We start from the raw sequence: 121,896 nt of genomic DNA, 5'->3' as shown, positions 1-121,896 counted from the left end.
TGTCAAGTAGAGTTTTCCACTCATTCTCAGTACTCTCAGTACAAAATGACACGATATATTGCCTCTTAAATACTGCATTAATCTACGGTATGCATACACTCTCAGTAACATATATACAAACTTTTTCATATGTAAACACAATCCCTATACTCTTGTGCTTTGGTCTATTCCTGAATCATAAATGGCAATAAATCCTGGGGCTAACTTGCTTTAATAGCCTGGCTTAGATGTTGCATATTTTCAGTGTTGCACCTAAATCAACAGAAAACCCAAGATAGAGAGGTTCGGTGAAGGTGGTCTCGATTTGGTGCAGCCATGTCAAACTGTCAGAGTCAGAAACACTGAAGAAGTCCAGTGTTCCTGCTTCGTAATCGAGTTGTATCCCCACTCTGCGTGAGTCAACCGGACGAATCTGGCCTTTGTGAAGTTTATTGTGCCAAAACGTGCAGCCGGACGAAGAGCAGGTTAATTTCCAGGAGAGCTCATTGTGGCCAAAAGAGCAACCATTCCCTGAACCCTTTCTTTCTATGCCTTTGTACGACGCGGCCAAATCGACAATGCCACCGTCCCACTCCACCTCCCAGTAGTGGCTGCACTGTAGGATGTTTTTGCACAAAGCCTGGTGATAGAAGGTGAATCTGTCGGGGTGATCAGGATGAGCCTGATCCCTGTCATCCCATGATATCTCTCTGTTTCTGGCAGACAAGCAAAGATATGCAGCTACTGTGTTGGGGTCCACCTCCACTGTGGAGTCTGCAGGGAAAGATGAAACACTTGTTAACCCGGGGAAGCTTTCGTGTACTGTATGTTTGGGATTTATGCTAAGTGAATTATAATCATGCTTACTCTTATATTTTCTCAGAAGATATCGCCTTGATGTTGTTTCCTCAGGCAGCCATGGCATTTTAATCACAATGATGAAAAGAAAAAACGCTGATCATGCAGTCTATGCAATAGCAGGAAATATAATGAGCAGACCAGACTTCATTAGTTTAGAGATCCAAACAGTTCACACGTACACAGACTTCTTTCAGAATGACTGAATAATTCTTTCTTTTCTTCATGGCATATGTTTTTCAGTTTATCTCTCTGTGCAGTGACAAACTCTGGCAGCATGTCAGGGCTTTCATGTGAGTCTGTGAACACAGGGAGCTCACCCAGGGAGTAACCCTGCACAGGGCAAAAAGATGCAACATGTGATTAAAGAAAAGCAAACATTTAAAATTTTGCGACAAATTTTCATCGTCATCACCTGCAGAAACTGAATGGGGTCCTCTGTTAGTGAAACCTGGTCGAGTTCACCCTCTCTCCTCCTCAGCTCTGGCACTTCCCGCTGCAGTGGCCCGAGGCGACTGTTGGTCCAGTCCACTCCAGCCTTTTCTACTTCTCCAACTTTTTCTCTCATCTCTGAGCGCTTGTTCTACACTGAGCGGACAAATAAACGGGTGATTTCCACGCACAGCTGCTCAACGTCATCACACGCCACCCATGCAGCATCCTTATAGGAAGGAGATCAAAAGCTAGGAGATCAAAAGCCAAAACGGTTAGGAATCACGGATCACTCCAATCATTTACGTTTCCTGCTGGTGTCTAAGTCTGCGTGTCAGTCCGGTTTTCTTCAATTGATTTCCAGAATTGATTTCAGTGTCTGAGGCTCAATATTCTCAGAATTGTGTTACACTCTGCCATCAAACACTGTAGGTCCACAGAGAGAAGTAAAATTCCCCTACAAGACATAAGTGTTGTTGCCGGACATAGTTTACACCCACATCCTTTTCCTCTTTTCTAAAAGATCTAAGCACCTTGATCATCTGGTATCAACATTTTGAAAATAAAGAAATGTATTAATAAATAATAGAAAATGTTCTCATGTTTGCACTCACTCTGCAGCCCCCATCAGCGCCGCGACCTTCCCCTCTGAATTCAGCACTCCGTCTGCAATTTCCTGTTTAGTCTACTCTAGATATCTCTATTGAAACACAAATCCAGGAGCTTCTCAGAATTTCAGTGACATTAAAAGGACGGGCAACAAATTACTTCAATATGGGGCTGAACTGAATTACCTGCATTTCACGCTTTTCTGCTGCCAATGGCACAATGTCATGGCCTTTGTGCTCGTCCATCATACAGAGCAGGCATATGAAGTGCTGATCAGTGGGGCAGAAAATCTCAGAAGTTTGTCATGACAGCCACAGAGGCTTTCTTTGATCCTTGCAGAGGCTTTAATCAGATTGTGTTTTTTTAACGGTGGGACCTCAAAGTGAGGCTTCAGATGAGTGTCACAGTAAGAGGTCAAACACACAAGACAGAACATGCAAGCTTTTCTTTTTCTCCCTGTACAAGCGTCACATTGCACATCACCAGGCATAGCAAAGGTGTGAGCGGCAGCACCACTACCACCACCACCACCATTTTGACTGTTTTTCTTCTTATATTCCTCCAACAGGGCAGCCAGAAGTGTGTTCCTCCTCAGAACAGGCCTCCGGTGGAAAGTCTGCCTGCACTGAGGGCAGCTGTAACTCATTCCTTTGTTATCATATACATCCCAGACAGTGTTGATGCATTTCATACAGTAAATGTGTCCACAGGCCGTCGTCACAGGATGATCCAGTAACTGTATACAGATGGAGCAGTCGAACAACTCCTGACTGTAAGCCATTTTCTCCCGCTCTGCATGCAAGAGTTACTTTCATTTTAAAAGGACTCATTCCAAAGGAGTGGCTTGTTGGCAGCCATACACCCATATGCTGAACAGTCTCTGAGTGTCAGTGTAGAACAAAGCACATGACCCCAGTACTATCCACCACTATCGGATCAAACATTAACTACAAGCGGAGGTTCAAACTCTCCTTGAGTCAAAGTACTCAACTGAATTTGATACTTTTTCACAATCACAATCACACATGAGAGTACTTGCTTTAAAAAAATGCTGAGAAAAGAGTGGTTCTAATCAATATTTCCACATTTATATCATTTATAATGATTAATATATAGTCATTTAACACATTCAATGACTATAAATACAGCAATGGGCTTTTACATTAACAGAAAATGATCTGACTGCAGTGGTGGAAGAGGTACTCAGAGCTTTTATTTAAGTAAAAGTATTAATACCACACTGTAGAAATACAGGTAAAACCCTGCATTCATAATGTTACTTAGTAAAGGCCCAAAAGTATTAGCATCAAAATTGTACTTTAAGTACAAAAAGTAAAAGTAATCATTTTGCAAAATGGCCCATTTCAGAATATTAGATTATACTTATTGATAGATGAATGTAAATATCACTTTAATGTTGCCGCTGATGAAGGTAGGGCCTATTTATTTACTTTATATAATGTGTAGCTTAATCTATAACAATACATGTTATTTAATTTGTCAATCATTCAATTCAATTCAATTCAATAAACTTTATTTGTCCCCGGGGGGCAATTCAGGGCACACAGAGCAGCAAATAACGACAGTGCAATTATACAAAAACATTTTAACCTAACAACAAGAATAAAGTGTAAGAGAAGAGTAAGTGTCAGGATGTTAGTGTGTTAGTACAGGTTAGATACAGAGAACATCGTCGGCGTGAGATGTAGAAAGACATGTGTGTATCAGGTGTAAGCAGACATGTGAACGGGTGTATAAGATGTAAACAATGTAAACATGCAGTAGACTGTTGAAACAGGTATGAACACAACTGTAGTGCATAAAAGATATAAGTGGACAGTGATCGGATTCAGATGGGGTCAGACATGATACATGTGTGTAATGAGCAGACGAAAACAGAACTATAGTGCAGTAATAGAGTATAAATATAATATATAACTATAAGCTAGATAATAAAGTGATAGTGGTGCATGGCAGGAAAACAGCAGTCTAAGTATATGCTAGCTCTGTGTAACAGATGAATACTGAATCATCTATATACTATCTAAATACTGATCATATTTTGTATTGATAATCAGAATCGGTAAAGTAACTAGTAACTAAAGTTACCAAATAAATGTAGTAAAAAGTACAATATTTACTTTGAAATGCAGTGGAGTAGAAGTATAAAGTAGCATGAAATGGAAGTACCATAATATTGTACTTTCCACCACTGTCTGACTGCAGTCCTCTTCAGCTCCACAGAGCTTTTTAGTGCCTTTCAGCTGATTATTTTATAATGGCCCAAAACTTGACTCTTTTGGTCCACATGGTTCAGATATTTCTCTCAGGAATGGGTGGAGACCTAGTCTGGCTTTCCAGATATACAGTGCGGTGATAAAGCCTTCCATTCTGTGGTGAAACATGAGCTAATTCACGCTAACGTTGGCAGGCTACTTGTCTGCTAGGTGTGTAATAAGGCAACTGTTAGCTAACTTAAAATTGAAGGCCTGTGTCCACATCACATTTTTCTTCATCACTTCATCACAGAGCTTTGAGTCACAGTCTGTGGGTTTCGTTTCCATGACAATAACATTAAAGTTAGCTAGGTAGCGAGCTTAAAGCTACGTTAACAGAGGGTTAACTACAGAAGACGCTTTGTTTCCTTTTTCTACAAACAAAATCATCATGGCCAATACAAATGTTGCCATAAACTTTTATTCGAATTGACAAAACAGATACATGTTATCAAAAATTACAAAGCTGGCAAACCAGTAGTAATGACATGCTCGGTCTGACTTCTCATTAATGAAACTTGTTTGTATTTAATGAATTCTTCTTACTAACTCTTTAACATTCATGAGCAAAGTCTCAAATCTGTGTCGTTATCATCTTCAGCTTTTTCCTGGCAAAAATGTTTTAAAGAACACAAACAAATAATGTGCATTGACAAAAAAAAACAACAACATTATTTTTTAAATGAACACTTCTTAGCAGAGTGCACAAAGAATAAACATACTGCGATACTGATGCTTCACTAAAGCAACCTTGACAGTGGATGCCCTTTACTTTGGTGACATTATCCTAGCTGAGGCCCCTCTGGAGACCATGAGCCCAGGGTACAGAGGGTGGGAGAACGGGGTGTGAACTCTGTGAAGGAGCATCATTTGATCAATATCAGACACGCTGTAGAAGGACAGCGTCCCTGCCTTATGGTTGAGATACACTCCTACAGTAGAGGAGCAGGCGGTGGATATTTTGGTTTTGATTCCACCGTGCCAAAAGGTGCAACCAGAATTTGAAACTGAAATGCACCAGGACTGATCTGTGTGTCCAAAGCCATATTCATCCAGCTCTGTCCCTTTATAGCACACAGCAACCTCAACCCTGGGCCCTCGCCACTCAACCTCCCAGTAGCAGGCTCCAGATAAACCTTCAGCGCACAACACTTGATCATACTTGGTGAACCTCTCAGGGTGATGTGGATACTTCTGGGCCTTTTTAATCCAGGTTACTTTGCTGTTTCCCTCAGAGAGCAAAAGGTTTTCAAATACTGTGTTGGGATCCAAACTGAGGTGGCAGGAATCTGAAATATAGAAGTTAATTTAATTCAGTGAGGCGTGACGTACATTGGAAGGAAAGCTCAGTGGCCAATTCAAAAATATGAATGACTCACAAAGGGAGAACTCCTGTCTTGTCTCAGGATCAGGATCAGATTCAACTAAAAACAGAAAAAACATGAACATTTTCATCAACGTACTATTTTTACAATATCACATAATTGCAGCAGATTATTTCAATGACTCTTCCTTACTTGTTGCAGATATTTCTGCAATAGCTTTGGCCATGTTCTCCACTTTGTCTCTCACATTAGAAATAGCCTTTGTCACAAAGTCAAAAGATGTGTGTAGATGGATGTTGAAATCAGAGGACGCGTCCGGTTCTGGACAGTCAAAAACGGATTGGCAGCTCTGGAAACGTGTGGAAAGAGAAACACAATATGAAGTATAGCCCTAATCACTGAGTAATCAATCCATTTGCTTTTCTGTGTACCTGAAGGAAATGAATGTGATCTTCAGTGAGTGACAGCTGCTTCAGTTCGTCCTCTCCCTTTCTCAGCTCCGAGATGTCCATCTCCAGCCGATCCACAAGCGCCTCAGCTCGGCTCATCGCAGCCTTCTCTTGAACTCTGATCATTTCTTTCAAAGCACAACGACTTTTATCTGCCATTTTGACAATTTCAGCATAGGCCTTCTCATTTTGATCATCTGCTGCATCTCCAGAACACTGACGGATGAATAATGGCAGTTATTTTAAAGGGGTTACAGGACACATTAAATGCATTTAAAGCCCCTTTCACATGTATCACCCGGCGGAGCTGTTTGTAATAACATTTACTCTGCCAGCTCCCTATTACACTCCAATTGAACCCAAAGTGTGAGAATTCACAGCGTGTGAGAGGGCGTGTTGAATATATTTCTATAATGCGCCTTTTGCTAAACCGGGAGAAAACCAACAGCCAAGGATGATTTACACAAAGATGACAACAAAAATGTCTAACTGACAATGATATTCAGTAACTTCTAACCAAATGAAGATATGGCTATGTGACCACGCTGTGATCCATGCCATGTCCTGCCTCCCACCCCTCGCCTAAGCCAAAGGGAGTATTTCCAGTAAGTGAGAATTGCTGTATTACATGTCTAAAAGGGACCTTAGTTGTCAGACATTGTCCTGGGTTTATATGAGAAAACAGCTATCCTTTTCATATGATAAGTTTGTTCGGTTTAGGCGAGGGGTGGCACCTGGGTTGAGCATGCAGGAGGCAGGAAATGTCGTGGATTACACCTCAGTCTTGTAGCCGGTTCTTAATTTTTTTTAATCGTTCCTTGAATTTGTTAGACGATTTTGTCGCTGGCCCTTATCAACAAAAGTTCCTGAATCTTGCTGTCTCACCAGTATCTACTGTAGACCTTTTTGTTGCTGTCTCTGTGTAAATCCCACTTCTTCTTCACTCTTGGATGTTTGTTTTCCAGTTTCCTGCCAGCTGCATGAAAGACGTGTCACCGACAGGCCCTCACTCACTGTGAACTCTTACACTTTGGGCTCAATTGCACATTACTCTGTTCATCCAACTGATTCAGCATTTGCATTCTCATACAGCTCCAGCGGGCAATGTACTGTAACGGCAACTCACCTTCAGTGCCTTCCTTTTCAAGTCACCTTCAGTGCTTTCCTTTTCAAGTCACCTTCAGTGCTTTCCTTTTAAACTCACCTTCAGTGCTGTCATTTTAAACTCACCTTCAGTGCTGTCATTTTAAACTCACCTTCAGTGCTGTCATTTTAAACTCACCTTCAGTGCTGTCATTTTCTGTCTCAGCTGCCGCAGCTGCTTCTCTTTCTCCTGTATTCCGTGCTGGTATCTTTGTTTTTTCTTTCCAAATTGTTTCTGAAAATAAAACCAGATTTGGTGCAAATCTATATTGTTACACCTAACAGACATAAGCCACATACATTTACTGTACAGATATTCATATTTTCACAGCTATTATAGGAAGATTGCAACAGCCCCAACTGTGGCCCAAAAATACTAATTCTTACTTGTTTCTCTTTCCTCTCTGCTGCAGCCGAGACAGTGTCATGACCTTTGTGCTCATCCATAACACAGAGCAGGCAAATGCACTGGCCATCGCTTCGACAATAGACTTCGAGCAGCTTGTCATGCTTAGAGCAGATCTTCTCTAGTATGGAGGCAGAGACTTCCATGAGTTTGTGCTTTTTGAAGGCTGCAGACACATAATGTGGCTCCAGGTGAGTGGCGCAGTAAGAAGCCAGACACACCAGGCAATACTTGACAGCTTTCAGCTTCTTCACGGTGCAGAAATCACACTCCACGTCCTGCAGGCTGACTTCATCCTTCACAGGAGGGCTGGGTTGTTGTTGTTGTGCCCCTGACATTTTCCCAGCCAAATCTGCCAGTACCGTGTTCTTGTTCAACACAGGTCTGGGGATGTACCTGTGTCTGCACTGGGGACAGCTGTAAACACCACGGTGGTCCTCCTGGTCCCAGTATCCATTCACACAGTCCATACAGTAGCTGTGGCCACACTGAAGAGTCACTGGGTGTTTCAGTATATCCAAGCATACCGAGCAGGATAAAGGATCGGGCTCTTTGCTCTCTGCCATCTTTAACACAACACTCTCTTTAACTTTCGTTTTCTGTGAAACCAGAAGTGGCTCTAGGCAGTGAGTGGGGTTAATCTCGCGCTTTCTCTAGTGTGGAAAGTACCGCGAGTGTCCCAAAAATGTACTTTTACTCCACAAATTAATCTGACAGAACTGCTTACAAAAAAACTTTTTTAATGTCTTATTAGTCTATGTACACAATATTATTCAGCGTGGCTCCCCTTTATGATCATACTTTATGTGTTTGTGTCATATTTACTAAACCTTTAAAGCCCATGAACGAACCGAACCATGGATGAAACCAGATATGATTTGTTTTATTTATATCAGAGATAGAGTGCCGTGGGTCAAACGAGATGACACTTTCCCTGCGAGACTTCACTGAACGCGAGATTTCTCTGGTATCCAAGGAAACGACTGCAGCGTACGGTGTCTTCTCGCAGTGAGGAACAGGCGGTGTGCTCTGCGTTTCTCTTCTGGTGATGTTTGTGTTCACAGAGAGCATTTTTCACCATGGACCTGCCGGAGACTATCAGAAAACGTTTAGATGACTTTTCTCGGAATGTGTTGTTTGACCAGAGTCGGACCCAACCCTCCACAAAAGAGAACGACACGTTTTTGCCACACGGTAAATTCATGCAGCCGCACAGCTAACTTCAGCTACCGTTACAAAACATTGGTGTTAGCGTAGATGGCTAACTAGCTGAACTACTGTAGCGGGCTCATTTTACAGCAGCTGTTGCTTACAGGGGGTTGGGTTGTGTTGTTTTCTTTTCAGACAAGCGGGTTCTGTCTAGTCTCCACCTCCAGATGTCTCTGTACTTTAACATGTGGTTCTTCCCCTTGTGGTGGATCAGTGAAACTGTAATGCTGCACCTCAAGGTGAGTGGTGCGGTCTTATGTGATTTTTTTTTTTAACAATGCAGTCTTGACCAGGGCACCCTTGTAAAAGAGATAATATTCCTGATAAAAGTAAAAACATACAGAGAGAAAGTGGGATAGGAGGAGAGTAAACAGAGCATCTCCAATAGAGTGTGGTGATAAAGCTGGTCTAATGTTAAGTACTGGTATAATTATACTTAATAAGTAATGGAATTCACAAATTAAGATCGATCTGGCTCTCAACACAACTTTCTCATTACCAGACTACATGACCATTGTTGCTGATCCCATGGTGAAAGTCAAATAAAAGTTCACGGTGCTGGGATGGACGGGAATTTCCACTTCTGTCTGAACTAAGACATTTTCATTTTGAAATATGTATGACTTTGAGAGTGACCTTTAAATGCAAAACTTTGTACTTGCCCGGAGAAAATAACCAATTTAAAAAAAATAGTTAATAAAAGCTGATATTTACAATCACAAGCATTAAGTTATTAAGTAAGTTGGTGTTAAATAAAGTAAGCAGCAAAGAGAACAAATGATCCTGAAAGGCCGTTACATGTGATAAATTATTGTTGATGACAGTTGGTCAGGTATTTTTTTTTAAAGCCATTTGTTTAGATTCTCAGGATTAAACCTGGAAACAAGTCAGATTATTTCATGGTTTCATCAAAGCCCATTTAAATGAATCCCATTTAATTTCAGTTCATTTAACTGCATTGTTGTCATTTCTCCCAGTATCCTGCCTTGCCAGACTATTACAAGTTCATACTTGTCACTGTCCTCATCCTGATGACTCTGATCGAGGCCATTAGACTCTTTCTCGGTTATGCTGGGAACCTGCAAGAAAAGGTGGCGCATTACTCACACAAACATAAAGATCCAGTTGAAGTAGAATGTGTCACACACATCAAAAAAGTGTAAGGCAGAGGTGGTGATTTACGTGATGTTTATGTTTGTGGAAGGTCCCAGAGTTGGCTGGTTTTTGGCTGCTGAGCATCCTGCTGCAGTTTCCACTCATCCTGTTTCAGCTCTTTAATGAAGCCATTCTTATACAACCCCTGGAGAGGGCTGTTCACATAGTTCTTGCCATATTCATACTCACGCAGGTTTGATAACATTCCCTTTAAAATATGACCTTTGCAATCTGGATATACATAAATATGCAATGTTTTACATGTTTTGTAACTGTCACTGATTTAAATCTGTTTTCTTTCCTGAATGATCCAGGCCCTCTCTGGTTTTGTGGCACTGCGGGACATGGTCACACACACAGGGGGCCAATTTCATCTCCAACAGTTTGACTAAATTCTGACAATGCTGCCCAACCTTGACACACCAGTGGACATCCTTCCTTCACACCTTCCAGACTGACAACAAAAATAAATGTTTAAATTTTGTAATACATATAGTACATAGTGTACTTTCCTCCCCAGGACTAGGTATTAAAGAGAAAAATGTGTGAACATATTTATTTTTATATTTTATTCCCATTGTATTCCATGGAATTGTATTCTTGTTTTTGTAACATTGGAATAAAAAAAACAAACAAACAATTATATAACACAAGCCTGTGTATCATTTATTAGCAGCTAATGTTACATATTATAGACACTGTGTCGGTGTACCCTGAGAATCCAAGCATAAGAGTTTGTCATCAGTAAAACTTGTCCCTATCAACACTGCAAAAAACAGATCGGCAGATTATTAACATGATGCAAAACAAATGTTTTTACAGAGTTAATTTCACTTACCAAAATTTAAAAGGGACAAGTAATTAAACATCGTACAAATATTGCTATTTGAATGTTATTTATAAGACTCTTACTAGAGGGTTTCCTTTCTATCCGTACAACACAAGTTCTGCATCATATTTGTGAATGAGGTCATAATGAGGTAACATCATATCCGTTGTTTAACACATCTGTTGACATTTTAGCAAAAATATTGTCCCCTACAGTGAGGCAGACTGTGATGATCTTGTGACCACTGCTGTTCTTCTTTGGCTTTCTCTTCCAGAGTGATTGTGCCTGATGTCTTTAGCCTGAAGCCTGCTGAGGGTGTCACTCTGTGGATGTGGAAGTTCCATCTTCACGAGGCCTGAAGGCTTTAACACTGGGGATAAAACGCCCAGGTGGCCTTTGTCCTCCAGTGTCTCTTTGCATAGTCTAAGAAAATTGGAAAAGGATAGGGAGCACAGAAAACATTTGAAAGACCATTAACATGCAGCAAAATGCATGACGCTTGTCTTATAATTGCTGCACAAATCAGGACTCATTTCCCAATCTTTGAACTGCAATAGCAACCTGGGCATTTAACAAAGAGTGGTGGCAGATAAAGAAAGTGCTCAAGGGGATTAATAGTGAACTAACCGTTTTTCTCTCAGGTCTGCGCTCCTCAGAACAGGCACAAATAAATTGCTTTGTGATTCGGTTTCTCTTTGAGGGCTGTCAGGGGTGAGATCCCTCTGGTCCTGCTCTCCAAGGGGTCTACATCTCAACGGTGACAAACCCACTGATTACGTGACAAGGTGAGAGAATAAAGAGGTGAGGTTAGCTAACAGCGATAAAAGGAAAAAACTTTTTTCTCTTGCAACTTTATCCACAAAAGATCATTTATATTCCATATATCAGTATAATATGTGTAGATATGAAACCTGATGAATTTTCTTTCTGTTCCCTTTTCTGCTGTTTGGTCTCGGTTATGTCTGTGTGTGAGACGGAGGAATCTTCAGGCACAAAGTAACGTTCTGAGTCCTGTAAAGTGAACTTGGTGGTGATACTTGACAGCAAGCGCTTGGTTGGAACAATGTCTGGGACCATATTGAAGTACATGGGCGAGGGAGACCTGACAAAGAAGAGACGTAAGACTTACTGAATCTGAACGTACCTCAACATGTAGTCATCTACTGTATTAAGATAAGGCTTACCTGTGGGGCGCTGTAAGGGCAGGTGGCAGCCCTAAGAAAGGCAAATTTTACTATAAGTTTCAATTTGATTTTAAAAATGAAATAAATTCTGCATTAAACTACTGCGCATGCACACAAACCTCTGTAGACTTTTTGGGAGACAAAGTACCGTTGGGGGCCACGATGCTGTTGCTGGGTGGAATGTATAAAATTGGGAGAAGGTGGACGAATTGCACTCAGGTGCAGCAGCTGAGAGGAGTATCTCCACTGTCTTGTGTCCATCTCCAAGTCGCCTGTGAAATTAAGTCAAGCATACTGTTCACTTCTACACAAGACCTTTCCTAATGCATTGCTGGTTCAAAACACTTCAGGACACTTTCAATGTATTAGACAATGAAATAGTTAAACAGTGCTTCATGAGTCACTAATAAAATCTCCTTCATTTTTGCAAGTCAACAGGTAACACGAATAACCGTAACCAGCGTATTACGGTTCTTAACTGATGGAAGAGGTGATTGAGACACTAAGGATGTGAGAAATAAACATTACCTGTGTGAGGTGACACAGCTGTGTATGTGCTTAGATGTGGACATGCTTTGACCCTTAGATGTGGGTATGCAGCTTTCATGTTTCCGTTGTCCTAAAACATAGGAAACAGACCAGAATCCAAGTCAAAATGACAGATGGTGTTATATCTATAAAACTTGAAGTGGGTAGTGAGTGAGTGAGTGAGTGAGTGAATAAATGTATGTTATGACTGAACAATAATGATCTATCTTGTAAGAGAATTCAATCTTGATCATCTTTACCTTGATTGGCTCGCAGCCCTGCCACAGAGTCACCTGACTGACCTCCCCAGGGGGAGCGGTGGGAGGAGCGATCACAGTTTTCCTTATCAGATCTTTTACCTTTACAAGGAAAGAAATATTATAAAGTACAGCTCAGGAAATCTTCTCACTTCCCTGTCCGGCTGGCTCTGTCTCCTAAATGTATTCTCTCTGTACATCATACCTGCCATTTCTTCCTGTGTCTTCCAACAGGCCTCTCTTGGATGCTCTCTTTAACCGTGTCCTCATGGGGCAGGTTGGACTCCTGCAAAGACAGTTCACTAATCAGTCTTGTTTAAAGTCTGTAACAGTAAACCAGGCAATGGTGTGCACTAATTAGTGGGTCAATTAGTCTCTTACAATATTTTGTATATGTATGCTGCTCTGCAGGACCTTTGGCTGTGTGTTATTCTTTACTCGAAGCCTGTTCCTTTCTTTACAACTCCTCAAGCGTTTCTTTTTCTTCTTCACTGGAGTTTGCTGTTGAGGAGAGCAGGAGCGGAAGAGAAAGTATGATTTAAAACAGATTTTCACAAAGCGATCATAATGTGATATTAACCTGATATGTAAAAACGGAGTAGATTTATGTCAGTGTACTTCTGGATGGACAGTTTGTGGCTGGTTCAGTAAATGAACTGGGAGTCCGTCGGAATCTGAACTGTTTGACCCACTGGTGCTGTGAAAGCAAACAAGAAATATTCACATTCAAGGTGAATGACGCACATTTTATAAATATTTCCCAGGTCTGGTTTGCATGTGTATTTAAGATGATAATAATAAACTACTTTATATCACCTGGTTTCCAGGTCAGACACAGAGAAGTTACTGTCAGTGCCCAAATCTCTGCCCAGCCTCTCTCTGACCTCCTTTCTCAACAACGCTGCCAGCTCTGTCAGACAGTAAGTGGTCTGAAATAAAAAGCACAGAGAAAAAATAAAAATCAGTACCTAGGTATATTTTGGTGCATAATATAAGTGTAATAAATGAATATATAATATAAGCTGTGTGGTCTCTCACCTTGGTTGGATCTGGGTCACAATAATCAAGCAGAGTGTCGCAAAAGTAGAAGCCAAGGGACTTCAGGTCTCGAGTAGTAAAATGTGTTCCTCTCCTGTCACCTAACATTTAAATACATGATATATCTCCATACGAGATAAGATAAGAGACATGCGGCATATAAACACACAAACACACGTTTGGAAAGTCTAAACTCACCCAGAGTGGAGCCTCCAAAGGTGGCCTCCATAGTGTAGCTGTTTTTTACCCCTAGTCTCCACATGGCAATACGTCCTGTTCCCTCTTTGCTCTTCTGCACCCGAAACTTACAACTTTTAAAGGAGAACTAATAAAGAGATTGATTTAGATGTTGCAGATGAAAAGTTGAGTATTCACAAATGAATACAAAGAAAGAGACGCTGCCTCTGAAACATGGTGAATATGTGTGTAACAGATGACTGTTGAATATACATGGTATCATGATGTAAATAGAAGCCTTATGTTACTCAGACTAAATATAGGTTTGAAAAAGGTGACTTTACCTTGTCACTGGCATTCTTGCTCAGCATTAGTGGAAAGACTCTCTCATGAAGCTTTAGCGAAGCATCGCCGCGGTTGTTGCAACCGTACATGAAGACATTGTTTTTACGGTTGTGGCCATGAAAGTCGCAGTAAAGAGCCACATCCGTCTCAGCCATCAGTCTGGGGGAAATATATCATAACAGGACAAGAATAGATTTTGGTTTGTCAAAATCCCAAATAAAAAGTTAGAGAAATAGATGCAAATACAGCATGAGACCTGGTTTTGTTTTTTCAAGACACAATCAAAGTTCCACAAAGCTTACATCAGCAGAGGTTTATATGCAATAACTGTATCAAAGACCTCGGTTCAATCAGAATGCAGGAAAAAAATACTGTATGTAGAAAATGAGTGAACTGACTTTGTACCAAGTGATGGTATCATAATAATCTTATTGGCATCTATCTATCCAGCCATTTTCTAACCTGTTTATACTTCTATACCCCTGGATCTAGTATTAAGGAAATGTACCTTTATGTACAGATACAGTCCAGGAAAAGTGCATGCAGTGAAGTAATTCCACAGCTGGACTGCTTTCTGCCATAAAGTCTAACTATAAAGACTTATAGTGAGTTTTATTTTTGTTTGTTAATTTTGTTCTCAAATTTTCACTCCGCTCCCCAACAACACAAACTGGTCACTCACTCACAAAAAGTGGAAGAATTGATGAATTTGTGTTCTATGTGTGTTTAAACTTAATAAATAAAATAACCATTGCAACATCTGACCTTCACAGTTTTAACAATTTACTAATTTCTACAATATGTACATGTAGTTTACATGTTTTTTCATGCATGTGTGCTGTCATACCTCTCCACCATGTTTTGGGTGTGCCACACAGAGGGGAAGGAATCCCTGAGCAATGTCTTGTAGTTTCTGTTGAGGTCCCTGCCTGCCAGAGAGCAGCGGTAATTGCCCACTACCACACCATCTGGGTTCAGCATTGGCACCACCTGCAGCACAAATCCAAATGAGAAAAAAACTGTGTTCAATAGCAGTTAACAGCATTACAACATATCATAAATCACAACACAACCTCATCATTCTACTTATTCACCATTAACTTTATAAATTACTATTCACACATATCCAAAATGACTATAACTAAAATAATGATCATGATGATAAGATGGATGTGAGACTATGAGCTTGATGTCCCTCACCTTAAACACAAAAGTGTCTCTGAGTAGCTGAGCATCTTCTGAGTCCCCGAGTAGAAAGTCGAGCAACCCCTCCATCATCCAGGATCCGTTGGTTTCTCCAGGGTGCACTCTGGCCGTCAGCACCACAGCCTTCTTGGTCCTACCCTCCGCCCCGCTGCCCCCCCGTGACGTTATTGTCATTACATACACGGCGTTCCCGGCAAGGCTTTGGCACAGCACCCGCAGTGTACAGTATGAAGCAACTGCTGGGTTGGAAGAAATGCGCCTAAGGTAGCGCTGCAGGTGGGAATATGTGTAGGGGTAGCAGTGGGCCAGGTAGCAGGTGTCTGAGTCATGAGGGAACTGGAGAGTCCAGGTGAGCGAGTACAGGGTGATTGTGTTGCTGTTGTTGTCCTTTGTATTCTAAAAAGAGACAGAGATTCTGTTTCTTTAATTATTACTCATTTAACGTTGGACCACATTAGTTTCTACATGTTTTAATTCACTTACTATAGATCTCATACTTCCTTTATTGCCAAAAAATCCCAAAGCACACCATACGTTTTGATTTATTCAGGTTCATTGCACTTGACTTGAGTACAAAAATGAACAATGTTTACTTCTGAAAGCCGCCTTAACGCAATTTGTGGAATGTCAGGATGAAAGGAAGCTGCCAAAGTAAAAGTTGTATTCCAGTTTATATGACACAGGGACGGTTGCTCCTTTGCTGTTCCTCCCTTCCAATTCAATTTTAAGTTTGAGTCTAAATATTTCATGGTCTGTTCATTTACAACACAGCACAGAGGATAAAGTCCACACAAGAAAAGCAAAGCATATATTATTTTACTATTATATTGATTAAGGATACTTTTGGACTGCAACACTTTTTACTACTAGTGAGGGCCATTTGATTCATTTTTACCCCTTATTCCCTTGCTTAGGGCTAGAAGGACTCACCCACCGGACTTCCTCTACCTGCACTACCTTGCACATATTTTTCCTTAGACAAAGATGATTTAATAAGAAGACTACCTTTTTAAAACAAGCTTAAAATCTATTTTATTCTATACTCACATAAACTGAAAATGACAGCTGCTGGAAAAGTAGAAAATGGGCTAGTAAACAACAGTTTACAGACATAAACCTCTCACAATAATAATGGTAACTGGTTGGTAATTTAAACTCATGTCAGAAAGTTCACCTACCTGACTGCAGTTACGGTAGTATCTGATATTGAAGCCTGTGCGTTGCCATCCAACACCTTTCTCATCGGCGGCCCTCTCAGAGTAGAGGAGTGGTCTCATACCGTAAGAATAAAGGCTGCTAATCTTCATCAAGTTGATGATAGTGAAGCGGTACGTCACGCCAGCCTTCATGTTCCTGACCCTGAAGTAAAACCACTGCGTGTGCTTTCTGGTATACATGTCTGTGCGCAGGGTGAGCTCATAGTCATATACACCCCTGAACAGAGAGTGAGAGAGAGACAGAGAGAGAAAGAGAGAGAGAGAGAAACTTAACCTAGAACCACAGAACCAACAGGGATGAAAATACAGAGTAATGGTCGCAAAAATCAGTAGATTAGGCTGCAGAGACTCACACTTGCACGGCCTTCTGAAGGTTCCCACTCTCAAAGCGGGACTCAAACTCAAGGGAGAAGTCTGCCTGATTGTCATAAGAAGTGGCGCTCTTGATGGGCCCTCTGCTTCCTCCAACACGGGAGCAGGTGAAATAGGGACGCTTAATGGCTTAAAAGAGTGAGAACAGCATAATATGAATATTAAAAGCTAAATATGTTAATGCTTTCAATAAACATGGACTTGCATTGACTTTTAGAGAGAGGTGGCAGAGTGCATTGTGTTTATCTAGAAAATGATTAATTGTTAGGATAACACAGCTGACGGAATACACTTAAGCTACCTAATGGGACAATTCCCATGATATTGTATATTAAACATAAAGTAAGACTTTTATATTGTTATACAACACTTAAATTGTGATAATAATATGAAATCCACATCTTGAAGCATTAAGGAGTTAAGTTAGGTTTGTCCTCACTAGTATACTTTTCTGTTTGCAGTAAGATGCCCTTAAATTCAAACAGATCATCTACTTTCCAAGGGATAGTATTCGGGGTCCTATCATTATCTTATGTCTTATGCTAAGAAGAATTTGTCAACAACACTTTATTGCGCCATGTAACCATGTGGTACAAAATGCCTTTTTGTGTCATAAGTTACCATTGTCAATGCAGTATACCACTTTCCCCCTCTCCTCTCCTGCTGGCATGGGCATCCTCTCATGTCCTGTGGGCTGGTAGAAAGGCTCCGGCTCCGGGGGGTCCCACTCTGTCACATGTCAACAGTAACAGCAAACGGGCATGCAAAGTGTTACACTGCACTTTAATTTATTTATAGGTTGTTGCTTCTTTACTTAAGACCAGATATGTTTTCCCAGAAGAACAACTTCGACTCCCTGCTCTCCTGAGCTGATTGGCACCTTTGATAAAACTTTGTGTGTATCAGTAACATGCCTAGTAACAAAATGGTTTCAATACAATTTTAAATTACCTATGTGATGGAAGATGTCACTGATGATCTCACACTCTATGGGCCATCGGGGGCGGGACATAGAGGGGAAGTTTACCAGGTCCAGCGGTGCCCTGAGACTCAAAATAGGTCGGCCACCATCAAAGTCTATGAGCAGCTGCCTGGTCCGCAGAGTCTGACTTAGGTTTATGGATACTGAGCAGAGACATGAATCACACCTTCAATAACTGGTCTTTCATGGTGCTGTTTTTCCAGTGGTACACTATTGATGTATACATTTTTCAACAGTTCTGCTCCCTTAACTCACCTAGACCAAACAAGCTTGTTCATTAAGAAGGGATTATGCTGCACTTGATTGCTTTAATTATCTCAATCACAAAAGAGCTTGTTTAATATATAATGATCTAGCGTTAGGATGGAGAAGCCATTCAAGAGTTGACCACATCTCCAAGCCCAAGCCTGCACACGATAGTCAGTAGTTGGAGTCACACTCCACATCAAAAGAGACCGTAGCGTCAAATGAGGTTGTTGAACAGTACACTGCACGCTATACATGCAGGATATGTGTAAACAGCTTACACTGCTTCCTCTCTGCTAATTCCTCCTCGTCTCCCTCTGTGTTGGAGTCATTGGTGTCGGATTTGTCCAACTGGTGGGTATTCCACCAATTCCTGATAGCAGAGACAGCCATGGTTGATGTTTTCTGTGCCTGATTGGAAAGAAATGTAAGCCATCAATGCTGTATCCTAATCACCAAACTGAGTCAGGGGTAATGGCTTGATTCCTGCATGGCTTGTCATCAGGCTATTGCAAATATGAATTTATAGTATTATGAACCAATATAGATTTTTAAAATGAATTTCATTGTCATTTTTCTCACAGAATATGAGCTATAACACATTTGTGTCATTTCACAAACCCAGGTAATAGAACAGAAAGCTTGACAGACATGCCTATCTTATGGTTTAAAATACAGTACATACAGTAGGTGGATACATTTAAAAAGTAAAATAGACCTATCACTAACTATTGATGGACTGATACCTTTTTAAGATTGGTCAATACTGTAATGACATGCATCGGTGGCTCAAGTTCTATCATTAAACATGTCTGATAGCATGGGGGGAAAAGTCGGTGTATAACTTGTACACACCAGCGCGTACCAGGACGTATGAAATAACGTGGGTATACTGGCAGAAAAACGCACATGTCAAGTGCTGAGTTCCTCACTAGCATCATGCCAGTCTTCCTATGCCGTTCAGTACACCTTATAACGTGAACTAATGCGAGTGTAACTGTTTACAGTTTACTGACTTACTTGACTCACTCGAACACAGCAGGTCCGTCCTGGTATTTCTGGATGCATTTAGCAGGATAACATTCAATCCAGATGCATCACCTTTAGCGCACGGTCATCCTTACCGACATCAGTGGCGTTGTCCTGTTGCTAACATTGTCTTGATTTCCTAAATGGAAGAACGACTACCGCGCTACTCTCAATTTACCTTAAAACCATTTTGTCTTTAAAAAGTCTACCAACGCCTGACAGCCACCTACCTCGCTAAAACGTCTATTTATTGTATTAAAGATTAGCGCAAAAGGCAAACTTGGTGGCTACTATTACTAAGACCAGACAGACAGACGTGCGGAAGAATCTTTCACCAACACTTAGTACGCGGTTACCAAGCAACCAGTCGACCCAACAACAACGCGGTTGCCATGACGATATATTTTGCAGCAGCTACAACGTGAAGTAAATTTACGTTTTCTGTCGTGAAAATGTGGCGCAGACTATTAATTACTATGATAAAACTGTGGTCCAAGAGTGTTAAACTAATTACCTAAACAGCATGTCATGAAGCTAGAAAAATTAAAAAGGTACAGAAAATAAATATATACCAAGGCCTTGGAAAAAAAAACAGTTTAATAACTTTTTACAAAATGTACAGGTTCAGTGACATCCCCCTCCCCTTCCAAAACATGGCTTATCCCGATTATACATTATATGTACAGTTGTAAAAATGCTCAATAAAATAGATAATCCCTCCAAACAAACGGTGGTGGTCATCTAAGTGGGGTCTGTACAAAATGGAGTTGAAGTATTTCGGTTGAACTCAGTAATGAATTCAAGACTTTTGGCACATGTACAATAGTGGATACAAAAACAAGAAAAGGACATTCAAACCGCTCTGGTGAATGGTCTCTTAATGTGTCCATCATGATTGAGTTAAATAGCAAATAAAGTCCATATATCATTAAACGAAACTTCAGCCTGGGTATGATGACCTTATATTAATGGTTGGAGTTGATTTAGAAAAAAAAAAAAAAGAAAAAAGAAAAAAAGACAACCCAGGTTGGATGTTATGTGCTATTCGCCATCTTCCGTTTCTTCAGTCGATCCCGCCAGTTATCGGGAAGTGCCTCAAAGTTGGCATTCTTTGAAGCTTTTCCTCTGTAGGAACAATGAAAAAATATCAGAAGAAGCAGAGAGAACTCAATGGAACAGTGCATCTACATCCTGGCATCATCATCAGTTAACTGTTAAAAATGTTGGCCAAACGTACGTCAAAAGCTGCTGATGCCTCCAGTCCTCGATATTCTTTTTGTTAAGCTGATCTCTGTCCTCATCACTGGAACTGCTCTTCTCTTCTTCGTCCAACTCCTTCTGGATTGTCTGCCACTTCTTCACCAGAGAAGGCATTTTGATCTTACTCTTCTTTGACTATAAAAATGGAGAACTGTTACAATGCAGGTTCTTATGTATGTCCTATTTAACCATTTAATTACAAGGATGACTTGACTGTGTAGACGTTGACACTTAATGTGAAATGTTAACTCCAATACTAACCTTATCCTTTTTCACTTTCTTGGCCTTGTCTGTTGGCAGAGTTTTGGCTGCGGGAGGTTCGAGGGGTGGCTGGGATGGTGGCAGTGGTGGTTGAGGAGGTGGGGCTGGGACAGGTGGGGCAGGAGGTTCACAAGGGACCAGAGGAGCAGGGACAGCTGGCACGCCCCAGTAGGCAGTTGCTGACATTATAGGAGCTGCAGACAAAGAAAACCTTAGTTGAGTAAACACTTTAAAGTATTGCAATTACTTGTTTAAAGGTGGTACAAAATTGCAGAGGTGTTACATTGGTGTGCCTTTACTCAGTATAAACATAAATCCTGTCTTGTCCCTTCTTTATATGACTAGGAGCATGTGCACCTTCCACATTAAGAGTGAGTGTTGCATTATTTCAGAGTATGTGTAATAATGCTGTTTACACAGATGGGTATTTTCTCCCTAAAATCATATATATATCTAATAGGGTTGGGCGATCGGATGAATATATCGGCTATCTGAGATAGTTGAGTAAATCACTGCTTGTAGTTTTTTTGGCCATTGTTCAAATTTTATGTAGCTAATTTAATGAATAACAAGCCGCCCATTGACTGCTGATCATCAGACAGAAGAGAAAAACTGCGTTTAGAGCTGGCATATTTTTACGTTACTCTTTGAATAAAGGATTTATTTCCACCAATCCAGGGTCGTTGATTGTTTGAATAGTAGAAAGACTAGTTAAGGCGGTTTTTGGGGAGTTTTATTTTGGTTCTGTCCAGTTTGAATGTTTTTTACGATAATCCGCGAGGCATGTTAAAACAATCTTGGCACCCGAACATATCTCCCAGCTAACGGAGGCAGTAACCGTCTCCGCACAAACACTCGGGCTATCATTGGTAATCGCCGGTTTTCTGGGCTGAAGGCGACCAGTTGAAAAGTTTCGCCCAACCCTAATATATAATGCAAGTGCGGATGTTGTGTAGTGATGTCTGTTTACCTGCACTAAGAGCAGTCTGCGTGTAGAGAATGGGACTGCTGCCTATAGTAATGGCTTTACTCAGCTGACTGGCTTTACGTTTCTGACCCTTCCCAAAGGGGCCCGACAACTCCACAATCTGTTGAGTGACCAGAAAAAAATAATAGTAGTTAAAGCGAATGTCCTCTTTTATTTTGAATATACACATGTAGCATTTTGAGGAACACTAACCAAAACTTGATTACTCCCATACCTTCATGCTAGCAGTGCCTGGAGGTAAAGGGGGCCTCCCACTGCCGTCTTCCTCTGTTCCAGGAGCTGGAGGCTCCCCGTCATTATCATCATCCATTTCCATCTCCACCTCCATGATCTCTCCATCGCTGTCAGGAGGGGGAGGGGGTGGAGGTGGTGAGTCTGGGGGAAGAGGTGGAGGTGGGGGGTTGTTTGAAGGTGGAGGTGGGCTGTCAGGAAGAGGAGGTTGAGATGGGGACCAGTGGGATAATGGAGGCGCTGGCGGAGCGGCGGAGGTAAAGGTAGATATTCCTGTTTTTTGTAAAAAAAAAAAAAAAAAAGGTCATGACATGGGATTTTAGTGAGGATAGCATTTTTGCCACATAGTACTACCTATACATAGTACACTTGAAAAGCAATGTCCACTGAACACCATGCATATATTTAAAAGGAAACAACTTACAGGAATCTATCACTATTTGTTTGACTGAAGTCACTAAAGAAAACCCTGAACAGGGAGGTCTAAGGAGCAGCAACTGTCGTAATAGACTGACCTGTGACTCCACCGGCAGATGCAGATGATATTTTGATGTCCCCTTGAATAGAAACCTGCGTCACTTGGCTGCCTTTCAGGTCCTCCTCCCTGTCCTCCTCTTTTGGGAAATCCCACTGGGAGGCACTGGTCCGGTCGTTCACATAGAAATACCGCCTGTGCTCTCTAAAGAGTGGGACAACAGAGATAAAAGGCAAGAGTCAACGACTGGCCTAGCAACTGGCTGAGTGGCATGATACCCTGGGACAGTGGTGCAAGGGAGTGGACATAATGGCCACAGTAGGGGGCAGGAGTGTTGGTATGGACAGAGACTTAAGCCATCCAAAAGAAGGGCCCGATTAGAATTGTCATGGATGTGGATAGGGAACCCACCTTGCTCTCAAAAACAAAGAAAGCAAAACAAATCATCTTTAGGTCCTGAAAGTAGCATTCAGCAGCTTACACCATGGTTGTCACATTTGTTCCGTTTTAGACAACCATTCACTCCCAGACACAGGAAGACGCCAGGGAGGAGGCACCATCATAATCATAAACATTCATAGGTCGGAAAATATCAAGCACACAGTCAACTTGTTTTACATCAGAAAGAAGAAAAATAAAAAAACAGGAAGACATATGAAATAGAGTAGGTCTGACCTGCTGGATTCCCGTCATTGCTCCATCTTCACCTTTTATTTGATGCGTGACACTCCTCGACTCCACGGCATCACTCTGTCTGCATTGCATTCTGGGGGGTTGTAGTCCTGTAAAGTGCAAAGCTCTCCCACGCAACCAACCTTCCTACCATACGCCCCTCCCTCTCCCAAATTTTCCAAATACTGGACCCATAATCAGTCTACAAATGCCCTCACAACAAAGGGCTTAAGAGTCTGTGTTAAGGGGACAGGGAGTTTTCTCTGTGGCAGGTATATTTAACAGGAAGCAGGCTGGCCCAGAGTGGATGCTCCCTTATCAGTAGAGTGCCAGGATTGCATCACAGAAACCTGAAGAGTCTGTTTCTGGCAAGTACTTAGATCCTCTCAGACTGGTTAAGCTTCTCCTCAAGTCATGAAACAAAGTCTGCAACCTCGGGACTGAGAAGGCTGTAGTCACACCGTAAGATTTTTGGGGGACGAGGGAGTTTAGAGATGTGAAAGGTAAGGAGCGCGTACCTGTCCCAGTGGCAGGACCAGCCTTTAGGGGCGGCGTTAAGTTCGTAAAATTTTATGTGTTCGGCAGCTTCCTGAAGTCTGCGGCGAAGATAGACCCCATTCAGTGCGCCCTCCCTCCAGTCCGCAATCCGAGTCTGGGGGGGGAGATAAAGATACAGATTACAAAGACAGAAGAGCCACAAGATAAATGAGTAACATGGAAGAGTAATTACAGGAAGTTTCCAGAATGACACCCAGTGATGAATTATTATGAGCGTTTTAAATATTAAGTACTACCACATGGCGGAGTGCAAAATGATATGAAACAAAATTGAGCATTAAATATTTTAGAAGTCGCACTGGAATACCTACAACTGGAGACTAGGTTATTACTTCGAAACCTGAACCGTTATCCTCTCACCTCAGTTTGTAGCAGGAGAAACTGAAAGTTTGAGATTGCCTTTTTGCTTATCCCCAGGAACTCCATCTTGCTGGTTAAGGTGTTTGCCAGTTCTCCAATCTGAAACTACAATGAATCAACATTAAAAGCATGGCTGAAAAGAGAGCGTCAGAATTAATATGCCTGTGAATGTTCTCATTTGTCCAGGTTATTGTCTCCAAAGCTATTTCAGTCAAAAGTCCAGTTGCTTTTGACTGAAACTGCTTTGGAGATAATTAATATGGTAAGTAATTGTAACATTGCCGTTACCTTGAGCTCAGGCGTTTCTACTTTGGGCTCAGGCGTTTCCACCTCTTCTTTAGCCAGAGGTTTTGTAACCATTTTCTCCTCAGAATTTTCCGATTCCTTGTCTTCTCCTTCTGCAACACTCTCAAGGACTTTAACAAGTGCTACGAGACACAAAAGATCCATTTAAATATGCAGAGATTCTATTTGAATCATTTAACAAGCAGGATATTTATGCATTTCACCCATGGATGCCATCCTCCAATAGCACATGTAATTATTTGGACTCACCAGTCTCTGTGTTGTCCGGTAGGTCTGAGCCTCTGCTGTTAGAGTCGGGGCTGGGAGCAGAGGGGAAGGCAGTCTTCCAACGATTTTTCTTAAGTGGAAGGCCACGAGAACCAGAGGCTTCCTGGCTTGTCTCAGAGCAAGGGCTGGAGCCTCCTGCACTCACATCACCCTCCTCCAGTGCCCGGAGCTCAGCCTAAGAGCCAGACAACAGGTTAGAGCTAGGTAACACTGAAAATATTATATATTTTGAATTACTACTGCCCACTAAAATCCCTTAAAAGGTCATTCCCACCAGTAACCAAAGCTGCACACTGAAAAAGAGCTCCGTAATAACAACCCACTTTTTTCCTCTCCAGGGCTATTTCCAGCTCCATTGTGTCTTCCTCTGTCTCCTCCTCATTATCAGAGTTGTCTCCCGACAGCTTCTTGGCACCAAGATCTTTCAGGACAGCAGGGACTGGGTCAGGGTCCGGCAGAGGAATAGAGGGGGATCCTGCAGGTCGAACACCTTCCCCATCAGAATCCAAACTGTTCTCAGTCTCATCCAAGCCTTTAAGCAGTCTTTTTCTCCATTTTTCTTCCGCTTCTTTTACTTCAGAAGGGATCAGAGGACCAAGCAGGGACGCAGCCACCCCACAGTGCTCCTCCTCTTCGCTTGCGAGGCCGACAACACTCTCAATTACCTCCTTTTTGACAAAACATGAGGGTGATGTATTAAAACTCTGAATAACAGTCCTTCAGCACCACAGAATCAAGTTAATTCACATTTGTGACTTATATGAAACTTGCCTTCACTTTGGTCTCTTTCACTGATGGCGGGGCTGCAGCAGGTGCTGCATTTTCCTTGTTGTGAAAAGCTGTGTGCACTGTGCCATTGCCGTTGACACTAGAGCTACAAAGAAAGACACAAAATACTCATACAAAGCTGAATTTCTGTACTGGAGGCAAATCCAAGAACAGTGAAAAGAACTGTACTTAAAATAATGTAGGTGCAGTGATTTTATCTGGCTTCAAAGATGAAAATATTTTTCACAAGGTTGAATAACTATCTCTCTGTCAGTTTCTCCTACCTGTTGGCATTCTGCCCCAGGCTTTGCACCTGATCAGCTAGATAGTGTGGCAACTCCCAGGACACCTCATTGCTCAGGGTGTTCCAGTAGTAGTAACAGCCAGAGTTCTCATCCCAAACCTCCTGCCAGTCTCCCATCTCTACTCCCACTGCAAAAAAGCATACACAAGATGTCTCAAAACATGGTGCACACAAGTTCTCTGTTCGCACTAACAAACAAGCTTCTCAATTTTGGCTAAATCCTGAATGATTCAGCAACCAAATTAAATATAAATTTTGTTTTGTTAGATTATGAAGACAGCTGTTATTAATATGAAATTGCTTTGCTCAAGTATTAACAAAAATATAAATATAAACACAGCACAGACAGTTACCTCCAGCAAGTGAACACTCAGTATTGTACTCAAACGCTGTGCTTTCTTGGTTCTGTTCTGCACTGCCGGCGGCCTGCTGAGCATTAACCTCAGGTCTGGGTGGGGTTGTATTTGGAGCAGAAGGATGAGATGCTGCATCATCTGGACTTGGTGATTTAGTGGTGATTGCATCAATTTCCTGTGGAGGCAAAATGGCAATATGAATTTATAATATATTGACAAAACTATGCTTTCAGCACTTAACCCACCTCTTGACCACAGACGTAGCGTCAGCATCACACGCTCGTGGGCCAATAGTGTTTATATCGGCTGCAACTTTTCCGCAAATTTCAAAACCTCATGCAGCAGGATATACAGCAGGACGCAGGACATACAGTGACTGTCAGTGAAGTTGTGAGTACATGTACAGTGTAGGTTGAACTGCGCCCACGATTAAACACTGCAGCTCAGTGTTCCCGTGTATTGCCTCCCAGCTGATGGGCAAAAGTGAAGGGACAGTTAGTAGGATTAAACTGGAGCAGACTGTGCTGCACACACTGCTCCACCCAGGTTGAAAAATGTAAATAAATATATTTCAAGCAGCATATTTCTTTGGCATTTACACGTGAATTATTGAAAAAAAAAAAAAAAAAGGTTGCATTTACACCTGTGAGACACAGCTGAAATGGAAGCCTGACGGAGCTGAGGCAGACCGCTCAATAAATTTCAAATTAAAATGTATCTGTTGCATGAGATGTGCGAATGAGCAAGCTTCAGAGACGCCTGTGGATTTGACACTGGGTTAGAATAAACAACTTTTCCATACACTAGTCTACATATATGATGCAATTTATTAATGAAAAACCAGATTAGGAACCTGCGCAAAGTTGTTTCTAAATCCAAAAAAGCAAAATCTTCAGTTAACTTTGTATTTGCAACTCACAATCTTTCAATTCACAATTACATACTGTGCAACTTGACTATCTTGTATTCTTATGTTCCCTTAACAAGGCACTTTGTAGAATTTTATTGTTTGTTATGCTGCATTTTGGACTGATCTGGGTATAGCTGTTATGTACTATTTAATTTCAATCACACAGAACTGAACCAGAGACATGCATCTCTGAACAGGTCTGAGCCAGGTAAATACCAGTTGGTTCATTGTGCACCTCGATTACATACAAGACATCTGGGTTAGCACATTGTTTCTTGTTGTGTTGAACTGTACATATGAAAATGTTACACAGCCTCAGATGTACCATCAACAAGTATACGTTGTATCAACTTACTCATCTAATAAGAAAACATAAGCCCCTTTCACACATGCAGTCCTTCCCTGAAATGTGCAGGGATCTTTCCTGCATGGAGTCATGTGTGAATTGGAGCAGGGCAAGATATGCAAGGAAATCTGTGCCGTCAATTTCCCACCTCCAGACCTTGTAACATTAAAGGGATAATGCTGATGCAGCTGTGTTGTGAATGAAAGCAGGAACATTGCAGTCTTAAACACTGGTTGTCTGTCTCTTCGTCCATCTATTCGGACACTGCTATAGCAAGCGTGAAAACGCACTGGGCAGAAATGTTCCTGAATATGGTTGCATGAAGGAATAGTGAAAATCACTAAGCCTAAAATGGATATCCCAGTAATTAAACAGGTAGAGGCTTTACGCTCAACATAAACACTGGTTCAGTAACAAAAACAGAGCATTAAGATAGGCAGACAATTATACTCACAGCCATGAAGTTGGCCAATGTACTGTCGATGTCAGCTGATTTTGCAATCGGATGCTGAAAGTCTCCAGCATCCTCATCATCGCTATCTTCATAGGCGCCAAGCAAGGACAAACCCTCTACAGTTGGAGACAAAACAACTGCGTTTAATCAAATGGTTTTCCATTGCCAGAGAAACAAGCTACACAAATACACACACAGTTACTCTACCTGTGGCTTTTACTGCAGCAGTCTTCTTGTTCGCAAGTCTTTCTCTCAGGAATCTTAGTCCATCGCCCTCCTGTTCATCTGCAAAAAAAAATGTCAGCCAAGAGATTTGCCTTTAGCTTCAACAGTTGAAAGAAAGATGAAAGAAAATCCTTTATTAGTCCCAGAAAGGTAAATTAAATGTTTCACACACACAGGCCCGAAATACATACATGCACAAACAGGTGCGAGAGGGCGGCCCCACGAGGAAACGCTAATTACCCCAGCAGTTTAAGGTTCAGGTGCCTTGCTCAAGGGCACAACGGCAGTGCCCAAAGGGGACTTAAACCGGCGACCGTTCGGGTCTGGTATGAACTGACCTTCTGCCGCCCCACATACAGCAAGCTGGAAGCCTAATTGGGCATGCTCACAAAAACTACTAGCGTTAGCTTGTTGTTTAGCTAGCTAGCCGATAGCTTCTGGTCGATACACTAAAAACGAAGATAACGGTTCGTTTCATGAGTCCGCAAAAAGCCATCGTTTGGCTATTTCTTGGTGATGATGTATCTCTACACCAGATATTCGGCAGATACATTTCGTTAAATTAATCGATGTATTTAACAGACAGGCCCATTCTTCACACCTCGACCATTTAGCATTCAGCTAGCCTGTCGCCAACAAGCCACTGAGACAACATTAAACAAAATACCATCGGATCCCGACGGTGCTTCGTCCCTCTCTCCGGCATTCCCAACGCGGAGCCCGGGAGGTGAAAGCTGAAGGATCGTTCTCCGACCGACCGCTCCTCCTGTGAGGCGACTTTTCTTACCCATCGTTGTGTGTCAGTCTGGAGGCCTGCAGCTCCCTTCTTCCCTGGCGTCGTTGCTGCGGCTGTGCGCTGCTGCTGAGAGCTCAGGGCTAAAGAAAGAAGGCTGGGACAAAAACTGGAGCTGCGCTGTTGTTAAGGTTACAGCATATGACGCCAGGAATAAAGCGATGTTTCTGCTCAGGTGCTCTTTGGGTGCGCTTTTAGTGCGCTTGGGCCATTTCTTTCTTTCTTTCTTTTTAATTGTTTACACCGTTATTAGTAACAAAAATAAAGAAAAGTAAAGTGAAAAAAATAGTGATATACAAATAAAGTATGAACTCGGTCACAACTCTTAAACAGAATATCTGTTGTAATTGCTCTTTGATACTCTGAGCTTCTCTCCTCTCTATCTGTATCATTCATGTCTCATCAGTGCATGTTACTAATTCAACTTCTTCCCCGGAGTTGTTTGTGCTTTGTTGTCTCCAGGTCTCTGCTGATCGTGGTGGTGCCTGCTGCCGTGGTCCTGCATGACGCTCCCTGCTGCTATTATAATCTAACACCTGTTTATACTATTCTGCTGTTTTAACTGCCATAACATAAGTCATATTCACATTACTATGGATATTATTATAGTTACTGGAAGTATGTCTAGCTCTGTCTTTGTGTCTGTCTTTGTCTCTCTCTGTCCATCTGTCCGTCTTTTCTCTCTTTCTCTCTCCTTTTCTTCCTCCCCAACCGGTGCAGACAGATGTCCGTCCTCCACAGAGCTGGGTCTGTCTGACGTTCCAGCCTGTTATAGGGAAGGTTTTCGTTGCCACCGTACTCTACGGGGGAATTGTTGGTCTATGTAAATCATAAATAAGTTATAGATTGTGGTCTTTACCTAGTCTGTAAAGTTTCCTGATAACTTTTGTTATGATTTGGCACTATAAATAAAATTGAATTGAATTGAATTGAATTGAATAGATAACGTACCAGCGGTTGAGTCTCTCGACAAGAGCAGACCAGATGTTAATCCGTCATAACCCAAAACTCAGATTTTTTGGGGTGTCCCAGCCTCCTTCCATTAAACCTTGTTCGAGCTGGCACAAAAGAAGCAAGAAGGTATATACTGAAATCATCCCCAACTTAATTAAAAATTAAATTAGTATATTAAAGGAAAGCACAAAAATGTATGATATATTTGGAAAAACTTACCCACTGTTTCAATCAACTGAAATCGAATTGCATTTCCCCTTGTATCTAAAATGATCTTTTTTTCCTCCTTCCTACTTATATTTTTATTCTGCTCAGAATGTAGTACTAAAAGCAATTCCTTTGTCATCTATTCTTAATCCTGTCCAAACTGTCTATCAATGCTGTTATGCCATTTATGCAATGTATGAATATAAATAGTGCCATATCTATTTTGTTCATTTTCCATAAAGTTTTTTTTTTCAGAAAAAGAATACACTTCCGGTTCACATGATTATGTTTTGTGTGTAGCAGCAGCTGCGTGAATGCTATCTTACGTCAAGTTGCTAACGAGCTTAAGAAACCCTCCAAGCAAGCTCCTTCAGTGATATTTTGATATTGTCGAGTAACGTTAACGTACCTAACGTTACCTTGTGGACCAAACTAATAGCAACCACCATAACGAGCCTAAACTTGGACCAGAGCTAAGTGAGTTTAGGACAGACTAGTAATGGGAGGGTGAAAATAGGCAGTTACACAGTTTCGGAGGGGAGCCGCCCCCGATGCATGAATATAAGGACCCACCACAGAGGCAGCAGTCAAAGGGGCTCGACGGAGGAGCAACTGCTCAAACTAGACCCAGCAGGTCCGGAATAGACACGATGGGGGCAACCATGGGGCCGGTTCTACACTGGCTCCAGGATGTGGCAGCTGTGACTCTCCTCAAAGCCCAGCGGACTTTATTCCAGGCTGCCATCCTATTCTGTGTCCTGGTTCTGCTGCTTTGGGTGTCCATCTTTCTCTATGGCAGCTTCTATTACTCCTACATGCCCACTGTGAGCTTCTCCACCCCTGTGCACTTCTACTACGCCTCTGATTGCGATGCCTCAGAGTCAGCACTGTGTTCATTCCCCAAGGCCAACATCTCCTTCATGAAGAACGAGAAGGACCAAGTGATGGCCAACGGGCAGCCTTATCGGGTGTCTTTGGAGTTAGAGATGCCGGAGTCTCCGGTGAATGAACGCCTGGGTATGTTCATGGTCAAGATGACTTGTTACACCAAGGGTGGGAAGACTGTCTCGTCAGTGGGCCGGTCCACGATGCTGCATTTCCGCTCCAGCCTTCTGCAGACCCTGACTACTTTGCTGTTCTCTCCTTTCCTTCTGACGGGGATGGCTGAGCAGAAGCAGCTCATAGAAGTTGAACTCTTCTCCGACTACAAGACAAATGCCTATCAACCCTCAGTCGGTGCTGTCATCGAGATCCAGTCCAAACGAGTGCAGATCTACTCCTCCCAACTCCGCATCCATGCTTACTTCACTGGTATACGATACGTTCTGTACAACTTCCCCCTGACATCTGCGGTGATCGGCGTGGCCACCAACTTCGCCTTCCTCAGCGCCATTGTGCTGTTCAGCTACCTGCAGTTCATATGGGGAGGGATCTGGCCTCCAGACCAAGTGAGAGTCAGGGTGATGATGGGAGACAACACTCGAATCCAGCAGAGGAGAGAGGAGGCTCGGAAGCGCATGGAGAGGGAAAACTCGCAGAAGGATCTCGGTGCTCCTCAAGGGATTGGATCTGTTACGGAGGCCTCTGATTTCCAGGCAAGCGACACGGTGGAGGAGCCACCGTCAAAGAAGCCCTCAGAAATCCCAGACGCCTCTGGGGCGGTTGTGCCAGATAACAAGGAGGAAGAGTCTCATGACTCCAAGGGGCCAGAGGAGAAAGAAGACTCAGACATGTTGGATGAATGCAAGCTGCCTCACCAGAGCGAGACATCACTCCGCCAGAGACCTGGGCCATGGATGAGCCTGTGACGCTCTGCGCTGCTCACAGTAAAAGCACCTACCATCTGCTCAATGTCCCATTACTCTTAAGCAGATTGACCATGATGTGGCAGATATTAATTAAATGTAGCAAACTAACCGTTGGCCGAAATACAGATGCATGAGAAAATGATACCTGTCTTGGTTTAGCTAACAAACTACTGCTTATTGTCTTGTGTTGAGAACAATTTACCTCATAACTTTGACCTGTTCTCAGTTTCTTTCTGCGTATTGTCTACAGTCATATGTTTGGCCATCTTTGTTGTGATGATGCCCATAACAGGAGATGCCACATTCCAGCTCAGGCTTGTCCAACAGTGTCCTCTTGAGGAATTTACCATTACGGTCAGGTGTTAGACAACATTTTAACACACCCTTTTAAAAGTCAGTTGAACCTGCCCATGTTTTACTGCTTCGACACCTGTAAGGTGGCATCTTCTCACATCGCGGCAAGCCTACAATCGCTGTATGCGCACCTCCTGACCTTTTTCACAGCGGACATTTTGACTTGTCATAGTAGGAAAAGTGCAGGTGTTACTTATAACAACAATGGCTCTGTTATAGTCAAGTGTCCCAGTGAGAGTAACAGGCAGCCACCGTACACAATGCCATGGATCTAAAATCAAATTCAGCCATTATTGATTTCATTATTTACATGTGCTCTTGCTTCAGTGACAAGTCAATATGTCTGCTGTGAAAAAGGTTGGTTTTTGCAATTCTTGGAATGTTTCACAGTCTTTTTTTTCTCCTTAAGGATACACACAAACAAGCCTCATGTTACTTGTCCACAGAGGCTCTCTCATGCAATTAGATTTGGAAAATGTGCCCAAAAGAGTGTCTTGGCTTTTACTAACTTTCTAAGAAAACATGTGCAATGGGCCCAGCTTGAGGGACATAAGAAATATGTTGCATGTATTATTAATTTTGTTAACGTTCTGTCCCAGTTAAACGGGTGATTTTACAGCTGGGGGATATTAAGTTGAAGCTTCAATGCGTTTACGAAGTTGGCGTTGGCATTCCATCACCATCATTCCTTTGTACTGAGTATCTGTTACAGTGCAGTTTAAACACCGCACCACAATTTAATTTTGGGAAATGGTATTTATTGTGTTTTCATTAGAACGAAGCACCAATATATTTTAGATGGATCTTTTAAGTAATATACATCTGTTAACTATACTTGTTTGTATTTAACATTAACAAGCAGTATAAGAAGTTAAGTTACTGTTTTAAAACAATGATTGTAGGAGCTTATGGGTGATGCACCAATTGTTGGAATATGGCTCCACCTCCCTGTATTTAACCTGCTTCTCAGGGGAGCTTAGGGTTTAAGAAAGTGTATGGAAGCGTTTGTGCAAGTTGTCTTTATGTAGGATTCTGTACCAAAGATTCTGTTAAACATGATGCTCTTATGATCTGACTTTATTGAAAATATCTGTGCAAATGCTCCTGAAGTTATGAGTTTGTGCTATTTATGTGTTATACAAATTAAATAAACATACTGTACGGCGATGCACTTCTCTTTCTTTACTGTTCCTCGTATGGGTTTAGATGACATCTCTGTCAAATAATACGACAAATCTAACTATCCAAATAATGAATCCACAGAAAAATGTCCTCATTTTTGTTCTTCAAAGTAGGGCTAGCAGAAGATGACCACGACTGAGTTAGGACTTTTTTCTATACTTTGAGATCTGGAACCCAAATCTGAGAACTTTTATTTAAAAATGTTTGGCTTAAACATTAAAAGGATAAATGTATTTCTGTCAATATGCACACATTTCATATTTGTCATGTTGGAAAAACATTTTTCTACTCTCATATTTCATAATGATAAAATATAGGTTATGTGTAAAATCTGACAGGATTTTAAAAACAAATGGTTATCCAGTATAAAGGAATGTACATTATTACACCCTATTGTTGTATTCAATTATACCTTACAGTTGAAATTTAAGAACATATTAGAAATATTTATTTAACACCATACGTAAGCTACACTTTTAGCTACACCAAGTCATTGCTGTTTTAAACATACTTTTTTGTAAGTTTTTATATTGTTCTGATAAAATCCTAAATAAAACTCATTGGTTAAAACCAAGATTTTTTTTTTTTGACAAATCTTGTCAGAAATGATAAAAGACTCGTAAGAATCAATCAGGGCTGATATGTAATGTACATAGATAAGAGCAGAGCCAGTGCACATTTAGCAATCATAGCGTCCTTTGCTGCAGACAGCTGACTGTTACACCAATAATGGCATTAGGATTGACATGTACAGTAGTGTAAAATGCTCAGCAAGTGAAGTTTCTGGAATTTCAGTGTACTAGGGGCAGAATCAAGGCATTTATCATTGATGCACTGTACAGCATATGAATGATGGAACAGAATGATGTCTTTATATGTTCATACGTAGAAGCACTCGGGTTACACAGTTCAGTTCAGTGTCTTCATGCTGTGTGAAATAATCACATTTCCAGTAAAAGTGCTTCATACTGCCCATTTTAATCGCTTTTCTTACGGTTTGTTAAAAAGGATTCATAATGCTTAAAGTGATACATTGTGAAATGACATTTAATCTTGTTTACGGAACATTTTCCTGGTACAACGAGGAATTGGAAAGCTGCATTTACGATCTGGTTCAAATCCGACCCTTACGGCGATGATATTAAGGCCCATTAGCAGCCTTTATTCAAAGCCACAGTCCCATCTATCAGATGAATTATGCATTGATCTAGATAAGGAGTGCACTAATTGACTTAAACTATCCATCACTTGTATTAAAAACCTCACTGTATTTAGCCTCAGCAGGTACAGATATTATCTCACACTCTGCTGGAGAAGAAAATGTGTGTAATGACTCCTTTTCTTTATCTCGATCCATGATACTGACCAATTGCATACTTAATTTAACCGAAAAGTGTCCTGCAAACACACCTATGATATTTATCAAGTATCAAATACATGCTTGTCATTACTACTTTGATTCCACAGATATCCTAAAATTCTGTAAAATTCTTGTATGATAAGATATGATAAAGTTCAAAATGTTCTGACTAACAGAAATATGATGGTGGTTGAAATTATTAGCAGTTCACAATGTCCCTGCAGCTAATCATTATATAATGGTACAGATTATACAGTATCATAACCATAGTACAGAGTTTTACTAATATAAGACATTTCATACAGTGTAAATAACCAAATATATCAAATATTTTATTTCAGGATCCTAATGTCACACAGTTTGTGGACAACTTGTACAATAACTTGGTGATACTATATATGGACCAGATATCCTCATCAGCCTGATGCACAATCCTACACTTGGCGTTAAGTATACCACTTGAAAATCATCGTGTACGCCAGGCCTCGCCACAGCTGAAGGTCACTTTGTTCCTTGACCCTAAATGTTGTGCTCCTCCTCGGGGTGTACTTCCGTAACCTCTGCTGTAGTCTCACTCGCTGCTTTTGACCCGTCATCTTCAAGCTCATCATCTGAGCTGTCCGCCCAGCGCCCGACTCTTCTGACTCCCTCGCCCACTACCGGAGCATTAACGCAGGGGTTGTGGTCATAGATGACAAGTTTCAACCCCTGCATGTGAGACAGGCCTGGGAAGTAGCGTATTTTGTTACGATCCACATCAATGACAGCTAGGAAGTGCATTTCCAACAACACTGGTGGGAACGCTGCCAACTGATTCCCAGCGAGCCAGATACTTCTTAGCTCTTCCAGCCCTTGAAGCTCTTTTGGTAAACTCTGTATCTGGTTATAACCAAGGTGCAGGGTCTTGAGATTAGAGAGCTCACAAACGACCTTAGGGAACACAGTGAAGCAATTAGTCTCCAGCCACAGAGTACTGAGTTCCTTGAGCTCTCTCAGTTCTCTAGGGAGGCTGTAAAGCCTGTTGTTACCCAGGTAAAGGATGCTCAGCTGGGGCAATCTGCAAACAGCTGCTGGGAGCTCCTCAAAGCAGTTAAAGTCAAGAGCCAGGAGCTGCAGCTTCTTCAGGCCCTGCAGTTCAGCCGGTAAGCTGCTGAGGTTGTTGTCGCTCAGGTAGAGCTTCACCAGCTCATCGAAGACGCAGGCAGCAACAGGCAGCCGACGCAGCTGCCGGCTGCTCAGGTCCAGGGTCCGATCTAGTGGCATCTCCTTCAGGTCCCCCACTAGGAAGCGTTGACAGCGCTCTGAGGGAATGAAGGCAACAATGCCCCGCATGGCGTTACCCATTTCACACGGTCTCTGATACCCCACTTCAATTTAGTGCCAGAGAAGGGTTGCACTAGGGTAAGGTTATTGGCATCTTCAAAAACATTTCATGAAATCCCATTAATGCTTCTCCAAAGCCCCTCTGGAGTTATTGATCTGAAAAAAAAAAGAAAAGTTTGCAACAATGCATCTTTACAGTATAATATGTAATACTGCATCAGCACATAGTAGAAATGATATGCTTATAATGCTGAATTACATGAAAACAACAATGAAAATACGCATCACCCATTGTCCACAAGAACACAGAAAACATAATAAGCGAAAGGATAATCATAATTAGAATTGAAAAACACCTACTTTCCACTTTTTTCCTGCTGATGTCTATGACTCTCTGCATCTTCTACACAAAGCCATTTGTTTATTCAACTGAATGGGCTGAAAACCTATTGTAGGCTATTCCCTGGGCTGATACTTCCCTGTGCAGTTCTCTCACTATCTCTCAGTGGCTCTGAGCTTTGCCCTGACTTTCATGGCGATAGCAACCACTAGCTACAGTACTCTCTCCTCCCCATTTGTGCCTAATGACTTTCCTCCTTCTTCTCTGAGATGACATGAGAGAGAGAGAGAGAGAGAGAGAGAGAGAGAGAGAGAGAGAGAGAGAGAGAGAGAGAGAGAGAGAGAGAGAGAGAGAGAGAGAGAGAGAGAGAGAGAGAGACAGGGTGCAAAGAAGTGTCTCTGCGATGAAAGAGCAACATAGGTCATTTACATGTGATTTTAATCGGTCCTGTGTTCGCTTCTGGGTCTATACCACCGGGCTAATGGAGTGGGCCTGTGCTGTGGAATAATCTCACAAATTTGTCAGTGTGCGAGACCAAAGAGGGAGTTTGCATGTGTTTTGCTGTTACTTACCTAAGTGTGGTAAATCATTAGGTGTCCTTCCTTTGCATGGAAGGGTGCTACACGTGCACAGGAAAATGTAGAGGTGTACTGAAGGGTGGCCGAGGGTGCATGGCTTTGGAGAAAAGACTTCAGTGCCATACCCACTCTAAAACCCCTCCAAATGCAGGTGCTCATGAGTTTTCCATGATGTTAGCTAGTAGTTTTTAAAGCGGAATATCGTTTCCTTTTTATTTTTATCTAGGGGAAGTCTTACTCCTCAACTGCCTGAGGTATGATTGGCCCATGCTATCTTATATACTTTAATGAGGACTATTTTCCAACTTGATAAAACTGCGAAGGAATTTCATTTTTCTTATCAGACGGGACAATGGTTGCCCCTTGTCTGCTTTCACTCACTGACAGACTGTTTTTAGCACTTGTCCTTCACCTTATCCACTGCCTGAGGGCCTTAAACAGGCAACAGTGCAACCCAGACTGAGCACACACACCATGTGGCTGCAATGAGAGACCCTTTTCATGTCAGACATTTTGATATGTCATAAAAAAGCAGGTGCAATTGATTGTCCTCTCAGTTGATTATTGGAGCTAGCTGGAGCTAAGTGCTCAATTAATCACCTATTTCTGCAATAAGATGTAAAAATGACATTGTAAACGTGACCTTTGACATGCTTTTTCTGTCATGAAGGGGTCAACAAAGGTCTATAAAGCCTATAAATAAATAATAAAGTTCAATCATGACGTAGCCTACTATCAGAATCAGAATGTCTTTTATTGTCATTATACACAGTACAATGAGACTAAAAGCAGCCCCGACTCAGTGCAAGCATGTATGTAGATATAAAAAATAACATATAAAATGTAATAAATAGTGCAAAAGATAAAACAAAGGTGCAAAGTTCTGTGGCTCTATATATATATATATATATATATATATATATATATATATATATATATATATATATATATATATATATATATATATAAAAATTGTGTGTTGTTTTCTTTGCTGGGAGACTCTCTGGCCTCGGTTTTGCTGTATGGTAGTTTTATCAAATACAAACATCATAGGAATATGCAACATGTTAGATGAAGGTCATACAACCACACTTTGATACGGGACCCCTCTTCAGGACAGGGCCTCAAGATCAGAATGAAGCAGACCCCTAAGGCCCCTTTAATGTCAGCAGGCATGGTGTTTTAGCTTTGCCTACAACCAAACTAATTTTTAAAATCAATTTATCACAAACCAGTCTATACAGTGAACCAGGAGCTTTAGGGCCCCCCTGGAGTGGTGGTGTGGATCAGTTGCCTGATTCTCCTGGTTGGTAAATCCTGACTAAAACTGCAAAATAATCATTCTGATGCCAACGTCACAGTCTTGAGGGAGCGAGTTAAACAAATCTGTATTATCTGAATACTTTGACATTATTATTGATGGAGGCATCCTCTCTGGAATGACTGCAGCTACAGACAGCACAGTATCTTCATAATACAAGACACCTTCTGATCATAGGAGGGAAAATGTACATATACATATATATTTTGTTTTAATGAAGTTGCTGTGTTGTTGGTGACTGTTCAGCCCCCTGCAGTGGGACTGATAGGGGCCACTGTTCAGTTGTGTGTACGGAAGTGGTCAGCAGGTTGTGAGGTCAGAGGGTAAAGGCTCTCTCGACTGAGAATACACACAGCCATCTTGGATCTAACGTAGAGAAGAGAAATTGATGCGGTGAGGATATTTTATTTATTTTTCATCGTCATATTAAATCGGTTAGGTTCACATTTTTAGCCCTCGACATGAGCGACATAAGCTGTTGTTTTCCTCCGTGTGGATACGAAGCGACCCTTTAGCCCGTGGCTCCTGCAGATATCCGCTGCTGCTGCTGCAGCACACGGAGCTAAACTGAGCTAAACTGAGCCAGCTGACTGTGGGTATATGAAGGCAGAGAGGGCCCGCAGTACTGTTGTGTAGTAACTGCTGTTTGGTAGCCAAGTCAAGGTGTTTTGGAGTTGAATAGTTTCGGTATGTTGTGGTACTAAGCTTCTTGGTAAGGCTGTCCGCTCGCGACTGACGTGAGGCTAGCTAAGCTAACACAGATTGGTTATGAGTACTTAGCGTTAGCATGCTAACTGTAGCTAACTGCACTAGTGTTGGCTAACTAACATGTTAGCATAGCTGCTGTTCATTTTCTCAACAGTTTCAAATCAGGTAACAATTCAGCACTTAGTACGTACTAATACCAATAGTAGTTCAGCAGGGAGACGATAAACAGTTAGTTCTGCTGTCACTTTATTTATAAATACACATTAAGGATCATTTCCTTCTTGTTAGAAGATAGAAGTTTAACATGTCAACATGTCACACATGCGTATTTAATCAAATTACAAACTACACACAGTTCAAAACTTCAACCCAAGATGCCAAATATGTCACTGTGATTAACAAATAAATGAGAATACATCCAGGTGCACTCTTAGAAAATCGTCTCCTGTGTGTAAAAAAGTTTAGATAAAGGTTACATACTAGGTTCGTGTTTGAGTTGGTGAAGGGTTGGAACAACCAGATGCAGAATAAAACAATATACTATGATGTCAGTTATTTTTAAAAATGGTTGCACATCATTGAAACAGGTGGAAGGTGAAACTTGGGTAGATTGACAGAGAAATTTCCAACATTAGGTTTTTTGTAAAGGAATCATTGTATGTGGATTAGAAATGTGAATGTTTCTTTTATTTATTTTTATTATTTAGTTTTTTATTTTTCCATTATTATTTATTACAATATATAACATTAATATGTGATATTAATATATCTTTTTTGTATTTATTTATTATTATTTATTTTAAAAAATGTTCTCTCTCATTCTCCTTTTGAATGTAGGGGTTGGGTAGGGACTAACAAAAATATACAGATTTAAAAAAGAAATGTGAACTTCTCTGAAATTGCATTTTGTTTGTCCAGTTCTTCACGACTTGTCCTTGCACGTCTTTAACACTAACTCTGCTCTCTCTCCTCAGGTGACAAAAGGCATGTTTGGTGCTAGAAAGAAATTTGTAGAGTTCGTCGAGGTAGTCGACAATGACTTTACTGATGAAAGCATGTACTACAGCCAACCGTCGATGTTCCCACATCGGTCGGACAAAGATGTGAGTTTTGTCCACAAATCAGCACATTTCTGTCATGTCTTGCGTGAACACCAGAGGACACATTTTCTAGTTATCTTACTCTTTCTAGTCTTCAAATGTTTTCCTTCAGATGCTGTCCTCACCCTCGCCGTCGTCGTCAGGTCAGTTGTCGCAGCTGGGGGCAAGTCTGTATGGTCCACAAAGTAAGCATTTTTCCCTCTACAGTCACTCACATATCAGTTTTCTCATAGGTAGCACTTTTACCTCCAAAATAAATCATGTGTTTAAATAGTGTGAGCATGAGTGCAGGTTAGCTTAGGTGGTTGGGGAACTTGTGCTCACACAACCTGTAACCTGCTTAAAGTTTGAAGTCTTCTCTGGGTTGTCTGACAGCATTTGTTACTCCCTCTCTTTTTTTATTTTTCTTCTATGTCTTTCTGAAGGTGCACTGGGTTTCTCGGTAAGGGGCATGGGGAACAGTACGCCGCAGTTAAATAGAAATTTAACACAAGGCACGCAGCTACCAAGTCATATCACCCCCACAACGGGGGTCCCCACCATGTCCCTCCATACCCCTCCTTCACCAAGCAGGTGTGTATGAAGGTGTTCGCTTTTATGTGAGTTTGCAGACTCAGGGCGCACTCACATTGTCCATCCGTACCGTGCCAAAGCACGCTTCATGGCTAAAGTCTAGTTCGTTTGACCAGTGTGATTACAACTGTACCGTGCCCAGGCACGCTGCGCTTTCCAGCCACGGCCTGGGTGAGAGAGGAAGGCTCTTGTAAAGCATGGATGCACATGTACGGGCACGAGCGTGCTCACGTGTACGAGTGCGAGCATGGCGGTAGTCTTGATGTCTGTTTATATGCGTCTGTTCCTTGCAATGGACATTTAAAAAGATGCAGCCGCACGTTCACGGTGGTTTGATGCGGAGGAGGAGTGTTTACTGCAGATTTGGTCAGATGAAATGTTCAAAAACAGGACAGTGTGAGTGCACCCTCAGTTGATGCAAAGTGGACGCATACTTGTGTGATTTATAACAATAAATAATACCTGGAATTCAAAATGAAGTTGACATGACATGAGCAAAAATTTAAATTCACAAAATCAGACCTGATGATGTTTTAACAGGGGGACATTGCCGATGAACACAAGGAACATGCTGAACCACTCTCAGGTCGGTCAAGGCATTGGAATGAGCGGCAGGACCAATAGTATGGGCAGCTCGGGGCTGGGCAGCCCCAACCGGAGCTCGCCCAGTATCATCTGCATGCCCAAACAGCAGCCAGCACGCCAGCCCTTCACCATAAACAGGTAGATGGATCCTGCACACTCATCCTTGTAGAGGTCTGCTCTTATTTGTGTCATTTTAAGTAAATCCAATGTTTTGAAGCTGTACCTATCTTTTGTTTTTGTTTTATCTATGCAGCATGTCGGGATTTGGTATGAACCGCAATCAGGCGTTTGGGATGAACAACTCATTATCAAGCAACATCTTCAATGGCACAGGTTAGTGTGTTTTAATCCAGGTGGGTATACCAATGGATCATTAGTTTGGGGTTTTATTTAAACAAACAGTCCTGGGATGCATCTGTGTTTGTATTAAATATTTAAAAAATCTACCGACACAGTTAGAATTACTCTTCATAAATACAGAATAGTTAAGACTGAGCTGTTGACATGACAAGATGACCTTGTTCACTGTCAAATGTAGTCAAAAGTGTCTTCTTGAAGCAGGAAGCACAACTACTTTTAGATTAAAGAGTGAAAATCAGTTGTTAACTGATCGAAAAATATTGGTATTTAAAAAAAAAAAGTCAAATCAATTTCTGGGAAAACTGAAAGGCAGCACCATCGATTATGTTAGACTACTAGAACAGACAAGTTGTTTTCACAGAGAGATTCTGTAACCGTGCCGGAATAAAAGAACACCTGAACTCCGTCTTTTTGGTCATTCACACAAACCAAGCAAAGGCTGCATCAAGCTGCCCCAGTTGTGAATTCACTTTGTACAGTATAGTAGCACAACTGTCAGTAGAGAGCAGGACAGAGATGGACTGCAGCGCTGTGCCTTCATGTGTTTGAGAGAGAGGAAGAGATGGATGACTTATTGCATGCAATGTTTCTGTAAGTTATTAATAACTTAGGAAACTCTGGACATTGTTTTGTCACTTTTTGACCCTCCTTTGGGTCGACACACATTCACTGCTGTGTGTCTTTCTGTCCTGCCGGCTGTCCCATTCGCTGTCCAATTCACACAGACGTCGGCTCGGCACTGTTGCGGCTCTGTGATTACCCCCGTTGCCGGTTAGAGGCGTAACAGATCTGTCCCCCCAAATCTGCCCCCCTATTCCGTCTTTGTGCCTATCACACAGACGGCGGGACGTAATAAAAATGCAATAAACCTGAAACGAAAAGTGTGCAAGGGCCGCCAGTGAGTAACTGCTACACAAATGAGCTGTTGTGTTTGGTCAGCAGTTGTTATAAAGGGAAGGGCTATTCATTCATAAATTTACAGTGCAATAAAATGACACTAAGTTAATAATTGCCACATTATTATAAATATAAATTGAGGATTGAAGGTGACTTTACATATTACAAGTTCCTAACCTTCCTATTACTGCAGATGGGAGTGAAAATGTAACGGGACTGGATCTGTCAGACTTCCCTGCATTAGCAGACAGAAGTCGGAGAGAAGGGACTGGAAACCCAACACCGGTGCTCAACCCACTGGCTGGACGGGCTCCTTATGGTAGGCCATTAGGCCGCAGAAAGTGTCTTATTTTTATACACACTAAGCCATAGGAAGTAGGTTCCCCTAGGAGAGGAAGTGGATATTAGCATCTTGATTGGGTTCATAACACTTGTCAAAGCTTTCTTTTCATCTAAATCCATAAAAACCAGAATAGCTGTGTTATACCCTTTTGTTGTGATTTATTGCTCATTACACTTCGGGGAATTATAATCTCTGCTTCACTGTGTTCACCATCAAGTTGGCATGGTGACGAAGCCATCAACTGAACAGACACAGGATTTCTCCATCCATAACGAGGACTTCCCTGCACTGCCCGGCCCAAACTATAAGGACCCCACGTTGAACAACGATGACAGCAAAACTGTAAGTGTTAGCCACTAATGACTCTGCACCACAATCAGGCAGGATGTCTGTTTTTCCTTTTGTGTCAAGGTTACACATCAAAGATGATGATGATTTTTTTTATGAATTTTCACGTTTTATTTTTCTGTTCTTTATTTTTAGAACTTGAACTCCACAAGCAAGAGCACATCCAATGCAGATGGGCCCAAGTTCCCTGGAGACAAGACGACCTCAGCACAGAACAACAACCAGAAGAAAGGGATCCAGGTGTTGCCCGATGGTGAGATCCTCAGCCAATCGTATCGCTCCAATTCCACTGAGACATCCCTTCTTAATCGCACAACTTGGGTGAGGCAGTTGGGCTCTCTACCCTGCATTTGGGGTTAGATAATTATTGGATAGGCTGCAGTGAGGAAACCAAAACAATATGTTCAGTATGATACAGACCATCATCATCTTTCCATTAGTTTGTCTGTGACCATCACTTGCTAAAAAAAAAAAATTGGCTTGGTTTGCTCTCCAATGCGTGCACAAAGTGTGGGTTAGAAATATGGAGGTAATGTATTGACAGTAAGTATTAACTGTAGTAAACCTAGCCCAGTTTCAGCGGCCTGTTGAACTGTTTATTTAATTATCCTGCCACTGCAGGTCGGGTGACGAACATTCCCTCAGGAATGGTGACAGACCAATTCGGCATGATTGGCCTGTTGACGTTTATCCGGGCAGCAGAGACTGATCCGGGGATGGTCCATCTGGCACTAGGAAGTGACCTCACGACACTGGGACTCAACTTAAACTCACCAGAGTAAGACAGTCATTCTACCCTAAGTACAGTAGCTTTAGGTAAGGTTGCATTAGCCAGTAGGTATATGTCCAGCAAATGAAAATGGCATTAATAAATCAATAGTCCAATAATGGAACTCAGTTGCTCATTTAAATGTTACATGACCTATAATACAATAACACACAAAGGCATTTTCCCAGCGATTAGATGAGTTTGTGTAAGTATCAGCTTACAATCAGAAAGACACTCCACTAGTGAAGTTTCTCTCCCGTTGATTTGTTTTTGATATCATTGCATTGGTTTGAATAGTTTTGTTATTCTGTACTTTGTTAGGTTTTGTTTGATCTAAATGGTGTCTTGCAGATGTTGTGATTTGATGTTCATAGTGGCAAGAACTTACTCCGACTTTCTCTCCTCAGAAACTTGTACCCTAAGTTCGCCTCTCCGTGGGCCTCGTCACCTTGTCGACCTCAAGACATTGGTAAGACATTAACGCGAAGAATGTGGTAGAGGATGACTTTTCATTCATTTATTATTACCCTAATTTAGTGAAGAATCAGCCTCAAGACATTTTGTGAGGTTGTAAGGATTAAGTGACGCCTCCTCATCTAGTTTCACACTTCCCTGGCTGGGTGGTCAAAATGATCCAAAAATGATCAGATACAAATCTAAAATGATCTAATATCTATCGATCTATCTAAATCTAATTAACATTAATATCTTCATTAACCATTTCTAAATAACTTCCCATAACAAAGTGAAAACATGTAAACCACAATAATAAATCATCGTAAGTTGAAAATCAATGAGAAAAGAAAAATGACATTTGATATAATTGGCTGTATGTTCTACTGAAATATACAGTTTTTTAAAAAAAGGTTTTGAAGTATTAGCTCTCATGTTGTAATTTGCTGCTGCTTTATTTGAGTGTTGACTTTATATAAAGATGAACAGCTTTCCAAAAGTGAAGCTAAAACATCCCAATCTCCCCCTGGCGGCTGTCTGAACTATAGGTCAGAAGTCCGGCCCCCTCCATGTTAGCAGATGGCACATGGGTTATCACGCTGATGTTTGTTCAACATTTGATGTGGGGTGTAACAGCATGACAGACCGCTGTGATTGACTCACGGTTGGTTGGTTTGTTGGTTTGTTGGTAGGTAGGTAGGTAGACTGATGTTTTAGTCACACTTCTCCTTGCCTTTTCAGACTTCCACGTTCCGTCTGAATACTTAACAAATATCCACATAAGGGACAAGGTAATTATGAGCTTCACAGTGCCACAATAAGTGGTTGCGGTCTTCAGGTAGCACATGTGGGTACAAAACTAATTTCTCTGCTGTCCTTCCTCCAGTTGGCTGCAATTAAACTGGCACGATATGGTGAAGACCTGTTGTTCTACCTGTACTACATGAACGGTGGAGACCTGCTACAGCTTCTGGCAGCAGTAGAGCTGTGAGTACCTTACTGCAGAAATGTTCATCATTCACAGTTACAATGCACACTGTAAATCGTTTCCACTTAAGTTGGATGATGTTCTCTATCTGGGCATTGTTGACAAAAAATACTTTAATAATTTTTTTGAGGTTGTTGGGGTTAAAATTCAGGTCAGTCACTGGGTTTCTTCTCTCTTTTTCTTACTCCTTGTGCATAACATCACTCTCCAGCTTTAACCGGGACTGGAGGTACCACAAAGAGGAGCGGGTTTGGATCACAAGGGCACCTGGCATGGAGCCTACACTGAAGACCAACACCTATGAGAGAGGAACGTACTACTTTTTTGATTGTCTTAACTGGAGGAAAGTAGCAAAGGTAAGAATGTGCTTTTTTTGCTGGCATTATTGTTGGTTAGACCTTTTCCTTTCATGTTAAAATTGTGTTTGCATCTCTCAGGAATTTCATCTGGAGTATGACAAGCTGGAAGAGAGACCTCACGTGCCAACAACATTCAACTACAACCCAGCCCAGCAGGCCTTCTAAGGCTCGACCAGTCCAAAGGGCCGCAGCGGTTCCTGTACACGACACTGTTGTCCAGGAGCGGCGCTGTGGTTCGCACAGCTTGGTTTTTATTCCTCGAGGATCTGACTGCAGGGGGTCGTCGCCACCATCAAAACTGCCCCGCATTTCCAAAATTACACGCTGCCCAAAACACCAACACTTGTTCTGTTTTTATTCTTCATGTTCCTCCTGTTTTTTTGTCTTGTTTTGAGCAGGGTCTGTGTTATGTTTACGTCTCTGAACCTGAAGCCTGTTTTCTTTTGGAAAGGAGGACCGACCTTGTGTCACAGGGCCGTGACAGAACAAGGTTTACACCTCGCCAAGTGTTAATAACGTTTAAAAAAAAAAAGGCGAGGAAAGTTAACATCCTCAGACGCAAGTGAAAGGATGAAAGAAATGCAATGTTTATTGTTGCACTATATTTAGTAATAAAAGAACACAACATTTGTTTGTGATTTTTTTTTTTATGTCAACACTCCCTGATCATTTTTTCCTTTTCCATTTTTTTGTTTTGGGGGGTGGGGGTCATGCAACTTTTCCACATGCATCCCTTTTCATCTCGCCATTTGTTTTTCATCCTCCCATTTACAGTGATTCCAACCTGTGTATTTGCACCACAGAACTGTTTTAGGTCTCATACTCTTGTTTCTCCCTCCTGTGAGTTCTGTGCCAGTTGAACATGGACACAAATCTGGGAGACGACTTTGGTGTCCACAAATGTGGACAAACCCTTGCAGAGGCTAAACAGCTACGCGACGTTGCTCCAGAGAAAACAAAACACTTTCCAGTCTTTGTTACAATTTTGTAAGAAATGTGTACATTTTTTGTTTCTTTGCATCACATAAATTAGTATATGTATGTACGAATGTGTATATATGATTGCTATATATATATATATATGTATGTATATATATATATGACATCTATTTTGGAAGAAATTTTGCCCTGCCTTGTACCTCGTTTTTATGAGGTGAGCATGGATGCAATATGTGGACGCAACAGGACATTTCTGGATCTGCTGGACAGGGTGTCACATGGCACTGCGGGCACTTACATCAGAAAAATACAAATCTAAAATGTCATTTAAGGAAAGGCCTGATTCTCAGCCAAAAAAAAAAAAAAAGATCATCCCCCAAGTTTGGAGTCCAAAGCAAAAGAAGGGATGTATTTCAATTCCAGCTGTTTGAACAGCAGTGAACAGCAGCATTTCATAGGAAACGGAAAAATGACAAATTGAGGAGAGAAAAAAAAAAATTCAGACCAATCTTGTATTTTCTGAAGTTAAAAGCTTCTTTTCTTTGTATTAAAGCAGAAAAGGCTTTCCTGAACAACTGTGTGTGTGTTGTTTCTGGCTCCCTTATAAAGTCATGGATTGCTTATCTTAAAACTCCTTCTTTGGAGTCAGTTTCACTCATAACGCACACATTTGCAAGCAAAAGTACATTTTAAGTTTTTTATTGTACAGATCCATTCAGAGCATTACTTGAGCACATGATCTGTGCTTGTTTGAATGTTTTCATTACAAACTCATAATTGAAAAACAAATTCTGCTGAAAGTGCAACTTTATTAGTCTTTATTCTCATGGAATGTCATTTTGACCAAATTATGGCCTCATCTTCACCTGTAGCACATGTCGATCAGTACAAAATTGGGAAATATGTAATGTAATGATAAATCTTCTGTGCTGCAGGGAAATAATGGATCTTATATACTATGCTACACTTACAGATCAATAATCTTGTGTTTATATGTATTTCTAAATTAATTAGGTTATGGAAACAGGTATCTACAGTTTAAAAAGGCACATACACACCATAATTCATACAATGTATAAAATGAACCAAATAAAACCTAGCAGTCGACAAATATGGCACACAAACATGAGAAGATTATACACTGAAAACATTCTCAAGAGTCCTCATTACTGTGGTACAATCTATAGAGGCATTGGGAACAGAGCTGCCACTTAAGGCCATGAACACTCACTTAAAGTACATTGGACACAAACAGATTTAGCGAGATATTAAAATCAAAACAGATGCAACTCACTCACTGACTGAATTTGTCTCTGATCAGTAGAGGACACACATACAGCTGAGGCTTTTACTGTAGAAAAATAATCCTGTCCGTCCAGACTGGATGTATACGTATCAAAAGGCAGTGTGGAAAAAGAAAAACATTCACTTTTACCTTACACTTGTCACACCTGACCTTTGAAATTGCAGTCGCTTAGGGAAATGCTACAAATTCAAATGTATCGAATATATGAGATGTTGCAAACACGTCAAAGCTGTGGAAATGTTACATTGATGTTTCTGTAGAATGGAAACAAAAAAGACACTTCCTGCAGTAGCACTTAATGCGCACATTCTTTTTCTAATGAGGATTGCTTTGTTCTGGGACGTGAAGAGAAACGATGTCCTTCAATCGTCTGTGGTTTCATCCAGTTTCTGGTCGTTTCTCCCTGAACTACACACGCACTTCACTGCAGTCTGCTGCTTGACATCCTCTCTTCACACACTTCTGGCCAAGCACATGCTCCCCTCATTTTACAGTTCCCAAGTTATAAACACTGATCTGCTGATCTCAGAGTGAGGGTCCCTTTGAGGCAGGTTCAGTGGGGGTCGAGCCATCTGAAGTAACTCCTCCTTTTGAAGCTTCTTCTGGTGGAAAGAATGGCAAATAAGTTATTTCCTGAGATTTTGAGGAGGATGACACAATGACCTCACCCTTCATTAATAAGGGTACTATCCTTCTATGGAGAACAATCTACAAAAAGCCTGTATAACAGGCTGGGAGTGCCAGGGGTTTTGCATAATTAAAAGACTCCATTAATCATCACAGCACATCCTTACCTTTATCTTTCTTCTCCTGAGTCTCCTCTGCTGCAGTCTTGTCTGCTCTGAAGAAGATCCGGGCGCTGCTTAATGAGAAGTGGAGCAGCTCAAACTCCTGAAGTGAAAGGAAGACAAAGAGGTCAGAGTGGACATATATCCTACATCAGGGGTTTCCGGGCACAAAGGGAGAGAAGTGAGGCGGACACACTGCCCGAGGCGAAAGGCACGGCTCCACCGCGGTTTTCTTAAAAACAACAGGAAGCTAGTCATTTTAGTATGGCCCGCATATCAACTTCATTCAAGCAGAGGGTCCCTTAACCAAACATTTCAAGTCTCTTGATGCCTTAATCATCATATCTTAATTGGTAGTCAAAATGCAATTGCAAAGAATAAAGTTTTCAGAATTCCTGTATGACAGCCTGTTTGACTTGCACTTACCGAGGATAACGTTATCTCTCATGTCCATCGCAAATAAACATTCATAAATCTGCATCAAAACAATAGAAAAGATGCTCCCTGAAATGTCAGAACCTGCCGGAGAATCATCATCTTTTGTCAAGTTTTCTTCAGTACCAAAGTCATCTAGTGATAGAAGTCTGTACATCAACGGATATGTTGCAAACAGGAGCCGCCGACAGCTAATTCGGCATTATTTAATGCTGTCGAAATTTAGGCTAAAAAACTCACGGACTCCAGGCAAAATTATACTCCCTGTTGACATTCCCCAGTTAGAGGGGGTCCTGTGTATCTTCTTTGACAATCCAACAGGCACTGTACCTGAAGGTAGACATCCAGCCTCTTCTGAGTGAGGTTCATAGTTTGCAACAACTTTTCATCCTGGCTGGCAGACTGGACACTCTGCTCCTTCACCACAGCATTCATCTCCTTCTTGTACTTATCCCTGACAGCCTGGAACCAGTGCAGAGAGTCAAACTCCAGATACTGATCCAGCAGCTTCAGAATGTACGCCACACCTGCAAGAGTGACAGATACAGCAGTTATAGAGACAAAGAAGAGAGTCAGCAGCCAAAAAGGCACACGTGTACAGCCTTGAGCTGACGTTGCACACTATATACTTATCGCTTAAGCCCACGCACCCATAGCAAAGCCGTCATCTGTAAAAGCAGCTCCAGTTTTGTTCTTCTTGTTAAGTTTCTCTTTGCAGCTGATGGAGTGCTCCACAAAATTCACCGTCTATGAGAAGATATTTTTGTGTATCAATTACTCAAAGTGCTGCATAGATGTTGAACAGTCAAGAAAAATGAATACAGCTGCAGAAAGATTAGGTCTAAAGAGTGTGACGGGCAGTAGCACAGACACAAATGAAAGGTCTGGACACTGACCAGTGGGGGTACAATCATGTAGAAGTTCCTCAGGTGCATATTCTTGGCACTGCGAAACTCAGGTGCAAACACCGCCACCAGCATTTTGAAGTACTCGGTCCCTTCTGCAGAGTTGCTGGTCAGATCTCCCAACACTGAATCTAGGACGCTGGAGATGACACGCAACATTTAAAGAGAACTGTGCAAACAACAAGTAATTTAGATCTTTGTAGCTGTGGTGCCCTCTGCAGGTGTAAAATGGGGATGCACAGACATTATGTGACCCCACAGATGTTTGTGTACATGACAGAAATATTAAACCAAACACCTACTGGAGCTGACAATAAATTTAAAATAACTTCAATCCAAAAACAAATCCTATAGTAATAATCTAGAGAAAACAAAAAGACTGACATGTAACCTTTACCTCAAAGACATTAAGTGCAGCGTTTTCAAATGCCCTACCTAGCAGCTCTCTGGGTCTCCTCAGACAGTCCCTCCTCCTTCACCAGCTCCTCAAAGTTGACTATATCCTCCAAGTCAGGGACGAACCTAGAGATACAGTAACATACTAGTGAGATATGACAGAAAACACTTCAGCTAATACCAGATTTAACCTAATATTTACATAAAATAACATTAATGTATCCAGTCACATTTTTCAGAGACTATGCATCCTCAGACATAACCTGACTAACCAGATGACTTTCGTTCCGCCTTGCTTCTGTTTTGATTCTGCCAAGATCCACTCATGAGTGATGAGTGAGGCAAGGCAGAACGAAATTCACCTAAGACAGTCCCAAGACCTTCATATAAACATTGCAAGGGAGCACAAAAGTGCACAACCAGCTCTCGAACAACTCTCCTTTACCTGATAGCACTGCTGCAACAGTGGAGGCCTCCAGAACGGATCATACGCACATAGCCCATGGCGTTACCTAAGGAAGACAGGGTTAAAATTGATGTTGGTTTAAATTAGCCTGCACCTACGGTTTATTTCTAATACTTTACGCCACAAAAAACATTTATGTGTTTTCTTACCAATCTGGCTGATGAGCTGTCTGAACTGGTCCAGGTAACTCTGTCCATCAGGAGTGATGCCCAGCTTCCTGATGCCTCGGTTGAACTTCTCAGCTCGCTCAAATGGATACTACAACAAAAACTTAATCAACTACAGCTCGACAAGAACTGTCAACAGGGAGCCAAGTTATTGTGACTGGTGATATGATAACGCAGTAATTTTAAAACAGGAACTTCAGGAGGATTAGACAGATGACTGGTTCCAAGAACAGAAATTCTAGAAAAGCCTTTGTTCTTAAAGCTTAATGACCAAAAGTCTGTGTTAGTTAATAAGAAAACTTAAATTGCTCAGTTGGTTCATTTAATCTTGACCACTGGATTGACCAGTTGGGGCTCCACTGGTGGTACAACCAGGGCGTGACATTAGCACTCGCCCACCCGCCAAATGCAGGTGAATTTCAGCTGTGGCGGGTAACACAGTTGCTCCTATTAGCCACTTTGGCTGGTTGAATTTAATTGTAGTCTTCTCAAAGGGAATCTGAAATAATAAACTGTTGGCAAAGTGATACAATGACACTACAACTCCCATGAGCACTCGTAACAGACGACACTTCCGTGTTGGATGGACAAAAAAAACAGTTAAGTTTAGTAACACAGCTAAAGCTAGAGAAGTAGATCCAAAACAAAGTACTGCGCAGATTGTATTTTGGGGTCATGATCGTCTAATGTTTTGAGATGCACGGTACGTGATTGCTGCTTAGATATCTTGTATATAGAGTAATTACTAAAGCAGACAGTATTCATCTTTTTTAAATTAATCTTACACATCCCTGCACCCATTTTTTATGGATAAGAAGCTACCCTTTACACAGGGTATTTGTTTTTTCTCATGTATAGTGAGAATGCTGAGTGGTTGGTAACTTTTGAAAACCACTAGCCACAGTGTCTGGTGAGCAAATAAGTTAGTGTCAAGCCCTGGTTGCAACCACCTGACCAAACTACAACATATTCTACAATATTCACCATCTGTCCATTTGTGGTTTGTTAGTGTAACTGGTGTCTTCTCTTACCTTCTGATCCGACTGGTCCTTTGTTTCTCTGAAGAAGCGGATGTCTTTGATGAGTCTGGACTTGATGTGTTCGTCGTACATAAACTGACTGAAGATGTAAAACTTCTTCCGCAGGAACTGGTAGGTGAAATTCACCTGACGAAAGAAGAGAGAGATGTGCAACAGGTGAGGCAAAAAACACTTAATGAGAAAGTACACAGACAGAACACTTCCCCGTAAACTCACCGTGGTGTTCATGATGCCTGTGCCATGGGTCCTGATGGAGTTGGCGATGTGACGGATGTTGATGGTGTTCAAGTGCTTGTTGTTACTGGCCTTCTCTATGAAGATCTGTTGGAAAGCAAAACTGCATATAATGCACAGACGACTGCATGGTTTATATTGAAGGGGAATGTGGAGGCTACATGGGTTACCTGGTTGTTGAGGTTATAAAGGTAACGTGAGACAAAAACATGAATGTTCCTCATGATCTCCAGAACGTCCAAACCCTGATGAAAACACACACAGGGGATCCAGTTTTAATGAACTATCTCAACTCCAACTCTGTCATGACGGGTGAGGTATAACCACACAGACCTGCTCCAGGGTCTGACTGGGCAGGTGTGCCTCAGTCATTGTGAGTCCATAGCGCTGCGTGGCAAGGTTCCTCATCTCACTGTAGGTGGCCCAGTCGTGCAGAGCGACAGTGGTTAGGTTGTAGAAAGTTTTATCCAGGTAATGGGTCACGTAGGCTGCAACGGAATAAAAGTACCGTTTTCATGCAGGTGTCACTCAGCATTACACAGTACACACTCTTTCACTGACATGACAAGGCTTAATTTTGTTCTATTACACATGTTTACTGGTGAGACATTACACATAAGCCCAGATTTAACAGTATTTGCCCTGAAATGAATATTTAAACAAACAAAGTTGCAATTGAAGCAGTAGCTAAAGTTCCCACGCTTTCTAAAATGTCCAAGGACCAACGTAGCATAATTTGAGACGGATCAATGTTAATTACTGTTACACCACTGAAAAGTTTAACAATGAGAACTAGCATGTTTGACAGAAGTTGACAGGCAACAATTCAACGAGAGAGTGAGAGGCCTGAATGTAGGAATACTTCTCAACTGTGCTCAGTGTCGTGCTGCAGTGAAGTCAGACTATTATGTGTTCTCTTGCAGGGCCGATAGCAGGGCCGATTCTAGGATCTGACTTTATTCCTCTATTGAGAATTGGGACATTTGCATAAGTGAAAGGGGTTGAATACATTTGCAAGCAGCATAATAACCACAGCATTAAGGAACAACATGAAATAATCCTTACATGATTTGGTATCAAAAACTCCAAACTGACATTTGGAGAGATCTGTAAAAATTTATTTTTTTCGGCAATTACATGGCGATGCACTTGTGCATGTTGTGTGAAGAAACCCCCTTATTGTCAATATACCAAGGAAAGCCATCCATCCTCTTAACATCATAGGTCTCTAGTTTGTGTTTGTAAAGTTCCACGACGCTGTGATTGTCCTAGAGGTCACAAAAGCTAATTTTAAACAGTGTGCTCGAGTTTCCGAAAATTGTCCCAGTACAATGAAATGGCTACAATGGTAACTAACTGCATCACACATTAATATAGAGTTAGGATCATTGAATCCACAAAACTCTCAGCTTTGCAGGCAGATCCAATTAATGCAAGTCAATTCATTTTGTACTCTTGCTTTAAAACTGAGCGCACCACAGACTCTGAGAGACAAAAAGTCTGTGTCGCCAGAACGTTACGAGCTAAATAAATATTTTACCAAGTGCAACTAAATTTCCTCTCAGCACACCTAAAATTTAAATATTATATATATTTAATATATTTAGCTTATTTAAGAGTCTAAAATCGTCTCTTGACTTCTCTAACACATCACAGCAAAACAGAAGATTGTGCAATTTGAGCATTAGAGACAGAGACAGAACAAAGTCTATTTACTGATGTAACGTTAAATAAAAATATATATATGACCCATGTATTTGTACTGTATTTTCCGGACTATAAGTCACACCTGTGGGAACTGTGAACAGCAATCACGGTCAAAGTTCAGCTGTATTATTTTGTTATTTTTAATTAATATATATATATATATATATACTGTATATATTAATTCTGTAAGAATCCACCAAATGTCATAGATTTCATTTGGCTTGTTTGTGTCAGGACTGAAATATTATGTTGGTGCACATGTGTGGACACAGTTTTCAGCACCTTTGATGTGGATGAAGCGGTTGAAGAATCGGATGGGTTTGAGGGAGAAGAAGTGGGCCAGGTCCTTCATGCCAACTTTGAAAGGGTTCCTGTCGTCCAGCTTCAGGTGGGTGTGGACAGAGAGACGCAAGTCCTTCTCAATCTCCTTACACAGCTTGTCCAGTAGGTGCTACAAGATGCCAGGAAGAATGAGATCATGGTCCACAAGTGAAACACAGGTCAAGGATGTGACTGCATCGCTGGGAATTTGTTTGATTTTTACAAAAGGATTTAAATCTAACGCTCCCGAAAAAATCCTCATGTTATCTGGCTGCTCTGTTGGATCCGTTCTCACCTCGTTGAACACGTCCATGATCTCCTTGTCGTAGCTCTCCAGTAGCTGGTCACATGATTCCATGTGTTTTGCATGCAACATGGAGGGTACACTGTCCCGCAGTGCACTAAACATGTACTGCTCCGGCCAATCACAGACGTCATCCAGGAAGGCAGCCAATCAAACACAGACAGACGAGAAACAGGACACATTTAAAAGAAAACTATAAACAAAGAAACAGCAGTTCATACAAATCTAAAATAAATACATTTCCAGCTTCCAAAATTCACTCAGCAATTTAGGTTTCACCTAAAATTGATTTTAACTGAATTAAACTGAAAGAATCCTTTGTGATCCTTGCAGACTGGGTAACAAGTGAGTGTGATCAGTACAGAGGCAAGTGTGCTTACGTGTATTCGTGCCGCGTCCACGGCGTTGTCGTACACATCATCTAGGTAGATGGGGAACACAGCTCTGTGCCAGTAAAGGAAACTACAGTCACACTGCAGCTTGACCCTGAGGAATAAAAGGAAAACATTCCCTCATTATGCCTAAAGGCTCTTAAAATAGGTTAAAGAAAACTTCAAATGGCTCACATGAAACAGGGTCAGATGACAGTCCCCTGCCCAGGTGATGATAGGTATTTGAAATATCAGCATCTTAATGATTTGGTTATATAAAACTGGCTGTCTATTCTTAAGATGTGGAAAGCTGTCTGTCACACTGGCTCCACACCAAGCAGCAGCAGTTTCCTTCACTGCCTGAAGGGTAATCACTTTGCCAGCTCTTGGCAGATGGAGATGGACAGATTGTGTCAAACACTAAAAAGAAATGATGTTCAATAAAATCCCACCTCTCACTCAGCTCACTTATCAGATCCAGCTTTTTCAACACAAGCTGCAGAGGAAGGAGCTCCTCATCTTTGAACGTTTTCTACAAGACAGAAAGAGATTTCAATGTCAAGCTGAAAATCCAATGAGACAAAAAGGAAACAGAAGTGTTCTTATGCCATCGACGTACCAGCTGAGTGCCGACACACAGTGCCAGAGACACCACTAGGCGTCGCTCCTTTGTGCTGGGTCCGCTCAGAGCATTTTCTGCCATAACCAAAGATGAGAGCACATCCAGCCGCTGCTCGCTGTACTTCTTTTCAGAGATCACCCTTTTCTTCAGGGAATTAAATAAATATAAACATTTCACTCATGCTGTTACTCCCCTACTCCTCAAAAAGCTCATCCTGTAAACACCAATGATATGCGATATGTATTTACCTTGGCCAAGCCGATGGCATTGAGGGCCTGTGACTGCAGCTGCTGAGTGATGTGAGAAACCGAGTCTGCTACGACCATGGACCGCCTGTGAAATGTGTGCTCCACAGCCTGACGGGGACAGACACATCACGTGACTTGACCTTATTAGTTTTACTCAGGGGGGTGAAAGGTATGGAAACACGCAAAGACACGCACAAAGAGACACACACACCTTGAGCAATTCAACCAGTCGACACAGAGCTTTGACAGAGGTCTTGGTCATGGGCCGCTGCATCGACATGTACATGTTCATGGTGGTTTTGATAATGGTGATGATGCTGTATGCATACAGGATGCCCTGTGAGGAACAGGAAACAAAAAAAACAACAGAAAGCTTATTTAGATAAACACAATATAGATATTTAGCAGGGTTTTTTTAAGGGTGATCCGATTTCAATGCGTCCTGAGTACGTTTACACCTGCATTTAGAGCTGTCCACTTGTGATCGGCTCACTCAGGCAGATTTTAAAGCCAGGTCTAAACGAGGCCTTAGGTGCATTTATAGCTGGACTTAAACAAGTATTGGAAAAATGGTAATGCTGTGTCCGGCTCTGTAGTCCTGCTAAGCCTTGTTTGGGGAGAATACTGCCAGTCCTTACCTGTAAAAACACATTACACCTGCTGTTCAGGTCTTCTGCTAACTTGTCACTTTTATGCTCCTTGGACAAGATAGACTCCATCTTCATCATCCAGGAAGTTACAAAGACGTAGTAAGACTGAACATCCCTGAAAAGAAACAGAAACAATCAGATTCTATAAATCTAAAAATTTGATTTAAACTGAATGAATGTTTTAGTACCAACTTTGTTAGTGTCTGAGCTCTCTGCTGCAGGTAGGTGTCTCGGTGCGCTCTGATGGCTTGGAGACTTTTCTTATCCATCAGTTTAGCTGCCGCTGGGACCTTAGCGAGGAGGAAAGCGTCGGGAAACCAGATGATGTTTGCAGTCAGAGTGACAGCTGGAACCTAGAGGAAGAGGCGGTGATTGAGAGATTTCCACTGGAGCAAGATTATGAAAAATATTTTTTTAAAAGATGAGGGAGGGCTGTCACAGATAGAGAAAGGAGGCAGGCCAAGAATGCTAAACCACCTTTTTACAGATGTCGAGCAGCGCCTTGTAGAACTTTTTGTCGACACACCTGAAAATGTGAAAGTGAAGCACAAAGAGACCACAGACGCCAGCATATTTATCTCTCTGGTCAATCTCTGAAGGTTCACCTGAAAACAATACAGATATCACAGACATAAATCACTTTGAAAATGCAGGAAAGGGAAGTGAAACCAGTCGATCCCGAGAACAGAAACTGACCAATTTTGGACTCAATGTTGGTGAATATGGAGCGAATGTTGAACGCGAACTCCTCTGCAAAGGCACTGTTTTTTGCAACAGCTACTCCTTCCCCCGGATCATCGAATCTCTGTTCCACACAGGCCTGTCACACAGTCGTAAACATTGTGAGGTTAAGGATACTCATACGACACAAACAGATTATATTCAGTCTTCAAATGACCTATGTCTTCAGGTAAGAAATCGATTTATTTGCATCATCACAAAACTAAACACACTGACTGTTAGCAAACAGCTTCAGAAAATTAATTCGATGATATAACAAAGGCCTGAAAGCCCAATGTCACCTGCAGTATCATGCCATCGAGCATTTGTCCCTCAAGCTTGAGCAGGAGCTTCTCGAATGGTTTCAGCTTTTCTTCAGAAATGGAAAATTTCCCCGGGTTATGGTGCACAGATTTCAACAACCTACAACAGGATTACATTACAGACAATTACAGAAGACTATAGGCTATATAGATTATATATTAAAGCAAGTATGTTGAAATCAATCAAACTTTTTTAGGGTTTCATGTGATGAAATGCAGTATACATGCAGAAAACGTTAGAAGTCATTCATTCTAGATCAAATCAGTGTCCAAATATTTTAGTTAAAATGAAAACAACTATTTTGTAAGACATTATGTTATTTAAAGCTACAGTCGGCAAGTCAGGCAGATCGGGCTGACTCAGTCAAATTTCAAATGTTTACAACTATCACGCCCCTCCCCCACCACCACCGAGCTCCTCCACTCCCTTCTGTAGAGTATGCGTCAGCGGTTTTTTAATTTCTAAAACAGGATGCTTTATGTTGTTCTTTCAGAGCACAGTGTCAGTTTCAGTGAACATAATTAAAAAAAAATTCCGACTGCAACTTTAATAGGAACTTGGCAAACTATTAGTGGTTTTTCTTGCTATTCCAATGTTATATTTTTTTATTACTTAATCACAAATGTGACTTTTTTTGACAGTTTTTCTATTCTGCATGAATGGTTTCACTCCAGCTTTATAAACCCTTGAAAGCAGTCCTTCATGGTCATCCATACAGTTCAAAAGTTTAACACAAGTGTAGTATAACAAAGGAACTACTGTAATCTAGCCTTTCCTTTGTCACATTGGTTGCAGTAGTCCTGTGCGTGTGTTTACCTTTTATACATCTTCCAGTGATCTTTTAGTGTGCCATGATTTTCCATGATCTCGTCAAGTGTGAGCAGAACCACTAACAACTCCCCGAGGTGTTCGTACACTATCTGCAGAGGGAACACAAAATATGACGACAAATATTTATAGATGGATGAGATAAAGAAAACAGATTAAAGATATGAATAAATAACCAAATCTTAAAACCCACCTGAAAATGGACACCTGACGACTCAATAATTTTTGTTGCAGCCCTGACATGTGAGAGGAGAAAGGTTTTTGCACATTTTGTTTTACAGTGTAACAGAGCCAGACATGCAACACATACTTAAACCAAAAACGCAGGCTACAAATTCTTGTTTTGTCTGCATGTAAAGTGCACAAAGGTTCTTTTGACAATGTGGGTATTCGAGACAATCCAACAAGAACAGGACATTCACTGTGTGTAACATTACTCGCTTCAACTGATGGATCTTACTTGTTGCTGCTGTAGAGGGCAGCCAGCTGATTAACAATGTTGACCACCACTTCATAACATCTTGACACAAAACAGGACAGTTCCTACCAAAGGACAAAGAGAGAAACTATCAATGTTTTCTGGATTTCACACTACATTGCATTACGATAAAAAACTCATTCAATTTCATTGCCTACCTGAAGGAATGAGATAAATCTGCCCATTTGAATCTGGGAGTCTCCTTCAACAACACTGGTGTCAGACACTGTAACACAAATGCACATATACATTTTATTTTTGAATAAAGAATCACTGTGTGCAGTTGAGGGCAATCCCAGAATAAAAGTAAACAGTAAAAGCTGGCAGATTACCTCCCTCGCCATAGTACAATAAGCCATTGTAGAACTTGGTTTCAGCCTGCAAGGGAACGTAAATGCAGGACACAGAATCAGAATTTGTATCTCACAGCACAAAACAAATGAGGGATTATAACACCTGATTAGAGAGATGTCGCTTAAAGGGTTCCCTCTGGAGTTTTAGACCTCCAGTAACGCTGTGGAGCTTTTTTTTCTATGAGTGAGATGTAAAAATAACCTCTAATTTTGTAATAAAATGAATTATTTGAACACTGCAAGAGAAATGTTGGCGTCCTGTGGCCATTTTTGTGTGAAACGCAATTAATCAATCAGACAAAGTGCACTGTTTTGACCATGCTTACCTCATACTTAAGCTTCTTCACTTCACTGCAGAGAGCAGCATAAACTGTGATGACTTTGTTCAGAACCTGCACAAAACACAAAATAATAGTAATTATATTAAAATCAACCTTTGTGGATATGAGACTTAAAAACGACAGATCCTGATTGTCTTTATTTACCTTGTTGTCCGTTTTAATTAACTCCAATAATGATGACTGTTCGTACGGGAGAAGCTGAAAGAGGGCACAAGGTATTGGAAAGGAAGTTGCACAAGTTTAAATTGTGCAAAAACAATGTCAGTCTTTTCAGGTTCAGGTGTTTGGTGTTTTACCTTCAGGGCGATGGGGTCCAAAGTGAAGTCCCACACATCTCCAATGGAGTCATCCAGAGCCTCCTCGATGCCCCTCAGCTGGGAGGTGTACTCCTCCAGAAACTTGCTGTAGTTCTTCAGTTGAACCTCTGTGTGTATTTCTGCAGGGTGGAGGGTTTGATCAAGGACACTTTAGCAGGGCTGATGCTGCTCATTCAACACTGACTGGTGTAAACATCAATGCTGTTGCAGCAGCTAATAAGCCATTAACGGGTCCAGGCACACTACACTTTGATTAAATGTTGAAAGTAAAGAATCATGCTTTTTTTTTTTTAATCAGGTATAACAATGCCCTTTTTTACGGCCTATGAATTTTAGAAGCCGGAAATAGACACTAAATAAATACCTAAGCCCATTTCATGTGTGTACAGCACTGGCTAATAAATGCACAGACTTGACACACTAAAAAAACACAACCACACCGCTGTTTTGTGTGGACAGAAGTTGGCGTTACAGCCCTCTGTTTGCAGTGTTTTTACTGCGAGCTACTCTCAAATGACAAAAGTGTCTGAAAGCTGTCAAACTGACCAGCTGTGTTGCTAACCTGTGACTGTTGGTGGTGACTAATGTTAGGCTCGCGAACTTTGCTGTTAATTCATTTTATGAATGCACCTTTTACATAACGAATGACCAGGGTATACTGGACGTTCAATTGACGTTAATAAAGTGAACACATTTAAAAAGGTGCTTATTTGACGAGCATTTGTTTGCAATTAACAGAAAAATTACTTCCGTACCAGCAAATAGACGGTGCCGACTAGTAAAGCATCTAGCTAGCGGCGGAAGCTATCACTAATGTATTTAAGTTCAGCACGTCTCTATGTTTCACTGCAGCTCAGGACTGGACTTACTTTGTGAACCGTCGTCAAAACGGTCAAACTCCCAGTCAGGTGCGATGGTTTCTACCGCCATACTGCCGGCGTCGGTGACCTGAAACACTGCTGTTAGAGAGTGGGGCTACGGCTACACCATGGTTGTTTTCTCCACGGTCCCATGATGGGTCTCATGATTTTGTGAATGGTCGCTGGTGTTCATGGGACATGAAGTCCCGAAGAGATGTCACTGCAGACAGTCAAACAGAACTACACTGGAGGTCCAACTTAGAGAACAAATTGCGCGGAAATGCTTTAATACTGAAGCTAAAGTAAAAACAAACGTAATGTTTGCAAAAGATATAAAAACGCTGAATATATAAAAATGTATTTAAAAGCTAAATGTACTCAATATAAACTCTGAAAACTGAAAAACAAAATCTTAGGATAACAAAGGTTGAAAATTCTCAAAGCATTTCCACTAAATACTGGATTTATTCTGAAATACTGTTATTGTCCATAATTTGATAAAATATCCACTGTGGCTATACCACTGCTGTCCTAGCATGTTTTTTTCAATAACCAAGGAACTTCAACAAAAACTTTTATTTGAGCATAATTAGCTACCTACCTCCCAGTCACTGGTTTGAATCTGGCATCTGGTAACAATTTACTTATTGTTGGCCAAACCCTATTTATCTGCAGCTCTCCTGGTTAATTTGCAAGATGGCAAAGGGATGAATCTCTCAGCCATCAGAGAGAGGTTGGGCATTCACAGTCTGTGATTTCAAGAATATTTAAAACTTTACATGGACACAGATTGATTTAAGCCCCTCAAAAAGGCCGGCCGTCCACGTAAAACAGGTGCAGGAGGACAGGATTATGCAATACTCTCAATTGGGAATCAGTTCAACACTGCAGCTGGAGTTGGTCTCAGTGCTGAACAGGGCAAGGATCTGTCTCGGCACACAGTTTCGTGTCATTCATTCATCTTCAACCGCTTATCCCGGGGTCGGGGTCGCGGGGGGTGCTGGAGCCGATCCCAGCTGACATCGGGCGTGAGGCGGGGTACACCCTGGACAGGACGCCAGTCTATCGCAGTGCACATAGAGACGAACAGAGACAGACAACCATTCACACCTACGGGCAATTTTAGAGTCATCAATTGACCTAACACGTGCATGTCTTTGGATTGTGGGAGGAAACCGGAGTACCCGGAGAAAACCCACGAAGACACGGAGAGAACATGCAAACTCCACACAGAAAGGCCCAGGCCGGAATGCGAACCTGGAACCTTCTCGCTGTGAGGCGACAGTGCTAACCACTACACCACCGTGTAGTCTCAGTTTCGTGTCGTTGAAGAAAATTTGGACATAAAACCCACTCTGCAGTGACCAAGCCTCTCATCAGCAGAAAGAATAAAAAGGCTAGACTTGCCTTTGCCGAGGAGCATGTTGTGTGGAGGTCCAGTGTGACTTCAATGAAGAGAGGACGTTCAATTTATTTGTGTCTGATGGGAAACATTGTGTTCGGCGTAGGACTGGGGAAAGACTGAACCCAAAGTGTGTGAAGAAGTCAGTTAAATCTGGAGCAGAAAGTGCCATGGTTTGGAGGATGTTTTCTGCAGCAGGAGTTGGGCCTCTTGTACAGCTACATGGCAGGGTGAATGCAAATGTTTATGTGACCCTCCTTCAGCAACATGCAACACCTCCACTGCAAATGTCTCTCAAGCAGCAGCAATTTTCATGCAAGGCAATGCCCCCTTTCACACTGCAAAACAGGTGAAGCAGTTCCTTGAAGCTAAGAATATTGAAACAACGAAAGGGCCAGCCCAATGTCCAGATCTAAACCCCATAGAGTATCTCTGGAAAAAGAAAATGTATTTATCAATCTATCCATATAGACAGACAGATAGGTAGATGTTACAATTTAAAGCCCAATCTATACAGGTGTTGCAACAACACTAGTCCTTTCAATCCTGTGGTAAACAACATAAACCATAACATCAACACTATAAAACAGTCACAGGCCGGGATTGCACTCCTCTTGACAAATAACTGTCAAATATGTGTGTGTATCCTTACGACACTGCCTCTTTGATTGAAGATTCACGTACTTGACACGAGAGGGAGGTGAAAGGGAAAGTTGTGTGTGTGTGTTTGTGTGTGTGTGTGTGTGTGTGGGGAGGGGGGTGGAGGTGGTAATGTCACACTGAAGACTCAGCAAACCATTCAGAGGACGACAGAGGCCCCAAGGAAGAGTCACGGTTAGCAGTGGAGCGTGAGAGTAAATGCCTCTTCTTTTCCTATGGTTTTCCATTAAGGGTAAGGCACTCTTATGTTCTAATATTCTACTCTGAACTATAGACCAAATGTTGCTTAGACTTTGAAATTAAAATACATATATAAAAAACGTATTGATACATTGATTATTGCAGTATCTGTGTCAGCACAGATACTTGGGAGACAGAGAGACTACAAGAGAAACTATGCATTACAAATTGATTTGATATGAGATATAAAACTTTCTCTGAAAAGATTTTTTTTTATCTCAACTCTTTGATTGCGATCTTTGAGATGATTAGGGCCTAACTGAAGAAATCCTTTCATTATGCAGGATTTGTCTGATGTACCCTGCGTCCCTTTAGTTACTCTTGTGCATCTGCAGATAAGTGTCTCCTTATAGACACTCTACAGATTTAATATGTTTTTGACCCACAAGAGCATGGTGCTTGTAACCTTTCTGACCATTTTGAGGGTCGGACGAAAAGAAGTTGCTTGACTATGAATATTTAACATAATAAATTGATGTATTTCCAACAAAGTTTCATTTTCTGAACTTTCAGACTGTAGTTGAAAGGATAGTAAGACAATAACAAGATAAAGCAGATCACTCAGAGATACATTGTCATACAACCTTGACAAATGTGTTTGTTGACATACCAGTTTTTGCAGATTGGGTTTATATATTCATATATTTTGTACATTTCCTCACTCCTCATTCCACACAAATGGATGACCTCAGCTGTTTATTACCTGATCATCTCTTAGGAGCTCCAATGAAGAGTATTGTCTGGGTCAGACAACGCAGCCTCAGTGTTGCTGATGGGACACAGGCATGAAGAATGATAATGTAGGCAATCACTGCCATCAGATGACTCTGAGAAATCCTCTACAGCAGCAAAGCTTTCTATTTGCCAAAGTTGCACATTTGGATTTTTCGTAGAAGTGGAATTAGACATATAATATCCACAGGGCTTATTTGTTTGCAGTGGTGGAAAGTACCAAAGTATATTTACTTTAGTACTGTACTTAAGTATAATATTATGGTACCTGTACTTTACTTGAGTAATTCCATTCCGTGCTACTTTATACTAATACTATGCTACCTATACTACTCCACTACATTGCAGAGGAACTATTGTGCCTTTCACTCCACTACATTTATGTGGGAACTTTAGTTACTAATTACTTTATGTATTCTGTGGCACGGTGATCTGGTGGTTAGCACTGTTGCCTCACAACAAGAGGCTTGCTGGTTCAAATCTGTGCTAGGGCCCTTCTGTGTGGAGTTTGCATTTTATCCCTGTGTCTGTGTAGGTTCTCCCGCTTCCTCCCACAGTCCAAAGGCGTGCATGTGTTAGATCAAGTGATGACTCTAAATTGCCTGTAGGTGTGAGTGTGAGTGTGAGTGTGAATGGTTGTCTGTCTCTGTTTGTCTCTGTGTGTGTCCTGCAATAAACTGGCATCCTGTCCAGGGTGTACCCCGCCCTGCCCAATGTCAGCTGGGATCAGCTCCAGCCCCCCGGCGACCCCGATGGGGACGAGCGGTTGAAGATGAATGAATTAAAAAAATAAAAATATTAAGCAACCCAGCAGTATATAAAGCCAATACAAGTGTCCCAACCTTTATCAGCTGCAACATTAAAGTGATATTTACATCAATCTCTCAATAAGTATATTCTGATTTTTGGCCATTTTGCATAATGAGTACTTTTACTTTTTGTAATTTAAGTACATTTTGATGCTAATACCTTTGTATTTACTTAAGTAACATTTTGAATGTCAGAGTTTTACTGGTAACAGAGCATTTCTACAGTGTGGTATTACTAGTTTTACTTATAAAAGTTTTGAGTACTTCTTCCACCACTGTTTCCGTGATACAAGTATTTTTATTCTATTATGTATCCATCGATTAATTATTGCTATTGTTTTATTTCTTTTTGGACAACTGTTAGTGTCCAGTGTAGGTGCTGCTGTTTCTCAGGAGCTGGAGCAGCAGGAATAACATTTTCTCACCATGGTAATCCCAGAGTCACAAGATGAGCAGCTGCCCCAAAGTGACTCTGTGGGCAGAGGCAGCGGCCATCAGTATGGATCCAAACCATCCTCATCTCAACCCTCTGGAAGTCCACAACATTTTAGCTCGAATGGGAACATTTCAGCACCAAACACCAATCTCCGATATGAGCCACAGGAGTACACTGAGTCAGACTATTTGCTCCCGAATCAGCTCTATGGTGGGTCAAGGTTCAGTGGATCAACTAGAACTAAGGATGCAGGTGGCTCCGGTGCACCTGCTGCTGAGACAGTCTGTTCCATGGTGCTTCAGATCCTGGTGCCATTTCTGCTGGCTGGGCTCGGGACAGTCTCTGCTGGGATGCTGCTTGAAGTGGTTCAGGTGAGGAAGCAATGTAAGGTGGAGGAGGACAAAGAAGTGGATTACATATTAGTGAGGTCATCATTTCTTGCCTTTCCAAACACCTGGAAGCTAAATGAAGGAGAAAATGTTCTTAATTTCAACAAACTAATTGGACTTTCAGAGTTGTGTTTATTTTAAGCGAACATCACCTTGGCTGAAAACAAAGATGATTTATTGTGTTGTGTGTTTGTGGTGTTGGTGTTGCCTGGGGGTTCGTCTTCTATATTCAGTTTCTGAATGTTTTCATGGCAGAACTGGGACGTGTTCCAGGAAATCACAGAGATCTTCATCCTGGTCCCTGCAGTATTAGGCATGAAGGGGAACCTGGAAATGACTCTGGCCTCGAGACTCTCGACTGCTGTGAGTGTGTGTGCATGACAATACATACACATGCTCGCACACACACACACACACACACACACACACACACACACACACACACACACACACACATGCACAATCACACACACACACAAACAAACAAAGTCATGCACACGCACGTGCACACAGGAATTTAATTCAATAATTGATAACTGACCGAGTAATATAGATTTATAGTAGGCTACACAATATACACAATATAAGTGAACACATGTAGTGAAATGGACCGAAATACATAAGAAATGATTGACAGGATAACTACAACCTTTAATTATATTTTTGTCTTCTTGCATCATGGGTTTTCTGTCCTCTTGTGAAACTCCTCACAGAGGTGTGAAGACCACAGCAGCAGATGCTCTTGCAGTACACATTTTTTAGATTCAAATAATCTGAGGAGATGTTATCCTGGAAAAGGAGAGAATACATTGATCAAACAGAATCATCTTTCATTAACATGCCAAAACCTGATATAGCTTATTCCTCTTTGTCATAGAGCTCCTTTGTTTTAAAACACACTGGCTTTGAGTCACTCCTGTTCTCGTAGCCTGGAAACCAGACAAATCTGCCTGACTCATATTTCCTTTGCAATAACGATTAGTCTGGTGATGCCAGGCTACCGTTCTGGTGCTTTTAATGCCCCTAGAAAGGTCATCAACAGTTTTAGACCAAGAACCTCTGAGCTGAAAGAGAGCGCATACACATACCTTTTTTATTGGGCATACAGGAATAATAATTAATGACAGATTCATATATCTACATAATATTTCTATGTCAAACATACTTGTGGAGGGTGCAGTGAATTCTTGATCTTAACTTAACGTATCTGTAAAGTAGGCCAGTAAACCTTTCATCAACGTTGGGTATATTACCCTGAAGGGCCCCTAGGGATCGCTGACTCCCTGTGGAAGATCTCTGTCTCAGAACCCAAAGTGTGAATCAATCCGCTGCTGAAAATAGTCCCAACAAATGCACTATTTACTCCTATATAGAGTAACATTTGCTAAAAACTATAGGGACTAGCTGTTTCAGGAAATTGTTTCACCTTTTTTTTTTTTTTTTAAGTGAAACAATATATTCGTAGGTCTGAACTGGGGAGCTGAGTGCCACAGTCAGTGTAGGGAAGTTGTAAGTAATGAGAGACAAACGAACACATTATGAGTTATTGTTGGTGTTTTCATAAAAGCTCATAACAGCAAGACAAATACAGAATATAATAACACCAGCCTTATCCTATAAGCTCATCTATCATCATGTAAGGGGTCAGCATTTCTTCTGCATTGGCAAACAGTCCAACACTTTATTTTTTTAAATTTAGGATTAGATTTCTGTTACATTGAATAGGAATATAAAATAAAATCCCACCAAAATCCATTTAGTAGCAGTTCCGATGCTTTTAATCACATCACATGATCCTCATCACTTAATTTAGTTGGCCCAGTTGTTGTGGAAATGTAGATGTTGTAGATGAAATGTTTTATTTTCATACATATCTGATGTCTTCAGATGAATGCAGGAAAAATGGAGCCGGCCAGAGAAAAGTGGATGTTGATCGTGGGGAACCTGGCCCTCAAGCAGGTGCATTATTTTCATTGGAGAAAAGCAACTTTGTGACTTCTTTTTTGTTTTTCATCTTCAAATGAACCATTTCTGTATCATAACCTGATCATCTTGTGGATATTTCTGACTACCGACCTCATTTCTGCAGCTTCAAGCCACAGTGCTCGGCCTGTTAGCCTCTTTGATGGCGACTATCTTGGGCTGGATGGCAGAAGGAGAGATGCCCTTACACCACGTAATGCTGCTGTGTTCAACCAGTGTGTCTACCGCCTTCATGGCTTCATTGCTGCAAGGTAAAAACACAACCTGCCGTCACTATGAACTGCTGGTATGTCTCACTCCTACACACATCACCGTTACATCTGACCTTCCAGTTTCTCCCTCTCTGCTTCGCCCTTGACCTCAGGAATCAGTTGGGCGTAATTATTCATACATTACACATTTACAGGTTCTGAGCGAAATCCATTTTGTCCTTGCTCTGTGTTGGGCAAGCTCCATACATCATCTTTCACTTCAGTTTCAGTATAATGCTACAATGAATTCTTTGTTTTTTTAAAGTTTTTTTGTTTCTTTTCCTATTTTCTCAAGACTCCTAAATACCTGGGGGGGGGAATGCACTTTCTCAGAATATTGTCTTCTTGTTTAGTTAAGTGAGGTGCTCTCCTGACAGAAATTCTTCTAGGAACGGGAGCATAAACAGAGGGAATGTGGCAAGCATAGGTAGCAAGCCATATCTAGGCTATTTAAATCAATTCTGCATGGGGCTTTTCACTTTTGGTTGCAGAATGTCCTATAATCAACCCAAATTCTTACTGACAAGCTCAGAGGCAACCACAGAGGCAGATGTGTTGCTAGGACTTATGGGCTGTATGCACTTAAATGTATTTGATTAAATTTGAGAAGCAAATATACCGAATTAAGAGGTTAGGGCCATTCTAGTCCCATTCAGGATGAAATGTAAATAAGTACCGGTATACCAGATCTGAATGAATGCCCTCAGGACTTATCCCATGTAACCTCATAGTTTAATAAAAAGTTTACCTTACCTAAACCCTCTATAGGTATTATTATGGTTGGAGTGATCATTGGGTCCAAGCGGATGGGAATCAACCCTGACAACGTGGCCACACCGATGGCTGCCAGCTTTGGGGATCTTATCACTCTTTCCTTGCTGGCTTGCTTCAGTCAGTGGTTCTACTCCCTCTTAGGTAAGGCGAGACAAAACACAACAAGACGGTCTGGTAGGCCAATTGAAATCTGCACCACACACAAGAAAAGTGTGGAATAACCCTCTTCGGGCTGAGAGGACTTGTAATTTCTACTTTTGGCCAACAGATGGTACTCATGATCCTGGAACTCACACAGATTAGAAACCCAACACAGTTTTATCCTGCCCACACTACTACACTCCTTTTTGCCAGAAAAATGATTTAGTATGTCCCAATATATTATATGTCAAATACAATATGTCAAAAATACAAGGGGGTCCACAACATCTGGTTAGATGTTTTAGTAAACTATCCAGAATGCTTATCTGGCTATTTTGACCCAGAATACTTTGCACAGCATATATGAGCAAAAGGAACAAAGTTCATGTTGCAATGTTATGAAGAAGTAGTATGCGGTAATTCAATGAATACTAATCTACTAAACTATAAGGGCTGCTGCAGTAAATACTATAGCAAAAAGACAAATAATGTGATTTGGAAATGAAATCGCTCACTACCACCTGCACTGGTCACACAAACACACTCACTTATATTTCATGTATATAATTCAATGCCATATGTTTAGTTTGCTTGTGTTCATGTTTATATTTATGTAGGCACTGTCAAATCAAGTCAAATTCCTTGCAATGAAAATTGCCTGGCAATAAACCTGATTCTGATTCTGATTCTGATTCTGAAATTGACTCCTGGTTAAAAATAAATGTATATCTAATGACATTTTCTCTTAACAGAACTCTATCCTTACGTTTTGTACCTGGTGGATCTGTTTTTTTTGTGCCTGATTCCTCTTTGGGTAGTCATCTCCTCCAAACATCCATCCAGTCACATCCTGCTCCGCACAGGCTGGGAGCCGATCATTACAGCAATGGCAATCAGCAGGTACTCGTCTCAGTCTCAATGCACATGTATTTGTTCTTTATACAGAGGTGTGATGTGGATTTTAAAGTTGATGAATTTTAGTAAATTATTAGTTTTACATTTACATTTTTCCTTGTCATTAAAGGGTCCAGGGCTTGAGTTTTAAGATACGACTCTGATTATCTCGCTCCCATCACGGCTTAAAATACAGATCTTAAAAGGTGTTATTTATGTTTTATTTGTGGCTGTCTTCCTTTTAGTATTGGGGGACTTATTCTGGACAAGACTGTGTCAGATCCAAACCTGGCAGGAATCGTAGTTTATGCTCCAGTCATAAATGGTGAGTTGCCCTTTTTCCGAGGCTCCTTCTTGTGAAGATGAAGTTTTGCGGCTTGCTGGCACATTGGGCGGAGGTGACAATGACATGAACTGTTGTGCGACCCTCTGCCAGGAGTTTTAAAAGTAGGAAACAGCTCACAGGAACGAAGGACAGCAAGTCATCACCCGGTCATCACTTCAAGCTAATATTGACTGGAGGAACTTTGCTGTCGTGTGATCCTCAAATTAAAGAATGTGAGAAAAAGTTCAACAAGATCAGTGACTACAATAAAAGGAGCACAACTTTGCGCTCGAGTCGTGTCACAGGTTTTGGCTACGCCTATCCTTTTGGGAAAGGAGGAATATTGCACCTCAGTTTCACATAGACAGGAAGTCAAATTTGCCGGCATTGCCTTGCTGCTAATGTGCCGCCTTTTCTGTGTAAAAACCCCTTGTGCCTTAGGGCGTAGAAAGGGGAAGCCATAGCTTTGGGGAACAACAGATGCATTCTCTCAATTGAAATTATACATTACATGCAAATACAAGTGTTGACCCCTTCCCCCACCCTTTCTTTCCTAATCAGGTATTGGGGGAAACCTTGTCTCCATACAGTCTAGTCGTATTTCTACTCATTTGCATTTGAATTACTCACCTGGAGAGGTTCCCGAGGACCGCAAAGGCTGCAACAGCCCCTGTCGCACTTTCTTTGGTTCAGGTAAAGATCAAACAGTTTAAATATTTGCATAAAGGTCAGTTGCTCAGGGGCGTTTTCAGGATTTTTCTTAAAGGGGCATGGGAAATTTTAAGTGAATCTTGTTGTGAGTTAAACGTCAAGATTAGATTAATACAGAGGCTAATACAGTGCTTATACTTGTCCAGAGTATATAGAGTAATGCATTTTTTGATCACTCTTTTCTGCTACAACCACACCGGTGAGATGTTCACTTGAGATGAGATCACTCAATACGTACTGTATGTTAATATCAAGTGTGAACAGTGCCACGCACACAGAATCTGATGTTCACCTTTGTCATGGCAGGAGCAAACCATCGATCCGCTCAGATTTTGCTTCTCTTGGTGATCCCCGGTCAGCTCGTCTTCTTACACACTATTCACCTGATGAAAGGAGCATACACTTTGCCCAGCCCTCTCCTGACTGTCACCTTCTTGTCTGCTTCCCTGATACAGGTGAGTCACAGGTGTGGTCATTTTTCCTCTTTATACTTAATCACTGTTTTACAATATAACTCTATTCTGTCTTTTAGGTCTTTTCCTTGCTGTGTATAGCCGACTGTATGGTCCACTGTCTGTGGCGCAAGGGCAAAGATCCAGACAGTTACTCAATACCCTACCTCACAGCCCTCGGAGACCTACTGGGGACCGCTCTCCTCTCTCTTGCCTTTGTCATACTGTGGTGCCTTGGTGACTCAGGCAATGTATAGGTTCAAGGCAAGAAATTAAAAAAAAAAAAAAAAAAAAGTTTATTAACCCCCCTGTTATGTTTACTTGTCATGAACAGCAAAACAATCTTCCTGGGTCAATGTGACCTGGTGTATGTTTAATCCTTCAAAAGTCGTCAGAAACCTAAAATAGGAATAAACATCGTTTATACCTCATTACTAACACCATAATGTAGTAACTTGCCCTCACGCCTGTCTGATGTCTTTAACAGAAACTCATGTTCTTGGCCCAGCGTTGCTCTGGCCTCCTCCCTTCTAAACTCTCTTGACCCTTTGACCTTTGAGAGCAACTTCAACATTTTACAGAGTGAAGAAAAACAATGCAGATTGTGAGACTCACTTGAGTAAATGGTAATCTTACTCCTTGGATAAACAGTCGTTTTCAAAAGGTGAAATTAATCATTCAGGAGTTTTAAAAGTAGGAAACAGCTCACAGGAAAGAGGGACATGTCAGGTGACAAGTCATCACCCGGTCATCACTGCAAGCTAATATTGACTGGAGGAACTTTGCTGTCGTGGAAGAAGAAACATGTGATCAACAAATTAAAGAATGTGAGAAAAAGTTCAACAAGATCAGTAACCACAATAAAAGGAGCACAACTTTGCGCTCGAGGCATGTCACATGTTTTGGCTACGCCTATCCCTATCCTTTTGGGACAGGAGGAATATTGCACCTCAGTTTCACATAGACAGGAAGTCAAATTGCCGGCATTGCCTTGCTGCTAATGTGCCGCCTTATCTGTGTAAAAACCCCTTGTGCCTTAGGGTGTAGAAAAGGGAAGCCATAGCTTTGGGGAACTACAGAGGAATTTTCTCAATTGAAATTATACATTACATGTAAATACAAGTGGTGAAATTCACAAAGGTGAAATTAATCATTCTGTTTCCCTCATAAACTATGAACAACAGACCCCCTCCTCTCCTGAGAGACATTTTTATTGCCCCTTCACCCTCAAGTGACCCCTCACATTCCATCCAACAGCAAAACAATGAACCTCCTTATCAGATTAAAGAGGACACAAGAAGACACCCAGAGAAGAAATAAATCATGTTTTGTATACAGTATGTGTGCTTATTAGCTTTTTGATTCAGATTTTTGATCTTTGAAGGTCTGGCTGGTTCCATCCATCTGAATGTTTTGTTGTATGTTTAAGGAGAAAGAGTCTTGTGGTCAATGTGATATAAGAACAAGCGTGTATGAGATTGATAGAAAAATATGCTGACAGAGACTAGTTTCTCTGACTCTTGCAGGTGATTAGGTCACCATCGGACATAACGTTTCCTGTTCAGGCAAGTTTGGTGATGGTGAGGAGAATTAATTAGCATAATTAGTCATTAGGAAGGGGATTGATTAATTCATCCCTCACAGATCACGGTTCCATTAGGGAAATTTCACTGTTATGTTCAGACTCTTTTTTTATGGATATTGGGAAACTAAGCTATCAAATACATTTGTTTTAAATTAAAATTTTCTTTAAAATTAGTTTTATATTTTGAAACTTTTTTTCAAGAGGTGTATCAAATGTATCCGTTCACTTAAAACCAGGCCAAAGTAGCCTACTGTAAATATATATTACTGACATAGGGTCAGTTGTTAATCATTGTATGCATGTGATTGAATTAAATTCCTGTGTGCAAGTGCGTTTTCATGACTTTGTTTGTTTGTGTGTGTGTGTGTGTGTGTGTGTGTGTGTGTGTGTGTGTGTGTGTGTGTGTGTGTGTGTGTGTGTGTGTGTGTGTGATCTGGCTCTGGCTCTGGATCAACGGTCACAGGAATTCTTATGTTGACTTTGGCCAATTATCCTGGCCCCTTGTTGTAAAAACCATACCTGTTCAAATGTCCTGGACACCTTTTTAATAGAACCAGTTCAAATTGATTTTTGCTAGGTAAGCCCCTTTACAAGCTTAATGAATTTTTTCATACATTAGTATACTTTAGGCAATCCTAATGGACACTTATGTACATCAGGCAAACATTCACGTAAGCCTAAGACATAAACATTGACCTCGAGATGGTTTTCCATTTTCAGGCACATCCTCCTCTTTTTTCACTGCTGTGATGAAAAATCAGCTGAAGAGCCTCCAGAGCTGTTATCCATTTACTTATATTGCTCATTCTGTCACGCTCTGATAGTGAGGATACTGTAGGTAGCTGCAGAGTGAAATGCTTTGATGTTTCTTCACCCGCCCGCCTGAGTGTGCGTGGGGGTTTCCTGCAGGAAAAGAAATCATTGCTGTTTCTGTTTCAAAGGACTTTGCCAAAGGCATGGATGCACACAGCTGCAGTGCTTATGGCTTGTGTAGTTATAATATACTGAATAATAACAATAATAAAGTGCACTTAAGTGTAGCATTAAAGAATGTTTTGAGAATCCTTACAAATGTCATTTTTTAATAACTTTTTAGATACTGAACAGAAGGAAATCATTCAAATGTTATTTTGATTAATATTGTGATTTGTGAAGGAATGTTATATTTGTATTTCAGTTTACTTTGTAGTGAGCATATAGGAAATTTGTATTGGGCATTTGGCTAACCTGCACATCACTGGGTAAATTGCTAAATTATACTGTAGATCATCTCTTGTCACCCATAAACATGATTAGGACCTAAAGTCTAAACTTATTGTACAGTATTTAAGTATAACAGGAAATGTTTAATTTGATGTAGAGCAGTTATGCTTGAAACATCGCTGAAGTTCAATAAATAAGTGGACAGTGAAGTCCTGCCCTGTGCAATATATTTATTTATTTACTTCATGATTTGCTCACTTTTGACATAAAGACTTGTGTATAACTCATATTCCTCGGTAAGACCAGAGAAAACTCTCAGACACAGTGTGTAGCCAGAAAGTAGCATGAGGCTAATTTGCCTTATCTCTCTTACATCTCTCCTACACTTATGTTCTCTCTACTAGAGACATCCGAGACAGTCAGAGAGTCTTTAGCGAACTGTTTTCACACATAAGCTATAGATTTGACTGGCTCAACAGAGTGAAGCTTTTCAATCATATAAACTGAATTAGCTGTGTCTGTAGCTGTGACCATCTGCAAATCAAAGGTGCATCGCAGGCAACAAAAGGAACAAGGAAGAAAAAAAAGAAAAGAGGAACACAAATGTCTCATGCAGGTCTCAGCAGTGAGAGGTGCTCCTTTCCTTGGCTAGTGGGCAGCTCAGAGCAGAGGCAGATAAAGACAGAGATAATTGTTTATTCTCATTCATTTATCAGAAAAGTGTCCGGTGGAACTGTAACTCGTTCCAGGCCAAAGTCTGCCATTTGGTGATGTCCGACAGAGAGGTTTGGTACGTACCTTCTGTCAAAATGTGATGACACCACATAAATTTAATCATGAAAAAATAATGCCTAAAAAAACACAAGTTCAGCCCCTTTTTGGCCCCTTTCAAAATGTGTTGACATCAGTGGTGGGCCCTCAAGGCCAGCGAGGCCTTCTCTGCTGGCCTAAACATAATCTGGAATATATTTTTTTAATATATATTCTTTCCACAAATATGTATTAAATTGTTCCCCGTAGTCTAAACCCTTCATTTCATAGCTTTCCGAAATTGGTTGCTCTGCGTCCAGCCCCGGGTCGAGATCTGGGGGGGCTGGCGTTTATGTTAGAGTTTTTATCCAATCATTATTCAGCTATCATGTGTTGCCAGGGTCCCAAATCTGCCCTTACGCCTTCAGAAGCAAGAATGCAGCCGCATGGTAGCTTAAAGTCAATGATAACGGACCTGTGGCATTAACCCATCAGCGTCAAGTTGGGTTCACTGGCGCCTGCTAGCAGGCCTACAGCGTCATCGCGTGCACGTCTTTTGATTGGATACGCGCTAGAGAGAGAGGCAGAGCTATGCAGAGATATGCATAGCAGACCTGAGCAGACATGTCAGTGTGATAAATGGGAAATAAGGACATTTCTAATTTGTGTAGCGCGACAAGTTGTAGTTTATTCAACCCACAATGGCTGAAGATAACGATTTGATCGCAGATTTAATTACAACGCCATTCTCTAGAAAAACTTTTCAAGATAAGCTAGACACTGTAAAGAGAGGCGTCTGATACCGACGCTAGCAAGCCTGACTCAGCATTATTCAAACACACTTGATCTGAGTGAGTACAAAGCACTTTATGTTTTATTAGATTTGTATGCCTTTTCCCCATTTTATTTAGTAATGTTAAATACATATTAAAAACCTAAGTTGGAAAATATTCTGTAAATTGTTTATTTTTTAGTGAACTTTGTCTGCGTATGCGTCAAACATGTTTCTATGACACTGCTGGTTTGTGTGTGATGATGCGCTTGTTTGGTGAACACACTTGTTGTGCTGGTGGACTTCATACAACTTTGTATTATACCTTAAAAGCCTTTTATTGTTTTCTGAAATGATGCCTTTGTGTGATATATAATGGCGCGTGAGCCCACGGTGGAATACATGGAGCAGATGAACGCGACAGTATAGCTTATAGTTGAGTTATTTTTGTATTTTAGTTGGGAACTTTTGCAGCTTTCTTTATTTTGCTGAGTTGATATTATTGTTAAAATATATATTAACGAATGTTTCTGTGACGCTGCTTCGGCTGCGACTTGATCGATTGGTTGATTGAATTGATTTGACAGTGGCTCTGCGCTGTTTTGTGAACAAACTTGTTAAAGCTCATACTGTTGGTGGAGTGAATAAAACTCAGTAGAGTAATATAACTCTGTTCTACTTGACTATATGTTAAGGTGATGCAACGCCCAGTTGTACTGTGTTTTGTTCTAAATGCATAATGTGTAGAGCCATGGCATCATAATTATGGTTTTAAGAGGTGGATTTAGTCTGGTAGGGCATCGCTGCAGGCGCAGGTCTGAAATGCACAGCCCACCACTGGTTGACATCATATAATTTTGTGGGGGTTACTGAGAGTGCTGCATTGCCGAAGCATACTATGTATGTATGGTTTGGCAATCCATCGACGACTCCTGGGGTCTGAGGTGAAAAAAAGCGGGTGAAGTGGGGGTTACTGGGAGCGGTGCTCTCATTGTCCGTTGTAGAGTGACGGTTTGGAAATAGCTGAGAAAGCAATACAATGTATGTATGGTTTGGCAATGCATGAGGTCGTCTGGGGTCTGAGACCGACGCCCGAAGCTATGGATTGCATCTGCTGCTGTGAGTAAGTGATATATTATACTATATTTATTGGTTGGATATAGAGGTTGAAGATATATGAATGAATGAATGAATTATTAGTACTGGATACCTGGTTAACAAATACTGAGATGCAGGGCCTCAAAAATCATTGTTAGAAAGTACTAAAAGTTAAGACTAGTCACCCGAAGAAAACATTCTGGAGAAGGTCGAAGAGATTACAGAGGCCGACAGTGCGGGGGATAAAGCAAAGGAAGATTTGCTGATGGAATTCCTGCGCTTCTGGAACAGTACTTAGTACTTAGTAGAAAATTTAATGTGTATGTCTTTGTGTATGCCCAAAAAGACATTTTTAAGGTTAATTATCCTCTTTTTTACATATGGGTTTGTAGTGATTGTGTTCAATAAAAACAGTATGCATAAAACATTGTGGAATGTTCTTCTCTGCTAACTAGCAAACATGACTTGAGCCAAGACAGAACGTTTACTGAAGACTGTGTATTACAAACTGGGTCGAAACGGTTCCTATGGTGGTGTACAAAGACTTCATAAAGCTATAGAAGAGAAAAGCTAGGTTGACAGTGTTGAGATCTACCTGCAGTTACCTCCCCGGGTCCATTGATCGGAGGATAGAAGGAGAGATCTTGAGACAATGGCTTGAGATCACACCAATATCTTTATTGGAGCACTTTGCAAAGCGGAGACAAGTTCTGATACAACACACACTAGGTCATACTTCAGAAGAGTCTGTTGTTGTCTAGGGGTAGAGGCTTAAATACCCTTCTTTCGATGGTAACGCCTTAAAGGAAGAAAAGGCGGCAATGGGTGTTAATCTGCCTGGCAACACATTATACACTAAAAGCTTTGTGAAGGAAATTAGTGCATGTCCCTATACGGCTATCTAGAGAGAACAGATGTGTCTGTGTTTGCACCACAGGAAATTGTTAGTAATGAGTGTGTGTGTGTGTGCCCAAAATGAGGAAATGAGCATTCCTCTGTTCTTTAGGGTCATAATGAGGTGATGTGTGAGTGAGCACGACCGGACTAGTCTTTTTCCAGGGGTTTATGTACCATGACCCCACTGTGCACCAACTTCAGTTTAGCCATTTCAAAAGCCACATGACCGAGCAGCTCATTTCTCTATCTTCCACAAGCTCCACTGATACCCAGACCCCTCTAAGTGCCCTGTCTTCATCATCAGGAGTGCATGCATAAGTTTGATTATTTATGTTTGCACATGTACGACACAGTGTGAAAATCTGTTTCCCTTTGTTATTTCTCATAGGGAGCACCGGGAAAAACAGTTTAAGTGGAGGGTAAACTTTAGCGTGTATCAATCCAATTGTTTTGAAAAACCGATAGGGCTGCTGAAGCAATGGTCACACTATCAAACGGATCACACCCAGTTGTCTCAATGAATTCATTGCGAAAACTGGTTGCTCCTTCTGCAAGGATTTGAACATCATTTTTACAATAAGCTTCAAGTTCAGCCCTGCAGTCAAATTCCTGATCTTTCACTGTGTGATACCAGGTGAAGAAATCTTCTCTCTGTTTAGAACCCATCTGATCATCTCCATACATCTCAGGGGGAGGATATGCACCCTTTTAGCTGATTTTTTGGAAAGCGAAGAAAAGAACATGTCTCTTGATTGTTAAATCTTCCTCAATCGATAATCTCCATGTCATCCTCAACATTGCAGTCATCATTTGGTGGAGGTGGAGCTAGAGATGTATCAGACCCCATGTCCTCCACTCCTCCCCCGCTGGGACCACCCCCCTGTTGCTGAATACCTTCTACGATATCCAGGCTGTCACAACATTCTGAATCAATAGGGCTCCAAGGCTCCAGCAACACAGTCTCCCCCCACCCATCTCCCTCCTCTACATCTGCGAGGCTCTGAATACACACAGTATCTGGGGGACTCCACGCTTCAGCTTCATTCATTTCAACTCTTGCCCCTTACACAGACACACTCACACAGTATCTGGGGGACTCCACGCTTCAGCTTCATTCATTTCAACTCTTGCCCCTTACACAGACTCACACACTCACACAGACACGCACATACATCCCCTATACGTATTCAAACTAAACCACTGGAAACCACGCCCACCTATGGAAACTAAACCTAAAGCTATGTTAGGTAACATTTATTTTTAACAGTTGGGTTTTGACATATAGTTTTCCCCGCTTTTTTTCCACAGACAACCTAATGCATTGCCAAACCATAAATACATAGTATTGCTTTCTCAGCTTTTTTCAACCCTGTCGCTCTACAATGGACAATGAGAGCACCGCTCCCAGTAACCCCCACTTCTCACGCTTTTTTTCACCTCAGACCCCAGACGACCTAATGCAATGAAGCGCTCCCAGTGACCCCCACAAAATGATATGATGTCAACACATTATGAAAGGGGCCCAAAAGGCTTATGTATTTTTTAGGCATTCTTTTTTCATGATTAAATTTATGTGACGTCATCACATTTTGACAGAAGGTACATACTAAACCTCTCTCTCTCACAAACACACACACACACATAAATCCGTCACTACAAGACATCACTGCAAGAATCAAAGGCATTGCATTCAAATGATAATGTTTCATGCTAATTGACTTTCAGAAAGGATGTGAGAAGAGGTTTGTAAGTACTTGACAAGTGTTGCGACCGCCCTACACCCTCTTTCTCTTTGTTCTCAGATGGTTTCACACTTCTGTACATGCTTGTTCCTTTTCACACTATCCACAGTGTGGTTGAGTGGAATTGAGAAAGTTCTTCCTTGAACAAGACTTTGAACAAGGCCTACTTGTTTACTTGTTTACCAAAGTAAAAGCCTCAGAATTATTCTGGTTGTTGTCCCATTTCCTATTACAGTATGTTAGGAACTTGACTAGATGTTATATAACCCCAGTCCAGTGGTTGTGTTTCCTGTGCTGTTTTCCAGAAAGAAAGTACATGACTCATGGAGCAGACTTACAGTCTCAGCAACACAGGAGCTTCAAACAGTTAGTGTTCAATAATGTTGATATGCAAACAATGATACATGTATTTTCTAGAATATGCCACACTTTCCCTAAAGGAGTGTCCTTTATTGGTGGATAAATGAGACAGCGTCCTTTTGCAAAGACATTGAGTCTCAAAATAGCCTGTCAGTCAGGCCAAATGGTCTTCAGGTCATACAAAACATTAGATAACTCAGTAAGCTTGTTCCATCGGCAAGACAAGTTTCTCGCTGTCCAATGCAAGCACAACTTCTTATGGTGTGAACAAAGACCACTGCATATTAATGGGCTCATGGAAACATCTGTAAAGACCAGAATAGTGTCCGGGCTGACATGTCATTATAAATGACAGGTATCCGACTAGCCTCCGAGTGACCCTCAGCGGAAGTACAGAAGAAAAATACAATTTGTACTCATTTAGCGTTTGCAAAGTGTAGGAATTTTACACACAATACATTAGTCAAATCAGATGGAATTCACAGAGTATATATTGCGTAATTCAAACTCTAAAGGAGGCTTTCTGGAGTCAGCAGAGTCGTTGGTAGTTTAGTGCGCCAGCAGGCATTTATTAGTAGAGGGACACCGGATGATACAGACGTCTGGAGAAATGTTCTATTCTCAATCTAGAGTTACTGTGTACAACACAGTACCCAGGATCAGAGTCAAGAAGTTCTTATATCTACTCTAAAAACTCCAGCATTTATGCTTGTTACAAAGGCGTGGTTATGTGTCCGCTTGTGCGTGCATATGTTTATTTCAGAAGTAGCAGCTGCTCCAGCCTCCATCTTCCTCCCTGCGCGTCGGAGTATCATCTGTATGGCAGGAGTCTTCTTCTTTATCTGTGAAGGAAGCACAGCACTCATCCTCCCTACAGCCTACCTCCTTATATGGTTCTTCCTGTCTCCTTATATGGTATTGTTTTGGCATAATCTCAACCTAGTTGCCACTTGCGTTTGTGCAAGCTGGCTAGTTCATTGTCTTTGTGACCTTGACTGACTGCCAAAAGTTTGTGGGCTTTTGGAGAAAGCAGAAAAGTTTGAGCTTGGACTAATAATCACTATCACACTTTTAAATGATCATACCTAATAATCACACTTATCACATTCTTATTAATCATTACTAATACACACGCTAACACATGATTATGATACTTCACACATTGATTTTTAATTCTTCAAAAGCCAATGTGTAAGATAATTTATAAAATTATGCATATTTCTATCTGTTGATCATTTTAGGTAATTTCCACCTGACCATGATTCATTGAAACCACTGATCTGCTTGAACCAGTTCAAGTTTTCAACCATTTCCTGTGCCTTGACAAATCATGTGACATGTCTGATTACTTCTGAATATAAATACATCCTTTTTGAACTGCGTCTCCGTCCGTCAGTTTGCATACTGATCTGATCCATACTCCAGTGTGACTCTGTCTTTGTTCTCAAAACATTATCATAAAACAGCCATTAAATGCAGATATTTGTCTACAGTTTATTTCTTCTCACCAGTTTAATTTCCACCACAGATGTAAACACTGCACAAAACTTCAACACCACCTTCAATTAGAATGTCAACACACATAATATATATATGAATATCCATCTCATCTCATCTCATCTCATCTCATCTCATCTCATCTCATCTACATCTGCTTAGGGTTGCGGGGGCAGAAGCTTTAGCAGGGGACCCCAAACTTCCCTTTCCCGGGCCACATTAACCAGCTCTAACTGGGCGATCCAGAGGCGTTTCCAGGCCAGTGTGGAGATATAATCTCTCCACTTAGTCCTGGGTCTTCCCCGAGGCCTCCCCCCAGCTGTTTGCAATGTAGCCATATGAATATCCAGTATATAATATATATAAAGGGTTTTAGATCCACTATTATTTAATATATAACATTGCATCAATGCTGGTCGCTGTTAAGTTACATTCATTGCATAAGAGATAACTAAACTTTCATTACACTAGCTCTGGAGCAATGATTTTCACACACGCTGTGTTTGTGTTTGTGTGTGTGTGTGTAGTTCAGTTGATCAGCTTAATTATATTGACGTAAGACCTATGGGTGTACCATCTGTTTTCATGTGCTGTCAGACAGAATACTTTTCTAGCAAACCTGCATTGATATTCTGATGTGGAAACCTTTCTAGACTGGTCATGATTACTGTTTCCATTGATTCTTTTGCTACACAATGACAAATCTTCTTTGGAACAGAACCTCTTGAGACCTTGTTGCAAGCACAAGACTTTATTAACTGGGTATACTGCAGGGCGTCATCCGCTAACATGTGCACAGGCAATGTTAGTTAATGTTAGGTAGCGCATGTTGAGATCAACCTGCAGTTGCCTCCCCGGGTCCGTTGATCGGAGGATAGAAGAAGAGATCTAGAGACGATGGCTTGAGATCACACCAATATCTTTATTGGCGCACTTTGCAAAGCGGAGACAAGTTCTGATACAACTCAAACCAGGTCATACATCAGACGAGTCTGTTGTGGTCTAGGGTTAGCGGCTTTATATACCCTTGTGGGCTGAAGGTAACGCCCCCAAGGTAAAAAAGGTGGCAATGGGCGTTAATCTGCCTAGCAACATCTTATAACACTAAATGCTGAGAGAAGGAATTTAGTGCATGTCCCTATATGGCTATCTAGAGAGACAGATGTGTCTGTGTTTGCAACACACAAACTTGTTAGTTAAGGAGTATGTGTGTGTGTGCCTAAAATGAGGAAATGAGCATTTCCTCTGTTTGTTAGAATCTTTACGAGGTGATGGGTGAATGGGCACGAGATCTCTTACCTTGCACATTCTAGGCTCTGTTCAGGATCAAGCACAACATCTCCCTTCTAACCCATCAGTGCATCCATGGAAATGCCCCTCCCTGATTGTTTAACAATGAAAAGTGCTTTACTAATAAAATGTATTATTATTATTATTATTGTTATTGTTAATATTATTATTATTATTATTATTATTATTATTATTATTATGTTGAAACAAATGAACAAATGAGAATAAGACGCTTTGAATTGCACAGCACATTATAGGCGTTGCCAGCAATCAGAAACAGTGCAGCACGCCTTTGTTGCATGTAAGAGGTATTTGGGGCAAATAGATAAATCCTAATAAGGAAATAATGAAATAACTGAAATTGAGAAATTAAATTGACAGAAATATCAGTACAAAGTAGGCTATTCTAGGGAAAGAACAGAAGAAATAAAGTGGTGTTTGGAATCTTGAGTGAAGACTATAGCGGAGTGTTTCCAGAAGGTGGCAGCAGTGACACTTTGCGGATGCCGCAGAACTTCGAAGAAGAAGAAGAATGAAAGCGAGAAAGGAAAAGAGGTAAGGGGGGCAGAGCTGGAAGTTAGTCGAGTCTGAGACCAACCACGGGAAGGATATGACCCCCTGATTCACAACGGATGGAGAAACGAACATCAACAAACGAAAAGGAGCCTTTACTGCACGGACCTCCGGATATTACCACAGTTGAGGTTGCAACTCTGCAAGTCCGGGATTTAAAAGTAAGTCAGCTAAGACGCCGAAGAGTTGTATATAAAATTGTTACCCGTGTGTGTCTGTGTGTGTATGTCTGTGTGTGTGAGGTATTTTAACTAACGGTGACGCCCGAAAATTTAACATGCGTCCGAAACATACGGGTCGAGTCCAGAGCGCTGTAAACTTTACACTTCATTGCCCAGCGGTGACATGTAACGCAGTGAAACGTGACTTGTGCCTCTAACCCATCCTGAGGAGGAGTGGGCAGACGGAGAGCGCCCGGGGTTTTAAAGGGTCTTGCTAAATGACAAACTCATGTCTCATAACAGCTAGAACAAACAAATGCGCATGTATTTCTCCCACTTTAGTACACAGAATGCATGTCTAGGAACTAAACATCTTTATGGATCTCCATGTGAGCATGACTCAGCCGTGTCACCGGTGCACCCTTAAGAGCAGCCGCACACACTACTTTGTTTTTAGTCAGAGCTGCAACTGCATACTGTAGCCTTTACTCATCTCTTGAGGGTTCATACAATACTAAGCTATCGAAATAATAATTATGGACATATTAATATTGTCACGTCCCTCAGTGATCAGACGGTGACTTTGTTGCGCTTTATTTCTAACTGAACACGGCTTCTGTGGGCCACAGCCGACGCCGACAAAGAACAACTCTCTAACCCCGTCCTCACTCATTATCCTGCCGCTACTTGCTGCCCCCCTCCCTTCTCTCCCAACTACAGGCTTCCAGCATCTCAAAAACAACATGTAACTGTCACTGACTTGTGGGATATCTCAGTGATTCACTGAACAGAGACACATAACACTAACATTGACATCAACAGTCAGTACAGTAAGTTACACCCCCCCCCCCCCCCCAACCACCACCACCACCACCCTTTTCAAAGTCCCTCATCCCCGAGGGGGCAGACCAAGTCTCTCATGTGGGCAGGAGGCCTGCGGTTCCCCCGGGGCCATGCGTGAACCGGTGAAAGGGAAGGGAGAGATGAGGGGGGATAGAGGCAGACTCTGGGGAAATGGCCAAAAGTCCATCTTGAGGGGGGTCAGAAGAGGAGTTCAGGTCACCGGAGGGGGCCTGGGGGGGGGGTCTGAGCAGTGTCTGGGATCCCACTTCTGACACCAGTGTAACGTCCCTCAATGATCAGACGGTGAGACTTTATCCAGTTTGTTGCGCTCTATTTCTAACTGAACACGGCTACTGGGGGCCCCAGCCGACGCCAACAAAAGAACAACTATCTAGCCCCCTCCTCGCTCATTACCCGCCAACAACTCCCACCAACAGATTTCTGATTTGCCGCTGAATCAACAGGTCTTTGGTTTGATATTTTTTAAATGTTATACAAATATAAGAAGCAACGTGTGTAGAAACGCAAAGTCTTTTTACTGTGAGTTTCAAGTCGTACGTCTTGAGGCCTGCTACATCGTACAACAACACAGGGTGATGGTGGATTTATAACCGTATTTCTTATCTTGAACACAATTACCCTGTGTCTTTTGTAGGTAGTAAGAAGAAGTATTTTGTTGTTTGGTTTTCCAACCCAAAAATTGTTTTTCATTTATATATAAAAAATTCATATGTTATGTGATGACTTCATATGGGTGTGTGATGACTTTTTAAAGAGACACATTGACTCTTTAGTTACGACTAACAGAAGTCATGGAAAGAAACCCTGAGTAACTCTTTGTATGTCAGTAGGGGCTCTCCTCCTGAAAATACATTGACTGACATGACTTCTTAAAGGGACTTTGACCATGAGCTTGAGAAACTCTTGGTATGTGAGGGTTGAATGAACTGTGGCCAGTGCCCTCTCCTCTACGTAATAATTACTCTGTGACAAAGTCTAGTCTCTCAGACACATATGCATGGGGAAAGAAGGTGGTGGGTCAAAGGTCAACCCTTCGAAAGGGAAAAAGTGACGGGGAACATACCAACCCCTTCCCCAATGCAAATTAGGTCAGACCTTTGACTAAAGGTGGATACGTTCCTTTCTCATAGCATCTGACCCCACTGTCACCCCCATCCAGGCTACTAGAAATTTCAACTATTTTCTTACAGCTTTCCTCTTCAGTAAACCTTTCCGACCTTTTCTGAATATTTTCTAGCGTCTTCCCTTTGTCCACACGATACATCCCTCCAAAGTAAACTAACGTTTGATAAACATTATAAAAAGACTGGTATTCAAGGATTTCACATCAACAGCTTAAAAAAAAAATTTTTCCCCTAAAAAAAGACTTAAATTAATAATATAATCGCTCGTCTCTCTTAAATCACCCAGTATTAAAGACAAAAAGTGTAGTACCGGAAAAAAAACCCACTATCATTATCTCTCTGACTTATCAGGTGTTTGCTTGAAGATCAGGTCAGTCAGTGGTGTTTGATATATCTGGTGCTCCAGGGCAGAAGACCTCGGATTGGGCCAGGTGGTGACAAGAGAAGCATATCTTTGTACCTTGACAATGACATAAGATAAAGTCATTTTGTATGTTGTGACTGTGGGGAAACTTATTAAATATCATCAGTCTCTTCTAGAGATAAAATGGTTACTGGTTGTAATAACTGCAGGCAAATTCCTTATTGTTAGTATTACCAATTTAAACGATCTGTTGTAGTGGAAAGGTGATGCTAGAATGTTACTCCATGTATGTCGTTGGTAGAATTAATATGCGATTGCAGACATTTAAAAAAACACACCAATGCAGAGCTTCTTGGAAATGCTGGTAGCAAAAGCATGGTCTTTACCTAACTCATTTAAGGGCGTACTCACACTGTCCTTCCGCACCGCGACCCGGGCTTTAGGGTACTTGTCCCCCCTCCCTCTCCCCCGCGCCCCAGCCCCGTTTGTACTCACACTGCCAGGGCCTCGGCCAATTGCTGTCCATACGCCATCACGCCGTAACACGTCACACACATTGATCGCGTGTGTGTGGCTTTGTTTACAAATCTTTCCACAGACCTCAGAGTTTTTGTGCGTCTTGTCGACTGTTTTTGAATATTTTCATCCGACCAAATCTGCAGTAAACACTCCACCTCCACACCACACCAACGTGAACCTTTCACCGCCATTGTTGTTGTTAAATGTCCGCGCATGGTCCGTCCTTCTATTTACATGTCCGAACAGGCGGACATAACGCTACTGCCGTAGGGCTCGTGCTCGTACACGTGCGCACGCTCGTGCTCGTACATGTGCAAACGGCTTCGCTAAAGCCCACCTCTTTCAAGCGGGCCGTGGACGGCCGTAGTTGTGCACGGAGCGGGTGCACTCACACTGCTTAAAGGTACTAGGCTTTAGCTGAAAAAACGGTTTTGGCCCCGGCCAGAAGGACAGTGTGAGTGCGCCCTAAATGACCATTGGACAGACATTAGCATATGTCCAATGCAATCAAGTGTCAATTAGTGCATGCCTGGTATTTACCTAAAATCAATTAAATGTCCATTATCTTGCCGAACTCATTTAACTGACCACTGGACAGACATTAGCATATGCCCAATGCAATCGAGTGTCTATTACTGCATGCCTAATTCAATTGAATGTACATTGGACCTAGGGGAAAATGAGACACTAATATAATTGATATGTGGAACATGGGTTAAAGTGTTACCTTTTTTTTTTTTTTTTTTTAGAAAAGTAGGCTTGTGTTAGGAGGAAGGCATGCAATAGAGAATATAAGGAAACACACAGGCAGTCGGAATTCAAGTCTTAAACCTAGGATGAGTGAAACTCTATGCACATGGTTGGTAGGTGGAGCATTATTTCCAATTTCCATTAATTTTACAAAAGTAGGAGGAGGGAATATAATCAGACACCCAGACAGTCACAATTCAGTCCGTTTTCTGTAGAGCTGACTCAGGTTTACTTTCTCTAAAGAATAAACTCTGCTGCTTTGAACTCCGATCAGCTCCAGTGATTTTTTAAGCACTTTTTTTGACTCTACTAGATACCTAGAGATTGTTGTTCACTGGGGATAAAGAAGTTCAGAGTCACATTCAAAAGACGCAGTAGCACTAGCAGTGGGCACCAAACCATGGACTGCCAGTGTACATATTCTTAACATCATGATTAATCCGGAAAGTAGACAACTGTTTTTTAGGCTCACAATTTTTCAATGAAGGCATGTTCTTTGCAAAGGAGTGCAAAAGTAACATAAAAAATAGAGCTTATTGATTAATACAAGATCAGCCTTCCTGGTCAGCTGCCAAGAAAAAGGAATACAGCCTCTGATTTCCCCCAGTGTGCAAATGCTATATAAGATAGGAAGGATGTACCTACAATTGCATAATTGGCCTGCCCTGAGCAGTACACATGCTGATGCCTCATCTTTTATATCTGGCCTGCTCATGGATTTGCCTGCTGCTGGATCTGGTCAGGGTTGCTACCAGACATTTGTGACAAAACAATTGGGCATTACTCCTGAATTGAAATGTATAGATCTCAGTGGTTTGAAATTTAAGAAGAAGAATTAAAAGAATTACTTTATTTTTATCCCACACGGGGAAATTCAATTTTCACTCTTATTATCATACATGTTACACACACAAGCCCGAAATACACACATGTACAACCAGGACCTATACATGCAATTGAGGAGAGATGTTAGAGCGAGGGGGCTGCCAGTGACCAGCGCCCCGAGCAGTTGGGGGTTCGGTGCCTTGCTCAACAGCACCTCGGCAGTGCCCAGGAGATGAACTGGCACCTCTCCAGCCACCAGTCCACGCTCCATATATGGTCTACACAGGGATTTGAACCAGCGACCCTACGGTTCCCAGCCAAGTCACCTATGGACTGAGCTACTGCCGCCGAAATGAATAGCATTCCATAGTACTCCGACTAGACCCCAATTATCCCTGCAGTGCTTTATTGGGATTGCCCCCAACCCGTCTTCTCATGCGGCCAAAGGCCTGGCCCGCACTCACACTATTCAAAAGATCCGGGCTGCAGCCCCCCTTATATTTTTTGTTTTGTCCAACTGCCTTTGAATATTTTCACATGACCAAATCTGCAGTTATCACTCCACCTCCGCGCATCAGACCACTGCGAACCCTTAGGTGACATCTTTTTAAATGTCCATCACAGGGAACCGTCAGATATACATTTTTCATAATTGTCTATAACATTAATCATGTGTTAATATGTCCATACATTAATGTATGCTGTTAGTTGTGCTATACTCAAGATCAACTACGACCTCGTGCTACGACGTCCGACCGTGACAGGATGTAACAGAAAGTCCCCTTCAGCTGAAGAGGTCATTGTTTTGTGAAACCTTCCGGGCTTCCTTGCCAAAATAAAGATACAAAGACAACTGTCAACTTGACGGATCATTATTTCATCACCTCTTAAAAAATCTAAACAAATAAATAAGACTATGCACTCAACATTTTACCACTTCTGTTTTATGACTGCTAATATTTTGGAATTTCTCTTTCAGGAAAATTTCCCCCTGCAACCGACTACTTCATCAGAGGATAAAAATGCAGTCTTGCACAACGATGTATGGACAGTACCAACAGGTTGGACCTCATTCACAATCTTCACAGGCTGCTGCTCAGTTAACCAACAACACAATGAGGAATCAGCACACTGGGACTGCTGATAATTCATACCAGTACAGGACAGAAAATACAGGAGTTAGACCACCACAAAGTGCCACTTCTAACTATCGTTACGGAGCTTCCTCTTACGGACAGCCGGCATATTGGCAGGCCTCAGCAGTTCCCCATCAGAAAGTTTGTTTTCAGCAACCAGCTACAGGTTATCTGAAAATGGTAACTGCCAAATCGCAACAATCTCCTATTAATGCACAAAGTGGAAACTCTAGTTCATCTGTCACTTATGGATCTCGGCAAGATTTTCATCAGAACTCTGCTCAGAATTCAGCAACCCAGAGTCCTCCCAACAGAATGATAGCAAATACTACATACCCTCAGCAAACCATGTCAGCACCTTGGACTAAACCAGGTTCAGCATACACTACAACAGCTTGCTTACCTCAACGTGAAAATATGGGTTACACTGGCACATTTGTGCCTGCTGCTGCACAAAAAAGACAGACTGTTCATAATCACAATCACCGACAATATGGCACTCAGCATGGCTTATCTCGCTCCATCTCCCCGTCAAGTATAAATACAGCTGTCACTCAGTCGTTCCAAAACAGCATTACAACAAACCTACCATCCAGTGGACATAATTTGCAAACTTCTAGTCAGAAAACCCAACAATACTCAACGCACAACACTGGTGGAGAGGCCACATCCTCCATAACCTCAAATTCATATAGCAGGCAGTATGAAACCAGCCTTTTCTTGTCCCAAACAAATGAGCTTCCCTTAAATCCTGCAGTTGATACAAAAGAGAAAATGCAGAGCAGTCAGGCTATTGCAAAAATTGTGGACTATCTACACGGCCCATTCCCTACTGGCTCAGATGGTCCTCCTCCAGTGTATACTAGTACACTGTATAGGAAACAGTTTGTCAGTGACGTCAGAATGGCAAAGTCTAATCAAAATATGCAACCTGTCACTGGAAGTTATAGCTCAAATGCCTCCCAGTACTTACCACTTAATTCTGGACAATCTTTGCCTATAACCAAACACAGTGTTATGTCAACACAGCAGAGCGTAGACATGCAGCCGCTGCAAAGCTCTTCGACAAATGCCACCAAAGCATTTTTTCAAAAAGTTGTTGATTCATCTAAACTGTTGCAGTTAGTGGGCAATTCACCACAAAATGAGACCCAATTATCTGTTGAAAACAATCATGAAAGGCTTGAAAAGCATTCAACAGTTAAGATAAATGACAGCTCCATTCACTCGTCTCCTGGTCGCACAAGAGCTGTTGCAGTTGTGCAGCCATTGTCTCATGAAAGCTCCCAGGTTGTCAGCAAGCACGCCTCTTCTAATGCAGTCAGTCAATCATCTGAGGGCACCACAACTGATAAGTCCTTAAGTAACTCTGAGAATTGTTTTGTCTCACCACGAAACAAAGAGGGTGAGAAAGTGGGTTCTTCTCATTACCTAGAAAACCCCCCAAAAATGAAGTCCAACAAATCTGCAAACAGGCTTTCAGCAGCATCCAATGATGCATCATTGTCCTATTCACCTGGGCCTCAAGACTCGCAAAAAAAGGTATGTGGAGATGACACAGGATCTGCCCTGGCCGTGCAAGAAACCCAGCACGTTGAACCAACTAGTCATCAATCAGTAATATCCCCAGTGCTAGTGAGCCAAAGGGCTGATAAGGACAAGAGTGAGATGCCAACAGATCGAAATGAGGTTTGGGAGCTTTCCTCACTCCCAGCAACCCCATGGACACTTCACACATTAAATAGGTTGATACAGATAATTGAAACAGCTCAAGTGGATCCTGATCATGATGTAGTGCTTGATTCTACAAGCACATTATTAAACATGTTTTGGGATGGCAGTTGTAATAAATTGTCATGTATGCTCAAAACAGGCTGGTACAAGGATTTAATGTGTGATGTTCTAAAACTTATCAGTAATGAGGCAACACCAGACTTTTTCGTTCTGTCACATATACACCACCACTTAAAGAACCAACTAAAACACTACCATGTCCTCAAAGACAATGAAATATATTCAGAACTTCCCTACAAATCCTCATGGTTGAATGTTAACGAGAAGCTAGATGACATTGACAAAGAGATGGATTTCCCGCAGTCTTTGAAGCATCGTCCTCACACGCTCGAGAGTGACAGCCAGCCAGATCAGGTCAAGACCAACAACAGCGATTCTACAAATATTGTAAGAGAGGTGTCAGACAAAATGTCGTCTTCAAAAAAACTTGAACCAGTTGACTCGAGCGAAGAAAAACAAGACTCGTCAACAAACAGTTCCTCTTCTTTTCAAACAGAGAGCACAGAGTCCAGTAACCCATATTACTCATTTGAAATCCAAGTTTTGCCTCCAGAAGAGGCCAAAGTCATCTTTGAACAAATACATAGCAAGCTGCCCCAAAGTATGGAAAAGGGCAGTCAGCCTGAGAGAGACACAAATGGCTCTGTAGAGGACGTGGTACCTGAGGTTATCGATGCAGCAATGAGTGACACAAAACTGAGGAATGAGCCCGACTATCCAATAGAACAGATTTGCTGCATTCTGAGGTTGAAGGAAATCATTTGGGGATCAGAAACAGCTGATTTGGGCGAATGCCAATGCAAGTACAAGCAAAGTCATGAAGATGTTACTGACAAGAACCTTGATGAGGAAGAGAAGGAAAAACAAAAGGGAGACTCTGCTACAGAAGGAGAAAGTCAAGAAACGGATGGGAAGAATGTAATGACACTAATTTGGCCAGAGCTATGCAATGAACTCGGTGACCCCTTTGACTTTACTGAAGATGACGACAGACCCCACTCATATTCTGACAAAGAACAAAGTAATGTTTCCCATATAAGCCTTAATAGTAGCCAGTCGGGCATTACGCTCATGGATGAAAATGAAGATGATTTGTCCAGTCGTGAAAAGGAAAGTCCCAACCAGATGCCAGACTTGGAAATTGATTGTGAACAAGCCCAGGCTGAATTGACAGAAAATAGCCAGGCAAGCAGTTCTGACAACAAGGAAACCCCAAAATTCTCCAGAGGGGATACCGAAATTCAGTCGGACCCAGCGGTGAATTGTGTACAACATCAGACCAAATCTACAGCAACTACACAATCATGTACTTTGTTCAGTGGTGAAAAAGAAATTGAAAATCTCTCCAGCAGTGAAGTTGCCAACCAAATGTCAGACCTCAAAGAGAATAGTGGAAGAGCTCAGCTGACATCAACAAAGGTGTCATCATTAGACACTCAAATTAGTGCGTCGGGTGCCCTACAGGCAACTTTGAGTAAACATCAAACTGTTGAAAGACACAGGAAGAGATTAAGCAGAGATGATGGATTTTTTCCAATCTTTAAAAAATCGAAGAAATGCATATCCCCAACTGATGTTGATTCACAGCCTGTCCTAGAGGGTGATGGTGAACGTTCAGCCTCAAACACTAGAACTGTAGAATTGGCACTGTATGGTTCATCACACAAGTACACTTCACTTGGCAGCAGAAAGAGCCATATTTCATCTCAACGCAATGTGTTGGATACTGCACCAATGCCTCCAAAACTTCTCACTGTGCATCTAAGTCCCTTTAACAAAAAGTCCAGCGAAACTGTCCCTGAAGGGGATTATTCTGTCAAACAAAGGCTTTACGAAAAATGGAGGAGAAGTTTACCTCCAACTACAAGTAGGAACAAAAGCCAACTGAAAACACAGAAGTATAGTTCTACCTCTTTATCTGGGCGGAGTATCAAGAAAGCCAAAACGGTTGGCCCAACAAACAATGAGGAGCTGCCTGTATTAAGGATCCGCATTGGAAATACTAAGACCTGCACGATTCTGAAGAGAAGAAGGTCCCTCCGTAAGAGACTCAAAGGTGGAGAGGAGAACAAGGGGAAGGACATCGTCACGCTCAATCAGTTTGCTGATCAAGAAATAAGTAAGGCTGAAAATAGAAGCCATCCTGCCAAGTCTGTTCAGAACGACAATATCCTCAAGTTCAGAATCTTACCCAACACCTTCAACTTCAAAGATGGATCCAACGGGAGACAGGAAACCAGTGATCCTTTACCAGGTAAATCATCATGTTAGAGATTCTACTGCTTATTTTGGTATTGCACCACCAAAAAGTTGGGGGACTTTAAAGGAAGTGAAGTGAAAAAAAAATGACCACAGGTAGTTGTTTAACTTGTAACGGACATGTTTTGATATTGAAACAGGGAACAAATACCTCTGATGATTTTTCTGGAGCAAGTATATGATTATGGTAGAGCATTTCATACAGCACAGAGAAAGGACACTGGTCCACAAAGCCAAAATGTGAACTGAGGGTATATCCGCACTAATACGCTTTCATTTTTAAGCCTATTACTTGCTACATTTATGTTTGGCATCCATACTTTTCTTGGTTTGTTTGAAAGCATGGCTGACCCTGTTTTTACTTTGGAAACTCCGTACTTAAGAGATCTTATTCAACCCCACAGTGGACTCCTATTGTTTGGAGAATTTTATTCTCAAATGTCAGCCATTTCTGACCTTGTTATCCATGCTAGCAGCTGCCACGTCCAGCTGCCTTAGCAGGCTTATACAGCGGTCATGCACATTCCCAGTGTACTTGAACTGATGTGTTTTTTGCTGAATCATTTTAAAATGAAAATGTAGTAGCTTGGATGTAGCCTGAGCATTGTGGTTTCCTGGGTGAGACAATTCACACCTCAGTGTTACTCAAGCTATTGTAACGAGAAAAGATCAAAAGGGGGAGCTGCTTAGATTCTGGAACACGTTGAGGTCTTGTGATGGTTAATCCAGCGACTGATAAGCTCGGCTCTCCTTACAAACATTATGGGTCAGATCATCAATGTAAAGGCAAGATCAAGCGATCATTTATCTGGACTGGTCATGACGTCTGTGTGAACAAATGTAAAAGGGGGGGTTCCTCTTCCTAATTCAAGTCATTTAATTTACTATTGTTTTAAAACAAAACTTTCTTTTCCCCAGATAAGCCTGACCTTGACCAAGGAAGAAACAAGAGTCCCAACAAAACTGTCACAAGCACCAGAGGTAAGAAATACAACTAAAACGTGAATAAATGATTATTTTTTTCTTTGTTATAACTTAAGCAGTGGCTACATTTTTTTGTAATAATTGTAAATTTTACTTCTGCGTAGATACATGTCTCTCAAATCCTGTGAAGAAATATTGTCCCCTGCCCAAGACCTCCAGCCTCTTTAAAGAGTATCAGAAGAAATATATGGAGAGGACGCAGCCATCCATGGATGAATAACAAAACAAGCAGAAGTTCTGTTGGCAACCTTTTTTTTTTTTTTTAAGTCAAGTGTAATCATCTGTCCGGGAATTGTTTCAACCTAGAAAGTTGTTGTGTATTTGTACTATACTTTTTGTACCGTAAAGGAGATTTCTGAGTAAATTGAAGCAAGTTTTGTATATATTTGTTTTTATAGTCTGTCAAACAACTTACGACTGTATGAGAGTCACATGTTTTCTCATCTGTTTGCAAATCACATTTTCACTTTTTTAAATGACTCTAAAAGCTTTCATGTCCACTGAAGGTACATTATTGAATGTCTCAATATTTCATGCTGTATATTTTAGCTATATATTTATATTTCGTATTTTTCTACAATATTTTCATGTTATGTTTTATATATATTTTTTATAAGAAACAAGATATGTGATCTTGTGTTTTTTACAATTGAAATATGACGGCATTCTTGTCTGTTTTCTACTTTTACCAGTAATAAATTCGCTTGAGTCACCGATCAGATCTTGTATTTATCTGTCATACAGAAACACACTTTTACAGTCGTCTGTTCTGAAGATACAATAAAACTGTATTTATCCAGCGGGAAAAGGCTGTGCCGCAGTTGCAAAACAAGATTGGAGTGCAGATTCTGTGGTATAGTTTCCTGTGTCTAATAATCATAAGAATGTGTTCATGAGTACATTAAAAGACCCAGGGCCTCATTTTTATTTTGCCATCCAATTATAGCTCATAACCATAGAGTGTATACAAAGATGGACGACGCGTCTCTGCTTTCTCCCACTGTACAAAAGTGAAGCCAGATATCACAGATTCGGGCGCTGCCATGTTGTTAATTTGCAACCACAGTCTGTGCAGAAGGGATCAGGTGGTTGAGCCACGTCATCAAAGTCACATCCATACACCGCCCTCACCAACTGCAGGTCGATCATAGCTGTTGATCATTATGTTTTCCCTGTTTTTATAGCATCAAATATATGAACATACATTTGTGTGATAGGAATGCCTTAACATGGCAGAAACATCAAAAATATATATTGTAGGATGTGTAATTTGACATTTTAGGGGGGGCATAAAGGTCCAACAGAATGAGCAGGATACAATGACCTAAAATCAATGGGATTTGTGATCAGAATAAGCTCTACAGAAGGAGTCGCTCAGAGCATAAAAGTTTGCGCTTTAGACACAGCAGAGTAGTGACCTGTTGTCCAGGACCAGCTCATCTGCTGCAAAGCTTCGAATTTATAGTCGACCCAAATCGCAGAGAACTTGATTGGTAAAAGTGAACAAGTTTATAAAGCTTGAAAAGTTCTATGTTCAACTGAAAGCTGGTTTTGGCCAAGGCTAGGGTGTCATTTGTGGTTTTATATGTGGCCCGTGCAATGGATCACATGGTCAGTTGAAATTACCTAAAATTTTCAACACATAAAGCTATGCATACATGGTTATATGATTGTATACAATAGCTTTGCAGAATTTACCCTTCAAATTGGTATGGTGTATATGTTGGTCTGTGAGACTGGAGGAAGAAAAAAGAAGTTGTTATGATGTCATCAGGAAAGCAATGATATATAGCTGACGGATGAGAAAACCATAATAGAGCATGAGTCATGGCTTCCACATTCAGGAGTAGTCAAAACTGGTTTTGGGTCTCTCGCAGCCCTACATTTGGAGTACCCCTGGGACCTTTCATCCTATGACAGCACAGCATCTTTGTAAAAAAAGAAAATGAGAAAACGCAACATTTCAAGGCGACAATGTTAATTCAACTGAGTCAAACAATTCAACTTCATTTTTTAAGTCATGTTTGTACAAATTATAATTTCCACCCTATATGAACTTTCACTTGATCTCCTTCCAAATTCATTTCCAACTGTGCTCTCAGCGTTTGCCTATCCAGTCTGATTCCAGTTTTCGTTGTTTGCCAGCAGACATAATTAGAGCAGTTTCTGCTGTTTTAATATCCAGCTACATTAAATATGGCTGAGGCCCACCCATTTGAAGCCTCAGTAAACATTGATATGCAAAAAGGACAATAATCAAATGTTTTTTAAAAAGGGAAACAAAAGATTGATATTTATTCTCTGAAAAAAGACAGTTTGCATCTCTTTCTTACATCAGCAGTTGCCACAGCAGCAGTAGCCAATCTTTAACCACGGCGTAATGCCTGAGTGACCTCATACAACAGCACCCATGTGACCTTTATGCTAACAGTCGCTCTATTCGTCCCTGGCTGTGCACCGGGTAACACACACAGATTGCAGCCGACTTCAAACCCTTTTGACCTGTGCTTTATGCATGGTCAAATAAGGTTGCTTGCTAAAAAAAAAACGTCTTGTAAGGAAATGGTATGTATCTTATCACACAATGTCAATCACACTCAATCTCTTTGTAAAGTAAGTTCTATATGCATTTAGAGGATTCTCATATAAAGCAAACTCCAAAAGTTGTTTATCTGCACTCCACGACTAAAGAACACAAGTACACTTTGTGGCGAAATGAATGATCAGGAGACATAAAGTGAACAGAGCCCAGATAATGTTGAGGTTTTAAGTTGTTATATTCCTGCAGCATGGAGCGAAAACATACACATCTCAAGGAGTGAGCAGAGTTCTCAGAGGAATGTAAAGAGGTAGGAGAAGCAGTTCAAGCTGTTGCTCAATCATGCGTGGGAAAAGTCACTTTAGAAGTTTAGGTAACAAAAACAACAGAAAGGAAATGTATGCCGAATGTTAACCACAGAGTATGTGCTCCTCTGGCTTCTGAGCTGATATGTTTGTCTAAATTATATTGAACAAAGACGGGGTTATACTTTAAGCCTTGTGCATTTGTATAAAACAAATCCACATCTTTCTCACTGTACTATAGATCACAGTAAACCATTGTTAGTTATCAGTTTCGTTGAAGAAGTTTGCGTGACATGGGATTTTTTTCAGATAACAGAACTACCTGTAATATGAATTGGCATTTTTACAGTAAGCCTGTTGGTGACTTGACTTTATTTCCCATCACAATTACTAACTGGACCAATTTTCCTGTTGACAAGGCCCTTCTCCAGCAAAAAAAAAAAAAACTAGTGTGGAACCAAGCAGCCTGTGTAGCCATATGTTCATGGGTGGATTAGTGAAAGTTGCAGTTACTGAACACCAGTGAAGGAAACATTGTCCCATATGTCTTCATCAAAAGAAGGGGGACACATTTTGTGATGACGCCCCTAGATGCCAGTCTGATCAGAAATCCCTGATGCCCTATTAGACATCTTATCTCTCTCTCTCTGGCCTGTCTTTGCCTAATCTCTGTCCCTTGGCCCTCCCTGCTCTACTCTCCTTTTGACCTTTTAGACGACCCTGGAACTCATTGAAGGGTGAACAAAATGACGTCAAGGTCATTAAATGAAGAACCATGTAAGACTAATTCATGTAAGGCAAACAGACACTGTCAAAAGGTGAAATTTATCTGTTTAGTGTGAGCCGCTGGTCTTCATCGGATCAGCTCTGTGGGTTGCTCAGAGTCGTAAAAACCCACCCTGCCCTGCCCCTTGACTCACAGACAAAGGTTTCTGTGAGGAAATGTGGGGGTCCTGAGATAGTCAGGGTGCAATAAACTTATCTCATGAGAAAGCCTTTTCTCCATTAGTTAACAGATACATTTCACCTTTTGACACTGTCTGTTTGCCTTACATGAATGAGTCTTACATGAGATAAGTTTATTGCACCCTGACTATCTCAGGACCCCCGCATTTCCTCACAGAAACCTTTGACTGTTAGTCAAGGGGCAGGGCAGGGTGGGTTTTTACGACTCTGAGCAACCCACAGAACTGATCCGATGAAGACCAGCGACTCACACTAATATGTTCTTAAAGAAAGCTATTATAGGAAGTAGAAACTTTTATAATGAGTACTTTCTTGACCTGTAAGGAAATTTGTGTTTTTTCTTGTTTTAGTCCACATTACCTTTTTATGCTATTTGTTTTCAGCTTTTTGCTGTTTCAAGTTGTTTTTTTATGTGATGCTGTCTTGACCAGGACTCAATTGAAATTTTTCATGGCAAAATTTAATATTTAATAAAAAAGTTCACCTGTACATTTTTCCTCTTATAATTTGTAAGGGGGAGTTTTTATTTTCCTCATTGTGGTTAGTTACTGAACATTGTATTAGTGATGATACTGTGGCCTGCTGAATTAGTTGAATAACGTAGATATAGAGTTGGTGAAACCTGTGTTGTAATTGACTTCACTTCAATTCACAGACCCTAATTTTGCGGCTCTTTTAATTTAACCTGCACTCTTTAGCAATGATGTACAGATAGAAAACTTTTCAACGGTCAACAAAGCATATAAAATGACATAACTGTCTATCATATGGAAATGTGGGGGATTTACAGTACAAGAAAATACCATTTGACAAATTACTAATTCAGAGTATAACTGATTAATCACTGATTATTTTTTTGCTTTAGGGATTATTTGATGTTTTACTGGTTGGTGTGATGGTTGAGGCAGAAGCATCCAGATCAGGATTGATAAGTGGAATTGAGAAGCAAAGTAGCTCTTTGTGCGATGGTCATTTCTGTGTGTTTGCTGTGGATCATTATTAGGGAGGTCAGTTGACATCCCTTATGATGATGTTCCAACTTAATGAGGCTGGATTGAGATGGCCCTGTCAGGAGGACCCTGGCCTGGGTCAGAAGGATCATGATGAGGGAAAGGCTGGAGATGTGTTATCTGAATGCGATTAGGCTTATTTTGTATCTCCCGGTATACCGCAATAAACTGCCATACTGGAAGATCCTGAGTTTGTCCTCCTCGATGTCCGTCTCTCATTTAAAATCATACTATCGGGCATCAACAGCACAAGGCCAACACAGGAGCAGCTGTTTAGTAGATAAAGAATCATATGGAGTAGTGATTAGCTCCAAAGAGGTAAGGTGTGGACAGATTTGAGCTGTGCTGATTGGCCACAGGGGACATACAAGCTTAACCTTCCATGGATTTTGGAAGATGATGAATATTGTACACATTTTCAGGAGCCTTTTTAAGAAAGAGTTTTTAAATGCATTAGTTTGAACAACCCCTCAAACGTGTAGGTAAAGGAAATATTTCATATCATTTCTCTGTTCAGACCAATCCTGATTTCATTAGATTTGATCTCAAGTCTCTTGTTGGACAAACAAAATGATGAGATGCTTTAATGTTACCAGTAGTTCTGGATTTTATGGATACGTCTGTGATTGTTTTATCTAAAAAAGGTTGTTTAACTATTCTGGCACCATAACAGATAAGATGGTCCTTGGTCCTTGAGACAGCGCTCCATTTTATGTGACTTGCTTTGTTTTGCTTCTTCTCTTCTCAGGAAGGTGCCAGTTGCAGCTTAACATTGTTATATTATATCTTTATTTCCTCAGTTCCTTTCATTCTGTGACAAACTTCATCTGCTGTTTTTTTTGTTACAGTGAAACTACAGCTGTGTGGCTTCACTCCGTCCATGAGGCAGAGATGATAAACAGCTAAAGGTGAAAGCAATACAAGAATATTACATTCTGCGGAGGTTGTGTGGAAATAACAATTTTTTCCTTCTTTCTAAGTTGTGTTTTATTCTATAGTGTGAAATGCCTTGGGTTTTCTGTATGTTAATTAAGATCACAATTAACTAGCCGTCAAGCTGTGAATTAGTGCTGAGATTGGGGAGAGGGGTCAACATGAGGGTTGCAAATTGTGACATTTGTTTGTCGTAAAACATTGATAACATCCACTGGGGTCATAAAAATTGGGTAGTGTGTTTGTTGTTATTGTTACTTTGATGTTCTTGTGTTTGTAAGGTGCTTTGATGTGTGTGTATATATGCGGAAGCTATCCGGAGAAAGCTAGAGAACATTTGACGCGTTGCTTGAAGCTTCTCTCCTGTATGCATGCAGCTTAGTAAAGACATGATTTGAGAAACACTGAGGACTAGAGAATTTCTTTCACTTCTTTCAAGTCATTTTTGTGTCTCATCCGACTGCACATTGGAAACAATATCTAACAGAATTTTAAGTGGAACTTCTCTGTATCTTATATCTTCATCAATCTGATAATGGACATCAGACCTGCCCTTTAGTTTTATTCTGGATGAATAACAGAACTGTTTAGTGCCTCTGTGTGTGATATTTTTTAAGCATCTATTTACTTTATATATTTCCCGCACAGATATCGCTCAATGTTTCTGCCCCAAGGTCATAAAACATCACAATTGTTGTCTGACTCAGTCATTTGTTAGACTTGTTGGGGCTGTTGTTGGCAGTCAGTTACTGTGGGAACTGCGAATGAACTTGTAACTAGAGGGACAACAAGATTAATTCTCAGACAGAAGTAATGCTGTGTATGCACTCAAGGACACACTAAAAGACACAGTATCTCTCAGCTCAACAAGCTCATTTGCAAAGAGCAATTCCCCTATATGTAAAATATGTCTCGATTGCAGAGAATTTCCACAACACACGTGTCGCTTGATAACACAATGATGAAGAATTTGATTCTTAAATGATTAACTGAAACTGCTCAAATGACCTCTAGTTTAATGACAAGTTCAAAAATTATGAATGGCAAGGAAAGACTCACGTAGGAGAAAAGACAACGTTTGAGTGCCAGTTCTGACAACCCATGCCCGCTTATTAAGTTCAACCCTGATTTCTGCTTTCTATTAAAGACACAAAGTCTCGGACCAGACTGTTTTTCCTTTAATATTTTTTCCCTGAGCTGAAAAACAACATCTATAGACCATACATACAGCTTTTTATTTTTTGGGGGAGGAAATTACTCCTAATCTCTTAAAAGGAGTACAGCAGATTTCCTATTGTACTTTTCACTACAATATGGCCTGATATTAAAAACATATCAGAATATAGTTTTTGGGAAGGCAACTGAGTGTAGAAAAGAACTATAAAGTAATCGCATAGCACCTCTCACAGCCGGTGAGCACATGTGACACCTTAATCACATTCATGTAAGAAATCAGAGGGGGTAACCTCTGATCCTCAGAGTTCAGGATGATAGCACCAGACTCTGCTGCAGGTTAGACCGTAGTTCTCCTCTCTGACAGCTCAAACTGAGCTAGCTGACGCAGGAGTCGTCGTATGCCGTGTTCCTCAAACTGGGCTCTTCCAGGGTCTCCGATCAGGACTTTGGTGCCTTGCATTTTGATGCAGCTGTCCAGCCAGCTGTGAAGGCTGGTGGCAAGGGCCTCCTCATAGAACATGTCACCCAGGAGGATCAAGTCAAAGCCTTCGGGTTGTGAACCAATCATGTTGTTCGTCAGACAAACCGGCGGCTCCAGGCCGTTCAGCTCACAGTTCATGTGGGTCGCAACGGCTGCAACTGTAACAAAATTAGAAACAGGGATATTTAGTACTTTACTTTCAATGTCACCAGCTGGCCTTATCTTGAGCTCAGTTTTGACAATCTGCCACTTCAGACCTAGATGAACTCTCTGACATTGTGACATCTGTCGTAACAGAAAGACTGATGCTAAAATGTGTTACAGAATATTTTATATTCTTCATAAAGTATAAAACAGTGAACTTTTATTCGTTTTCCAACTTATCAGGAGTCCTTTTTCTGTCCATACCCTGTCCTACCACTGGATGTCACTCTGTCGCCCTAGGGGAGACTATCCCTTAGTTCAATTAGCAGTCTGATGTCGATGTTGATTTAAAAGGAAGGGAGTTCTCCATCCTGGGAGGAGATGTTCCGGAGTGCAGTTTTTAATCATCCTAGCAGGAGGGTAAGTGTAGTAAAACAACTCCTTATTTTACATTGCAAGAGACAAAACTTCTTATCTCACACTCCTCTCCTGTGAGATTTAGCAGATGGCCAAAGAGAAAGCAGGAATGAGTGTTCATACAGGAGCAGTTCAAACTGAGGTCCCTACACACTGATCTGGACTTTGACCCCAAACACACAGTACATACGTTTTTGTGAAGATGTGTGTGCCGACTAAAACCTTCTGCACATACTATAACATATTAATAAACCCTGTGTTACAGGGAAGTTCAGGTAGAGAAATTGATATCCGATGGACTCAGACCACATCAGAGGCTGTTTGGGCCTACTTCTTTAGGCAGAGTGTACTGGGCCACACTGAAGGACCACCTACTCCACTGGCTTCCTCTGCATAAGCCAACCTACGTACTCATTCACTGGCTTTGTCTGTTAGCTGAATCTTTCAAAAAGACCATAGAGCTATGTAGGTACTCTAGGATCAAAAGTGTGACTATCAAATGAAATATTAAAAAAAAATGTATAAAGAATAATTTAAATTTATTAAAAACCTCAGATGGAGAACCAATTAAATGTAGGGCTTTGACTGAGTTGATTGAGATTTCTCAATAAACGTATCGTTTATCAAGTAAATATTAGCTATCACCAATAATTATCAAAGATAATAAAAATGACTCTAGTTAAACCAGGGTTCCTCGGGGCACCCCCCGTCACAGACAGTGACAACTAAAATAAAAGTCTCATTAAATTTATTAAACTACTTATTAAGGGTTGAACACCAATAAATGTAATAGTTTATTCAGTAGAGTTAATTTCTTAGAAGAGGCTGGCACATTCATCATTGTGTAATATTAAATGAACCGACATATTGTAAACAAAAACATTTATTAACAAATTAATAAATGCACAAACTAAACACACAATAAACTAAAGCTAAACTAAGCTAAGCTTTGTGAGTGTGTGTGTGTGTGTCAATGAGCCAAAGAGGAGAGAAGGAGGAGGGATGTGGGGCTTGGACCCCTTCAGAGATTGTGTGAACATTTAAGTCCCCTCAAAGCAATTTCAGTCAAAAGCAACTGGACTTGAATTTGTCAAGGAAGACGTTTCACCTCTCATCCAAGAGGCTTCATCAGTTCATTTATGCATCTGACCAGGCTGGGACTGGTCCAGCTAGCTGGTGTGGAGATCCAGGTATTTAACCTCTCACAAGGCCGATGATGTCACTGGAACCCTTTGTGCCCCAAGTCCCAATGACCGTTGTTAGAGTGGTAGTCGTCGGTGGGAAGATGGTTTCGGCTTTGTTAGTGCTCTATTGAGTCTGAACGACAGTCGTTGGAGCCACAGGAGGCTTTTGTGAACAGTTCTTCTTTGAGGTTAGATTGTTGGATCTCATGGGAAGGGATGAAAGGGCAGCATTGTAAATTGGAGATAAGTGGTGTCTCAGACCTCCTCCTCTGTTTAGCAATGGTTTCTCTACTTTTGCATAGATGGCTTCTTTTACTCCTCTTTCAAAGCATCTGTCCTCTCTGTCCAGGATGTGGACATTGTTGTCATCAAAGGAGTGGGCTTTCTCCTAGCCCGAGCTCTCCTGTGTTGGGCCATGCGTTTATGCAGTGGTTGTGGTTCTCAGACGTGTCACTGAGAAGTGAGTCTATTTCTCTACTAAACTCACTTAAGTTCAATGTGTTAATGAACTCAGGGTAGCCAGTGTGTGTGTGTGTGTGTGTGTGTGTGTGTGTGTGTGTGTGTGTGTCAATGAGACAAAGAGAAGGAGGAGGGGTGTGGGGCTTGGACCCCTGCCGAGATTGTGTGAACATAAGTCACACAAAAGCCAGCAGGCTGCAGATCTCAGAAGTTGAAATTCAAGGTATGAGTGTGTGTAGTCTGTTCAAATAAGTTATAGATAAAAGAGTGTTAGTGCGTGTGGAGCATTGCTAACAAAACATCCTCAACTTAACTGAATCAACGCAGTCACACATAATCATCATTAAACATCAGTCGTAACAAAGTCACAGTTCTGTGCTTAGCCGTTCATAAAGTCTTATAACATGTAATGATGCCCCAGTTGGTGTTAGTTACTAGTCCATGAGCTAGGAAAGATTAGTTGTGACAAAGCCAATGTCTGGTCCTTGTGAAGGACGCTGGTTGAAAAAAAAAAGGCTTGTCCTTGTCGTTTGCTCTTAGACAAAAGAGGAATCAAATCGCTCTTTGTAATGCTCAATTGGGTTGGGTTGGTTAACCTGGCTGATGATCCTACTCCAAACAGGCCATGTTCAGGGCCTAGGGGCATGTTCAGGGCCTAGGGGCAGCAGGCAGCTGGTCCCTGGATCCAGCAGGAGAGAGTTGACTCGAGCGAAGAGATTTCAAGAAAGAGGATCCAAGAAGAGAATCCAAGAAAGAGAGTGACCAGGAGGGTGTCCTACAGTTTTATAGACATGATGGTGATATCATCACTAGATGTCAGGTCAGCCAATGGACTGACATTTTGGTGTCCCTTGGAGAGTTCACACCTGGGTGTGACCTGTTGGGGGAGAGTTGCATGGCAGTTCTTTGTCTGTGACCATGCGCTTAGGTACAAAGGCTACCAGGCTTTCGGGCCTAGTCTTTTCCTATGTTTGATATGGCGTAGGCCTCTGGAAAATAACCAGGATTTTTTCTTTCTTTGTAAGTGTTTTTTAATTTATAATGTAAAACCTTGGTTTCTGTATGTTGATTAACATTACAGTCAAGCTGTGAATAAGTGGTGGTCGTAAAACACTGATAACATCCACTGGGGTCATAAACATTGGGTAGTGTATTTTTGTTAGTTTGATGTCCTTGTGTTTGTAAGGTGCTTTGATGTGAGTGTATATCAGCTGAAGGGACATGGAGAAGAGCAGAGATTGTTGGAGACCCGGCTGTTGGTAGGACGCCTCTCCTGTTATGCATACAGTTTTAGTAAAGACCTGATTTGAGAAACACTGAGGACTCCAGAGAATTTCTTTCACAGGCCTTCTCATAATCAAACTGAAAGTTAACATTAATCCAGAAATGAACAATCATCTTTGGGATGCCGGTTGCATCTACAGCTATATTACAAGTGTGTCTAAGAAAGTATTTTTCATGTTATAGAAACCCCTAAGAAATCACTATGAATCTTGTGTTTTGAATGTTATCATGGTACTCTTGGCCCAGTGTCTGTGCTTTTTTTGCAGGTGCTCAGCGCAGACTTGAAACGGGCAGACGACCCAAATTTTTTTTTACTGCAGGTTCGATAAGCCCACCTCCACAACCCTCCCCCGCTAGACATCAAACGTCTACCTTCACATCCTGCCTCCTGCTCACCCCTTCACACTGACCTGTTTCACACTGCTCAAAGAATAGGATCAGCATTGTGTCCGTTTATCATCTGTTTAAATCATTTGTTTGTATGTGTTTGTGAAAGGATGCATTTCCCTGTCAGCTGACACAGACAGCATGTTGAACCTTCAACCACAGGAACAGTCAGTCACATGTGCATTCTCTGTATCATCTACACTGACTGGTATTGTCATGAGACAATGCATCTGACAGATAATTCTGTGGATCCTGTTTTTCTTTGGTTGTGACCCTCTTTCCAGATAACCTTACTGTCTTGTCTAACCTATATACGCTGTGTGTTACCCTATGTTTTTTTCAGACGCCTGAACTCTGAATTCTGATTGTCTTTTGTTGTATTTAATTAAACCAAACTTCTTACAGTATAATTATGTTAATTAGAATTGCCCCACCAGTTGGAAATCAATATTTATATTTGAAGATACTTTTTAAAATATTAGTCTAGTATAATGGTCAATTGTTTATCCTGTTTATCTTTGTTGTCCTTGGTTTTAGCTTAAAAAAACAGTTCAATTCCTTGTATGTGTTCACACTTACTAAGCAAATAAAGCTGACCCTGTATCAATGTTGGAAGCTCTTTAGTCTTTACACAAAACACTGCATTCTTAATTCTGGCTTAATAATCTCACATATACAACATTCAAAATATATATAAATATTGCAAAAGATCATCATCATCATTTATTTCTGTTATGTTTAAACTAAAACTATTTTAAAGAATGCTACCAAACTAACTGATTATCATCAAAGTAATAATGCAAACAGCCACAGGGCAGACGTTAGTATTTTAAATCATTTAAAAAAGAAAGGCTGTATTATTTAAGGGGGTCTTTGTTTTAGGGGTTATCTTGTGTTTTTCTTATGAAAAACAAAGCTTGGGTTGGGTTATAATTGATGAAGATCGAGGCAGAAGCATTCAGATCAGCATCAGCAGCACAAGACCGACACAGGAGCAGCTTTTAGGTAAAGAATCATATGGTATAGTGATTAGCTAACAAGAGGTACTAAGGTTTTGAGAGATTTGAGCTGTGCCGATTTGACACAGGGGACATACAAGCTTAGCTTTTTGAAGGAACCTTTTTAACAAACAAAGAGTGTTTAAATGCATTAGTTTGAACAACCCCTCAAACATGTAATAAAGGAAAGATTTGATATAATTTCCTTGTTCAGACAAATCCTGATTTCATCTGATTCAACCTCAAGTCTCTTGTTGGAAAAACAATATGATGAGACGCCTTAACGTTATCAGTTTTAAGGATATGTCTGTGATTGTTTTTGGTATATCTCCAAAAGGCTGTAAAAAAGGTTGTTTTACTATTCTGGCGCCATAACAGATAAGATGGTCCTTGGTCCTTGAGACAGCGCTCCATTTTATGTGACTTTCTTTGTTTTGCTTCTTCTCTTCTCAGGAAGGTGCCAGTTGTAGCTTAACATTGTAATATTATTCTTTATTTCCTCAGTTCCTTTCATTCTGTGACAAACTTCATCTGCTGTTTTTGTTGTTACAGTAAAACTACAGCTGTGCGGCTTCACTCCGTCCATGAGGCGGAGATGATAAACAGCTAATTGTGAAAGCTATACAAGAATATTACATTCTGTGGAGGTGGAAATATTTTTATGTGTCTCATCCAAATGCACATTCGAAACAATATCAGAACAGAATTTCAAGTGGAACTGTATCTCATATTATACCTTAACCAATCTGCCCTTTAGTTTTTTTCTGGATAAATAACAGTGGCTCTGTGTGTGATGTTTTTTAAAGCATTAATTTGATGGGTAACTAAAATATTGAGATAATTATTGTTAGAATAATTGTACATAAAGTAATCCCATATTTACTCCAATTATCTTTACATTTAATCTAACATTACTTGGTGTGTGTGTATAGCCGATTTGTGCAGAGTTGTTTTGCAGGTCAAAGAAATCAAATAAGCGTGACTGTTGATGAGTCACCAAAAAGGTATCTGTGAAAACACAGACCCTGCTCAACTGATTAATGACAGGACATGTTATAAGGCTTCCTTAGAGTTGTAAAGTCATAAAGACAATGAATTGTCCATTTGTCTTGAGTTGCAGCTGTGTGCCCCCTCACCTTAAGAGTTGTAACTAATTGTATTTTGGAACCACCGAAAGTAAATAAAAAAGGACTCGGCAGAGTGTGCCTCAGAGCGGTAGGAGATTGTAACTGAACACATATCTGTCTGTTCTCCTTGCAAGTAAAACATATAACTCTTGTCTTTCTCTCTTTTGTTAAGTTTTGGATGTTTTAAGTTGCTTGAACCTGACAACTATGGACACACTTTTCACTGAGGACCAAATTCCAATCTTTTTAAATCTATTATATTTTAACAAGATCTTTTGTATTTTTCTATACTGGAAATTAAAACATATATATATTTGATCACTGAAACACTCACTCTCACATGAAGATATCGCTCAATGTTTGTGCCCCAAGGTCACAAAACAACTCATGTCTGCTCTGTAATCTTATAAAATGATTGAGAGTGAAAATTACTTTCATTTTATTTATTATTATAAATTATGCTGTATTATTTGAAAGGGGCTTTACATCTTTAGGCTTATGGTTATATGACACAGTGTCTCCCAAGGTGAGATTGAGGCCATTTACGTTCAGAGCAATATAAACTCTCTGTCTCGTAGGAATGACTTGTTCATCTGGTAAAGCTCATAAGGCTGACCTTAGCTTCACTTAGGTCAGCATAGTTTCTTGTTTAGGGTCCAATACCCAATATAATCATTCCACATACAGTGGGTACTTAAATGATTGAGTGGATTTTTCCCCCTTAATTCATGTACACACATCATCCCATTTTGATAGAAAAACACAGAATTGTAGAATTTTGTGCAAAATTATTAAAAAACAAAAACTGATATATGGCCGTAAGTATTCAGACCCTTTGCTGTGACGCTAGTATATTTAACTGAGGTGCTGTCCATTTCTTCTGATCATCCTTGAGCTGGATCTTCTCCTTTAATGGAGTCCAGCTGTGTTTAATTACATTGATTGTACTTTTTTAGAAAAGGCACACACCTGTCTATATAAGACCTTACAGCGCATGTCAGAGCAAATGAGAATCATGAGGTCAAAGGAACCCCCTGAAGAGCACAGAGACAGAATTGTGTTAAGGCACAGATCAGGCCGAGGTCACTAAAGAACTTCTGCTGCAGTTCAGGTTCCTAAGAACACAGTGGTCTCCATATTCCTTCAATGGAAGAAGTTTGGGACGACCAGAACTCTTCCTAGAGCTGGCCGCCCTGCCAAACTGAGCATTCAGGGGAGAAGAACCCAAAGATCACTGTGGATGAGCTCCAGAGATTCAGTGGGGAGATAGTTCTAGAAAGTCAACCATCACTGCACCCCTCCACAAATCTGGGCTTTATGGCAGTTTGCTCAGTTTGGCATGTCTGTGGTCAGAGAAAGATGGAATAATACATTGTGTGATCACAGATCTGTGAGATTATGTGAGTTATCTTTAGTTTATTGAATGATTAACTGATTAATTTTACTCAAAATAAAGTTGTCTTGTAAGTTCCTTCAACATAAAAATAACATATGTGGGATCGATTAGAAATATTTGGGGTGAGTTAGATTGTAGGAGTTCTTGAGGTGAGCCCCATCAGTCACCAACCACACCCGGTGTAAATAGACAGTCCGTATAAAAATCTAGGCCGAATCAACAAATAAATACTTTCATAGGCTATATAGATAAAATTATATGACTTGTGCTGTTTATTTGTCTCAAATGAAACAAAACCACCGACAGACTGGGCCGTACCACTGCCGATGGACTTGACGGACCACTGAATTGGCTACAACCCCTGCTGGAAAACCAGCTGAAAAGTCAAAATAAATATAGATGCATACCAGTGTCAATGTCATTGGCAACTACATGGGCAGCACCACAAAGTTTTGCAGCGATGGATGAGGCTCCGCAGCCGCTCCCCAGATCCAGGACCTTCTTACCCCGACACACTGCAGGGTTATCCAGCAGATACCTGCACAGAGGTGGCCCTAGATGAGACTTAACATCGGTGCCGCACACACATAAAAACATGTTAATTGTGGGGATCAAATATGACCTTGAGAGAGCCTGTCCTCCTGGCCAGTATATGGCCCAGTAGGGGTCATCAAAGGGCCACAGCTCTGCTCTTTCTCTCCAGAATCTGCAGTTTGGGGTGAAAAGTCTCAGTTTGACCTCCGGGGTCAGACTCTGCTCCCCAGATATCTCTGTGTTCTCTGAAATAAACGTCCGTATATCACACTCAGAGCTGAATGAGAGACATACAGGCCTGTTTGTCTGTCTCAAAGCTTTGACAAATAGTTTAACGTAACGAGTTTGGGGCGTGAAAAGTCCCAACATTATCCTACATTTACTGCAAACCTGTCTGCTCAGCTAACGTTAGCTAGTCAAGTTAGCCGCATTATAACGTTATTAGCTTCTTTTAACGTCTCAACAATCATTTGACGGTGTCTGTAAAGAGCAAACTCTCTAAACACCACAACACTGACCGATAAAAGACCAAACATTCGTTTAATCCCCGTACTGCTCTAACTGAGGGTGTTTCCACACGGACGCATAATAGCGTCGGACAAGAATTCCATTGCACTCCTGAAAACGAGGCACCCAACAAACGTTCCGCTCAAAAAAGATTCCTTCACAGTATGCGTTTTCTGATTACTAGTTATTTTTCAGCTACTCTATTAAGAGTTGGCTCTTACACACATCAAAGGCTAGATCAGGCATAGCCACAATAACGACCATTTTACATTGGTTTTCTTTTTACGAAAATAAGACAAAACCATCAAATCTCTCATTCAACTTGAGATCATTCTAATTCTAATTTGATTTGATCAAAGTTTCCCATCAAAGACATACACATAACATTTCTGTCCAAATTTTCACAAAAAAGAAGATAAAAACATTACACAGATTAAATCCAACGTGGGACCTGGACATGCAAAAACCAAAAAAAACAACAACATAAAACTCCTGACAAGAAATATTATGCAGGCTAAACATATATCTTATCTTTCTAATACATTTTGGGTCTGTATAATATATGTTGTTTGTATGTCTGGAGTTTTGTAACAAAATCCCTATTTTCTGCTTACAGCACATGTTTCCTTTTTATATCCATATATTGCCTATAGGCTGTGTTGCATGTCTCAGCCCCTGAGTGTGAAGGGAAGCTTGCAGGTCAGTTTGGCCTTCAATAAGATCTTTAAATGGATTTCCTGTGAAAAGCTCTTCTCTCTTTGTTCTCACACAGACGAATGAGAACACGCTGCTCTCTAGACGAAAGATAAGACTGGTGCACTTTGTTATGACCACCTCATTGAATGTGTCGTTGTTAAAACAAAAGTATATTTGCTGAAATAGATTTCTCTTATTTCTCCTTCGCTGCTAGGAGACGTGTGAGAGATGCCTCTAAAAGTGTCACCTGGAGCTGACCCCTGTGGCCTGAACCAACACACCCACACATCTGCACAGGGATTGTTTTTACAGATGGCTGCTGTCTATCAGTGCCGGCAGGTGGTGACTTCATTTCACACGGGAATTGCAACCTTGAGCTCCCAAAGCAATTTAGACACAATGATGACTTCGGCTAAAGGACTGCTCTCCACAATGTACTCAACAGATAAGATATTAAGATATTAAACATCCCTTTCTAACAAGGCCTTTTCTTATTTAGTCATACAAAGAAAGAAAACCTGACTCCAGCCTACTTTTAAGAACTAGTCACCACGTATATAGTGAGTATAATGAAATTCTTATCGTATAATGATTGTTTCTGTGTGTGTCAATCACATTGAAAGTGGGCCAAGTAAGTGCCCATGTTCAACAGGACCCTAGTCTATACTCTAACAGGTCATATTTCAACTTGGTGCCACAAAGTGTGTTCAATAACTTGCATAACCATATTGGTACATCTGTAAATCTTTGTATGCTGTATGAAGTTTGAGTATATACCACGTGGTCTGATCTGAGTTCAAAGAGAACAACTTGTGTGTGTCTCCCAGTACATTGCAATAAACTGCCGTAACAGAAGATCCTGCATTTGTCATCTTTGATGTCAGTCTCTCCTTGAAGTCATACAACAGTTTCCTTTTATGTGAATGGTTATGTAAGTATAACTTAAGCTAAATCTCTCCCAGAAGACACTATACTTTGATTAAGACAGTACACTGACAGATGATGCTCCATATGGGTCTGTGTCACATATTCCCTCTCAGACAAACTGGCACAGCTGACTAATTTAATGTGAAAATCACATGTCAGGCAAGGTAAACGTATATTCTTTTTCTTAAATCTCTTAGGTTTACACTAAAATATTCATCTATATCTTCCCCTGCCTCCGCTCCTCTCTTTTGATGACCTCTGTGACTAGACAGCCGCAACTGGCATTCCTTCATGAAATAAAGGTGCCACTTCCCCCGATAAACCAAATGAATCACCAAACCTTTCATCTGTGCTATCAGTTGAGTGAAACACTCCACAACCTTCTTTACTGCAGTAAATGTATCCTCCTGTCCATTTAAGGAGTTTACAGGAATGCAAGCTGCAGACACGGGGCGGTAGTAGCTCAGTCCATAGGTGACTGGGCTGGGAACCGAAGGGTTGCTCGTTCGAGTCCCTGTGTTGACTCGAGTGTGGACTGGTGGCTGGAGAGGTGCCAGTTCATCTCCTGGGCACTGCCGAGGTGCTGTTGAGCAAGGCACTGAACCCCCAACTGCTCGGGGCGCCGGACCACTGGCAGCCTCCTCACTCTAACATCTCTCCATTGGTTGCATGTATATAGGTCCTGTCTGTGCATGTATTTTGGGCCTGTGTGTAAAATGAAAAAATAATATAGAGTGAAAAATTGAATTTCCCCATTCGCGGGACTAATAAAGGAATTCTTCTTGTTGTTCTTCAAAGCACTTATTGCCTCAGCCTCTTAGAGCCAGAAACCATAGAGATGTTTAGTACTAACTTCTGTCAAAATGTGATGACGTCACATAAATTTAATCATCAAAAAATAATACCTAAAAAATACATAACTCCCGCCCCTTTTGTGGCGTGGGCCCCTTTCAAAATGTGCTGACATATAATTTTGTGGTGGTTACTGTGAGCGGTGCATTGTCAAAGTATACTATGTATGGTCTTGGCAGTTCAATAGGTCATCTGCGGTTTGAAAAAAAGCGGGAGAAGTGGGGGTTACTGTGAGCGTGGCATTGCTAAGGCATACTATGTATGTGTGGTTTTCCACCGGGAAATCACTCACCTGGGGGGAAGGGGCAACGACTGCAACCCCTATATGGGAGTGAGGGTTCAGGTTATTCAGGGGGCTTTGTAAAACTGGTTAAAACAGATCCCTGCTGGAGGGAGACTCACCTTTACTCAAAGGTCTTGAAAAATCTGACATCACCTCCACCACCTCTTTATCAGATATCTCCAGGCTGGAAATAAAATAAAAATTTTACTCCTCTTTAACACCAACCAATATATCCAATCAATAAATATAGTATAATATATCACTTACTCACAGCAGCAGATGAAATCCATAGCTTCGTGCCTCGGTCGCCAAACAGTGTCTCTCTGCTTGCTTCAGACCGACATTTATAGCTCCCAATTCTATGTATGACCCCGAATGCTCCTTTGTGCGTTAGGTAACATTTATTTTTAACAGTTGGGTTTTGACATATAGTTTTTTGACACCGCAGATGTCCTATTCATTTATTTTTAACAGTTGGGTTTTGACATATAGTTTTTGACACCGCAGATGTCCTATTGCATTACCAAAACCACACATACATAGTATGCCTTAGCAAAGCCACGCTCACAGTAACCCCCACATCTCCCGCTTTTTTTTCAAACCGCAGATGACCTATTGAACTGCCAAGACCATACATAGTATACTTTGACAATGCACCGCTCACAGTAACCACCACAAAATTATATGTCAGCACATTTTGAAAGGGGCCCACACCGCAAAAGGGGCGGGAGTTATGTATTTTTTAGGTATTATTTTTTGATGATTAAATTTATGTGACGTCATCACATTTTGACAGAAGGTAGTACTAAACATCTCTAACCATTTTTCCTTACAGAAGCAATTGAAGTAATACAGTGCAGTATTCTCAGAATATTGCCAGGTTTCTGAAGGGTTGCTTTAAGGATTCCCAGGGGTAACGACTGAAAAAGACTGATTTTCTTGTTGTGATCAGAGTCAGGAATCTTTTTAGAAAAAGGGGTCAGTGTTGCAGTGCAAATCTGGTTTGGGTGGTCCTTTATATAAAAAAGTTTTTAAACACAAATATGGATTTTCAAGATCACAAGCAATGCATATATTTATTGTTTGAATTCATAAACACTATAGGAAGGAACTTCATGCAATAAAGTCTATGATGCGGGGAAAGAAATAGTCAAAGTGTACCAGCTTTTGAGTAAGCACGATGCTTTAGCTCCCCCTGCTGGTCAGTGAGGTTAGTTCTAATGAATCAGGAATCTTAATGCAACTTTCTCTCTGTCGAGACAACAGCAAAAACAGTAAGATATCTGGAGGGTTTCTGAAGCAGACCTCTGACCGCACATGTCAGAGTGTATCGTCGTTTGTGACTGTTTGTATTCACATCCTCTTCATTGTTAAGAACACAGAGACAAGACTCTATTTGCACCCACACAGAATGAACTCGAAACAATTTCAAGTCATACTCATAAAACTGGTGTGTCATTATTGTCAGCATCTTGTATGTACTTTAAGTACTCATTAAATGCCCCCCCCTCCCCCGTACGGGTCATACAGTTATATTATTAACACTGATGCACTGATGTTAAAGTTGCATTTCAATCTTACAGTTGGTTGTTGAAGTCATAATTTTACCTATAATTTTTTTATTATTTTTTTTATTTTTACAGTTGGTTAGTTTAATTTGTACCACCGCATCAAATCATACAAGCTTTTCATGTGTAATATCTTCATTTTTAAAGTTACTGCTGACTATAGCTGCCAGATAAATGTAGTGAAGGAAAAAATACAATATTTCCGTCTGAAATGTAGTAGAAGTGTTACATAACATGTAACGGATACTCGAGTACAGTACATTTCATAACAAACCTCTAAATGTGGGTTGAATACACATAGTAAGCATCCCCTGCTGGCTTTTTCAGTATATGAGCAAACTAGTATAAGATTGACCAGAAGATAAACTACCTTAAATGGGTGGTTTCTACACAGTTTTTTATTCTTTGTGGTTAATTCAAGGCGATACTGTGTGGTATGTCAAAGTCTATAATAAAGTGGATTATTCCAGGCTTGTGAGTGAATATTTGACAAAGCTGCATGCCTCAGCTCCTCTTCATTATGAACATTATGATAATGGGTATGGCCGTACTGTCCGCTGCATACGTTCCCTCGGAGCCAGCAGGCAGTTTACTGTCTGTACGTGTCGACTCAGAGCACGCAGCACTGATTTCTGTTGAGATAGAAGTCTACAGTCTCTCGCCCACGTCCTAACTTCACCACTCGAAGATATATTCTTTTGTCATATAACCTTAAAGCTGAAGTCAGTAACTTTCTGTTAAAATATGTTTATTTTTCATATATGCTGAAACTGTCACCATATCCTGTCTGCATAATGAGAAAAAGTCATGTATCTCTAACTCCATCACCTTCTGCTCTCTGTGTGTTCTTAATGGCATCTGCTATAGATTTCACTGGGCCCGGCCTACAACCAATCAGAGCCGAGGAGTCTCTGACACAGCGTCAATAGGTGAGGGTACGGTCAATATTTCTTCAAAAAAACTGAAATCAGTCAGATCAGAGATACCTACGCAACTGTTTATATGGAAGCTGAATAAAGTGATTAGATAATATATGGATTAAGATGCCCCAAAGCATTTAATCAGAATCTAACTTTTTTGGCCGCTCTCATAACTGGTTCTGCCTTTTAGCATATGATTTTCAAACTGGACCCACGGCGCATCCTGGAAACATTATTGTTCTTTTTTATAAGTTCGCAATCTCAGCATTGTTAAAGAAGGGGATAATACAGGAGGAACAGGAGCCAGTGGAGCAGCAAAGACTGGCGAAGAGAGCTGGGGTTTTTTTTGTTGTTGTTTTTGATTTGTCAATCAGGAACGGAAGAAAAATTTCCAAATGACACAACAGTCGTTCAGAGGATGTGACCTATTTCTATTTCTTCTTCTTCTTCTTCTTCTTCTTCTTCTTCTTCTTCTTCTTCTTCTTCTTCTTCTGTTTTGCTGTCCCTCTTCTTCTTTTGTGTATTTCTTAAAAAGACTGTTTTTTGGCAGTTTTTCAAGCCTTTATTATACAGGACAGGCAGGAAATGGGGTGAGAGAGAAAGGGGGAGACGTGCAGCAAAGGGCTGTAGGTTGGAGACGAACCCACGGCCGCTGCCTTGAGGACCTTCAGCCTCTTTGCATGGGGCGACTGCTCTAGCCACCATGCCACCGACCGCCCCCTTTTTGTGTATTCTTCTTCTTCTAGAATATTGGATTATGTGACTGCATTAAATAAACAAAGTGTTTTCAGAAACATATTTTAGTGTATTGTTTAGCTGTAAAATGAGAAAGTGGTGGGTAGGTAGGCGGTGCTTTGGTTTTGTCAAACTTTCTCATTTTAAAGTTAAACGGTACACCAAATATGTCAAATATGCAATACAGTGGCAGAATCTTTGATTCATATTCGATCCGCACTGCTTCGTTTCACAGTTTGATTGGAGTTCAGAGCCGTCATCGACACCGTGGTTGTTGTAGGTCAGGAGTGGTGGGAACTAGCAGATGCCATAAGGAGCAGAGAGAGAGGGCTCTGGGGGCAGACACTCTTGTAATTTTTAACCTGTAGCCAACCGATAAAAATAATCAAGGTTTTAAGTTAATGTCAAGAAACATGTGGCTTGAAGTTTCAGCTGTGTGGATGGGTCCAGGGTCATCACACTATTTCCACAGTCAGTGGACAGCTGGTCTGTATTGATGTTGAAGAATATGAGAGCTCAGGTTCATCACTGCCTGAGGTTAAACAATGTTGCTTTATTTTACAGGAATGTACTTATTCATTATAATTATTTATATCCTATGATTCCCTCAGAATCAAAAAATAGAGGCAAATTCTCAGACAGTTATTATAGTTATTGTGTTATTATTGGAATCTTTGTAAGGCATTATCAGTTTCTGACTTTGGGAAAGTGGGGGAAATTATTATTAGTATTTAGAGTTTTACACGCTTTGATTAGGTTTATTTAGGTTTGATTGAAATTTGAGTTAAATAATCAAATAATATGCTCGGGTAGGGAGTTGCATTCCCAGAAATCGCCACAGGACTGATCGTGATCGTGACTGAACAGCATGATATGCTTCACTGTCGAAGGAAACTGATAAAAAAAAGCATGACACAATGGAATCTCTTATTAACAAATAATTTCTCCAGTTATGAAAATACCCCAATTAATATGCTTCTCAAGAATATAGCTTTGCGCAAGAGTGAGCACAATATTATCCTCAGACACACGGGGGCGGGCGGTGGTGAACTCTGATTGCATAATGTTTTCTCTCGCTCATATTGACAAAGATTCACAGCACCAAGACAAAATTACTTCTGATGTTCACGGATTTTCTCTGCGTTTCTTCCTTCTCCTCTCGTCTATCTTTGAAATGACTCCTATAATTTGCTGAGGGGAGTCTGAGTGAAATTGTGAAAATGCAAATGCAAGTTATGCTTTGTTAGATTGTCATATCTGCTGGGGACACACACACACACACACACACACACATATATCCTTGAACTCTACCTTTCATTTTGAGCTCCTCTACACACCTGCCAAGATTGTGACCGCATCTTGTACAGTTATTGTCCATGGCCTACTTCTGGTGATCTACCACACCCATCTTCAAACTTGACCTCCATTTGACTGTATCTTGCATGGTTGGAACACTACCACCCTGACAAAATATGTCCTCTGAGAGACAGACAGACAGAAATATAAACACCTGGCAAAATAGTCAAAACTGCCTCTGAGGTAGTTCCCGCTACAGTAGGTGGCTCCATGGCTACATTTTGCCATGATGACACACGCACACACACACACACACACACACACACACACACACACACACACACACACACACACACACAGTCACAAGGTGAAAACAATACCAGCGTCGCTGTCGTGGCTGCTAATAAGCACACAGTAAACATCTAAAATGTAATTCAGCTGCACTTGTTTTATCTGTCTCTTGTTTTCATTTTGAAACCTACTTCAGGGCACACGAGGGCCATGTCAAGTGGAAACAGATCTCTGAATCTTGACATTATTTTCCCTTTCAAAGAGGGGAACCATGGGAACAGCACAAGATGATCGATATAGTCACACGCACACGTAGCTGCATAGAGTGCCAGAGTGCTTGTTTTTGTTTGTCAGTGCAGTTGCATTATGCATACCAGACTCCAGCCGACAGGCAGATCACAGCATGAAATATTATAATGCATAGGATGTAAATCTTATTAAATCAGGTTACACAAGAGCTGATTGACAAATGCTGCTTCGAAATAGGATTCCAGTTTTCAGCAGGAAGACAATGGTCCCTCTTATCCATGTCCTTGTCTTTAAAAATGCAGAGAAAAAGCCCAGCTGGAGGAAGAAAGTACAGCTGATAAAACTCATTATCTGTTTAATTAGCTTTCTTTGTACTGCCAAAGAATATGTTGCTCTTCTTGTCCAAATGTTTTGTAGATTATCACCCACAGAAATCAATTAAATATTTTTTACGGAATTGCAGTTTTTCAGGCTTTTAATTCAGAGCGTTGGTCTGACTGTTACAGATGGTGACCAGACATTGTTTGAGCTGTCAGATGGAAGCTGAGTCCCAGCTGAGCAGTGTGTGTGTGTGTGTGTGTGTGTGTGTGTGTGTGTGTGTGTGTGTGTGTGTGTGTGTGTGTGTGCACGTGTGTAATGACGCTTTGTAACCCCAGCCACCGTGACAAACAGCTTGAAGGGAAATAGTGAGAAATAAGAGTGAACAGACACAATCAGAGTAGAGAGTGACAGAGAAACAAACAGGAAGAGATTTACGAGAAATAAAGAGACACAGAGAGAGAGGGAGAGTGGTTAACTGTGATATGTAAACCCACTTCTATTTGAAAGTTTTTGGTACAATGCAGCTGCTACTCCCCTTGAGAGTCGCACACACATAAAAAATGTCACCACAAAACAGAACAAAATAGGCCGTTTCCCCTGAAAAGACTTGCATTTCAAACGCATTGTAAGATGTGAAGCAGGAGGAGGCAGCAGGGCTCCCTGGTGGATAACACTTACAGAAGATAAGACAAGGAAGAGGAGGGGTGGGGGGCTGAAGACGGAGGCAGCAGACTCATCTCTCTAAATACTCCTTGTGTCAACCAGTTCCAATCACCAGCAGGCAACCATGTTTAAAATGTCCCAGGAGAGCATTTGGAGAGCGGGTCACTCGGTGCGCTGCTTGATCTAAAAGGATTGTTTGTGCTGAAAGAGAAAATAGACTGAGCACAGTGGGGAGGATTTCCAGGTAGTTCAAGGTTAAAGAAGAACTCTCAGCACGCACAGCGACTCATGCGCGGACGCCATGCAGAGACAGCGGACGTGAGCTGCAAGAAACGGAGTTGGGAGTGTTCACGCCGTAATTGGGAACTCATAAGGGAAATTTCCTCCAGTCCCTTTGCTGTGTGATTTTAATAATCCTTTTTACTGTCAGGGGGAGATGACACTTCCTAATGACACCCTTAAATGCACTATTAATTTCAATAACTCACAACGGCCTTTATTTAGGTTTTAAAATATGTTTCCAGCCCCTCTGAGATGATAAAAGGCCTTCACCACCATGACACTGAAACACAGGAACTTTTCATTGTGTATATCAAAGGGTCTAAGCTCTCTGCTAGCTGCCCTCCTCTGCAGCGAGGCAATAAGTTTTATCTCCATCTTCTGTGGTACACTTTGAAACTCGTATAATGTGGAGATGCTGGCAGGGGATGATGTTTGCTTTACTTCAGTGAGAACTCTTCCCTTATTACCTCTGGCACGCTGTGACTCAGAGATTGTCTTAAAGAGCCTCCTTTGCTGGGAGGCGTGTAGAGTACACCAGTACACACACACACACACACACACACACACACACACACACACACACACACACACACACACACACACACACACACACACACACACACACACACACACACACACACACACACACACACACACACACACACACACACACTTACCCGATTATGTTCACAGGATGGTTTTGACCTTTGACCTCTCAACCATACCTGAGACATTGGTTTATGTCACACTCATTTACAATCACCAGCAGCAGCTTTTGTGTTCTTCCTCACAGAACTGTGGGTTTGGATATGCAGGTGTCCCTTTTCCATGATAACCATGAACTCAGGGGATATACTTGGTTTCACATTTGCACATTGGGAGGAGGTGGAGACAGGTCGTCATTTTTATATACAGTCTCTGGTCTGAATAGGTGCAAGAAAGATAATAGAGAGTAAGCTTATCAAGCATGGGTTGTGTGGGGCCTTAAAACCTGCAATTACATATTTCTTTGGATTTCTTCAAACAAAACTTCATGGAAAGATCAAGCCAATAAACCCACTTGGTTAGGGTTAGAAAAAGATAGTGGGTGGGGTTAAAATGAGTGTGTTTGTAATTAAGCGACTTTGAGTCCAGAAAAAGGCTACATAGATTAACTATAATATTAATATTATTACACTGAAGCACGAGACATGAATGGCGTAAGAACCATGTTCTCCTGGGGTGAAAGTCCAGTGTTTGATTGACCAATCGCACTCTTAATCCTGAAGCGCTTACTCTGAGTGTCTACTGTCACAGTGGACTGATCTACAATTAAAAGCCCGGTGTGTTTGGCACCGACGCACAAGACGGCCTGACATTATCTGACGCTCTGTGAGATAGAACGTGCTGCTCCTCCACTCTGGAGGGAAATATCTGGTTAGCTGCTAAATGCTTCACTATGTTCACCAGCTAGTCTCTACACATGTCAATCTGCTGTTTGTACGATAGGCAGGTAGTGTAAAGTCTTTTTTTAAGAGCATTTTCACTGAAGACAGCTGCTTGCTGTGTGTGGAAACAACACTTATGAGAGCAGTGAGATCAAGTCCAAGAAAGTCAAAACAACAAGCTGAAAGATGCTAAAAAAGAACTGCAGAGTCAGCTGATGTTTCACTGTTTCCTCACTGCGAGTGCCCCCTTTCAAGTTCTGCATAATAAATTGGTACCTTGCTGATATAAAAATATTGTTTAGAGCACCTTTAAACTATAACGTTTGCATTAACTTGTTTCTACTTTAAAGGAAGTATCTAGCTCCTATTACACCACCCACTTCAGCGCTCCTGTGAAGAGAAATGTGGATATGTAACCTGAATACATAAATTGTTTTGATTAAAAGATTAACAGTGATCTGAAGCCTCCTACCCTGTTTCATTTTTCCATTAATTATAGTCAGGGTCAAAGAATCCCTCATTACCACCACATATCTCCCACAGCATACCAATGTTCAATCATACATACATTCATATATTTTATACAAGGTAAAGTAGTCAGTTGATTGTCGATTATTAATTCAGTTTCTGACCTATTTTTATCTCTACCATGCCATCTACCCATCACTCTTCCACCTGTGCTGTCTGACTGACTGACAAACACTGGGGCTGATTCTTCTGTGTGACAACCAGCGTTAAAGTGCATTACCTGAAAGTTGTCTGAACTGAACTGAGTCTGCAGAAAAATATGCACGGTAAGGCGGAAAGGCGAGAGACAATATTTTTTAGTCCTGTTTGAATTGAGCCATGAATTACACAGATGTTTGTCAATTCAAAAGAAAGTCACAGTTTGTCATAAAACTATTAAAGTAGAAGACTGTGAACATACCTAACAAGAAAGAACACAAACCCCAAATTTGCGTATTACAGCTTGCTGAAGCTTTGATGCCTGTGTGTTTCGTACCGAAATCTAACATTACTCACACAAGCAACAGATCTCACTCGTTCTTTCGCTGCACAGCTGATAAAAAAAGATGCTGGATGAAACACAGCAGATAAGATAATGTTTAATTTGTGGCTGGAACATAGCTAAGCAACCTAGCTAGCAAGTAAGTTGACATATTGTGCGAGATGAGGGATGTGGCTTTCTTAACTTGAAAATTATATTTTTACATTGAAAAACATTATTTGTGTAATTTGTGGCGCAATGCCAACAGGATCAAAAAACGTGTGTCACTTGTTGACAAATGTACATATTTTTTTCTGAAATAATTTTTCCATTGAAAAAAAAAGAAACCCAGTGGAGGTTCTGATGTTTACAAACTCTTGCATCACCTCATTAGGGCTACAGCTACGAAGAAGAAAACACATTTTAGTCATTGTCTGAATAATTAAGAACAAATATACATACATTGTTGAAGATGTAAAAGTTGGGCTGAGTTGGGTGTTCTTCCATGTGGTGTCAGACAAAGGTTGGTTCCGGAGGGTGAGGAATGGGATGAATTCAGTGGAGAAGATGAGCTTAATGCAGTGGACCATAGTGAGGACAGAGGTGGAGCAGGTGTGAGAGCAGAGCTCATTCCCCCAGCCAACCCTGAGCAAGAAAACCTCCACCTCTGATCCCAGACTATAAAACTGTCTTGAGTCCTGCAGCAGATCCTTTGATCACTGAAAGGAATCCCCAATTGATCAATCACATATTGTCCAAGATCACAGTTTGTTTACCAGGACTCCATATTCATTGAGTCAACCCTTGTGTGTCTCACCTCAGTAAATTAATGGAAAAGTTTATGGCTTAAGAGACTCAAGAGCAAACTAATGAACCTCAGATTGTGCAAATAATGATCTGAAGGAGTCATGGCCCAAGAACTCAAGATGCTCCAACCACACCGAACCTTTCCTCTGCAGCACAGTTTAAGTCTTAGCCTTAACAAACCGA

The 121,896-nt window shown here is 41.1% G+C and overlaps 11 protein-coding genes and 1 pseudogene across 16 annotated transcripts; 5 read left to right on the top strand and 7 right to left on the bottom strand.

Annotated features, from left to right (window-relative positions):
* Window positions 1-223: 223 nt before the first annotated feature.
* On the bottom strand, window positions 224-2,659 carry LOC310949453 (E3 ubiquitin/ISG15 ligase TRIM25-like; annotated as a pseudogene). The gene is made up of 4 exons: window positions 2,064-2,659; window positions 1,253-1,498; window positions 1,158-1,170; window positions 224-753 (listed from the first exon to the last, which is right to left on the bottom strand). The product of its transcript is annotated as an E3 ubiquitin/ISG15 ligase TRIM25-like (transcript).
* A 2,206-nt stretch (window positions 2,660-4,865) lies between these two features.
* LOC310949417 (E3 ubiquitin/ISG15 ligase TRIM25-like) lies at window positions 4,866-8,043 on the bottom strand (the record flags this gene model as incomplete). Its single annotated transcript, XM_083916878.1, has 6 exons — window positions 4,866-5,443; window positions 5,534-5,578; window positions 5,672-5,828; window positions 5,911-6,144; window positions 7,211-7,306; window positions 7,459-8,043. The coding sequence occupies 6 exons, from the start codon at window positions 8,041-8,043 to the stop codon at window positions 4,923-4,925; spliced, it is 1,638 nt and encodes a 545-aa protein (XP_083773004.1). The 3' UTR covers window positions 4,866-4,922.
* Window positions 8,044-8,553: 510 nt separating this feature from the next.
* tmem17 (transmembrane protein 17) lies at window positions 8,554-10,347 on the top strand. The gene is made up of 5 exons (XM_083916892.1): window positions 8,554-8,671; window positions 8,822-8,925; window positions 9,664-9,777; window positions 9,891-10,034; window positions 10,156-10,347. Exons 1-5 carry the CDS (start codon window positions 8,557-8,559, stop codon window positions 10,231-10,233), a joined length of 555 nt encoding a protein of 184 aa, XP_083773018.1. The 5' UTR covers window positions 8,554-8,556; the 3' UTR covers window positions 10,234-10,347.
* Window positions 10,348-10,879: 532 nt separating this feature from the next.
* Window positions 10,880-18,621, bottom strand: agbl2 (AGBL carboxypeptidase 2; the record flags this gene model as incomplete). The annotated part of the gene is made up of 20 exons (XM_083916927.1): window positions 18,504-18,621; window positions 17,946-18,119; window positions 17,616-17,723; window positions 16,976-17,123; window positions 16,584-16,839; window positions 15,400-15,801; window positions 15,047-15,189; window positions 14,199-14,358; window positions 13,876-14,002; window positions 13,678-13,778; window positions 13,456-13,568; window positions 13,258-13,336; window positions 13,054-13,128; window positions 12,845-12,925; window positions 12,643-12,741; window positions 12,383-12,473; window positions 12,003-12,126; window positions 11,582-11,772; window positions 11,298-11,439; window positions 10,880-11,093 (listed from the first exon to the last, which is right to left on the bottom strand). The coding sequence occupies exons 1-20, from the start codon at window positions 18,613-18,615 to the stop codon at window positions 10,880-10,882; spliced, it is 2,940 nt and encodes a 979-aa protein (XP_083773053.1). The 5' UTR covers window positions 18,616-18,621.
* A 1,206-nt stretch (window positions 18,622-19,827) lies between these two features.
* On the bottom strand, window positions 19,828-28,846 carry fnbp4 (formin binding protein 4). Of its 2 annotated transcripts, none has more exons than XM_083916876.1 (17): window positions 28,780-28,846; window positions 27,975-28,052; window positions 27,768-27,883; window positions 26,055-26,232; window positions 25,682-25,829; window positions 25,401-25,503; window positions 24,953-25,297; window positions 24,612-24,804; window positions 24,345-24,484; window positions 24,057-24,161; window positions 23,657-23,790; window positions 22,507-22,670; window positions 21,975-22,264; window positions 21,743-21,860; window positions 20,773-20,966; window positions 20,489-20,646; window positions 19,828-20,376 (listed from the first exon to the last, which is right to left on the bottom strand). In XM_083916876.1, the coding sequence occupies exons 1-17, from the start codon at window positions 28,781-28,783 to the stop codon at window positions 20,286-20,288; spliced, it is 2,559 nt and encodes an 852-aa protein (XP_083773002.1). In that variant the 5' UTR covers window positions 28,784-28,846; the 3' UTR covers window positions 19,828-20,285. The 2 variants fall into 2 exon arrangements, with proteins under 2 accessions (XP_083773002.1, XP_083773001.1); XM_083916875.1 differs by having other exon boundaries at window positions 28,660-28,829.
* Window positions 28,847-30,257: 1,411 nt separating this feature from the next.
* Window positions 30,258-33,229, top strand: LOC310949422 (seipin-like). Its single transcript, XM_083916885.1, has one exon. It carries the CDS (start codon window positions 30,498-30,500, stop codon window positions 31,752-31,754), a length of 1,257 nt encoding a protein of 418 aa, XP_083773011.1. The 5' UTR covers window positions 30,258-30,497; the 3' UTR covers window positions 31,755-33,229.
* Window positions 33,230-35,169: 1,940 nt separating this feature from the next.
* lrrc10 (leucine rich repeat containing 10) lies at window positions 35,170-35,994 on the bottom strand (the record flags this gene model as incomplete). Its single annotated transcript, XM_083916888.1, has 1 exon — window positions 35,170-35,994. One exon carries the CDS (start codon window positions 35,992-35,994, stop codon window positions 35,170-35,172), a length of 825 nt encoding a protein of 274 aa, XP_083773014.1.
* A 2,543-nt stretch (window positions 35,995-38,537) lies between these two features.
* On the top strand, window positions 38,538-47,209 carry cnot2 (CCR4-NOT transcription complex, subunit 2). 3 transcript variants are annotated; one of them, XM_083916880.1, is made up of 15 exons: window positions 38,538-38,605; window positions 39,895-40,023; window positions 40,133-40,205; window positions 40,446-40,593; window positions 41,134-41,316; window positions 41,432-41,511; window positions 42,629-42,754; window positions 42,996-43,120; window positions 43,262-43,379; window positions 43,748-43,904; window positions 44,303-44,364; window positions 45,090-45,139; window positions 45,235-45,335; window positions 45,548-45,692; window positions 45,774-47,209. In XM_083916880.1, the coding sequence occupies exons 2-15, from the start codon at window positions 39,907-39,909 to the stop codon at window positions 45,858-45,860; spliced, it is 1,572 nt and encodes a 523-aa protein (XP_083773006.1). In that variant the 5' UTR covers window positions 38,538-38,605; window positions 39,895-39,906; the 3' UTR covers window positions 45,861-47,209. The 3 variants fall into 3 exon arrangements, with proteins under 3 accessions (XP_083773006.1, XP_083773005.1, XP_083773007.1); XM_083916879.1 differs by having other exon boundaries at window positions 40,112-40,205; XM_083916881.1 differs by lacking the exon at window positions 42,629-42,754 and having other exon boundaries at window positions 40,112-40,205.
* Window positions 47,210-47,389: 180 nt separating this feature from the next.
* On the bottom strand, window positions 47,390-60,962 carry washc4 (WASH complex subunit 4). Of its 2 annotated transcripts, none has more exons than XM_083916873.1 (33): window positions 60,825-60,962; window positions 59,935-60,074; window positions 59,783-59,836; window positions 59,624-59,689; window positions 59,277-59,322; window positions 59,103-59,170; window positions 58,927-59,009; window positions 58,660-58,702; window positions 58,455-58,558; window positions 57,617-57,737; window positions 57,291-57,414; window positions 57,072-57,199; window positions 56,787-56,947; window positions 56,583-56,709; window positions 56,156-56,281; window positions 55,945-56,052; window positions 55,694-55,840; window positions 55,527-55,606; window positions 55,084-55,189; window positions 54,695-54,811; window positions 54,361-54,529; window positions 52,705-52,859; window positions 52,542-52,616; window positions 52,354-52,458; window positions 52,129-52,263; window positions 51,080-51,188; window positions 50,910-50,976; window positions 50,504-50,590; window positions 50,060-50,207; window positions 49,814-49,910; window positions 49,494-49,690; window positions 48,735-48,831; window positions 47,390-48,542 (listed from the first exon to the last, which is right to left on the bottom strand). In XM_083916873.1, exons 1-33 carry the CDS (start codon window positions 60,883-60,885, stop codon window positions 48,466-48,468), a joined length of 3,528 nt encoding a protein of 1,175 aa, XP_083772999.1. In that variant the 5' UTR covers window positions 60,886-60,962; the 3' UTR covers window positions 47,390-48,465. The 2 variants fall into 2 exon arrangements, with proteins under 2 accessions (XP_083772999.1, XP_083773000.1); XM_083916874.1 differs by having other exon boundaries at window positions 47,390-48,539.
* Window positions 60,963-63,025: 2,063 nt separating this feature from the next.
* Window positions 63,026-71,271, top strand: slc41a2a (solute carrier family 41 member 2a; the record flags this gene model as incomplete). The annotated part of the gene is made up of 11 exons (XM_083916882.1): window positions 63,026-63,109; window positions 65,023-65,465; window positions 65,739-65,846; window positions 67,371-67,442; window positions 67,573-67,717; window positions 68,486-68,632; window positions 69,385-69,532; window positions 69,772-69,851; window positions 70,413-70,544; window positions 70,869-71,017; window positions 71,095-71,271. The coding sequence occupies exons 2-11, from the start codon at window positions 65,085-65,087 to the stop codon at window positions 71,269-71,271; spliced, it is 1,539 nt and encodes a 512-aa protein (XP_083773008.1). The 5' UTR covers window positions 63,026-63,109; window positions 65,023-65,084.
* An 18,795-nt stretch (window positions 71,272-90,066) lies between these two features.
* amn1 (antagonist of mitotic exit network 1 homolog) lies at window positions 90,067-94,056 on the top strand. Its single transcript, XM_083916258.1, has 3 exons — window positions 90,067-92,572; window positions 93,496-93,558; window positions 93,666-94,056. Exons 1-3 carry the CDS (start codon window positions 90,193-90,195, stop codon window positions 93,779-93,781), a joined length of 2,559 nt encoding a protein of 852 aa, XP_083772384.1. The 5' UTR covers window positions 90,067-90,192; the 3' UTR covers window positions 93,782-94,056.
* A 6,542-nt stretch (window positions 94,057-100,598) lies between these two features.
* Window positions 100,599-109,433, bottom strand: etfbkmt (electron transfer flavoprotein subunit beta lysine methyltransferase). Its single transcript, XM_083916926.1, is given in 4 exon segments — window positions 100,599-100,854; window positions 100,857-101,129; window positions 108,775-108,905; window positions 108,990-109,433. Coding segments are annotated over 4 exon segments (750 nt in total). The 5' UTR covers window positions 109,271-109,433; the 3' UTR covers window positions 100,599-100,789.
* Window positions 109,434-121,896: the final 12,463 nt, after the last annotated feature.

Source organism: Echiichthys vipera (assembly GCF_963691815.1).
Source record: "Echiichthys vipera genome assembly, chromosome: 7".
NCBI lineage: Eukaryota > Metazoa > Chordata > Actinopteri > Perciformes > Trachinidae > Echiichthys > Echiichthys vipera.
The sequence above is the reverse complement of the archived record's forward strand: the minus strand, read 5'-3'. Positions and strand labels throughout refer to the sequence as shown.

Excerpts from the sequence above, each read along its gene's own strand:
- fnbp4 (XM_083916875.1), bottom strand. The coding sequence starts at position 28,783 with ATGGGTAAGAAAAGTCGCCTCACAGGAGGAGCGGTCGGTCGGAGAACG. Across the intron at positions 20,967-21,742 it reads GCAGACTGCTCTTAGTGCAG|CTCCTATAATGTCAGCAACT; the intron begins GTAAACAGACAT and ends CTTTGTCTGCAG. Across the intron at positions 20,647-20,772 it reads AGAAAGTGAAAAAGGATAAG|TCAAAGAAGAGTAAGATCAA; the intron begins GTTAGTATTGGA and ends CCATTTTTATAG.
- tmem17 (XM_083916892.1), top strand. The coding sequence starts at position 8,557 with ATGGACCTGCCGGAGACTATCAGAAAACGTTTAGATGACTTTTCTCGG. Across the intron at positions 8,926-9,663 it reads CTGTAATGCTGCACCTCAAG|TATCCTGCCTTGCCAGACTA; the intron begins GTGAGTGGTGCG and ends CATTTCTCCCAG. Across the intron at positions 9,778-9,890 it reads CTGGGAACCTGCAAGAAAAG|GTCCCAGAGTTGGCTGGTTT; the intron begins GTGGCGCATTAC and ends TGTTTGTGGAAG.
- washc4 (XM_083916873.1), bottom strand. The coding sequence starts at position 60,885 with ATGGCGGTAGAAACCATCGCACCTGACTGGGAGTTTGACCGTTTTGAC. Across the intron at positions 57,200-57,290 it reads CAACATTGAGTCCAAAATTG|GTGAACCTTCAGAGATTGAC; the intron begins GTCAGTTTCTGT and ends TATTGTTTTCAG. Across the intron at positions 50,977-51,079 it reads ACAGCTCATCAGCCAGATTG|GTAACGCCATGGGCTATGTG; the intron begins GTAAGAAAACAC and ends TGTCTTCCTTAG.
- amn1 (XM_083916258.1), top strand. The coding sequence starts at position 90,193 with ATGCCAACAGATCGAAATGAGGTTTGGGAGCTTTCCTCACTCCCAGCA. Across the intron at positions 92,573-93,495 it reads AACCAGTGATCCTTTACCAG|ATAAGCCTGACCTTGACCAA; the intron begins GTAAATCATCAT and ends TCTTTTCCCCAG. Across the intron at positions 93,559-93,665 it reads AACTGTCACAAGCACCAGAG|ATACATGTCTCTCAAATCCT; the intron begins GTAAGAAATACA and ends ACTTCTGCGTAG.
- cnot2 (XM_083916879.1), top strand. The coding sequence starts at position 39,907 with ATGTTTGGTGCTAGAAAGAAATTTGTAGAGTTCGTCGAGGTAGTCGAC. Across the intron at positions 43,121-43,261 it reads ACAACGATGACAGCAAAACT|AACTTGAACTCCACAAGCAA; the intron begins GTAAGTGTTAGC and ends CTTTATTTTTAG. Across the intron at positions 45,693-45,773 it reads ACTGGAGGAAAGTAGCAAAG|GAATTTCATCTGGAGTATGA; the intron begins GTAAGAATGTGC and ends TGCATCTCTCAG.
- LOC310949422 (XM_083916885.1), top strand. The coding sequence starts at position 30,498 with ATGCATGAATATAAGGACCCACCACAGAGGCAGCAGTCAAAGGGGCTC.